The 142,305-nt window shown below is 48.8% G+C and overlaps 3 protein-coding genes and 1 pseudogene across 7 annotated transcripts; 2 read left to right on the top strand and 2 right to left on the bottom strand.

The window, feature by feature from the left end:
- Nucleotides 1-25,096: 25,096 nt before the first annotated feature.
- Nucleotides 25,097-67,232, top strand: Castor2 (cytosolic arginine sensor for mTORC1 subunit 2). Its single transcript, XM_052753907.1, has 9 exons — nt 25,097-25,515; nt 50,852-50,922; nt 58,137-58,330; nt 58,535-58,667; nt 59,079-59,202; nt 59,950-60,060; nt 60,456-60,538; nt 61,005-61,099; nt 61,203-67,232. Exons 1-9 carry the CDS (start codon nt 25,403-25,405, stop codon nt 61,377-61,379), a joined length of 1,101 nt encoding a protein of 366 aa, XP_052609867.1. The 5' UTR covers nt 25,097-25,402; the 3' UTR covers nt 61,380-67,232.
- Nucleotides 67,233-71,225: 3,993 nt separating this feature from the next.
- Nucleotides 71,226-97,799, bottom strand: Rcc1l (RCC1 like). Of its 3 annotated transcripts, none has more exons than XM_052753904.1 (11): nt 96,728-97,780; nt 90,502-90,631; nt 87,282-87,410; nt 86,400-86,466; nt 85,944-85,995; nt 84,355-84,439; nt 82,764-82,945; nt 82,261-82,348; nt 80,506-80,679; nt 78,634-78,719; nt 71,226-72,137 (listed from the first exon to the last, which is right to left on the bottom strand). In XM_052753904.1, the coding sequence occupies exons 1-11, from the start codon at nt 97,040-97,042 to the stop codon at nt 72,060-72,062; spliced, it is 1,386 nt and encodes a 461-aa protein (XP_052609864.1). In that variant the 5' UTR covers nt 97,043-97,780; the 3' UTR covers nt 71,226-72,059. The 3 variants fall into 3 exon arrangements, with proteins under 3 accessions (XP_052609864.1, XP_052609866.1, XP_052609865.1); XM_052753906.1 differs by lacking the exon at nt 96,728-97,780 and adding an exon at nt 94,398-94,626; XM_052753905.1 differs by lacking the exon at nt 86,400-86,466 and having other exon boundaries at nt 87,331-87,410; nt 90,494-90,631; nt 96,728-97,799.
- A 2,862-nt stretch (nt 97,800-100,661) lies between these two features.
- Nucleotides 100,662-141,833, top strand: Gtf2ird2b (GTF2I repeat domain containing 2B). 3 transcript variants are annotated; one of them, XM_052753908.1, is made up of 16 exons: nt 100,662-100,787; nt 106,779-106,876; nt 108,633-108,771; nt 111,027-111,146; nt 113,037-113,220; nt 113,573-113,601; nt 116,305-116,359; nt 117,248-117,291; nt 119,205-119,282; nt 122,217-122,273; nt 124,764-124,826; nt 126,886-126,963; nt 136,084-136,167; nt 137,821-138,004; nt 138,464-138,492; nt 139,854-141,833. In XM_052753908.1, the coding sequence occupies exons 2-16, from the start codon at nt 106,784-106,786 to the stop codon at nt 141,428-141,430; spliced, it is 2,814 nt and encodes a 937-aa protein (XP_052609868.1). In that variant the 5' UTR covers nt 100,662-100,787; nt 106,779-106,783; the 3' UTR covers nt 141,431-141,833. The 3 variants fall into 3 exon arrangements, with proteins under 3 accessions (XP_052609868.1, XP_052609870.1, XP_052609871.1); XM_052753910.1 differs by having other exon boundaries at nt 116,326-116,359; XM_052753911.1 differs by lacking the exon at nt 122,217-122,273.
- LOC128120216 (40S ribosomal protein S8-like) lies at nt 129,249-131,087 on the bottom strand (annotated as a pseudogene).
- Nucleotides 141,834-142,305: the final 472 nt, after the last annotated feature.

The raw sequence follows: 142,305 nt of genomic DNA on the forward strand, positions 1-142,305 counted from the left end.
TGAGCAAGCCTCACCTTCTCCATGATGAGAGATGTGCAGGGGTCCTGCTAATTAATGGCACAAACATTTGGAGTTGCCTCTATTTACTTTGATATGACCCATGTTCCAGGCTAGGAACTCAAACTCCTAACTTCTCTCCATCAAGAATAGGTCTGATCTGAAACTTTGAAACTACGGAAGGAAGCCAGGGCATGATGGTGCATGCCTGTAATTCCAGTGCTTGGGAGACGAAGATAAGAGATTCTGTGAATTCCAGGCCAGCCTGGGCTACACAGTGAGACCCGGTCTCAAAAAAACGAAATGAAAGAAGGAAAGAAGAAAATACTTGGAGGCATTGGCACAAGGGGTTGGGGAGATGGCTCCGTGGCCAAGAATGCTTGCTTGGTAAGCTTGACGACCTGAGTTTGAATCTACAGCACCTGTGTAAAAAGCTGGACGTGGCTGTATGCAGCTATAACCCAGCATGAGAGTCAAAGAGTCCATGGATACAGAGAGCTAGCTGTCCAGGCACATAGGCTACTTGGTTAATTTCAGAACAGTGAGAGACCCTGTCTGGGGGAAGGAGGAGAGGGGAGAGGACTGTACATGCTGATAGATATAGATATAGTATATACATATGAGGATAAAGAAAACCTTAATACTATTGATGAGCATATAAATTAGTGTGGTCATCAGTATGAAGGGTCCTCAAAAAACTAAACATGGAATATAAACCAGCTATATGAACCAGCAATACCATTCCCAGATACATAACCAAAGGTATCTAAATCAGCATGCCGCAGACACACTCGTGTTTATCACAGCATTATTCACAATAGCCAAGTCATGGAGTCAGCCTAGGTGTATGTCCATCAACAGATGAGTGGATAAAGAACCTGTGAAATGGGGCTGGAGAGATGGTTCAGCAGAAGGAACACGGTCTGCTCTTCCAGAGGATTCGCATTCCATTCCCAGCACCCACATGGTGGCACACAAACACCTATAATTCTAGTTCCAAGGGAGTTGATACCTTCTTCCAGCCTCTGAGGGCACCAGGCACACTCATGGTGCACAGACATACATGAAGGCAGAACACACACACACACACGCACACACACACACACACACACACACACACACACACACACACACACACACACGAAAAAAGACAATGCGGTATGTATCTCCAATAGAGTAATATACAGATATAAAGAAGAATAAAATAAGCTCTTGCAGGAAAATGTATGGAACTCGGAAGTCATCACGCTAAGTAAAATAAACCAGAGTCCAGAAGACAAGTGCCACTGTGTAAACTGAAAACAGGTGACCAAACATCAAGGAAATATTAAAGTAGGAGAAGGGGGCTGGGGGGACAGACAACAAAGGAGAAAAAAAGGGAATAGAGAAATAAGTATATGTCAGGTGTGATAGCACATGCCTTTAATTCCAGCACTCCAGAGGCAGAGGCAGGCAGATGTCTGTGAGTTTGAGGCCAGCCTGGTCTACAAAGAGAGTTCCAGGGCAGCTAGGTCTGTTACACACCTCTGTTCCCTATCTCAAAAAAAGAAAGAAAGAAAGAAAGAAAGAAAGAAAGAAAGAAAGAAAGAAAGAAAGAAAGAAAGAAAGAAAGGGATAATCAGAAAAAGATACATGCATGGAAATTTAACAGTGAAACCCATTAATTAGCATAATTAATAAATTGATAACTATCACAATCAAAATAAAGGATGAGGCATGTTTGACGATTAATGATTGATTGTTCACTTGATAGAATTTAGAGTCACCGTGGTAACAAACCCCTAGGTAAATCAGTCAGGGAGTTTCTAGACCAGGTAAACTGAAGTGGGACGACCCACCCTGAATGGGGGCAGCCCCATCCCGTGGGCTGGGGTTTCAGACTGAGTAAAGAGGAGAAAGTGAGCTGGGCACCAGCATTTGCCTCTACTTCCTGACTGTGGATGCCAGCCGCTCCAGGGTCCTGCCGCTGTGCCTTTTCCCAACCTTTGTCCTCTGGAACCACCAACCAAAGTCAACTCGTTCTTCCTCCAGCGGCTTTGGTCAGGGACTTTGGCACAACCACAAAGCAGTGAACTCTTCTAGCATGAGAAAGTGGCAGAAATCCCTCCCCCTCCCCTGTCCCAGCAAAGAGTCTTTGCTGATAGACTGCCCCGAGTTTATCAGCATTCACCCCTTCAGTTGCCATAGGGATGCAGATGAGTGGAGAAAGCATCTATATCCTAATAAAAGAAACTAACAGCCAGAGAAATGAAAGTAACCTTCCCCACAGCTGTTGAATGAGGAAGCTAAGGTGAGACCTCAAATCTATATACTCGTATTGCTCCCCCGACCCCATAAAACGTGACTGGTTTAAGGAGAGCTGTAGAATTGGGTTAGTTTTTTTTCATCGGCGTGATGGTTAACGATGATTGTCAGTTTAACAGTATCTAGGATTGCCTAGGAGACAAATCTCTGGGCGTATCTGTGAGGGATTTAAGTTAACTGAGTTAATTGAGGTGGAACATGGATGGCACCATTCCATGAACTAATAATGAGGGTCCCAGGCTCAATAAGAAGGAAGCAAGCTGGACAGTGTCATTCCTCTCTCTCTCTCTCTCTCTCTCTCTCTCTCTCTCTCTCTCTCTCTCTCTCTCTCTCTCTCTCTCTCTCCTTCCTGACTGCATATACAATACGGCCAGCTGCCTCAAAAAGAAAATGTGGTGTTGAGCTAGAGAGATGGCCCAGCAGCCAAGAGCCCTTGCTACTCTTTCAGAGGAATGGAGTTCAGTTCCCAAGCAGTGCCCATATCGGGTGGCTCACAACTTCCTGCAACTCCAGTTCCAGGGGATCTGACGCCCTCTGCTGGCCTCTTTGGGCACCTGCACTCAGACACAGACACACAGACACAGAGACACACACATAATAAATCTCTTTAAAATAAAATAAAATAAATAAAATAAATCTCTTTAAAACTTCTTAAAGTGCTCCTACGGTTTTCATGTATAAGGGCACTGGGTAGTAGACTTCAAGTAAACAACTCATCCATGAGAGAAGAAAACTCAACTAATAAGTAAACTGGGCAGGTTGTGGGATCTGGGGTATGTTTTGGAGTCTATAAAGCTCCAAACTGTGCCCTGGTGCCTGGTCATAGACCACACACACCTTTAGCAGCAGAGTTTAAATTACCTGGGCTCAGGGGATGGCTTCAATGAGCATGGTCTTTGCCTCACAAGCATGAGGATCTGAGTTCAATCCCCAAACCACGTCAACAAAATAAATAATAAAATAACAGATGCCGTGGTGTGAGCTTGCAATCTCAGCACTGAGATATGGAAGCAGACAGATCCCCGGACTCTCTGGCCACTCAGCCCAGCCTACTTGGAGAGTTCGAGGCCAGTGAGAAACTGTCTTTCAAAATAGGTGGTCAACATTTGAGAAAGTACACCCGAGTTTGCCCTCTGGCCTCTGTGCATATACATGTTCTCCCCCTCCCTCCTTCTTTCTTATTCTCTCTTTCCCTCTCCTTTCTCTCCTCTCCTCTCTCTATCTCATCCCTCCTCTTTGTCTCCTCTCCTCCTCCACCCTCTCTGCTCTGCTCTCTCCTCTCTCATCCCCTCCTTTCGTCCTCACCTCCCTTCCTCCCTGCCTCCCCCTCTTTGAATTGGGACCCTGTCTCCTTCTCTTAGGCTGGGATTTACCCGCCCTCACCCCCCCCACACACACACACACACCAGCAGGGTCTCAGTCCTCTGGACTCACAATGGAGTGTCTACTATTGGTCTTCTTGGGTCTCTATCGTACATGTAGTAGGTAAAGGAACTCTCCAGCCTCCAAAGTCACAGAAGCCACTTCTTTGTGATACACCTCATTGTTTCTTTATGAAGGAGCTATGAGCCAAGAGACCTGTCAAAATTTTGAAGTACTGTAAGTCAAAGATGGCTTTCCTATATCTAACCTACCAAAAATTGTTGCTTAGCAACACAATAGGATGTAAAGCATCAATTGTTTTCCCTTGCGATTGTGTGACTGCCTGGGAACGGGGGCTCCTTGACATCACAGGAACATCATCCTGCAAATTGCCAGCACAGACAAACCATCAAAATTCAGAATCTGAAATGTGATTCTGTTATGGTTTTTCTCCCTGTCTGGCTTATGTCTGAACACTCGGTCCCTAGCCAGTGGTACTCTTTGGGATGGTTGTGGAACCTTTGGATCAGGAGGTAGGGCTGGATGAAGTAGGTCACTAGGGGTGAGCATTTGAAGGCTATCACCTGGCTTAACTTCTGGCCTGATTGCTCTGCCACCTGATCTACTGAGATGTGAACAAGCCACATTGCAAATGCCAGCCAACCTGGACCAAGCCCATGCGGCCATCATGCTCCGGAGCTTTGAATGAGAAATGCACCCCACAGGCATATGTATTTGAACACGTGGTCCCCAGTAGGTGGCGCTGTTTGAGGTTATGGAACCTTTAGGAGGTGGACCCTCACTGGAGGGTTATAACCTCGCCCCATTTCTTTTTCTCCCTCTCTTTTCTTGTGTATAGATGAAAATGTCATCAGCCAATCTTCCTGTCCCCGCCCCCGCCCCCACCCCTCCCCTCTTGCCCCCCCCGTCGCACCCCCCCCACCTTCCCCAACATGATGGACTCTATCCCTCAGAAACTGTAAGCCAAAATAAGCCCTCTCTTCCTTAAGTTGCTTTTGGTCATGGTATTTTATCACAGCAATTAAAAAAGTAACTAATACACTTTTCCTGGTGAACCAAATACGCTGAAGACATGAGCTAGCATAAGCCTCTCCTCTTTTATGTTGCTTCTGTCCAGAATGGGGCCACAGCAATATAAAAGTAACTATGCAAGTGTCTACTGAGTGCACATAAGTGTTTTACCATTGTAAGGTTAAAAAAAAAAATCTAAGTCAAACCATCATTAGAAAGGGTCTATCTGTGTGTCTAAATATTTTATTGACATAGCCCAAAATATCACAGAGTGGGCACTTTATCAACAAATTTTTACAATACTAGAGATTTTACCCAGAGCATTGCACATGCTAGGCAACCACCCTCCAGTGAGCCATACCTACAGGTCTCTAGCTCCTCCTTGGGGGATTCTAGGCAGAACCTCTCCCACTGAGCCACACCCCAGCCCCTCACTGGGGGATTCTAGGCAGGGGGCTCTCCCACTGAGCCACACCCCAGCCCCTCACTAGGGGATTCTAGGCAGGTGCTCTACCACTGAGCCACACCCCAGCCCCTCACTGGGGGATTTTAGGCAGGTGCTCTACCATTGAGCCACACCCCAGCCCCTTACTGGGGGATTCTAGGCAGGGCTCTACCACAAAGTACTCTCCACTGAGCCATGCCTACAAGTCTCCAGTCCCTCACTGAAGGATTCTAAACAAAGCTGTATGCATGTGCATGTGTTTCTCTCTCTCTCTCTCTCTCTCTCTCTCTCTCTCTCTCTCTCTCTCTCTCTCTCTCTGTGTGTGTGTGTGTGTGTGTGTATGTGTGTGTGTGTGTGCGTGCCAGAGGACATCCTTAAGTGTCATCCTCACTTCTTATTAAGTACCCTCTCAGTCCTTCCAAATACTTGTTGTTTATCTGGGGCCACTTTCAGTTCTGGAATCCAGGAAGACCTGGATTCCCGGAAGACCTGGAATCCCATCCAACATAACACAAACCATCAGCGTTCAGCTGCAGGATATCAGGCATCGCACTGTGACATGTGGCCCGGACCTCACTGTGGAGTCCAGTCCTCAAAGTCTCCATATAGCCTAGGCTAGTCTCAAACTTGCTATGTAGTCCAAGCTAGCCTAGAACTCATGCTCCTCCTTCTACAGCCCCTCAAATGCTAGGTTTACAGACCTGTCCACTTTACCCAGCATCACCTGGACCGTTTTCAATCCTCATTTTTTTAAATTTTTTTTTATTGAAAAAAAATTATACAATATATTTTGATGCGATTTTATCCCTTCCCCACCAGACCAACTACTTTTTGATTGAATGTAAGTCCCACTCCATGAGATAGAACCCATATCTGACACTGCTCAAGACCCTGAGACTCGCCAGGTTATGGGTCTAGGGGGAACCTAATACTATAATTCTGCTAAAGGAATATAGCGATAATTGATATGACTCCTAATGATATTCTGCTATACCCATAGATCAATGCCTTGCTCAACCCACATCAGAGAAGCCGCTTCTTGCAGTAGATGGGAATTAACCCAGAGACCCACAGCTACATAGTGTGCAGGGTATGAGACTTTGAAGCACCCAGTCCTAAATGGGATGTCTCTTTTTTTTTTTTAAGACAGGGTTTCTCTGTGTTTGTTTTGGTACCTGTCCTGGATCTCGTTGACCTGGCTGGCCTCGAACTCACAGAGATCCGCCTGGCTCTGTCTCCCGAGTGCTGGGATTAAAGGCGTGCACCACCACTGCCCAGCTAAATGGGATGTCTTTATCAAATCCCTTCCCTCCAGGCTCAGGGGTCTATGTGGAAGAGGAAGCAGAAAGATTGTAAGAGCCAGAGGTGAGAGATGACTCCAAGACAGGATGGATGCCTATATGAACTCAGGGACAGGTTTAGTACACACAGACCTGCACAGGTTCAAACCAGATGGGGTCCCAGCACTGAGAGGGAGAAGTGGGCACAGGGTGCCACCCCTAACCAAGAAGTTATCTGCAATTGATACCCATTGGCAAAGGGAAAATATGTTTTCTCTCTCATCCTAATTCACATTGCCTGAAGCCACACAGCCTACGGTCCTCCCTCACATCAGCAATAAGAAACGAATGCACCTACTAACCTAGCCAGCAAGCTAGCCTGCCCAGGAACAGAGTCCAAGATGTGACCATGGAGCTGGAGTCCATGTAGCCCTGACCATTAAGGGCTGACCAAGCCAGCTCAAGCTTAGAAAGGACACTATTCCAGCTGGCCAGCTCCCAGCTCTTACCAGGAAGCCTGAGTCTGAGACCAAAGGAAACAAGAGAAGGAGAGGAAGCTTTATCCAGCAGGCAGGAGATGGTGGTAGACTGCAGCCTGCCAGTGTCCTCTGTGCCTCTGAGTCCCTGCCCGCTCTCCCTTCCTCTCTATGGAGCCGGCTTCTTAGATACCTACTCCACTCTCTTCTTCCTTCTCTTCCCTTCTCCTCCCTCCCCTCTCTTCCCCTCCTTTTTCCTCTCCTCCTTTTCTCCCTCCCCTCCCTTCTCTTCCCCTATCCTCCGCAGGGCTAGCTTCTTGAAGGCCTCATGAACTCCCTCGTCCCTAGGGTACCCTGCTCTGTGGACCAAGTGATAAATATGCCTTCTCCCAAGGCACAGCCATCAGGCCTATCCCATCCACCTTCCAATTAGGCCTGCCAGAGCCTGCCATTGACCTGGCCCCTTTCCCAGCTGAAGGTTCAGATTATTCACACAGAGGTCAAAGACCTTGACCCTGCCAGTGCTCTCTCCCAAAGATGATGGAGTAAGACCACTGACCCAGCACCTGAGGCTCAGAAGCACGGTCTCCCCTCATCAAGACTGCGACCTTCAGAAAGTGATGCACACAGACCACTGTGCATTCATCAGCCTTGTGTACTTTGTTTCAGAGCCACAGCTGACAGCCATGGTGAGCAGTGTGACCCTGCTCTGGTGTTTTTCTCTTCCTGAATCCAATCAAACAGTTTTTTCTTCCTCCAGTACATAATATCATGGTCCATAAAGCTAAAATGAACTACCTGTCTGTCCATCTATATCTACCATCCACCTATTCATAGACTGTCATCTGTCAACTATCTATATACCCATCACCTATCAATCACCTATTATCTACCATCAAGTAATCACCTATTGTAATAAGTCTTTCTCTGTCTTGACAGCCAGCTCCCAAATAACGACACAGACACTTATCATTAATGATGAAAGCCCAGCCTTAGTTTAGCCTTGTCCCACTAGCTCTTATAACTTAAGTTAACCCATTTATACTAATCTACATTCTATCACATGGCTCATTACCTCATCTCTCCATACCGCTCATGCTGCTTCCTCCACATCTGGCTGGTGATCCCTCCTTCCTCTTCCCAGAGTTCTCTCTGCCCACAAGTCCCACTATACCTCCTGCCTAGCTACTGGCCATTTAGCTTTTTGTTACACCAATCATAACAATACACTTTCACACAGTGTACAAATATCCCACAACAACCTATCATCATCTATCTACCACGCATCATTCATTAATCATCAATCTATTATCAATTATTTACCTACATAACATCTATCATCTATCTATCACCTATCCATTTTCAATTTACCCATCATCTACCACTTATCTATCATCTACCTACAATCTAATAATAATCTATCTACCACCTATCAATCATCTATAAGTCAAGCAATCATCTATCTATAATCCACCTATCATCTATCATCTATTAATCCATATCAATCATCTATAATCCATCTATCATCTATTTATAATCCTTCATCTCTATCAATTAGCTATCTATCATCTACATATCAATTATTTATAATAAAGCAATCTTCTACCTATCTATATCATCTAAACATCTATATTTCTGAGAGAGGGAGAGAGAGAGAGAGAGAGAGAGAGAGAGAGAGAGAGAGACTCACTTTGCTACCCCATCCTATGCTGGATCTCACCATGTAGCCCAAGCTGGCCTCAATCTCACAGCAATCCTCCTGCCTCAGCTTCCCAGTGGTTGGAATTACAGGCAGGCACTGCCATGCCAGGATTCTGATGCCTTCTTTCCCAGCAGCAATGAGCCACAGAATGTTAATGGCTTGTCCTATATGTTTGTTTCCTACAGCACCTCTTCCCAGACCCTGTTAGCTACAGAGCAAGAGACCAATACAGTAGATACAGGTGTGAACCCTATGGTCTGGATATCTGTACATCAAGATCTATATGTTGATACTTAGTCACCAGTGCAATATATTAAGAAATAGGGCTTTGGGGAGATGATGAAGTCTCCTCATGCACGGAATTAGTGCTCTTAGAAAAGAAGACTGGACCATTAAGACGGTCCAGCAAATAAAGGACTTCATGACAGAGGAAGGTAACCCTCCCCCACAAGCTGTCCCCTGACTTCCACATAGGCAGCCACACACCTACAAAATAAATAAATGAACGTAATGTCCCGGTTAGGGTTTCTATTGCTGTGAAAAGACTCCATGGCCATGGCAACTCTCATAAAGGAAGGCATTTAGTTGGGGCTTGCCCACAGGTTCAGAGGTTTAGTCCATTATCATCATGGGGGGAAGCGTGGCAGCATGCTGGCAGAGATGGTGTTGGAGGTCTACATCTGGATTGGCAGGCAGCAGGAAGAGAGAATGACACTGGGCTTGGCTTGAGCACTTGAAATCTTGAATCCCACCCCCAGTGACACACTTCCTCCAGCAAGGCCACACCTACTCCAAAAAGGCCACACCTCCTAACTGAGCCACTTCCTGTGTATCCATTGGGACCATTTCATTCAAACCACCACATGTAATAAATAAATAAATGAGACCATGGGAAGCTTGGCCACCTCTTCCACTACTGGTGTTATCTATAAAGAATGAGCAGGCCCCGTCCAAACACTCACTCTGCTGAAGACTCAACCTTGGACCTTCAATCCAGAACTGTGAGCCGTCAAGTTACTTTAGCTGGGTACAGTGGCACACTCCTGTCCCTTCTCTCCTTCCCCTATGTGGGCCTCAGGGATCAAATTCAGGTCATCAGGCTTGATGACAAGCACCTTTTATTGTTTTATTTTAAACTACATTTATTTATTTATTCATTCATTCATTCATTCATTCATTCATTCATTTACCGTGTGTGTGCACCGGCATGCCATGGTATGTGTGTTGAGATCAGAGGACAACTTGTGGGAGTCATTCTTCTCCCTATACTATGTGGGTCCCAGGAATTAAACTCAGGCTTGGCAGCAAACACCTTTACCCACTAAGTCATTCCATTGGCTTATTTTATTTTATCTTATTTTGAGACAGAAACTCACTCCATAGTCTAGTCTGGCCTGGAACTCATGATTCTTCTGCCTCACCTAACCTGTGTTCCGGGATTCCAGGTGTCTGCCACAATGCCTGAATTATTGTTCCTGGTTTAGAGGTGGGCGCATGGAAGCTGGAGAAGTAGGGCCTGGTCAACCTCCACACATGCATTATGGCAAGCGTGTGGCCACACATACACTAGATAGGTAGGTAGACAGGTAGATGGATGGATAGGTAGACAGGCAGACAGACTGACTGACTGACTGATTGATTGATTGATTGATTGGTTGGTTGAAATTAAACAAAGAAGAGGAGGTCTGGCCAACATTACATCCACCCTGTCCTGCCCCTGTGAGATCATAGAACTACACCTACAAAGGACATCTGACTCCTGGGGACAGCCATCCAGAAAGACAACACCTCTGCCTCCATCTGCTGCATCTCTTATTCTCTACCCAGATGCCTGCATCCCTCTACCAACACCTTCGAGCCAGTTACTCAGACGCTAGGCACAGGCCAGACCACTGGGGAACTCCCGAGGTTCAGGGACCCCGATATGCCTACGAGCTGAGAATTAGACACCATCTGCCTGGAAAGAAAACACTGTCCCCTGTCTCTACCTCCCCAAGCCAACTGGGAACAGACTGCAGTGACAGCTGATGGGATCTGAGCACAAGGACATTAAGAAGAATCAACAAACATCACTTCACCCAGGCTTCATGGTATTTTGCTTCTTAAAAGTCAATACTTGGGCTGGCGAGATGGCTCAGTGGGTAGAGACACTTGCCACCAAATCTGACTGCCTGAATTTGCTCTCTAAAACCCACATAGTGGACAGAGAGATCTGACTCTTGCAAGTTGTCCTCTGACCTCCAATGTGTGCACCATGACATGTGTACATGCACGTACGTACGTACGCGCACACACACACACACACACACACACACACACACACACACACACGTAATAGAAAATAAATATAGTAAAATAAATTTTAAAATAAAATTGACGGGAAGAAGAAGAATTACACACTGATTTGCAAATGTGTATGATGCGGTAGTTGGAACGAGGAATGTCCCGTAGTTCAGCTGTAGGAACACTTGGTCCCCAGGTGGTGGCGCTATTTGATGAGGTACCGCAAAAGCCTCGCTTGGGGATGTACACTGCCACCTGGCGGTGACCTTGAGGCTTTACAGCCTCACCCCACTTCCCAGTTTGCTCTCTCCGCGTCTGTCCCGTTTGCCGTTGAAGATGTGATCTCTCCGCTCCTGCTGCGGCGCCTGCCTCCGGCTGCCATGCCTTCCCACTGGGATGGGCTCTTGTCCCTCTGGAACTGTAAGCCAAAAAAATAAATCTCTGCTTTAGATTGCCTTTGGCACATTCGATCGGCCTACAAGACAAGAGCTGAGCATTCCAACGATGGCCATCTGCATGCTGGAGAGACTGAGGACCCGGTAGCTGCTTGCTCTCTTGATCGCAGAGCATCCAACTACATAGGCGAAAGCTGATGGAAGTCCAAGGAGAAACAGCTTCAGTCGCATTAAAATTCCTCAGCCTATCTCTGTCGGTAATTGATAGGTGAGGCGAGCGGAAGTCAAGTGAGTTATAGTTAAAGATGTATTGTTTTTAACTGTGATGCACGCCTGTGTCTGTGCGAGAGTGGGAACCTGTTAGTTCAGGTGCCTGCAGTAGCCAGAAGAGGGCGCCAGATCCCCTGGAACTGGAGTGGTTGGGAACCTCTTGATGTGGGTGCCGGGAACTGAAGTCAATACACGCATGCTCTTAACTCCTGAACTCTCTCTCCAGCCCCAGGCGCAACATAGTTAAGTTGAGCCGATGTGGTGTCTTTGGCATGTAATCCCAACACTCAGGAGGCTGAGACAGCCATCTTGATGTAAGTTTGAGGCCAGTCTGAGTTCCATAGGGAGTTCAAGGCCAGCCTGGACCACAGTTTGAGAACTTGTCTTTTTTTTTTAAATAAAGGCTGGATATGTAGTTCATTGATCATTTGCCTAGGATACCCCAGTAAAAGAATGGGGGGGTGACTCCATTAGAAGAGCAAATGCTTGCCATACGTAAGGTTGAGTTCAATCCCCAACACCACTAAGAAAATGAAATAAATATAAAAGGGCACTATACCCCATTCTACACCCATAAATGTGATAGTTAAATGGAGTGAATCAGTTCCCTGAAACCCAGTCTACCCAAAACTCACAGAAGAAACAGAGACTCCTCATGCGTATCTGTCTATGAAAGGCATTGAATCAACAACTAATAATGTTCCAAAACAGAAAGCACCAGGCCCAGATGGGTTCACAAACGTTTAAGAAGGAAACGATGCCAACTCACGACAATCTCTTCCAAAAACAGGAGCAGGGAGAATACTGTCTGAGTGGTTTTATGAGACCAGCACTATCCCAACAGCAAAGCCCAAGAAAACGCAAGAAAAGGAAACTACAGCCCAGACTTCTTCATGAACATGAACACAGAGGTAAAAGAACCCTCAACAAAGTGTCCGCGAATCATGGGGCCAGTGAGAGGCTCAGCAGATAGAGGTGCTTGCCAGGCAAGCCGGGGAAGCCTGAAGTCCCAACAAGCAAAGTTGGGGGGAGAATTGAGTCCACACAGCTGTCCTTTGACCTCCTCACACATGCATGTGTGCAAACACACAACAACAAATATATATGTGTGGGTGTGTATATATATGTGCGTGTGTGTGTATGCAAATCAAATCCAGCAATCTATACAAATAATTAGACAGAGGCTGGAGAGATGGTTCAGCAGCTAAGATACAGGGACGGGAATTCAGATTCCAGTGTCCATAGAACAAGCCTAACAAGTCTCTCACACACACGCCTGTGACCCCAGCTCTGAGCGGGGCTGGAGACAGGAGAATTGATGGGGTTTGCAGGCCTCCAGTCCAGCTGAGAAAGATGTGAGCTTAGGGATTAGAAAGAGACCCTGCCTCAAGGGAATAGATGGAGAGTGACAGAGGGGAATATCTGACGCCCCCTACTGGACTCCATGCAAGTTCACATATATATGTGTTCACACACTCACACACACACAAATAAATAAATAAATACTCTTTAAAAGAATAAAAGTTAAAAATAATTATACAGCATGACTTCTATAGTTTAACTGTGGTTTTGGATGGTAGTGGCTATGGAAGAATCTGGGTCCTTTACAAAGTGTAACACTGGTCTCGTGGAAGGATTTAGTTCTCACGGGATAGGATTAGTTCTTACAAGGACAGGCTGTTCTAATAGAACTAACCTGGACCCTCTGTGGTTTCTGCCTGTCTCAAGGGCTAGCTACCATGTAGTAACAGGGTTCCTTGCCAGAGGCCATGTTGCTTGAAATTTCTTTTTTCTTTTTTTAAGCTTTATTTATCTATTATGTATACAATGTTCTGTCTGCATGTACACCTGCACACCAGAAGAGGGCACCAGATCTCATTACAAGTGGTTGTGAGCCTTCATGTGATTGCTGGGAATTGAACTTAGGACCTCTAGAAGAGCAGTCAATGTTCTTAACCTCTGAGCCATCTTTCCAGCCCCATGTTGCTTGAACTTTCGAGCCACTAGAATCTTAAACCAAATAAACCCCTTGTCTTCATACATTTTCCAGCAATGGATATTTTGTTAGAATAATAGGAAATGGATCAGCACTGGGGAATCACAGAGTAGTCAAGGTAACAGGACAATCTTGAGATCCTAAAATGGCAAGTTCTGAGCCCAGCTTGGGCTTCCTCAAAGCCTATCCATTTTTGGCTAATTTCCAAGCTTCTTGGTCTGTCTGTCTGACTGTCTATTTGTTTTGAGACGGAGTCTCGTGTAGCCTCAAAAATCACACGTAGACCAGAATAATCTTGAACTCCTTGCCTCTACCTCCTGAGTGCTGGGATTACAGGTATGCACCACCACGCCCAGGTTTATGGGCTGCTGGGGATGGAACCCAGGGCTTTATGTATGCAGGAAAGCACTCTACCAACCACTAGACTATCTCTGGAGTCTTTTCTTGGATGGTTTTTGAGAGCCTGGAGCCCTTGATGGCACAGCTGGAGAACAAACCGCTTATCTGGCTGCCGTGGGCTCCCATATCCCTGCTGGTGGGGACACTCTGCTCTGCCTAGAATAGCGACTCCAGCGGTGTGCGCCCTGTATTGCCCCCCCACACACACACAACAGAGGAAAGGCTGGTGAAGCCACGTGCAGAGCGGTTTGCTCAAGGAAATGTTCATCAACCCTTGGAGATGTGAACCATGGGTTTGGTTATCAGACATCCAGGACACATCGCTGTAACTTCAGGGTAGCCCCTCCTTAAAGGGCTGGAACGTAGGGTCAGGGTCACGCTACCATCTGAACCAGCCCTTTAGTATGCCCTGCCCCGCCCCCAGTGGCTCCCCCAGGAGCCTGAGAAGCAATAGAGAAGGGAAGCGGCCACTTAAGTGCCGCACATAGCCACCCTCAAGGGCCTGCAAGTCTGCTCAAGGCGCTACGGTGTGCAGTTAGAACAAGAATGTCACATCAGCAAGACCTAGCGGCCAGAGCTGCGGGAGGAGGCTGTAGCCAAGCAGAGAGAGATCCAGGTGTGAACCGGACCTCCAGGTCCCATCCCGTGGATCTAGGGCCCCTTCACACATCTCCAAGAGCTCCCCCCACCCCAGATGAATAGAGCCTTGCTCCCAGCCAGGAGCACCCTCAGTTGTACGAGTAGCAGGAACCTGGGGGAAATGAAGTCACTGGATTCTGGGCAGGTTGTTCAGGTTAAGTCAGACCCCTAGCCCCTCATTGGTCAAGTGCTAGGAGGCGGAGCCTGGCTGGAGGAAGCCGGTCATTGGTGGTGAGTCTTTGAACAGCGTGTCTTTTCCAAGACCCTGGGTCTCTCTGTCTGTCTCTGTTTCCCACCCACCGTGAGGTAAGCAGCCTTATGCCACCCTACCTCCCCACCACGACGATCTGCTCTATACAAGCCCAAAGCTGCCTCTCAACTAAATGGGGGGGGGGGGGGGGGCTGAAAGGTCTAAGACTGTGAGTAAAATCAGTCTTTGTTCCTTGAAGTCCTTTTCCTTGGCTATTTTATCACAATGACAGGAAGTTGAGTAACCCAGCGCCCCGGGGCCCTAAGATGAATTTGGTGGGAACAGTGTATTAACAGAAACGCGGTAGCCTTTCTTCATAGGATATCCATTTAAGGTCTGCAGGATGATTCATGGTGGACCTCCTGATGGTTACAGACCTGTCATCCCAGCTACTCTGGAGACGAAGGGAAGAGAATTAAAAGCAGAAAGGCCGTTCTAGGCAATTTAGTGAAACTCTATGTCGAGAATAAAAGGAGAGGTAGATAGAGCGTTTGGAAATAGAGCGCCTGAATAGAGTCCCCCAGTGAGGGGCTGGGGTGTGGCTCAGTGGTAGAGCGCCTGCCTAGAGTCCCACAGTGAGGGGCTGGGGGTGTGGCTCAGTGGTAGAGCCCCTGCCTAGAATCCCCCAGTGAGGGGCTGGGGTGTGGCTCAGTGGTAGAGCCCCTGCCTAGAATCCCCCAGTGAGGGGCTGGGGTGTGGCTCAGTGGTAGAGCACCTGCCTAGAATCCCCCAGTGAGGGGCTGGGGGTGTGGCTCAGTGGTAGAGCATCTGCCTAGAACCCCCCAGTGAGGGGCTGGGGGTGTGGCTCAGTGGTTGAGCACCTGCCTAGAATCTCCCAGTGAGGGGATTGGGGCATAGCTATCACATCCTAATGATGTCATTAAATTACGAATCTGTCACTGTGTTGATTTATTGGTGAGGTCACAGTTCTCCAGAGTCAATCTCTCCTCAATGGCTGAATCCATCAAGTGGGAAACCAATGTGGGGACGGGAGGGACACTTCAGAAATACATCACAAGACGCCTGTCTCTGAGATGGAGGTCACAGCCATGATGCAAGAAGTAAACATGGCTGTCTTTGTTAGGTTTCTATGGCTGTGATAAAAAAAATCAAAGACCAAAAGCAACTTGGGGAAGAAAGGGTTTATTTCAGCTTACATCATGGAGGGAAGTAAGGACAGGAACTCAAGCAGGGCAGGAATGTGGAGACAGGAACTGAAGCAGAGGCCACGGAGGAACATTGTTTGCTACTGGCTTGCTCCTGTTTTCTTATAGAACCCAGGGCCACCAGCCTAGAGATGGCACCGCCCACAGCGGTCTGGGCCCTCTCCCATCAATCATTAATTAAGAAAATGCCCCCACGGAATTGTCTTCAGGTCAATCTGATGGAGGCAGTTGCTCAGTTGAGATCCCCTCTTCCCAGATATAATCTAGGTTCGTCTCAAACTGACAGAGACCTAGGAGTACAGATGTTGATATTGATCCAATCCACAGTACTTGGGGAACTAGTGATTGTTGCCTGTGTGGTATCTCCAGATGGAAGAGGTCAGAGGACGGGCGTGCCTCCAGCCAACCAGAGCCATATCAGCTTCCTGACACTTTGTCAAAAAGTATGAGAAAGGATGCTGACTGCAGTCAGGGTCCCCCCAGATTCCACGCTCCTCCCCTCCTCAGGAGCCCTGGGGGGGTGTGGGGGCTCCCCCATGGCCTTCAGCATTGTATGTCACACTAGCAAGGAGACTCAGAGCCAGAACTAAAGAAGGATCCAGAAAGAACCTGAGAACCATAAAAAGACTCACTGGCCGAACAGAGTTCTTCTGACCTTTCCCTTCCTTCTTTAAAGGGCTGGAGAGATGGCTTGGTGGCTAAGAGCACATACTGCTCTTGCAGAGGACCTGGGTTCAGTTCCCAACAATGACATTAGATGGCTCACTGCCACCTGTAACTCCAGCTTCAGGGGATCTGACACTTTCTTCTGGCCTCCTTGGGTACATGCACTGCACTGTATACACACACACACACACACACACACACACACACACACACACACACACACACAGAAAACAGGCTTAAGGATATACCCAGCCAGCTTGGCTCTCAGAACCAGCTTCTCAACTCTAAACTCGCTTTGCAGATCCACTCCACATCCCGGCTATCATCCGCCTCGGTGACATCCTCTTGGCTATGTGGCTCTCATTGCCTCAGAAGCTAAGCCGGTGCCTACTTCCATGTCAGATGCTCTCCCCTCTGACTACTTACAAGTTAAATAACGTGTGTGGGTCTGGGTCTGGGTCTGTGAGTCTTTAAACTCTCAAAGCCCATCCCCAGTGACATACTTCCTGGAGCATGGTCACATTCCTAAACCTCCCCCAAACAGCGCCACCAGCAGGGGACCAAGTGTTCCAATGCATGCGCCTCTGGGGGATATTCTCACTCAAACCACCGCGGATAGTTTTGTGTTACTTTGGACTGTGAAAGTTGCCACCGCACAAGACAAGTCTTGTAACCTAGGAAACCATCTACATACATGTCAGGCGGCTGCCATGGACAGATGGCCACTAGATGAAGACAAGTATGGACCGAGAATGGCCTGTAAAGGAAAGGACCTCACTTTTCCCCATCCGGCTTCATCATAACCACATCTCCAGAAGTGGCCCTGTTAGATCATGTGCCAACATTGTTCTTGTCTCAGGTCATGTTCTCCAGTGGGAGCCCGCGTCCTATTCACCTACCTACCTGGCAGGAAGCATCCCGGGGCTTCCTATTCAGTAGGTTGACAGTCGGACTTTCATAGAGTTCGTATTTCCAGCAAGGCTTTCATGATGTTGGTGAGGAAGGGATGGCGAAGGGTGACGCTCTTTCAACCCTGCCTGCAATTTGCAATTATGTGGGGAACCAAAAAAAAAAATTTTTTTTAAGGTGGCATATTTATTCAATGTGGCCACATTGGGAAGAGGTACATGGAGGTCCAGTAACCCATTCAGGTCCTGGCATGGGGTTTAGGTTTAAATAGAGGGCAAGGAGTTTGCTGGGGGGCCAGTGAGAAGGCTCAAAGGTAACGGTGCCCGCTGTCAAGCCCAACGGCCTGCCTTCCGTCCCCGGAACGCACTTGGTAAAAGGAGAGAAGAGAGTCCTGAAACTTGACACACACGCCATGGCACCTGTGCACATGTGCGTACACACACACAGAGTTAGTTCATTGACTAACTCATTAATGATTGTAATAAAGAGGTGTTCATAACTAAACAACCCAGTGGAGGTAAGGTTTGCCCGTCATTGACCCATCGTTGTCTGTGTGTGCCCCAGTCTCCCTGCAAAAGGGCCTTGTAAGTTATTAGAACTTAGGGCTGGAAAGGTGGCTCCATGGTTAAGAGCGTGGACTGCTCCTGCGGAGGACCCAAGTTCAGTTCCCAGCACCAACATCAGGTAGCTCTTAACTGTTTGTAACTCCAGATTCGGGGGCGGGGGTGGGATGGGGGTCGGGGAATCCAACAGCCTCTTCCAACTTCATAGCACACTGCACTCACAGACACAAACTCATGTACAGACACACACACACACACACACACACACACACACACACACACACACATAGACAACTTTTTTTAATCTTTCTTTTTTTTTCCTTTAAAGAAAGTCAGAGCAAGGGACTAAGGGAGTCACTGAGGGCGAGAAAAAAAAAAACAAACCCTACATTGACAATCCCTTCTGAGAAAACACCTCTGGCCAAGTGGTGGTGGCTCATACCTTTAATCCCAGCACTCGGGAGGCAGAGGCAGATGGAACTCTTTGAGTTCGAGGCCAGCCTGGTCTACAGAGTGAGTTTCAGGACAGCCAAGGCTACACAGAGAAAGCTTGTCTCGGGGAAGAAAAAAAAAAAGAAAGAAAGAAAGAAAAGAAAACACCTCTGATACCCAAGGATTCCCACTAAACCCACCTTTGTAAAGATCTAGCCACCAATCAACATACCACAATGATCACATCCAACACAGGATGAGCGCTGGGGTACAAATCATAACCAAGTCATTAGTGATGTTTTTACAGAGAGTCCTCAAGTGATGCCGGCATGAACCACAATTTGAAAACCCCTACGAGAAAGAGCTATCCAGCTTAAAATTCTATTGCCAGCCATATATAATTCTGACTACAAAGACATAAAAAGAATCTGGGTATTGTAATGTTCTCCTATGCTTCTAGCTTTTGGGAAGTAGATGCAGGAGAATTGGGAGTCTGACATCATTCTCAGCTAGTGAATTTGAGGACAGCCTGGGCTACATAGGACCATGTCTAGGGAAAACAGTTCAGTGGTTAAGACACATTTCACACAAGCAGCAAGTATGAGGACCAGAGTTCAGATCTCCAGAATACATATAAATTCCTTGTGGGGAGTTTGAAGATATAATTTAGAGGCAGAGCATTTGCCTAGCATGAGCAAGACCCTGGGCTCAATCCTCATATCACCATAAAAAAAAAAAAAAACCACTGGGCAGTGGTGGCACACGCCTTTAATCCCAGTACTCCAGAGGCAGGGGCAGGTGGAATCTCTGTGAGTTCCAGGACATCCTGGTCTATACAGTGAGTTCCAGGACAGCCAGAGCTATATAACAAAGAGACTTTGTCTCCAAAAATCAAAACAAAACAAAATCCTTGTGGTCATGGCAGCCCACTTATAATTCCAGTGCTCACTCAAAAAGTAGAGATAGGGTGTTCCCAAGAGCATGCCGGCTAGCATGACCAGTCATATCATAGTGGTGAGTTCTGGGTTCAACTGAGAGATGTTGTTTCAACTAGTAAGAAGAAAAGTAAGTGATCAAGGGAGGCTCCTAATGGCAACCCCTGGCTTCCACATACTCACACAGAAGCACCTGTACACACGTACACACACTTACTTACATACCATATACACACAAACACATGAAAAAAATCATAAAACATAGAAATGCTGATGGGGCAGGAGAAATGGCTCAGTGCTTACGAGCCTTGTCAGGTGGCTCACAGCTACCTGTAAATCCAGCTCCAGCTGATCTGATACCTTCCTCCGGTCTCCACAGGCTCCTGCACGGACATGCACATACAAACACACAGACTTACATACAGACTCGTAAATAAAAAAATTAAATCTTTAAGAAAATTAAAATGGAAAGTAGGTGATCTTATTACTTTCTTTTCTTTTTTTTTTTTTTTGTTGGTTTTTCGAGACAGGGTTTCTCTGTAGTTTTGCACCTTTCCTGGAACTCACTTTGTAGACCAGGCTGGCCTCGAACTCACAGAGATCCTCCTGCCTCTGCCTCCCGAGTGCTGGGATTAAAGGCGTGCGCCACCATCGCCCGGCGATCTTATTACTTTCAACAATGTAGTTTATTTAACCCAATATCTCAAATACCATCATTTCAATGGGAAATCAAGATTTAAAAAAAAAAAATACTTGTGAAATACTTACATTATTTTCCCACATGGAGTCTCTGAACTCCCGGGTGCATTTTGCGCTCACAGAGCTGCTCAGCTCCCATCCACTCTACCGGGGCTAAATGTAGGTTTTTATGACTTTGCATAACTAAATTGCTTCCAAGTGATGTGGCCACCTTCATCTTGGTTGAACGGAGAATGGCCTGTGCTTTTTAAACTGAAAGTCCCCCATCCTGAAAAAACCATCTTGCTCTCAGGGAAAACAGGACAATTGGCCAATTTCTTCCACTCGTGTTGGCATATTTTCCAGTGTCTCAATGGTGTGTCAGCTTTTAAGTGTAAAGGAAATAAAATAATGTGGAGTTATAATGTCAGTTGGTCACAATAAGCTGTGAGAGAGATCCTGTCTCAAAAAGTCAAGGGTTGGGGGTGTAGCTCAGTGGCAGTGTGGATGCTGTAAATCTTCCCGTGTGAAGGGCTGAGGAGTATAGTTCAGTGTGTTCGAGAACTTACGTAGAATCTGCTCCTCCCCATGAGGGGCTGAGGTGTGGCTCAATAGTAGAGCACCTGCCTAGAATCCCCCAGTGAGGGGCTGGGGGTGTGGCTTAGTGGTAGAGCACCTGCCTAGAATCCCCCAGTGAGGGGCTGGGGTGTGGTTCAGCAGTAGAGCACCTGCCTAGAATCCCCCAGTGAAAGCCGAGCAGTGGTGGCACATGCCTTTAATCCCAGCACTCAGGAGGCAGAGGCAGGCAGATCTCCATGAGTTCAAGGCCAGCCTGGGCTACAGAGTGAGTTCCAGGAAGGGCTCCAAAGCTGTTACACAGAGAAACCCTGTCTCAAGAAACCAAAAAAAAAAAAAAAAAAAAAAAAAAAAAGAATCCCCCAGTGAGGGAAGCTGAATCGTGTCTTAACTCTAGAGAGCTTGCCTAGAACCATGGTTCAGCAGTAGAACACCTGCCTAGAATCTTCCAGTGAGGGGCTGGGATAAGAGGCATCACTCAGGAGGATGTCCTGCATTTAATCCCCAGCCTGCCCACGCCCCCATACACACACAAACAGAAACCTTTATGTCAAGATCCAATCTACGGCTATACACACATCACACCCAGGTGACTAAATCATAAACTCTGGTGACAGAGTAACCTCTCCTTACCATGGGCATTTTTCTGTGCCCTTCTGGATTCTCAGTTTTTAAGCTAGTCGTGTCCTGAAACATTGATTTCCCCATCCCCTTGCAGGTCACAGCCTGCAGATTGGAAAATAGTGATTTGGCCCACTGGGAACAGGAGTCAGAAAACTGGCCTGATCCTGATTGGAGCCTTGTTTGTCTTGCCTCGTCACCTGTTAGCTGTTTTGTGAGGCTGTGCCTACCGGCACAATTCCTTTTTTCATGTGCCCTTCTGATTGGGTGACACCCAACTACCTTCACTCTAACCATAGCTTGCAGTTGCCATTTAGGGCCCTGAATGCATTTGGGGCGGGGGAGGGAAAGAGGTGGTTCATCATGTAGCCCAGGCTAGCCTTGAACTCTTTACGTTGCTGAGGATGACCTTGAACTCCTGATCCTCTGCCTCCCAAGTGTTAGGATGATGACTATGTACCACCAAGCTGGCCTCCTGAATACATTTCTATCTGGGCCTTCTGGATCTGTTGAGTCCGTTGGAAAGGCATAAGCTTCTGCATGTATGTATTCCCTAGACACTGAATGAGTGGCCTTCCCTCATATACCAGTTGCTGTTGCTAAAAGTGAGAGCCAAACAGAGAGCAGCCAAAAGTCATTGCCTTTATTTATTACATTTATTTAAAGAGAGTGTGCGTGCGTGTGTGTGTGTGTGTGTGTGTGTGTGTGTGTGTGTGTGTGTATACATATAAAAGTCAAAGGACAACTTAGGGAGATGGTTATCTCTTTCCTCCAAGTGGGTCATGGGGATTGAACTCAGATCTTTTTTCTTTTTTTTTTTTTTTTTTTTTTTTTTTTTTTTTTTTTTGGTTTTTCGAGACAGGGTTTCTCTGTGTAGCTTTGTGCCTTTCCTGGAACTCACTTGGTAGCCCAGGCTGGCCTCGAACTCACAGAGATCCGCCGGCCTCTGCCTCCTGAGTGCTGGGATTAAAGGCGTGCGCCACCACCGCCCGGCTTTGAACTCAGATCTTAAAGCTTGGCAGCAAGCACCTTTACCTGCTGAGCCATCTCACCAGCCCCCAAAATCATTGCCTTTATGGAACAGAGTTTTAGAGGAGGGAGACAGATTCTTATAGTTAAGTTAGTTATGGTTTTTCAAGACAGACTCTCACTATGTAGCCAAAGTCTGCTGTGAATTCACTACGTAGCCCAGGCTAGCCTCCAACTGGTAACAATCCTCCTGCCTCGCCCTCCAAGCACTGAAATACAGTGCCATCATGCCCAATATTTCATTTTATTTATTTACAGTGTTGGGGATCAAACTCAGGGTCTTGTAAATGCTGGGCAAGCGCTCTACCACTGAGCTGCATGCCCAGCTTGAAACATAGTCTCTGGATGGTCTGTTAAGTGTGGTAGAGGCATACCCTCAACCCAAGAACTTGAGAGGTAGGAGCCAGAAAATCAAGAGTTCCAGGCTAACCTGGGCTACAGGAAACCCAGTCTCCAAAAAATTCAGAAAACCAAAAGAAGGGCTGGGGAGCTGCCTTGGTGATTAAGAGAGAACCTGAGTTTGAATCTCATCAGCCATGTCAAGAGACTCATGAGCACCTCTAATTTCAGCTCCATGAGATTCAAGACCCACTTCTGGTCTTCCAGGGAACACATACCCCCAAAAGAGACACAACATATACACACAGAGACGCTGAGACGTAAGTAAAAATAAAAACCAATCTCTTCTAAAGTAAATAAGGGACTGGAGAGATGGCTCGGTAGTTAAGAACACTGGCTGCTCTTCCAGAGAACCCAGGGTTCAATTCCCAGCACCCACAGAGCAGCTCACAACCATCTGTAACTCCAGTTCCTGAGGGTCTGACACACTTTTGGATTCTCTGGGCACCAAGCATGCTTGTGATGCACACACATACATACAGGCAAAATCACTTATAGACACAAAATATATACATTTTTAAGCTTTTAGTTAAAAGTAAAGAAAAAGAAGACTGGCATTCCTCAGTTAAAAGTGTTTCCTAGTCAGGTGGTGGTGGCACACGCCTTTAATCCCAGATCCACAGAGCCAGGTGGATCTCTGTGAGTTCAAGGACAGCCTGGTCTACAGAGCGAGATCAAGGACAAGAAACCCTGTCTTGAAAAACCAAAGAGTGTTTCCTAGTATGTATGAAGTCCGGGGTTCCGTCCCTACCATGGCATAAACCAGATGTGGCACTGCACACCTGTAATCCCAGTACTCAGGAGATGGAGGTAAGATCTGAAATTCAGGGTCATCCTCAACTATATGAAGCATTGAAGGACAACATGAGATAAATGAGACCCAGTCTCAAAAACAAAATAAAAATCGAACGATCAATTATTATTATTTTCGATTATATTATTATTATTATTATTATTATTATTATTATTATTATTATTCCAGAGGTTCTCTTGGAAGAGTTCTCTCCTTCCAAGGTCTGGGTCAGGAGATCTACCTTAGGTCATCAGGCTTGGCGGCAAGTGTCTTTACCCCCTGAGCCATCTCCAAGGCCCAATCTTTAGTGAAATCAAAGCAGCAGAGGGATGGACAGGCCATGAGACATACTCCAGATTCTAGGGTTCACTCCCTGGTCGGTATGAGGAAGCAGAGCAAGTCCCTAATAGAAGGAGACTGCGAATGTGAGATTGACAGGCAGGATTTTCTCCCCTCCAAAAAAAAAAAAGAGTTTCCTGTCTGCCTCAGCAGGTAGATTCGACCCACCACATCCCCTAAAGTACTCTGCCAGAGGGCAAAAACACTAGTCAGTAACTTTAACCTAAAGGATTTCAAAACCTAGTCAACCATGAAAGGCTCGCCCGGTGGGGTGGGGGTGGGGGGATATTTGCTGAACAGGTCCCCCGACAGCATGCAAACCTGGGGTGAGAAACACGAAGGATCACTCTCATTCAGATTCAGGTCCGCTCCCCACCCCACCCCCGCACCCTCCCCCCTCCCCGAGATCCACAGTTACTTCAGCCACTGTGCACCCATGATCCCGGAGACCCGGGTCCTGGTTCCCGTGCCTGCCTTATCTCTCTCCTCCCTCACATTTTCCGCAGCAACAAAGCCAAACACAGTACCGTGGGGGCTTTCACGCTTCCTTGCGTTTGGACACGGTGTTCCTTCTGCCTGGAAGGCCGCGCAGCTCTCCCTCTGAGCACCCCCCTCCCCCTGCCTGCGTGCTCTCATTCAGCCCTCAGCACCTCTCCACAAGGACCCGGCACCCTTCCCTGTCTAACCCAAGCCTTGTCTTTTGCTTTGGCTTCGCTGCACGACAATCACCGATTCCTCTAAATCTCTCCCCTGGCAGGCTCAGGCCTTCTCCAACGCTGGAGTTGTTTGTGGAGGAAAGGGGTAGCTCGCTTGACACCCCAAAGAAAGCGCCTAATCCTGAGTTTGAGCGACGACAGAGCATGCACCTAAGCTTAGGTCGGCTCCGAATTCCCTATGTGTACCATAGGGTTCTTCTAGGTCCCTGGGGATCCCCGAAATCTTGCATTCCGGGTGCACCGTGGCTCAGCAGCCCAGCCCCCCTGGCTTGACATCAGCAAGCTGGAGTAGTCCAGGGGGAAGGGCCGCGTAAAAGCGCGAGCACGGACTACAAATCCCGATAGGCATCGCGTGGCCCCGCGGCCAGCGCCTGCGCAGTACGGGCCCGGCGTTTGAGTGGCAAGTTGTTTGTTACAGCGAACACCAGCTGCTGCTGCGCCGGGCGCCGCGCTCCGCCGGGCGCTGTTTGCTTGTCCACCCCGTAGCTCGCTGCACCCCGCAGGTCCTCCCCAGGCCTCCTTTTTTTGCAACTTGCCAAGCTTCCTTTTTCTGGATCGAGTACAAATCAGCCCAGCACCGAGCTCCGGGCCCCCTTCCCTGGGCCGGTTGCCCCACGGCTTGGGGCGCGCAGGGGGCGGGGGCCGCTGCTCGTCCCCGTCCCCCCCGTCCCCCGTTCCCCCCACCCCCCCCACCCCCCCGCAACTTGGGCCACCGCGGATGATCCGCTGTGGAGGAGCCCTGGGCGGACGATGGAACTGCACATTCTGGAACACCGGCTGCAAGTTGCCAGCGTCGCCAAGGAGAGTATCCCGCTCTTCACCTACGGCCTCATCAAACTTGCCTTCCTGTCTTCCAAGACCAGGTGAGAGAAAGAGAGTATGGGGCGAGGGAATGGGGGGGCGCATGGTACCCGCCCCGGGACAGACAAAGAGGCGCACCCCGGGGGGACGCAGTGCAAAACAACTTCATTCCCCCCCCACGCCCCGGGATCTCTGCCATCCTCCCGCATCGGACAAAGCCACCCCTGTGCTCTCTAGTTGGGGGTCCCCTCCACCCAAACCCCCCCACCCCACTGCGCCTCCAACTGCTGCCACCAACACCCAGCCCTCCCCCCATCTCAGTCCCCTTCCCTGAGATCTCTAGTAACCTCCCCAAATGGCCTCTGTGATGCATCTGTGAGTGAATGAATGAATGAATGAACGAATGAATGAATGAATGAAAAACAGGTGTGGGGATCCGGAGGTGGAAATTAACAAACTAAACACGCCCCATCCCCCCATCCATCCACCACCACCACTCCCCTCCTCTTGGTTGGGCCGGCCCCCCTGTAGCCACCGGCAAGCGGGGAGGGATGGCGCTGAGCTCGTCTACCCCAGAACAGAAAAATCATAAAATCATTAGTAGATGTTTATCTCCAGGTGCCTGGAGAGAGAGGAGAGAGGAGGTGCAGGCAGCGGGGGAGGGGCTGCGGGGCCAGGGTCGCTGATTTCTTTTCTCTTTGGGGGTCCAGCAAAGTGGGAGGGAGGGGGAATTTTGAACCATGGAAGGGGAGGAGCAGGCGTGTTTATGGATCTGCCTGGAGGCTGGGCTTGGATGTTGCAGGGGGAGAAAAAAAATAGTGGAAGGCCTTGGGAGGTAAGAAGAAAAAGAAGAAAAAAAAATTTTTTTTTTAAATCTTGGATTTTTCCCATTGCTAGGTGTGCGTTTGACTTCATAAACTCCTGTTGGATTAGAGTCGGGTTGTCTTTTTTTTTTTTTTTTTAATTGCCCTTTTCCCCCTGTGGAGTGGGAACTGGAGCAAGCTATGGTTAACTTAAACCTTGTTGGCTTACCATTATGATGGGTCTAGTTTGGGGGGGGCGGGGGGGGGGCGGTAAAGGCGAAGATGCTCCAACCTCCCTGCCAAAGAAATGAATACATTATGGGTCAAGATGAAGTCAAATGCAAACACACCCCCTCCCTCCCTCCCTCCTCGCCAGGCTGTCTTGTCTCCTATGGGCTTGGGCTCAGGAGAAAGAGCCTGTTCAAAGTTCTTGCTCAGGGACCTGACTTCAACCTTTCAGAGCTCGGTCAGGACTATTGTTTGGAAGATGAAGCCCAGCTAGGTAGCTCTGCGTCTTGTTTACTCTCTCCTCCGAGGGCTGCTCTATCTGTGGGGATGCAAGGTTTGAAATCTTTACCTCCCTTGCCTGAGTAGAGAGCCCCTTGCTCCTTGGATGGCCCCAGGTAAATCATTAAACAGGTCATTTGAAAACAAAGCTAACTGCTCAGATTCTGAACACGCTCCCCCACCCCCCCCCTCCACCCCCAAGTGCAAAAAGCCCCTCTCTGTCAACGCCTGCTAATCCTACTCCACCTGCCCTCTGCCCACCCCTAGACAATCCCTAGGACCCCGAGACTGGAGGTAACAGACTCCCAACCTGTGACCTCAGCAGCCCCGACAGCTCTCTGGTTCTTCTTTTCTTTCTCAGGCTGGAAAAAAGAGGGCTTTTAGGGGGGCATTTGGTAGATAGACAGGAGAAAGGCTGCCTCTGACTGTGAGCCCTGTGCCTTGGTGAAGGGACTGGCCTTTTTATGGGCATCCCGCATCTGCCGCTCCCAGGGTCCAAGTCGAAGTTCCCAAATTAAGACTCAGAGAGACAAGCTCACAATGGCCCACCTGACCCCAGGGAAACCCTGTCCCCTTGTAAGGTTCCTTCCAGGATAGGCCCAAGTGACCAGTTGCAAGATGACTGAGAGGTCAAAGGTCACCTCCTTGTCTCCAGGCTCTGACTCTAGAAACCGCTGAGTCTAGCCGGTCTGAGGGCTGACAACCACTGCCCTTATGCACTCTGAGCCCAGGCGTGGCTTCGTGTTGGAATCAGCCCCAGTGGCCCCGGGGCCAGGTCACTGTCCTTTTCTGTCTCTCTTTTGTCCCTCTGTGAAATGGACATAGCACAGCCAGGCCCACTTCCTTTCCAAGGAGCTGCTTGCTGGGGGTGGGTCATTCAATTCATGTGAAAACAACTGTGCCTGGAAATGGGCGGTGGTGTGTGGTTGTTATTTACAGCCGTGAGCCATGCAGGTAGTAATTCTTGGTTCTTCTCCCCCACCACGGTGGTCCAGATTCCCATTAGCACCCATCTCCCCGCAAACCAAGCATCTCCAGAATATCACACTGCCTGCTTAAAAGAGACAGTCCCTGTGTCTCTAGGGCCAGGTCTTTGCTGTGGCATTCAAGGCCTTTTGAGGAACCTGCATCCAGAATCCTTGTCTTTAGCCATCCCCCCCACCCCCCACCCCCGGCAGATATGCTAGTAACACCCACGGATTGCCTGCCATCTCTTCCCTCTTCCCACCTGTATGTACATCGTCATCGTCGTCGTTTATCTCTTCCTGGAGTGTCCCCTCCACCCCTGTCAATTCCACTTTGGTCCTCAGGACCAGTGACATCACCACCCTGAACCTCCTCCCCAAGCACTCCCCTGCCTCCACCTCCTGGCAGACTTAGTCACTTCCTTCCCCCCTCGCCAACCCCTCCCCCAATGTCTCCTTGGAGTGGAGCAGGTAGAACTCTGGGAAGAGACTGGAATGACATTGGAGGACACTCACTCGGTGCCTGGGTGCCTCTGAGCCCAAGGGATGTAGAGATAGATTGCCCTTCCCTCTGCTGAGTTAAGTGCCCAGTCTAGGGAAGGGAAGGGACATAGTTAGAAAGCTGAAGTTAATAAACATGGTCCAGCAGGGTAGAAGAAAGGAGACCCAGGCCTGGAGAGATGGCTCAGCAGTTAAGCCCGATGGCTGCTCTTGCAGAGGATCTAAGTTCCCTCTTCCCAGCACCCATGGCAGGTGGCTCACAACCTCCAGGAAGTCCTACTCCAAGGGATCTGGTGCCCTCTTCTGGCCTCTGCAGGTACCTGCACTCATGTGCACAGACCCACACATTGATATAAACGTATACATATGATTTTAAATAAAGAAAGAGGGGAGACTGTAGACTGGCTGGGGCAGCCTGGGAGCCTACCTGGATGAAGAGGCTTTAGATTATATGTGATATCTTAGTAGGAGTTAGGCAGGAAGGGGGATCTAGTCTCTCTTTCTATAGAAATACAGACATGTACATGACATATATCCTAGTGTATACAGGGACGGAGACGACTTGATGGCATAGCTTTTACAAAGAAGGAACTTAGCGCTCAGGGATTAACTTGCTCAAGGTCATGAGATCAGTGATAGAGCCCAAGTCTACATCTCTGTGGATGAAGCTCTGTTTTTGCCAGCACAGGTTACAGAGGAGGCTCATATTCAACAGTGCCCCCAGCTCTTCTGTTCGCAGTATGCTGATCAGAAAGATTCAAAAGCACAGGATCAAACCACTGACCTTCATATGTTCCCTTGTGGCCTCTTTCTTTTTTTTTTTCCAGCACTGAGGATTGGACTCAGGGCTGCCTGCATACAAGGCAAGCACGTTCTACCGCTGAGCCACACCCCAGCCCCTCACTGGGGGATTCTAGGAAGGTGTTCTACCACTGAGCCATACCCCAGCCCCTCACTGGGGGATTCTAGGCAGGTGCTCTACCACTGAGCTATATCCCAGCCCCTCACTGGGGGATTCTAGGCAGGTGCTCTACCACTGATCCACACCCCAGCCCCTCACTGGGGGATCCTAGGCAGGTGCTCTCCCACTGAGCCACGCCTCAAGCCTTTTTCAGTTTTTTATTTTGATACAGGGCCTTACCAAGTTGCCCAGGCTGACCTCAAGTCACTCTGTAGCCATGACAAGCCTGAACTCAGGAATTTTTCTCCCTCGGCCTCCTAAGTGGCTGGGAAGACAGGCCTGGGATACCACATCCAACTTCAGTGTTTTTCTGACTCCTTAACCTAGTAGTACTCAGGTGTATCTTTCCTGGGAGAAAGCTGGAGCAGGGTAGCTGGGCTCCACTTCTGCAAGGTGTGCCTCATGTTGCCTAGCCCCAGGTTGCTCTTCAGAGATGCTGTCAAATCTCTAGCTCTGTGATTGGCTCTGAAATCTATGACACGATCCCTAAGTATTTGCAAAACGGCCTGTTGAAGGCAGTGGTGGGAAGCAGCCTGGTGAAAGTCCCCCTACTTTCTATCCAGCGCTGTTCATTCATTCATTCTCATTCATATTGGGTCTCTCTCCTCCCCGTCCCTCCTCCCTCCCACCCTCCTGATATCCTGGAACTCATTAGGATAACTGCCCATCTCTGGCCTTTAAGTCCTGGGAGTGAGCTTCCACCCCGGGCTTAAGCTGTATGATATACCCACGTTTATTTCATCTTACCCTTGGCAGCTCCGTTTCTTCACATCTTAGCAATATGTGGCTAAGTCAAGGATAGCCTTCGGAGCTGGGGAGATGGCTGAGCCGGTAAAACACCCGTATGCAAGCATGAGTTGCATGAGTTGGGATTCCCCAGCACTTACATTAAAAAAAAAAAAAAAAAAAAAAAAAAAAAAAAAAAATGGCCGGGCAGTGGTGGCGCACACCTTTAATCCCAGCATTCAGAAGACAGAGACAGCTGGGTCTCTGTGAGTTCAAGGCCAGCCTGGTCTACAAAGAGAAGTCCTGTCTTGAAGAAGAGGAAAAAAAAAACCCACAGACTGGAGGCTAGAGAGATAGCTCAGTGGTCAAGTACACACATGCTCCTCTTGACAGAGGACCCGGGTTCGGTTCCCAGCACCCATATCAAGCAGTTCACAACCACCTGTAACTCCTGCTCCAGCGGATCTAGTTCCCTCTTCTGACCCACAATCATGTATACACATGCACACACACACACACACATAATTAAAAATAAAGCCTTAAAATAAGGGGGCAATGAACTTCAAGTTGGAAGAGACCGTCTCAGAAAAGGGGGGGCAGAGAAGAAAAGGGGGACAGAGAACCACGGAGGAAAGATAACCTGATGTCAACCTTAGGTCTCCGTGTGAACATACACGCGTGTGCTTGCGCACACCCATGCCCCCTCGTGTACACATTAAAGAGTAACTTTGATTGTATACAGTATGGTGTGGGAAGAGGACCTATGTCAGCTAACTTTTCTCAGAGCTGTGACGGACAGAGCTTGAAGGAGGAACTGTTTGCTCTGGCTCACACTCTGACAGGACAGTCTCTCATGGCGGGGAAGGCACGGTGGAATTCATAACCGAGGGACCATCGCTAATACTTCTCGCGTCATGGCAGACCAGGAAGTGGATGCCAAACAGGAAGTAGGAGCCCAGCCATAAAAGCTTCAAGGCCTGCCCACAGTGACTCACTTCTCCCAGGGAGACGCCGTACCCTAAAGATTCTTTGACCTCCCAAACCAGTAGCCTGAGCTCTGTTCAAGGGTCAAGTGTTAAAGCCTACGGAGGTCATCTTACAACCAACCCTTAACAGATAGGGATGATATGAGAGTGTTCTGGGGTGGAGGGCTCGAGAGAGGGTTCAGTCATTAAAAGCACATTCTGCTCTTCTAGTTGAACCCAGGTTCAACTCCCAGCACCCACATTGAGTGGCTCACAACCACCTGTAATTCCAGATCTGACGCCCTCTTGTGGCCTCTATAGGCACCCACACTCATGTGCATATCCACACCTGTACCTATAATTTAAAAATACGATAAACCTTTTAAAAAGTGATCTTAGCCAAGCGATGGTGTTGGTGCATGCTTTTAATCCCAGCACTTGGAAGGCAGAGGCAAGTGGGTATCTGTGAATTCGAGGCCACCCTGGTCTACAGAGCGAGTTCTAGGACAGCCAAGGCTACATAAAGAAACCCTGTCTTGAAGAACCAAAAAAAAAGTGTTCTTGGCATGGTGGTTTATAACCTAGAAGACAGAGTATGGCAGGTTGTTATTGAGCAGAATTGAGAAGCAGTGAACCAGTGATTCTCAACCTTCCTAATGCTGTGACTCCTTAGTATAGTTCCTTGTGTTGTGGTGACCCCCAACCATAAGATTATTCCATTGCTACCTCGTAACTGTAATTTGCCTCTGCTATGAATTGTAATGTAAATGTCTGATATGCAATCTCCCAAGGGTTTGCAACCCATGGGTTGAGAACTACCGCAGTGAAGGAGGGAGCATTTGATACGGGCCCTGAGGAAGTAGGGAAGCGAGGGGAGTTGATGCGGGACAGGGTGTCTGTGAAAAGAAAAAGGCTCAGTGTGAGGGAGAGGGTAAGAGAGAGTAATGCGGGTTGGAAATGACAGCAGTGCATTAAATGCATGCATGAAATTGTCAGAAGAATAGACTGAAAAGAAGAGGTTCGTGCTGGGACTGATGGTATAGGCCCCGTCATTCAAATACACAGGAGCCTGAGGCATGAGGATCACAAGTTCAAGGCCTGCTTGAGCTACAGAATGACTCCAGAGGCAGCCTGGTCAACTTAGTATGATCCTGGCTGGGAAAATAAAATAAAATAATAAAAAGGTTTTGGGGTGTAGCTCAGCAGTAGAGCACATGCCTAAAATCTAACAGCAACAGGTATGGGCATGGCTCAGTGGTAGAGCTCTTGCCTAGAATCCCCCAGTGAGGGGCTGGGGGCGTGGCTTAGCAGGTAGAGCACCTGCCTAGAATCCCCCAGTGAGGGGCTGGGTGTGGCTCAGTGGTAGAGCTCTTGCCTAGACTCCCCCAGTGAGGGGCTGGGGTGTGGCTCAGTGGTAGAGCACCTGCTTAGAATCCCCCAGTGAGGGGCTGGGGTGTGGCTCAGTGGTAGAGCACCTGCCTAGAATCCCCCAGTGAGGGGCTGGGGTGTGGCTCAGTGGTAGAGCCTCTGCCTAGAATCCCCCAGTGAGGGGCTGGGGGCGTGGCTTAGCAGGTAGAACACTCACTCTGGAAGAGTTACACCCCTCAGAACCACCAAAAGTACTAGGAGCTGGGCTGTTCGATATCAGTTAACCTGAAGATGTGATAGATGTGATGATGTCATCAAGATTTTTTTTTTCATCTGACTGGCCATCCTTATAATATAAGGATGTGTATAATATAAGGATATATTATATATAATATAATAGCTGTGCCCTCCTGTGGAGCAGCTGGGAGAGCGTCGTTGTCGACAGCGAGAAACCCAGCTAGAGCAAGTGCTGTGGCTTCCAACAGCGTCCTCCAGCCAAGTACTCAGACCCTATTCTCTCCCCGCCCCCCCAAGCCTTGCACAGACCTTCTCACCTTATTGGTTGGAGCTGTGTCACATGACCATGCACAAGACCACCATGGACCAATCAGGATTCACCCCTTTAAGGTGGGACTGACTACATGAAAGTTTCTAGCCTAGAGACGGGGCAGATTCTTTGGGCTCTTCATCCAGGTGACAGAGGGTAACCACAGTGTGGGGAGGTTTGGGGACACGTGACGTGAGCTCCCTGATCAAGGTGGGTCTCACTACAGCCCCTTCACTACAGCACTTGCTTCTGTTCTCTAGAGAGCTTGTGGCTGGCCTCTGTCACAGCCTCAGAACCCAGGACCTGGTTAGAGGGACCGGAGATTGTCACCCTGGAAAAGCAGACCCCTCCCTCTCTTCCTTAGAGCCAGGCCCTCCCGGAAATGGAGTCTGTGACTAACGTAGTACGTTCTAGGCTCTTCTGCGACCCTCCCGTCAGTTAGGTCATGCCAACTATACAGCAGACCCGTGGAGTGGAAGCCTGATTTTACCGATAAAGAACAAAAATAGAAAGGACCCAGAATACCCAGAAAGGGGTGGGAGTGACTATGGTTTGCACTCAAGAATTCAGATCGGGAGAACCTGTTACTCCGAGCACCCAGCCAGATGCCCAAGCTAGCCTGGATTCCTGTCGCTAGGAGCCTCTTGATAGCCAAGGCCACCACTGGAAGGCAAGGGACATGCTGCTATCTTTGTGTCTGTCTGTCTGTCTGTGTCTGGTGTATGCTTATGTATGCGTGCATGTGTGAGGGTGCTATACCAGAGCCATACTCCAGCCCTTAATGGGGGGGATTCTGGACAAGCCTGCTAGCACTGAGTAATACCCTCAGCCCCTTACTGGGGTATCATGTCTGCCTATAATTCCCCTAAGGTACTTCCTCAGCCCTCAGGAGAGAATCCTGGGCAAGTGATTTACCGTGGTGACATGTGCCTGCTGTCTGTCCCAGCAGTTAGAAGCCAGAGGTTGACAGCTGGTGCATTCCTCTATTTCTCCCCACCTTGTTTTTGAGGCATGGTCTCTCACTGAACCTGGAGCTCCCCAGTTCTACTAGTCTGGCTGGCCAGTGAGCCCAAGGATCCTAACTCCACCTCCCCAGATCTGAGATCACAGGACGCACTGACACATTTGCTTTTTTACCTCCGTGCTGGGAATCTGAACACAGTTCCTCGTGGTTGCCTGGCAAGCACGTTACCAACTGAGCCAAACCCCCAGCCCCTGTTATGATCTTTGAAAAGTGCCACCATAGGGCACATGGTGGCGTGGGCCTAGGATTCCAGGGGTTGACAGACTGAAGCAGGAGAAGCATAAACTTGAGTCTAACCTGTGCACAAAACAAACAAACAAAAAAAAAGCCCATTTCGTGGATTGGCCCATACCTATAGGAAACCCCATAACTGCCACCTGGGTTGGGCTTCCATTTAAGGTCTCTGGTTCATACTGCTCTGTGCTGGGTCCCTGCATTACTGCTTTATTAAGGTCTTGCCAACAAACTGCTGGATACCGGCATTGATGCAAGAAAAGCTTAAATCTACACAAAGTGTGTCTAAATCTTTATCACTTGCCCGGGTACACTGAGCTGAGGCCACTGTCTGAGGACATTTAGGGAAAGACAGACTAGCCCTAGGGGGCCTCCAGGGGAAACTCAAGACAGCCACACCCTGGCAAGTATGGCCATGGAACATTTGGCCTGTCCTGTTGGTGCCGTTACCTTCTTAACTGGAAATTGGGGACCTGCCGTAGCTGAAGTCGCAGTCAGAATTTAATGACTTGAAACAAGGGGCTGGGGAGATGGCTTTGTGGGTGAAGTGCTTGCCCAGCCAGCGTAAGGACCTGAGTCCAATCCCCAGGTCCCACACAAAAGAGCCAGGAGTGGTGGCGTGCGTGTGTCATCCCAGCACGAGGGAGGCAGAGACAGGTGGATCCCTGGAGTTCTTTGACCAGTTGCTCTAGCCTAATAGAAGAGCCCCAGATCCCCAGTGAGAGACTTGTATCTTTAAAACATGACGATAAGGGGCTGGAGAGATGACGTAGAAGGTACCAGCTCTTGCTGTGTAAGCTTGGGGACCTGAGTTCAAATCCCCAGCACCCATGTCAAAAGTCAAGCGTGACTCCGTACAACCTATTGCACACATAGAAAGAAAGAGGGGCTAAGGAGTCGACTCGGCAGCTTAAGAGCAATTACTGCTCTCCTAGAGGACCTGGGTTTGGTTCCCGGCACCCACCTGGCGACTCACAACAGCCTGTAACTTCAGTTCTAGGACCAAAGTTCAGGTTCCCCAGAACCCATATAAATACATGCTGGGTGAGTGTGATAGCCCACCTGCAATTCCAGCTTTGGAGGCGGAAACAGGATCCCCAGAATAAGCCCGCAGCCAAGGTAGCCATATTAACAAGCTTTGGGTTTGATTGACAGACCCTGCCTCAGTGAATTAGTTGGAAGAGCGAGACAGCACATAAGGCAGCAAGCTCAGGCCCCCACGTGCACCTTTACACACATGCACACATGCATACACCATATGCACATGACCACGTGCGTAATACCTTGTCCACACCATGTCCACACCATGCACCGTACACATGGGCACACATTCACACACTGTCTGTGAGAACAAACAAACGAACAGATGGTCTCTGCCAGTGGTAGAAGGTGGTACCCCTCAGGCTTGACAGGGGCCCCCTGAGAAGGGAAGTCCTGGTGGGGGCCCAAACTCCCACCTAGAGGTGGCTATTAGAGACCGATTTCAGATGTTTATTGCAAATCCCTGGCCATATCTCTACTATGCTAGAATCCTTAAATGGGTATATAGAGGTAGCTCGGTTGGTAAAGGACATGAGGACCTAAGTTTGATCCCTAGAATCCGAATTTTACAAAAAACAGGCATGGTGGGGCACGTGAAATCCCAGTGCTAGGGAGGCAGAGGCAGATGGGCCCCTGGGACTGGCTGGCCAGCCACCCTAGCCTGTTCAGTGAGAGGCCAGGCAAATGAGGGACCCGGGATCAAAACAACAAGGTAGGCAACTCCTAAAGAATGACAGCCTCAGGGGCTGGAGAGATGGCTCAGTGGTTAAGAGCACTGGCTGCTCTTCCAGAGGTCCTGAGGAGGTCCTGAGTTCAATTCTCAGCAACCACATGGTGGCTCACAAACCATCCTTAGAGAGATCTGGTGCCTTCTTCTAGTGCACAGCATACATGCAGGCAGAACACTGTATACATATAAATAAATCTTTAAAAAAAAATGACAGCCTCTGTGCTGCACAGGAACATACATATGTGCATACTCATGCATTTCTTGCTCAGTGTTCTGTTACTGTGAAGAGACAGCCATGACCATGCAGCTCTTATAAAGGAAAGCATTTCATTGGGGCTGGCTTACATTTTCAGAGGTTTAGTCCATTGTCAACATGGCTTGAAGCATGGCGGCACACAGGCAGACACGGTGCTGGAGAGGTAGCTGAGAGTTCTACATCCGGATCGGCAGGCAGCAGGAAGAGAGAGACACTGGGCCTGGCTTTAGCATTTGAAACCTCAAAGCCCACCCCCAGTGACACACTTCCTCCAACAAGGCTACACCTCCTAGTCCCAGTTAAGTAGTGCCACTCCCTAATGACCAAGCATTCAAATCTATGAGCCTATTCTTATGCAAACCACCACACACATGCACCTGCACCACACACAAACACACATGTATTTAGAAGACTCATCCTCCTCCTCAGGCTCTCAGCCTGGCCTTCTGCTTCAGGCTCACATTCCTTACCTGGCATGGTAGTTTACTCAGTTTGTGTCAAAAGCCCTGACATAAACAGCCTACGAAAGGAAGCCTTTGTTTTGCTTATGGTTTCAGAGGTTTGGGTCCATCCTGGGAGGGCATGGCAAAACAGCTCATTTCATGGCTTCAGGAGTGTGTGGAGAGGCTGTTCACATCACAGTGGACCAGGAAGAATGGAGCTATAACAGGAAGAGTGTATTCGGAAGTTTTCCTGAGTCCCACCCAGTCCCACAGCCACTCAGACCCAAGTAAACACACAGAGGCTTATATTACTTACAAATTGTATAGCCTGATGGCTCAGGCTTCTCGCTAGCTAGCTCTTATAACTTAACTCAGCCCATTTCTGTGTATTGCTACATGGCTTCGTGGCTTACCAGTACTTTTACATCTTCTCCTGGCGGTGCTTCTCAGCGCCTCCTCCACCTCTCCTTTCTTCTCCTCTCTCTCCAGTTGGAATATACCACCTAACCTTATTCTGCCTCACCATTGGCCAAACAGCTCTATTTAATCAACCAATCAGAGCAACACATATTCACAGCGTAGAGAAAGACATCCCACAGCAGAAGGAACTAAAACAAGATACAGCTCCCAAGGACACAGCCCCCCATCTACTTCCTCCATCCAGGTCCCACCTTCTATAGCGCCATCACTTCCCTATCATCTATTCAAATTCCTTTATTATATATATATATATGCATGTATTAGTATGTATGTATGATGCCCACACCACAGCATGCATATGGAGATCAGAGGGCAGCTTATGGGAGTCAGTTCTTTCCTTCCACCATGTGAGTCCCAGGGTCAAATTCAGATCATCGGACTTGGTAGCAAATGCCTTTATCTGCTGAACTTCATTGGTCCCTCTGTTCAGATTTTCAATCCAGCAACAGATGAAGTCATCGATCCAGTTAGAGCCCTTGTGATCTACTTGTCTCCAATCTGGCCACACAGACGCACCTTGAGTGCCCTTTACCAGTCTCCTGAGTGCCTCTTGGTCCAGTCATTTTCGTGTTAAGATTAACCATCACACCTGGCATTTTAACTCTCCCTCTGCCCCGCCTGCCTCCCACATACCCTATTTTAAAACATCTCAGATAGGTTTGTTTTGCGCTGAGACAGGGTCTCTTGTAACCCAGGCTGGCCTCAAACTAGCTATGTAGCTGAGGATAGACTTGAATTTATAATCCTCCTGCCTCCACCTTCCAGGTGCTGAAATTACACACACTCAGCACCATACCCAGGTTCTGAAATGGTTTTAAAATGACTGATGACTCCAACATGCTTCATGCAGAAGCTCCTGTGCCCCTTTCTCTCTCCACTTTCAATGTGTGCCTTCGGGACTCTGTGTTTGGTAGCACCCGAGGCTAGGTCATAAAGAATACGCTCTGCCTAGTGCTCACCACCTCTTGGAGCCTTTGCTCGGTAGAAAGCCAGCCGCCATATTGTGAGGACGCTGAGTCCTTAGGAGGTTGAGGCGGGAGGCTCACAAGTTCAAGACCAGCCTGGGTCACACAGCAAGACCATGCCTCCAAAAAGAAGAGAGAAAGAGATCAAATAATTTGGTTTTAAACTCAGGGTCTCTGATGAACACCGTTTGTTCTGACATGTCCCAGCTCATTGAAGACGGTTGCCTCCTTTGTCACTTTGCTGAAAGGCCCTGGTTGACAATGGTATGACATACACACACACACACACCCACACACAAATATAAAGAAATAAACTTCCTCCCTGACAGAGAATAGCATTTTCTTTTGCTGCTTGGTGGAGCATCCTGTGATTTGCTGCTATCGACAGATAGGAGACCCACATGGGGGCTGGAGATGTAGCTCAGTTGCTAGCATGCGTGAAGCCCTGAGTTCCATCCCCAACACCGCACATCTCAGCCTTGAGGAAATAGAGGCAGGACGATCAGGAGTTCAAGGTCATTGGTAACAGAGTAGGAAGCCAGCCTGGACTCCATAATACCGTTTCTTTTTCTTTTTTTTTTTAAGATTAATTTATTTATTATGTATACAGTGTTCTGCCTACACACCAGAAGAGGGCACCAGATCAAATCACAGATGGTTGTGAGCCACCATGTGGATGCTGGGAATTGAACCTAGGTCCTCAGGAAGAGCAGCCAGTGCTCTTAACCTCTGAGCCATCTCTCCAGCCCCATAATACCGTTTCTTAAACAAAACCAAAGACACGGGACCAGAGAAGAAAGCTGCCTAAGTAGAGTTGGGGCCTCACTCACCCCCATCAAATGGCAACTGTTGAGAATATGAAACAAGCTGGAGAGAGAGTCCCGGCGTTAAAGCGTTGGCTGCTCTTTCAGAGAATCCAAGTTCAGCTCCCAGCACCCACGCTGGACAGCTCACTGCCTGGGACAGCTCCAGCTCCAGGGAATCCACCACCCTCTTCTGGCTTCCTCAGGTAGTCACAGACACACAGGTACGCATCATTTAAATTTAAAAAAAAAAAACAAAAAACCCTCAAAACAGTAAACTTTAAATGGATAAAGTACTGGCAAAGAGGTAAAAAGATTGGAACCCTTGTAAGTTGTTGGTGGGTGTGTGAAATACTTACTAGTAGTGGGACACTTTCTCCAAAACTGTAAAAGTCAAGGTGGCAGGATGGCCTAGCAATTGCTGTCAAGCCTGGTGATTTGGGTTCAATCCCTGGTGTCCACGTGGTAAAAGTGGAAAAGTAGCTCCCACAGGGTGTCTCTGGCCTCCACACATGCACCATAGCACTCATGTCTACACACACACACACACACACACACACACACACACACACACACACACACAAATATAAAGAAATAAACTTTTAAAATTTTTAATAGATAAGTGTAGTAGAACATAACTGTCATCCCAACACTCAAACTAAAGCAGGGATTGAAGGCCAGCCTGGTCTACAGAGTGAGTTGGAGCCAGCTTGAGCTACATAATGGGACCTTGTCTCAAAAAAAATCTAGGCGAGAAGGCTGGAGAGATGGCTCAGGAGTTAAGAACACTTGCTGCTCTTGAAGAGGACCTGAATTCTGTTGCCAGCTCCCACATGGTGGCTCACAGCCGCAGTTTCAGGGGATCTGAAGCCGTCTTCCAGCCTCCACACATATGTACATATGTGCATGTACACATACATACACATAAATAAACCTGTGTGTGTGTGTGTGTGTGTGTGTGTGTGTGTGTGTGTGTGTGTGTGTGTATTTAATCTGAGAGGGGAAAATAATTAAAAGAATTACTTTTCCACTTCTGGATATACATCCTGAAGAGTTGGAAGGAGAACCATGTGGGGCCTGGACATTCATGGTCCTGGCAACATGATTCACAAAAGCCAAAAGAGGGATAATGCCCAAGTATCCATCAACAGGCGAAGGCGTAAACTTGTGACACACGGGTATGATGAAACACAGTCCACCTTCAGGAAGGACGTGCTGACAGTTGCTCCAGCCTGGATACACTTTTAGAACATTATGCTGAGATGGAAGCCAGTGAGGGAGAAAAAAGAAGGCAGGCTGTGTTACTTTTTGAAGTCCTCAGTAGTTCACTTTGTAGAGACAAATTAGGCAGGTGTGTCAGAAGGATCAGGAGTTATATGAAGGTCATCCTTAGCTACACAGTAACTTTGAGGCCAGCCTGGGCTACATCAGACCCTGTCTCAAAAATAATCATAGAAGGGCTGGAGAGATGGCTCAGCGGTTAAGAATACTTAGTGTAGCTGGGCGGTGGTGGTTCACACTTTTGATTCCAGCACTAGGGAGGCAGAGACAGGCAGATCTCTGTGAGTTCGAGGCTAGCCTTGTCTACTGAGTGAGTTCCAGGATAGCCAGGGCTGTTATAAAGAGAAACCCTGTCTCGGGAAAAAAAAATAATAATAATGCTCCTAAGAGAGGACCTGAATTCACTCACAACTACCTGTAACTCCAGCTTGGGGAATCTGATGCCCTCTTCTGGTCCCCATGGGCACATACACTCACAGGCATATGTATATACACATAAAAGTAAAAATAAATCTTTACAAAAGAAATGCTAAAAATAGTAATAAAGACAGTGTGTCTGTGTGATTGCCAGGGGCTGGGGGAGGGCCTCAGAGTTATTGCTTAAGGGTACTAGGTTTCAATTCTGCAAGATGGAGGAGTTCTGGAGCGAGGTGACCTTCATGGTGACACAACAGTGATGGTCCCTTCTGCCACGGGACTGTGCAGAGAGTTAAGATGGTAAGGTATATATTCTAGATGCTTTACCACAGTTTGTTTTGTTTTGTTTTATGTTTTTTAAGTCCTGTCATCCCAACTACACATGCAGCTGAGACAGGAGGATGGTAGATTCAAGGCTGGATACTAAGCCTGTAGATACTAAGTAGATACTAAGCCTCGGTAACTTAGTAAGACCCCATATCAAAATAGAAGAGCTGAGGGCATGAGTCAGTATAGAGCCCCTGCCCAGAATCCCCCAGTGAGGGGCTGGGGTGTGGGTCAGTGGTAGAACCCCTGCCTAGAATCCCCCAGTGAAGGGCTGGGGTATGGCTCAGTGGTAGAGCACCTGCCTAGAATCCCTCAGTGAGGGGCTGAGATGTGACTCAGTGATAGAACCCCTGCCTAGAATCCCCCAGTGAAGGGCTGGGGTGTGGCTCAGTGGTAGAGCACCTGCCTAGAATCCCCCAGTGAGGAGCTGGGGTGTGGCTCAGTGGTAGAGCATCTGCCTAGAATCCCCCAGTGAGGGGCTGGGGCATGGCTCAGTGGTAGAGCACCTGCCTAGAATCCCCCAGTGAGGGGCTAGGGGTGGGTTTGGCTCAGTGGTAGGGCACCTGCCTGGAATCCCCCAATGAGGGGCTGGGTTGTAGCTGGGTGTTGAAAATTTGCCTATAACCTACCCCCTTTGGGGGGCATGCGTCTTGGTAGGGGAGTGCTTACCTAGAAAAAAGCAAGGGAGCGAGAATTTGCAGTCTGGAGCTGGGATGTTTTTCTCCTGTCCCCTCGACATCAGGACTCTAGGGTGTCTGGACTCCAGGTCCCAACACCCTAAACAATGGCCCCTCGGGTTTTCAAGCCTTCAGCTCAGACTGACAGTTAAACCATCAACCCCCCAGGGTCTGAGGTCTTCACACTAGACTGAAGGTAGGACTTCTCAGTACCATGGTGACTAATAACATAGTGTTAGTACAGTAATATGTCATAGTTTTCTAACAAATCTCATCTGGATGGATGGATGATTAAACGGCAGTTTATCAATCCATGGATGAATGATAGGTAAATAGGTAAGTGGATAAATAATTGATAAATAAGGTGGATGGGCAGATGACACATAGAGCCATAGGCACATAGATTCATGGATGGGCCACAAATTAAGTCTGTACCTGTTGAGTACAGCTATGGTTTTTTTAAAATGTAGGCCAAGCTGGTCTCAACTCAGAATGTAGCTGTGGTTGACCTTGAACTTCTGATCTTCCTGTCTCGACCTTCCAAGTGCTGGGATTACTGGGGTACACCACCACGCTTAGTTTATGGGTAGCCAGAGGTAGAACTCAAGGCTTTGTCATGCTAATCAATCACTCTGCTGCCTGAGCCACGCCCCCAGCCAGAGGACATTTTTTTTCTAGTGAATATAGAACTGTGCTTATCTGAATCTGAAATGTTCCCTGGAAGCTCACGTGTTAAAAAGTTGATTATCAGCAGCCAGGGCTTTGGGGTAGTGGTTGGATCATGAGGGTTCTGACGTTACCAGTGCATTGGTCCATGGATAGATTCAGAATTTTTTTTTTTTGTTGTTATGAAGCAGAGTTGGGGGTTAATAAAGACTTTTGAGGATTTCATACATGTATCATAATCAGAACCACCTCCATCACATCTGTCCCCACTTACCCTCCCGTATCCCCCTTCTCCAGACCAGCTCCCCCTCCCAACTTCATGCCCTCTTTTATTATTTTTTTTTTTATTTTATCCTACTTAAAATAACAAAACAAGAATAATTACAAAAGCTAGGTGTGGTGACTCATACCGGGAAAGGAGAAAGGGAGAGAAAGAAAAGAAAAGAGAAAATAACTTCTTGCCCGGGCAAAGAGCACCACCGTCTTGGACTGGTACTAAGTGCTGGAGGGTGGCATCTCAAATGCCCCTTTTATCCACCTTTCCCCTCCCCTTCCGGGGGCGGGGCTTATGAATGTCAGTGCCAGAGGCTGAACTATGGCTCGTCCCTGAGGACCACAAGCCACCCAGAGAAGGTCCCTGAGAAAGAACTGAGAACCACAGGAGAGAGGGCTCAACAGTTAAGAGCACTGGCTACTCTTCCAGGGGACCCCAGCGTGGTTCCCAACACCCATGTCAGATGACTCACAACCTCCTGTAACTCCAGCTCGGAGGGATCCCACGCCCTCTTCTGGCCTCTGGGTACACTTGCACACATGTGCGCATGCATAGAGACAGGCACACACATATACACATTTAAAAATAATACAAAAAAAAAATTATGCCGGGCGGTGGTGGCGCACGCCTTTAATCCCAGCACTCGGGAGGCAGAGCCAGGCGGATCTCTGTGAGTTCGAGGCCAGCCTGGACTACCAAGTGAGTTCCAGGAAAGGCGCAAAGCTACGCAGAGAAACCCTGTCTCAAAAAAAAAAAAAACCGAAAAAAAAAAAATTACAGAAAAGAACTTAGAACCCCAGCTTCCTCCTGGGGAGCATCCCACGTTCCCTAGTGAAGTGTAACTGTCACATGGGGTGACTCAGTGAACCATCAAGACACTGGGATTATAGCCATGCACCTCTCACACCCAGCCTCGGGCTCCTTAAATTAACGCAGTTCTCTGAAACTAGGCACACGCTCTCTCAGGAATGTGGGGAACACTGGACATGACCATAGATTCCCTAAAGTTTCTCACTGGACAACTTACTAGGAACCTGCAGTGACCGGGAGGGCCCAGACTTCAGGAAGGGGCACCACCCCACACTCCAGCCTGCCTCCACCCATGTGTTTTATTGTTTGGTATAGGGCTTAGTCAGCAGCCTAGGCTTTGCTTTGAACTCACAGCGATCCCCCTGCCTCAGCTCCCAGCTGCTGGTCCTCGGGCACTGTCCATCTTGTTTTTTGAGATGGGGATCTCTCAGCAATTTGAAATTCACCTAATAGCCTAGGCTGGCTTCCCCATCTCTGCTAGCCCCCTGCTGGGATTACGAGTCAGAAGGACCACAACCGGCCTTTTCACACAAGTTCTGGGATCATGCTAGGCCCTTGCCCTTATCCCCAGCCTTCCACCAGGTGGGTTTAGATCTCACCAGGTGCAGTCAAGTGTGAGCTGGTGCTTTACAAGCTTGAAGCAGCATTTAAATGTTAAAAAAAAAAAAAAAGGACTGACCACATAGGATTTCTAAAAGCCAGGAGAGGATGTGTTGCCTTGAAAAGTAGTGAGCCTCCCATCCCTAGGTGCATGCAAATGGAGACTGCCCAGAATATCCTTGCAGTCCTGCCCCTTTCCTCTGTCTCCTACTGCCTTCTGTCAGGATGACGGTGGGAAGTCCCTCTTTTCTGTGACAGGGTCTTGCCGTGTAGCTCAGATTGGTGTTCAACTCGAGACCCTCCTGCCTCAGCCTCCTGAGTGCTGGGGTTCTGTGCTTATATCGCCACATCCAGCCTTCTGCGGTGTGTGTATGTGTGTAAGTGTGGTGTGTGGTGCACTCACATGAATGTGCAGGTGCTGTGCCTTGCACTTACGCAGAAGGCATCTCAGGACGTTGAGTGCCTTCCTCTATCCGGTCTCCATCTTGTTGCCTTGAGATGGGGTCTCCTGCTGAACAGCCAGCTCCTGGGATCTGTCGGCTGGCTTTTTACGTGGGTGCAGGGCATCAGGTCCTTGAGCATGCAGAACAAGTTCTCTTAACCCACGACGCCATCTCCTTAGTCTTCTGTGGTTTCAACAGGGACCCTGTGATAAATTATGCCACTAATTAAATGAGTACTTGTACATCTTTTCCTTCTGCTGTGTTTATCTGGTCTATACATCTCAAGAGAAGGCTCTCCGGCAGATATTGCCTCCCATTCACCCTCCCTGTCTGCCTTCTGGCTGCTGGTGTGTTTCTCAACCAAGGCTTGGCCTAGCCCAGGCTTGGGGACTTGTGGCCCAGGATGCCCTGGGGAGAGGCCCTGGTGAGGGCCTCTCTCTGCTGGGTGAAAGAAGCTGAGAGTAAACAGATCGAATTTCCAGAGGCAGCCAGGCCTTCCACCCAGGCATCCGCAGTGATTGAAGACAGGAATGTGCTCAGAGGTGACTCAGCTCCTGGGCCCCTGATCTCTAAGCAGCCCGGGGCTTTGGCTTGGCCTGGGTGGTTGACTCCAACCAGGTCCAAAGGGAACAGCAGTAGAATTTTGAAGACCAACTGACTGGTGCGACTATGTGTCAATCCCCTAAGGGCGAGGGAATGCATAGCCATCTTTGGTGAGGCCTGCTGCAAGCTCGTGATCTTCCAGGTTCATTGAGAAACAGGCAACCGTGGTACTTACTCGCAAGAGAGGGTGGCTATGAAACATTTGGGTAAGAGCCTGGCCTAGACGCTGAGGCAGGAGGATCTTGAGTTACAGGCCAGCCTGGGCTACATAGGAAGAAAGGGAAAAGAAGGAAAAAGGGGAAAGAAAGGGGTATGGAGGGAGGTGGAAGTCAAAGGAAGATGGAGGAAAGAAGGAGAGAGGGAGGGAGAGGAGGTAAATGCGTTTCAGAAAGTTCACAGCAGCCATCAGGCATGGAGAGGCAAGTATCAAGAGAGCAGCTAGGCCTGGAGGGACCTGGGATGGAAGAGGGAGCGTGGATGGTCCAAGGCTAGCAAGGCCCCAGGAGGATGCTCCAGAGCTGTCACCCACTGGAGAGAAGTCCCTTCAGACGACAGTGACCATCCCTGAGAAGGTGGAGACTGCGTGGGGAACTCAGGGTTTCTGGAAAGGCTCTGGTCGGCTAGATAAGGGACCCAGTCAGAGGTCAAGGGCAGGATGGTAGGATGTCACAGTCATCGGATGTAGATTGTGGAGGTCATTGGTGAGATTAACGGGGTGGAGAAGAGCTAACTGCCATCCAGCTGTCAGCGGCTGTCAGCTTGCGACCTGAGGAAGAGATGTGGAGGAAGGACACCCTTTTTTAGCATGGAGGAAACCTGAGCCTGGAAAAGTGCCTAAGGGTGCTTGCTGCTGATGCAGAGGACCCCAATTCAGTTCCTAGCACCCATGTTGGGCAGTGCACAACTGCCTGTAACTCTAGTTTTAGGGGATCCAACACCCCCTTCTGATCTCTGTGGTCATTCACATACCCTGCATTCACATGCACAGACCCACACACATACACATACATTAAAAATAAAATAAATTTTTGTTGTTGTTGTTGTTTTGGTTTTTTCGAGGCAGGGTTTCTCTGTGTAGTTTTGGTGCCTGTCCTGGATCTCACTCTGTAGACCAGGCTGGCCTCGAACTCACAGAGATCCTCCTGCCTCTGCCTCCCAAGTGCTGGGATTAAAGGTGTGCGCCACCACAGCCCGGCGTTGTTGTTGTTTTTAAGGAAGAGGCTGGAGAGATAGCTCAGAGGTTAAGAGTACTTGCTGTTCTTTGAGAGGACTCAGGTTCTGTTCCCAGCAGGGGCACTGTGATTAGCAGCCATCCATAGCTCCAGCTCCAGGAGATCCAATCCCCTCTTCTGACTTCCTTGGGCACAGGGCACACATGCCCATGCAAACAAAACACTCAAACACGCCGGGCGGTGGTGGCACACACCTTTAATCCCAGCACTCGGGCGACAGAGGCAAGTAGATCTCTGTGAGTTCGAGGTCAGCCTGGTCTACAGAGAGAGTTCCAGGACAGCCAGGGCTATACAGAGAAACCCTGCCTCAAAAAGCCAAGCTGTGCACAGTTACAGGTTTTGAGAGGGACCCTCGGTAGATACCTGTATCATAGAAATTAAGAGTGCTCAGTGAGCCAGCTAAGGAGAATTAGGAGAGGCCTGGAGGGAAGGAAGTGGAGCCATGTGTGAGGGAAGGGATGTCTAGGCTGGAGGAACAGTTGAAGGTTATCTAAAGATGGCATTGGACAGAGAGAGGCCACAAATGACAGACTGATAAAAGAACACAGCCATCGACAGGGAGTTTGAGTGGCATTGACCGAGCGAATAGGGCACTTGAGTTACTAGGCAACTGGTCAACAGCCTCAGGCAACACCCGAGCTGGGCCCTCCAGGGAATGTCATTTGCAGTTAATAATGTCTGGGATGTGGGGAGATGGCCACAGGACCACAGATTGCTTAACGGGCAAGGGTTGACTTGCTGTGTGCTTATCTTCCTGTGTTGACAGAAAGTTGGGCATCCTTGGGAGGATGAATGGGCTGCTGTGCAGAGCAGGGAACATGGGAAATTCATTGGGTCTGCCATCCCATCAGGAGTGGGAAGAAGAATGTGAGAACTTTTGTCCAGACTAAGAGTACAAGGCAAAGAAAGGAACAGATGCCAGCCAGGGGTGTGGCTCACGCAGCATTAGAGCTCTTACCTAGAATCCCCCAGTGAGGGGCTGGGCGTGGCTCAGTGGTAGAGGACCTGCCTAGAATCCCCCCGTGAGGGACTGAGGGTGTGGCTCAGTGGTAGAGCACCTGCCTAGAATCCCCCAGTGAGGGGCTGGGGTGTGGCTCAGTGGTAGAGCACCTGCCTATAATCCCCCAGTGAGGGGCTGGGGTGTGGCTCAGTGGTAGAGTACCTGCCTAGAATCCCCCAGTGAGGGGCTGGGGTGTGGCTCAGTGGTAGAGCACCTGCCTAGAATCCCCCAGTGAGGGGCTGGGGTGTGGCTCAGTAGTAGAGCACCTGCCTAGAATCCCCCAGTGAGGGGCTGGGGTGTGGCTCAGTGGTAGAGCACCCACCTAGACTCCTAGTGAAGAGCTAAGTGCATGTCTCAGCCATAGAGTGCTGGCTTCACCTGCAAGGCCCTGGGTTTCATCCTTGGCACTTGAAAAAAGAAAAAGCAGGTGTCCTCGAGCATACCTGTTATCCCGTCACCGAGGAGGCTGATGTAGAAGGGTCAGAAGTTGAAGACTGGAAAGGGCCTGGTGCTTGCTGATTTCAGGCTGCCTAGAACTCACAGTGTCACCCAAGTCTAGTCTCAAACGTCCAGCAGTCCTCCATGGTGCCAGGATGTCAGGTGTGCTCTACCAGATACCAGGCTGGCACTGCCTAACCATTAAGGGAGATCTTCACATACACAGTACGAGCAGACTCCCCCATCACATTGTGATGCATGGTCGTCCCAAACCCCGCCCCCAATGTCCTCCAGTCCCATTACAGACAGCTTCACACTGTGGAATACCATCAGTGAGGACCTTCTCTGAGCTGAGGAAAAGGAGATAGCTGCTGACTGGTACCCTGCCCCGCCACCGCTCCCTCCACCTCCAAACCCCCCCCCCCCCAAACCCCGGTGCTTGACTGAGGTAATAAAGATGAGCAGGAAGTCTCTGAAGAGGGGAGGAGGGTTCACTCAGCAGTGGGAAGAACAGCATCGGAAGACCTGAGGCCGAGAAGTTAGGCAGGTGGGCAGTAAAGGAGTGTGACCAAGGAAGAGGCTGGTGACATTCTCCAGCTCACATCGTGGGGAGGCATGAAGAAAGAGGAAGACGGGGCCGGGAGGTTGGCTCAGTCAGTAACGCGCGCGCACACGCACGTGCGCGCACACACACACACACACACACACACACACACGCACCCACACACACACCAAAAAAAAAAAAAAAAAGTAGGAAGATACAGTGATTCACACATGTAATCCTAGCATTCAAGAAGAAGCTGAAACAGGGGAATTGCTGCAAGCTACAGGCTATCCTGGATCTGTGTGCAACCATTAGGACCTAGCACCCAGGTATAGTGAGTGTGGCCTTTGCCTGACAAAGCCCTGTAGTGGGGGATGGGGATAGAAAGCCAGGGTATCAGTGGGCCTTGCTGGCAGCCAGATACCCAAAACAATGCGCAAGAGCTCCAAGTTCCAGAGAGACCCTGCCAGAAAGGAACAAGAGGGAGAGGAACAGAGAAGGACACCCAGCACCCTCCCCTGGCCTCTGAGGTATATATATACACATACATGCATTAGCGCGCGCGGATGTGTATATATCACACATACAATAAAGGGAAGGAAAATACAAATGTCCTTGAGCCGTGGTTCTCAACCTTCCTAATGCTGTGACCCTTTAATACAGTTCCTCATGTTGTGGTGACTCCCACCACCATAGATTGTTTTATTGGCTACTTCATAACTGTAAATTTGCTACCGTTATGAATCATAATGTAAATGTCTAGTATGCAGGATATCCAATATCTCACGACTCACAGGTTGAGAACTGCTATCCTAGAGGGTCAGGTGGGGTGAAGCTCACAGACACAGGCCACTTGGTGACCAGTGAGAGCAACAGGTCCCTCTGTCTCCTCTGTCCTAAAGGTCCTCTCTGAGGCAATATGCTCATTGAATTGAGATGGACATCCAACAGCTGGCTGGCCCCCTGGGACATGTCACTTCAACAACTTATTTATTTATACCTCATGTCCGCAGAGGCCCAGGTTGCTGTCTGCTGGTGTTTATGCCCTCCAGACCAATGTGTCCGGTCTATTTCTGGAGTGTCCCTACAGCCTTGGGGGGTGGCTGGAATAAGTGTCTTGCCCATTCCTGTGTACCAGACTCTCTCAGGCAGCTGGGAGGCCCCATCCCTCCCAACATGCACCTGTTTCAGCCATCTGGAAACTGAGAGCTGCAAGGCTCTCTCTGAGAATGTGGAGCCCCTATGAAGGAACCCCACAAGAATACCGATTGCCCCTTACAAGGTGATGGTTTAGTGTTATCCTTTGAGGCAGTTATATATTGTGTTTATCCAGATAATAGCTACAAATTGGTCAGGCGGTGGTGGCACACATCTTTAATCCCAGCACTCAGGAGGCAGAGGCAGGTGGATCTCTGAGTTCAAGGCCAGCCTGCTCTACAAAGTGAGTTCCAGGACAGCCAGGGCTACCCAGAGAAGCCCTGTCTCATAAAGAGTTACAAGTTGGGGTTGGGGATTTAGCTCAGTGGTAGAGCGCTTTGCGTAGCAAGCACAAGGCCCTGGGTTCTATCCTCAGCTTAAAAAAAAAAAATGTTCAACATCAAGAGTTACAAGTTGGCTATGGGACAGACATGGATAGAGATGTCCCCAGGAAACCAAAGAGGGCTGACGAGATGGCGCAACGGGTGAAAGGAACTGTGGCCAAGTCTGCCGAGCCGAGTTCAATCCGCAGAGCCGACGTGGTGGGAGGAGAGAACCTGCCCCCTGCAAGCTGCCCTCTGACCTCCACATGTGCACCACAGCCTGCTCCCGTTTGCACAGACACAAATCAGTGACAAGGGAGGGAGCTGGAGGGGAGCTGAGTGTGTGCTGGAGTGACCAAGTCAGAATATCAGTGAGACAAGGAATGCATGTCACCTGGCCCCAAGCAGGCATCTTCCGCTTCAGAATCTCTTTATGCATTAAGTGTGTGCATGAATGCGCCTGAGTGAGTCTGTGTGCACCACACGGAGGTCGGAGGGGGTTGGCTCTGCTGGAGCTGGAGTTACGGGCAATTGTAAGCTACTTGATAGGGATGCTTGGCACCGAACCCAAGCCCTCTCTACAAGAGCGCTAAGTGCTGTTTCGTCACAGAGCCGTCTCTTCAGCCCCTTGAAAATCAGGTTTGCGGCGTGTGAGTTACACATAGCAAATGTTGCTCTTTTAGCCAGCTGTGGTGGTGCACCTCTGTAATCCCAGCCCTTAGTGGGTTGGAGGACTGGGAGCTGCAGGTCAGCATTGCTCACATGAGTGATGAATGAGTTGAAGGCCAGCCTGGACTGTCTCCAAAAAAGGAAAAAGGAAAAAAAAAAAAAGTCACTCTGTTTAGTGGATAGTTCTTTGGGTTTGATAGAGATGTAAGATTTTGCAGCCACCACCACCACATACCAGAGAGTACACAAGGGACCTGATGATGTAGCTTAGTGGTAGAGCACCTGCCTAGAATCTCCCAGTGAGGGGCTGGGGTGTGGCTCAGTGGTAGAGCACCTGCCTAGAATCCCCCAGTGAAGGGCTGGGGTGTGGCTCAGTGGTAGAGCCTCTGCCTAGAATCCCCCAGTGAGGGGCTGGGGTGTGACTCAGTGGTAGAGCCCCTGCCTAGAATCCCCCAGTGAGGGGGTGGGGTGTGGCTCAGTGGTAGAGCCCCTGCCTAGAATCCCCCAGTGAGGGGCTCATCTGTGACTCAGCAGGGGACCTTCCTAGACTAACCAGATATCCTTGTCTTTCTGCTCAGGTGCAAGTTTTTCAGTCTGACAGAGACCCCCGAAGACTACACCATCATCGTAGATGAGGAGGGCTTCCTTGGTAAGTGTCTGCCCTCACAAATCAGGCCACCTGCCCACCTCCTTATTTCCTTTTCTATTTTCTTTGTTGTTGTTGTTGTTGTTGTTGAATGCAGGAAGGAAGCTGTTTGGGGTGTTTCATTTTGTTTGGTTGGAGATTTGGAGTTTGGTGGTGATGGCTTTTTTTACATTTTACAATTATGGGTTTATTTTGTGTATATGTGCCAGAGCATGGGTGCGGAGGTCAGAGGGCAACCTGTGGAAATCAGTTCTACCCCTCTACTCTGTGGGTTCTAGGGGTTACACTGAGGTCATCGGGCTTGGTGCCAGCACGTTTACCTGCCCAGCTGTCTCTCTGGCCCTTATCTGTCTTTTGTTTGTTTGTTCTTTGTTTTTGAGATAGGGTCTCCCTATATAGCCCAGGCTACCTCAAACTTAGGATCCTCCTCTTCTGCAGCCTCCCAAATGCTGGGATTATAGGAATGTGACATCATGCCTAACTAATTTTTTTTTCTTGTTTTTCTTTTTTAATGTGTTTCATACAAAATGGCTTTGTTATGTATTTAGGTAATGTGCGTGTGTGTGTGTGTGTGTGTGTGTGTGTGTGTGTGTGTGTGTGTGTGTGTGTATGTGTGTGCCTGAATATATGTATGTGTACCATGTGCGTGCAGAAGCCTATGGAGGTCAGAGGAAGGCATCAGATCCTCTGACTAGCCTTACAGGCCGTCGTGAGCTATGATGTGGTGCTGGGAACCAAAACCGGATCCTTTGCAAGAGCAGTGAGTGCCCTTAACCACGGAGCCATCTCTATCCTTATTTTTCCATTTTTTTTTTAATTTAAATATTATTTGGTTATCGTAAAATTTATCCTTTTGGGGGCTAAAAAGATGGCTTGGTGGTTAAGAGCACAAGCTGAAATTCCACAGGACCTGGGTTTGATTCCTTACACCACGTGATGGCTCCCAACCATCTGTAACTCCAGTCCCAGAAGATCTGATGCCCTCTTCTGCTGTCCGTGGGCACTAGGCACACACGTGGTGCTCAGATAAATGTGCAGGAAAACATCTATACATACAAAATAATAAAATAAATCCCAGCACTCGGGAGGCAGAGCCAGGTGGATCTCTGTGAGTTCGAGGCCAGCCTGGGCTACCAAGTGAGTCCCAGGAAAGGCGCAAAGCTACACAGAGAAACCCTGTCTCGAAAAACAAAAAAAAAAATAAAATAAAATAATAAAATAATAATTTTTCAAAAATTAACCACCGTTTTTGAAGTAAAAGTGTAGCAAGTTATTCATTTGGTTTTTGAGACAGTCTCAAGTACCCGAGCCTGGCCTTGGACTCTCTAAGTAGCTGAAGATGACCTTGAATCTGCAATCCTCCTTGTCTCTACTCAAGTGCTGACATTACAAGTGTGCACCAGCACACCTGGTTTATGCCACACTTGGGGCAAAACCCTGGTTTTTGTGTGGGCTAGGCCAGTACTCTACAGTATCCCTTGCCCCTTAGTGATTCCGGGGAGTGGGATGTTTAATCAACCTCAAAATAAAGCTTTCTACCTAGTAGCAGTTACCACCTGTGCTCCGCAAAAGCCTGATGTCCACGTCTTTGTTTATTAGAGCAGTTTATTGACAAGCCAGGTGTGGTGGCTGTAATCTCAGTACTTGGGGAGAAGAGGCAGGAACGTCTTTGTGAGTTCTGTCTCAGGACCAGCCTGGTCTACATAGTGAGTTCTAGGACAGACAGCCCAGGCTGCACAGTGAGACCCTGTCTCAAAAACAACAACAGCAAAAGTTAATGGCATGCGTTAGGCTTTGCTTAATTCTTTAGCCGTTTATTTTTGCAATTCTGGAGATGATTCTCAGTGCTTTGTCCGAGGTAGGCATGCGCTGTACTGCTAAGCCACACCCCCAAGGACCCAGTGTCCAGCTTTACATTGATTTTTTTCCCAGAGGCTCTCTGCAAATAGAAATACATTCATTTTGTTCTTCCATGCACCGTATTGATGACAGGGCAGAGGGGAGGGGAGCCATTGAGCTTTCTCACAGGTGTTGGAGTTTGGGGAAAACTAGGTCTTCAAAAGTCTATGGAGAGAGACAGGAGGGGAGGCCCAGGTCTGTAACCCCAGGATCTAAGTGACTGAAATAGGAGGATCAGTACTTCAGAGCTAGCCTGAGTTACATTGGAAAGCCTTGTGCTCAAGCATTGTCTTCGTTAGGGTTTCTATGGCTGTGAAGAGATACCATGACCATGGTAACTCTTACAAAGGAAAACACTTCATTGGGCTGGCTTGCAGTTCAGAGGTTGAGTCCATTATCATGGCAGGAAGCATGGCAGCATGCAGGCAGACATGGTGCTGGAGAAGGAGCTGAGATGAGTGTTCTACATGTTGATCCTCAGGCAGTGAGTCACACTGAGCATAGCTTGAGCATAGGAGACCTCAAAGTCCATCCCTAACTATGACGCATGTCCTCCAACAAAGCCACAACCTCCTAAGTGCCACTCCCTATGGGCCCATTTTCTTTCAAACCACTATAAGCACAAAGGGCTGGGGATCTGATTCAGTGGTGGAGTTCCTGCCTAGAATCCCCCAGTCAGGGGCTGGGGGTGTGGCTCAGTGGTAGAACTCCTGCCTAGAATCCTCCAGTGAGGGACTGGGGGTGTGGTTCAGTGGTAGAAGCACCTGCCTAGAATCCCCCAGTGAGGGGCTGGGGGTGTGGCTCAGTGGTAGAGCACCTGCTAGAATCCCCCAGTGAGGGGCTGGGGTGTGGCTCAGTGGTAGAGCACCTGCCTAGAATCCCCCAGTGAGGGGCTGGGGGTGTGGCTCAGTGGTAGAACAACTACCTAGAATCCCCCAGTAAGGGGCTGGGGTGTGGCTCAGTGGTAGAGCGGTTGCCTTCCATATTGAAAGCTCCAAATTCCATCCCCAACAAGAGTATAAAATCATGACTTGGGACTTGGAATTACCTCACCTGCTAGTCCCTTAGCCTCCCCCATGCAAAAGCATACTCCAGGGATATCTGTCCTTGGGGGGAAAAAAAATCAAACCAACTTGTATGTCTTGATTTAGATGGTCTCTGCCACTAAGGCAGGAGGGTCTCATCACCAGCCAAAGAGCCTTGCATTCAGCAGGAACCTTGGGATCCTTCCAGCGGCCCCCAGGGCAAAGTTAAATGCCCATTTTACAGATGAAGAGCCAGCTGTCCATCAACAGAGAAAAATCAAGGCTAGCCTGGGCTACGTGAGACCTTGTCTTTAGACTGGAGAAACAGCTCAGAAGCTAAGAGCACTTTCTCTTTCAGAGGACCTGAGTTCAGTTCCCAGCACCCACGTCAGGCAGCTCACAGTCACCTGTAACTCCAGCTCCTGGGGATCTGACGCCCTCTGCTGGACTCCGTGGACACCTGCACACACACGAACATACACACCCACACACATACATGAAATTTTCAAAATAAAAGTATGTAGATAGGTCTGTCTCATGTCACTGTCACTCTCATACCGAGAACATTCATCACTGAACATGGCATGCCCTACCTACAACCATTCCAGACTCTTCCCCCCAAAAATGGCTTATGGTTGTGCTCCAGAGACGTGAGGCATTGTCTGTTTGGTTCTGAAATACATGGCGGTGTGACGGCCGAGTCACTTGCTGTAGTCTGGGCCCTCCTGACTTGCCACCGGCAGGAGATGTGGTTGGCATCAGGGGTGAAGGATGACCACCTCACAAAGCTGCGTCTCGGGTTACCCAGGCTCGCAGAAATTCCCAGGAGACAGTAGGGGCTTCAAATGCCACCCCCCAAGAAGCCCTTTGTTACTAAGTTTGGGCTCCTTAGAAGTCTAAAAACAAGAGGCTGGGGAGATGGACCAGTTGGTAACGTACTGGCCAAGCAAGTATGCGGACCTGAGTTCAGATCCCCTGAACCCTTATAAGAAAAGAAAGAATGGACAGAAGGCAGGTAGGCATGGTTTGTGCCTGTAACCCCAAAGCGAGAGTTACAGAGGCAGGAGGATTCCTGGTGCTCACTGTCCAACCAATCTGGTTCAGTGGAAGACCCTGTCTAAAAAAAAAAAAAAAAAAGAAAGAAAAGAAAAAGAAAAAGAAAGAAAAAGGACTGGCAAGATGGCTCAGTGGTTAAGGGTGCCCACAACCAAGCCCGACAGCCTGAGTGCCATCCCTGCAACCTACCTGGTGGAAGGAGAGGGCTGACTCCCACGGTTGCTGACCTCCACATGTGTGCCATGGCACACGGGCCTGCGTATAGACGTACATATACGCACAATAATAATCACTTTTTTTAAAGATGTGAGCGATTAAGAAAGATGCCAGCTAGACCTCTCGCCTCCACGTGGATGTACACAGGTACCCGTAGACAAGAATTCCAGAACTGAGCCAAGGCAAGGTCTGGGCAGGGCCAGAGCTTGGGAAGCTTGTTCCTGGAGAGACAGGTAGAAAAAACCAGAGCCCACCTCCTGGGCAACAGGTAGTCAGAAAAACCCAAGACCCAGGGGTCACCCCTCCCCGGCTCCCCTTCTGTCTCTCTCTTCTGTGGAGCTGCCTGCCTCTTCATTACTAGCTGGCTGACCACGGGCCCTTCTGAGTCAGCAGGACCAATGGGCTTCCCCGAGGCTGTGGTCACCATGGCGACTGAGCTGGGCAGCTAGGATTCTGATAGACCTCACTCAGCATCCCCCTCCTCCCAAGCCATCTTTTCTGAAAGCTGGCCCGGCCCCTCCCCCTCTTATTCACTGCTCCCAGCCCCATCTCTTTGGGGACACATTGCTGCTTCTTCCTGTTGGTCCTTAAGACAGGGCCTGGATTTATTTTTTTTTTTATTATTTTTATTTTTTATTTGTTTGTTTGTTTTGGCTTTTTGAGACAGGGTTTCCCCGTGTGTAGCCCTGGCTGTCCTGGATCTTACTCTATAGACCAGGCTGGCCTTGAACTCACAGAGATCCACCTGCCTCTTCCTCCCGAGTGCTGGGATTAAAAGCATGTACCACCACAGCCCAGCTGACCTGATTTTTTTTAAGTCCATTAAGTTTGAATCTTCTTTTTTGTTTATTTGATTGCTTGGTTTGTTTTATTTTATTTATCTTTTTTTTTTTTTTTTTTTTTTTGAGGCACCATCCGATATATCTCAGACTGGTAGGTAGCATCAAGGATGACCTTGAACTCCTGATCCTCCTGCCTCCACTTTCCAAGTGCTAGACCACAGGCAGGCACCAGCACTTCTGATTTTATGCAGTGCTGGGGCTGGAACCCGGGGCTTTCTGGATGCTAGAGAGGCACTCTGCCAGGCACTCTTATGTCTCCAGCCCTTCTTTTGTCTGTTTGGTTTTTTTTAATTCAAGCTCATTATGTAGCCCAGGCTAGCCTGGAATTCAAGCTGCTGCTGCTTCAGCCTCCCAAGAAGCTGGGGTTACAGGTGTTCAGTTTACAGGTGTCCACTCCACTCGACTTTGTCTGTGAATCTTGGCCTGGTTGCTCCCGGTCTAGAGATAATTGGGCAAATTGCTGGTTCCTTTTAAGCATTCGTGTGGAGGGACAGGCATGCTTCCTCTGCAGGGTCCTTGTAGTGTGCATAGCATCCCAGTTCCACTTGGCGTATCTCTGTTCCATTCTGTGCCAGGAATGGAGTTCGGGTGGCCTCAGCAGGAGCCTGGCATTTTATGAAGAATCCTATAGTTGAGTCTCTGGGCTCCTATCCACGGAAATACTGTGTACGTGGTGTTGTATGATGTTTCCTGGGGTGATAGGAACAGAAATCTCTTCACCCTAGATAGGCCACCCACAGCAGACCCAAGAAAGGATTTCACCTAAGTCTAGCTTATTGAGCCAGTAAGTCCGTTGGGGTTACCTACAGGAACATGGATGAGTCAAAGGCAGCCACATCACCAAAAGCCCTCACCAGCATGGGTGGTGACTCATGAAAACTGATTCCCTGGAGCTCCCTGTACAACTTGAAGGCAGCTCCACCAGAGTCTCTGTTCCCCAGCAACTATTTCAGGGGCTTTCTGAGTCTTGTACATTTCAGGGTCTTCCTGAGCCCTATGAGATTTAGGATTTGGGTAGTTTTTAATTTGTTTTGTTTTGGTGAGAGATAGTCTCATTGTGTTGTCTTGGCTGTCCTGGAACTCACTCTGTAGACCAGGCTGGCCTTGAACTCACAGAGATCTGCCTGCCTCTGCCTCCTCCTGAAGGCTGGGATTAAAAGTCGGTAACACTATGCCCAGAGCCTCAAGAGTTTTGTTGTTGACTTTCTGGATTTTCCAGAGCCTTCCTCCAGAAGGGAATGTTTCTGTTTAAAAAACAGCTACACTGGAGAGATGGCTCACAGGTTAAGAGCCCTGGCTGCTCTTCCAGAAGACCTGGGTTCCATTCCCAGCACCAACATGGCGGCTCACACCCATCTGTAACTAACTCCCACCCTATGAGATCCCCTCTTCCGGGGATTTCTACTTTAATTGAAATAGAAATTCGGGGCTGGAGCGTTGGCTCAGTAGTTAAGAGGACCAGGTATTGATTCCCAACACAGTTTATATCTCTAACCTCCAGCTCCAGTGAATCTGACGCCCTCTTCTGGCCTCCACGGGCATCAGGCACACATGTGATATACAGACAAACATGGAGACAACATGCACATAAAATAAAGTGTGTGTATATATATAATATAATATTACATATATATTATATATATACACAATTAGGAGTTTATGAAGGCATTGCCAACTCTTCTTTAAAGTGGAGGAAACTGAGGGTGGACACAGATAAAACAACTTGGCAAAGTGCTTCAGGCCCCATTGAGTTATCCAGCATCATAAGCCATCAAGAATGTCATCTGCCTAGCCTTCCCTAGAAGAGACCTTTGAGCCCTTCTGTTGATTAAATGAGGACACTGTGGGCTGGAGATATGACTCAGTAGTTAAAAGCATTTGCTACTCTTGCAGAGAGGACTTGAGTTTGGTCTCCAGCTCCAGAGGCATCAAGCGCCCTCTTCTGGCCTCCTCAGCAATTGCACTTATGTGCACATACCCACCCAGGACATGCACATGCGCATAAATAAATAAAAAAATATTTTTTAAATGAGGAAACTGAGACCCTAGAGACAGGCAAGACAAGTCTCTAGGGCCTCAGCCAATCCACACACCTCTGCCTACGTCTCCAGCCAGGCCTGGCAACACCCAGGCCCCAGGCATTCGCCAACATCATCATCTGTGCCCCACCCCCCTGCAGAGCTGCCCTCCTCTGAGCACCTGAGCGTGGCTGATGCCACCTGGCTGGCCCTGAACGTGGTGTCTGGTGGTGGCAGTTTCTCCAGCTCCCAGCCCATCGGTGTGACAAAGATCGCCAAGTCTGTCATCGCCCCCCTGGCTGACCAGAACATCTCCGTGTTTATGTTGTCCACCTATCAGACTGACTTCATCCTGGTGAGTCAACGCTATGGTGCGCACACTCCCATCTGGTCAAAGACTGACTGTGCACACCCCCTGCCTTCTCCGTGTAACACACACACATACTGCTTCTAGCATGCTCGTTATTCTGTCCCAACACTGCTCCTCACCTCAGCCCTGTGCACTACCGCAGGAATTAGGATGAGCTGGGACTCAGGGACTCTTGCTTCCCATCTTCAGGTGCGTGAGCGTGACCTGCCCTTTGTCACTCACACCTTGTCCTCGGAGTTCACCATCCTTCGGGTTGTCAATGGAGAAACGGTAGCGGCCGAGAATCTCAGTATCACCAATGGCTTTGTGAAGCCCAAGATGGGTGAGTTGGGATGGAGGGGAGTGCCCCCAGCCGAAAACCTGGCTCTCAGAGTCCGCCTGGTGTTCCCTGGATTCCGTGTGGAGCAGCCTGCAAGGACCAGCCAGAGATGGCTCCCGTCTCAGCCCAGCTCATGGTATCAGGGTGGCTCCCTGTAGTAGGGACCATGGAGTAGAAGCTGGGAGGATTGGGAGCTAAGCCAGATGGTGGCTGCTGGGAAGGACTCTCTCAGCAGCCAGAGCAGCTTAGATAAAGGCTCAGGGTCCCGAAGGGACACTTAAGAATGAGTGCAGTGTGTGTGCTGGGAGTGAGAAAGCCACATGGGCCGCGTTGAACAAAGTCTGAGGCTTGGCCCAACTCCTGTGCACAGAAGCACCACTCTGGCCTTAATACTTGTGTCCTATGCTCTTTCAGTCCAGAGGCCGGTCATTCACCCCTTATCCAGCCCAAGCAACAGGTTTTGTGTCACCAGCCTGGACCCTGACACACTGCCCGCCGTCGCCACACTTCTCATGGATGTGATGTTCTATTCCAATGGGTAGGTGCTGGGAGCATGGAGGCATTTCCTCAACTTCCTTCAAGTTGACCCCAAACCAGCCAGGACAGAGCCCAGTCTGAGGAGAGAGGCACTGGTCTACCCAAGAACCCGAGACTGACGGGGGAGACATGCGTGTGCCTATCATCTAGTCCTTAAGGTCTTCCCACCCTCCCTTTCATGATGGTGGTAGGGTTGAGGTCCCATTTAGAGCTGAGCACTCCACAGTCACTCAGCACTTTGACCAGGTAAGTCTGTCCATTAACTACCACCTCCTGGAGAAAGAATGTTTCTCTGGCTCTGGTCAAGAGCAGCACTAATCCACAAGTCTGAATATAACCATCTAGAAGGCAAAATAACAATAGGTTTTTTTTTCCCCCCTGAGGCCTGTGTGTGACCTCCAAAGCCATAGGCTTTTGACCAGGCTTACGGTACATGTAAACATGGTCGTGTAATCATGAATTTTACGTGTCAACTTGTACACATGAATTTCCTCCTGGGCAGCAGGTCCTAGATTCAAGCAGAGAGTGGTTGGTTATCCTGATAACCACCATGCCACTATGGCACCGGAGGTCACGTCTTACCTGGCAGGTCAGTAATGTAACATTCAGGGTCTGTGACTTCCTGAGTCATGAGCTTTTTGGTGAAGGCAAGACAACCCTTTCCTGCCAGACCGGTGGGTGACAGATAGCATGGAGGCTGTGGCAGAAGCCCCCCCCCCACCCTCACAGCTCCCTCTTGATCCCCCAGAGTGAAGGACCCCATGGCTGCCAGTGACGATTGTGGCCACATCCGCTTCTTCTCCTTCTCGCTCATTGAGGGCTACATCTCACTGGTGATGGATGTCCAGACCCAGCAGAGGTGGGCAGGGCCCTGTGTGGATACTAAGGGGGCCTGGGTGGGAGCATGTGTTTTCTTCCTAGTCTGAGGCTCCCTTCAGCAGAGATGTTCGTTCCTATAGGTGCAGGGGTCATCCAGGGTCCACAGCATGATGGTGCCAATGTAGAGATTCGAACCGTGGTCCCAGTGCCGGCTGTCCCCAGGGTCTGACCCCCGCGTTGCCTTCCCTCGCTGGCCCCAGTGGGACTGACATGTCCTTGGATCCGATCCTGTGCTCTGTCCCATCTGAGGGACAGCCACTCTGTCACTCTGGCCCTACAGTGCCCCCCCCCCCCCGCATAAAGCAGAGAAGGTCCCCCAGAGCTGGGGGAGCAGCCGTTAGCGCCAGCCTCTGACTCCTTTGATTTCCTCTGAAGGTTCCCGAGCCATTTGCTCTTCACGAGTGCATCCGGAGAGCTCTGGAAGATGGTGCGGATAGGAGGCCAACCCCTGGGATTCGGTGAGCCGGGACGGGGGGTGGGGGGCGGGGGACACCTGTGTGCCCGCATTCCCGGGGTACCCGGGCAGCTCCACGCGCGACGTGATGATCTCAACAGGGAGACTGAGGCTAACAGAGGCGGAAGCCCCCATTCTGACAGATCCCTTGTCCGTGGTGTGAGAAGTATATGAAGGCCTCAGGAAACCAATGAGAGGACTTTACCAGAGGGCTCTTATTTACCCCTCGGTTGAAAAATTAAGACACTGGGGCTGGGGGTGAGACTTTAGCAGTAGAGTGCTTGCCTCGAATCCCCCAGTGAGGGGCTGGGGTGTGGCTCAGTGGTAGAGCACCTGCCTAGAATCCCCCAGTGAGGGTCTGGGGTGTGGCTCAGTGGTAGAGCACCTGCCTAGAATCCCCCAGTGAGGGGCTGGGGTGTGGCTCAGTGGTAGAGCACTTGCCTGGGCTCTAAGCACCTGTGTCTCCCTAGATGAGTGTGGAATTGTAGCCCAGATCTCTGAGCCCTTGGCAGCTGCAGACATCCCGGCATATTACATCAGTACTTTCAAGTTCGACCATGCATTGGTGAGTAGCCCCTGGGAACAGGCATGGACTACGCAGGTAGGGAACAGGTTCCTGGGCTAACACACATTTTTTTTTTTCCTTTCTTTTGCTTCCTGCCCTGTAGGTTCCAGAGGAGAATATCAGTGGTGTTATCCACGCCCTGAGAGGTCAGTCAAGGAGGGAAGCATTAGAAGAGGCATTAGAAGAGGCGAGGCTCATCTCCGGGGCTCCTCTCCGCCACAGCCTACCTGGGCCTTTTCCCCAACGAAGGTTATTCTTGCAGTATTTCCCTATGGACTGAAAGATCGGCCCCAGGACCCTAAGGACGGGGCCTCTGGGACACTCCCCTGATTCCTGACTCCCTCCAGGCCTGAGTCCAAGCCAAGGCCATCCCCACATCCACCTCCAGCCTTCCAGCGTCCCCAACCTTTTCAATAATGACTCAGTTTCCCCCCAGTGGGGACGTGCCCATCTTCCTCCCCCAAATTCCACCCCAGAAAGTGGTCTCTGAGGCCCAGGGGGCTTGGGAACAGCCCTGGGCCTCACCTACAGCCCACAGCAAACACCAAAGGAAGTTGGCGCCCTCCCACAAGACATTGGGGTCCTGATGCACCTAGGGACATCTTAGGAGGTTGGTGGAGCAAGATTGGGGTGTGCAGAGCTGGGAGAAGCCTCCGTGAGGAGCCCGCCGCCCCAGGGTGAATGGTACTAATTATCAGAGGAACAGGGCCTGGTTCCCTCAGGATGGAGGCCAGCAGGCCACCCTCAGGTCATAATGGCCAGTGAGCCTCAGACAGTAGCCGTGGGCCCCCTACCGACCAAGCTGGGGGAAACCAACCCAAGACCCTGGAACCCCCACCTGCTGACCACACAGGGCCTGTGTCGATTCCCATGACGACTGCCAAGAGGGGTCCTGGGCCGAACCTCCCAACCAAGAGCCCTGGTCCCTGGAGGAGCAAGGGATCCCAGGACACCTCCTTTCCCACCAGCCTAGAGCACCAGCTTCTATCCGTCCTCTGTTCGCTCTCCCTGGACCCAACATGGGCAAGCAAAGACTCAGTTTCCTCTCCAGCAATGGACATCCCCACCAGCCCAGGCCTAGAGTGCCTTGGGCCATGTCCACCTCCCCAGCTGTCACTAAGACCAGCCTAGAGTTTCCCCCTTCATCCTCTCTACCCCACTTTTAGGGGACAAAGAGGCCTCAAGCCCCCAGTTCACATACCTGCCCAAAATACGCCCAGCAGTCTGTGGCCGTTGGTGACACCTGGAAGGCAGCTATCTTGAGCATTTGTAGAGAGAGGGGGGGAAAAAATCACATTTGCAGTTTTTTTTATTCAGTTTTTTTTGCCTACAGGTGGCTGGGGAAGGAATAGTCTTGTTTGGAGGAGATGGGGCCTGTTTGAGTCTTATTAGGGCGCCCAGAGTTCAGTGGCACTTAGCAGCACCGTGTGTCTCTGGGGACAGACACAAATGCAAAGATGTATCCTAAGAATCTTGGCCTTGTCTTCTGAGGAAGGTTATTGGGAGCGGAGCTCTGGCACAAGACACCAGGGCCCCCATAGCACCCCCTGTGGGGCATCCCAGCATATCAGGTGGTAAGAGTGCCTGAGGGGTGGTATCATGAGCTGGATCCACCAGACTTAGGCTTTGGGGGTGTTTCCTCGGGCCTGTATTACGCTGTCTCCAGCAAGGTCAGAGGAGGGAATGTTTATTTACTCCTGCAAAGGTCTCTGTACGAACTGTGTTCCTCCCTTTCCCTGGGCCACAGGAGCATACCCAGATGGAGGATGTATTCTAGAACCCTGTAGAAGCTCAGTCCAGCATGCTAATCAAAATTACCTCTGGTGGGGTTTGGTTTTTGTTGTTGTTGTTGTTTTGTTTTGTTTTTGAATTCCTTTTGCACAAAACAACCAAATCTTATCCATTGTTTTCTGGTCCCAAAAGGGAAATGGCCAAGTAGGCAGGGCCATAGTGAGGGCCCTGAGTCCCCTTCTTCTCACCCTGGAAGGCCTTGATTGTCCAGGATGCACCTCTCTGTAACCCCTTCTGTCCTGCCTTCCAGCTATCCCTTCCCATTGTGTAAGTGTGATGGCCCCCCTGCCCCCTGCCCCAGAGTTGTGTGGCCCCCTAGACTTGACTAGGATGAAACTGTGTATTGTACACACCTATAAATACGTGTTTTATGTTAATAGAGATATATTCTGTAAATAGCATATATACTTGAGCAATATATATGTTAATATATTCTGTGTGCGCAGGACACAGGCAAGGGCCCCACCTCATGTGCGCACACACGGGGGACATTTTGAGCCACCGTGATATTTTTTAATTTGAATATGTAGGCAATACAATGATTAGAAAAGCCCTGGGGTCCTTGAGGCCAGCCTGGAGGGGAGACAAAACCACCAGCCTACTGCATCTGGGACAGGTTTAGAGGGCCAGCGTGGTCTGCTTTATAGCTACTGCACCCCCATTCCCACAACCTAGTGCTCTGGATGCTGTTACTTTATTTGGAGGGGACATTGATCCAGAAGGGGGATTGGGATTTGTTTTACATTTTAACAGTGGCTCCCTCCCTCAGGGTTACTCCAAAAAACATTGTCTGGTAAACCCACTGTGTCCTAACCTCCTTCCCAGAGTCCCTTCTCTGTGGAAAGCTGGAGGCCTGGCATCTTACCTGATTTTTTTGTTGTGTTAGTTGTGTTCTTGAGACTGGGTCTCTTTATACAGCTCAGGCTGTCCTGGAACTCCTTATGTAGACCAGGCTGGCCTTGAATTTATAGAAATCTGCCTGCCTCTGCCTCTTGAGTACTGGGATTAAAGGCGTGAGCCACCACGCCTGGCTGATTTTTTTTTTCCCCCTTAATTCCTGCTAGTTTAGGAATCTCAGGTTCTCTTCCCTGCTTTCTCCATAGGGCAGACTCCACAGGACCCAAAACATCACACATATTCCTCCCTCCAACTGTGCATCTAGAGAGGAGCTGAGGCCTGGGTCTGCCTGCCCAGCCTTCCAGAGACCGTACTATTTAGCTACAGGGGGTCCTTGTGAGAAAGCTGGGTCTCTCTCTGTGGTCCGTGGGTAACATGGGCATGATATAGTCTCTACAGCTCTGGGAGATGGGACAGTCCTCATTGAGGCCCTCTGCTCTTGTGTTTTTAGTGCTGTCTCCCCACTTCTCGGCATCTCCTGGTTTTATGAATGTGGGGGTCACTCCAGCCCCTGCTGACCCAGCCTTAGAGGTGACCCACGTGGCATGCCAGTCAGCGGTCAAGGTTCTCTGGGGGATTTTGTTTGTATTTTCCCTGCAGGGCTGAGGATTGTAGGCAGGGCCTCATGCATTTGAGGCAAGTACTCCCCCAGCCACTCCCAGCGCCTAGCAGCACAGTCTCCTGGCCCACACGGAGGCTAGGAGAATGGGCTGTTAAGGTAGAGTATTGGGAAACACAGTCAGATCCCCTGGGCAGGGCTAACAAGTCATGGACTCCAGGGGTTGGTATCTGCCTGAAAGACACTCTAATTAGGAAAGTTCACATTGGGGTGTGGCTCCGTGGATAGTAGGATAATGCTCGCCTAGCATGCATGAAGCTCTGGATTCAGTGCCCGACACTCAGGAGATGGAAGCAGACAGATCACAAGTTAAGGCCAGCCTGGGCTACATGAGACCCTGTCTCTAAAGAAAAAAAAAAAAAGTCAAATATCACCTGTACCTTTGACTACCTGTTCACTACAGACTAATAAGACCATCCAGTGTCCCCATTTACAAAGCCCCCTCCCCAACTTTGGCTCAGCCCCACGCCCTGGAGCACACCTGCTTCCCAAGAAATCTATTTCTTCCCCCAGATCTCAGCAGCATTGCCAACTATATACTCCTTTCCTCCACAGGGTCTCTAAAGACCACACACACACACACACCCCTATAGAGGTATGCAGCCCCGACCCCATAAAACCCACTTCCCCAAGCCTCTGGAGCATCAGCATTTACCCTGTCCCACCAGCTGCAGGCAACAGGTTCCTAGTGTGATGGGCGGGGGTCTGGGAACCTGGTTCAGTCAGCTGCCCATCAGGCAGTGTTGCCGAAGCATCCTGCTTAGGCTGGGGAGGTGTTTCCCCCTGTAGTATGATGGAAGGAACTGTGGAAGTCCAAAAGATACTCAGGCAGGTGGGAAGGAGCTAGCTCCTATGCACAGCCAGCCCACCCACTTTGTCTGGTCCATGATCGTCAAAGATCTGGATCACCTGCTACCAGCCTCTCCCTACCACATCTCCCAGGCTGGTCTTTAAAAGTCCCCAGCCACCTCTGGACCACATGCCAGAGCCTCTGGGTTGGATGGGGCCAACACAGGCTCTTCTTGGCTAAGGCAACTGAGAGAGGGAGCGGAAGGGAGGGAGAGTCTACTTTGACTCTTAAGTGATAGAAGGCATGGCGGCAGGAGCATGAGGCGGCTGGTCACGTGCCATCCACAGTCAGGAAGCAGAGAGAGATGGATGCTGGTGCTCAGCTCACTTTCTCCTTCCTAGTCAGTCCGAGAGCCCTTGGAAGGGTGCCACCCACCTTCAGGGTAGGTTTTCCATCTCAATTAATCCACTCTCCCAGACAGACTTAGGCAGAAGTTGGTCTTCTAGTTGGTTCTGGATCCTGTCAAGATAACTATTAGGCATCACAGGACACCCCTCGCCCACCCGTGTTTATTCTGTGAGCAGAATTGGGGAACTGTAGGTGCGGTCAGCACTTGGTGCACAGGGGAGTCTGGATGAGGAATAGGGGGGCTCCCCAACAGGGATGGGATATAGCTTTGAGTTTCCACGTGATGAGTATTGTGCTGAGGGTCCAAGTATAGACTGGAAGGGTGGCAGACCTCCATTTTGACATCCAGGAGGGGAGTGAGGCCAAGATGGCCGACTGCCAGTCAGCCTTGCTCTGTGGTGTGGGGCTGTTGTGGAGGAGTAGAGCTAACTTAATAGACCTAACCTTTTCATACATCTCTGCTTTCTTATTCATGTCCATTTCCTAATTTGAAGCAGCAAAAGGAGACGTTTAATTGATCCCGGGTGGGGGGGCCGAAGATACCAGTAGAGGCCCAAGGCCATGGCACTTGTGAGCATCAGTTTGGTGGTGATGGTTTGTGGCACATGATAGAAGAGGAGGGAAGCTGGGAGAGTCAAAAGTGCAAGGTGGCCCCATCCTGTGTGTCAGGATGCTGTTCTGTGTGGTTATATTTGTGTGTGTGTGTGTGTGTGTGTGTGTGTGTGTGTGTGTGTGTGTGTGTGTATGTATGTGTGTATACATGTATTAGGCATGACTGTGTGCACACATGTGCAGAGCCTATCAGAGCTGTGAGCTATTTCATGCAGTGTTTGGCCCTTCAGCCTACCCCACTGCCACTCGGAGTTAACCAGATGAGGGGGGATCCAGGCCCTGGCTCTGGGGTGGAACGTAGAGTTCTTCTGATGGGATAGGCTCCTTTCCTATTCTCTGAATCCCCAGGAAAGACTACCCTCAGAGGCCCCGGGAGTCCATGTAGACAGCCTGAGCTGGCCCAGGCCCACCCATGGGACTCTTCAAATGATTCATTTCTGAAGACAGTATTCGCAGGGAGAGGGGCTGGAGACAAGAGGAGCCCTTTGCTTTCCAGGAACTCATCCTGGAAAAGGGTCCACAAAGCTAAAGACCCCAGCAACGGGCAAAATCCAGGTCTCCACGGGCATAGCCTAGCACGGTTCTTTCTGCTGCCTCAGTTTACCTGAGTTGGAGCAGGGTCAACCCCCAAACGACAGGGAGATGAAAAAAACGTTAACAATAGTTCTCCCAGCCCTCCTCTTGTATGCCAAAATCATTTCCGTTATCCTGAGGCAGGGGAGCAGGTGTGGGTGCCCTGCCCACAGCCCCAGCTGACCCTCACCTGGCACGTCATGCCCAGGTCACCAGCAACCGTGGTACTTCATCGGTCCTGCAGCTTGGGTGAGGGAAGGACTGGAGTTCTCCCCTCTCCACCTCCAGGGCCTTCATGCTTTCGTTTTGTCAAAGAAACAAAACCCTTGAGAGTTGTGTACTGTACGATGGAGAGAAAAAAAGTACCTAATGTTCCCCCCTGAAAAAGACAGTATATTTTGTACTTTGTAAAGTGTTCATTAAATGAAGGGGAAAAAAAAAGATGATGTTGGCTGATTGCTGTCTGATTTCCTGTTGATTTATCCAGGATCGTCTCTTGATTTCTTCCCTCCTTTCCGTATTGTTTGGAGAACTTAGGTCACAGGCTAAAGGCAACAGGATAACCCTCAGCTATAACACCTTGAGTCTCAAAAGCTGCCGGGAGTGAGGGGGTTTGTATCAGCTGCCTGATGCTGTGTAGTAAGTTGCCCCCAAACAGTGGCTTAAAATGATTCTTATCTGTATCCTAGCACTCAGCAGGCTCAGGCAGAAGGATGTAGGGTTCCAGGCTAGCCTGAGCTACATAGTGAAACCTTGTCCCAGTAAAATAAGGGGCTGGAAAGGTGCCTCAGCATTGAAGAGCACTGGCTGCTGAGTGCTCTCTTCCAGAGAACCTGGGTTCAATTCCCAGCACCCACATGGTGGCTCACAACCATCTGTAACTCCAGTCCCAGGGGATCTGACAACCTCTTCTGGCCTCTGTAGGTATCCATGTGGTACACAGACATACATGTAGCAAAACATCCATATGCATAAAATAAATACAAGCTAAAAGGAAGAATGATGTGTCCTAGCTCAAAGTTTCAGGGGGTTCAGTCCGTGACCATGGGCCTGAGGGAGGTTGGAGCACCATGACAAAGAGAACTTGTAGAGAAGGGATTGTGCGTGGCATCCAAGAAGCAGAGATGGGAACATGGGAAAAGGCCAGGGCAAGCTATCACATCTTCAGTGAGTGACCTTCTTCTGTCAATGAAGTACCGCCTCTTACCTTTCACCTTCTCCCAATAATGCCAACAGATGATGATTCCATCGAGTCATTGATCCATTCATGAGGTCAGAGCCTTCCTGATCTAAATGTTTCTGGACATGTCGTCATAGAAGCAGACAGGGATGTGTTTGCAAATCTAGACAACTCTCAATCCAGTCAGCCCCCAGCACCCACACTGTGGCCCACAACCATCTGTAACTCCAGTTCTGATGCCCTCTTCTGGCCTCTGTGAGTGCTGCACACACATGATGCATATGCGTACATGCAGACCAAATACTCACACATGTAAAAATCTTTTAAAAGAATTTTTAAAAAAAAATTTAAGAGGGGGCTGGGAAGATGGCATCGTGGTTAAAGAGCCCTTGCTGTTCTTGCAGATGAGATGGGTTCGATTCCTAGCACTTAGCTCACAATTTTCTCTTGACTCTGGTTCCAAAAGATTCTATGCCACCTTCTGGCTTCCATGGCCATTACACACAGATGGTGCACAGACATACACACATGTAAAACACATATACACGTAAATAAATCTTTAAGAGCGAGAACAAGAGGACACCTGGGAAGAGGCGGGTGACTCGCTTTGTCCAGGGAGTCACTCACATGCTCACTAAAGGGAGATGACAAGTCATATGCAAACCTCTCACAGGAACAGAATGAGCAACCGAGATAATGGCTGAGCAGGGTTTCTGGGTGTCAGGTGCTGGGGAGGGAGGGTAAGGACCAAAGAGACAAAGACCGACACCCGAGTACGGATGGCAGCTGAGCAGAAGAAGCAAAGGGTACAGCTGCTGCACGGCCAGGCTGCCCAACAGGTTCAACCAGCTTTAAGGAAAATTCAAAGATAAGGATGCCCCCTTTTGTACACAGGTGACTATGGTCAGGGTGCTTTGTTTTGCTTTTTAGTTCATTGTGACAGGGCCTCAAGCTCAATGTGTAGCCAAGGATGACCTTGAGCTTCTGATCCTCTTGCCTTGAGGTCTGCTACCGCGGGAGTTACTGGAATGTGCTGCCACATCCCATTTACGAGGCGCTGGGAATCAGACCCTGGGCTTTGTGAATGCTGTCTACAATCAAGGACCCTACCGGAGCTACAGTCCTGGCCCCTTTGTTTTTCTAACGGCTTTTTAAGTTAAAAACATTTTTAATCACGGGTATGTGGTGATGGGAGCATGTACACCTGCATACAGATGCTTTGGGAAGCCAAAAGAGGGTGTCAGATCCCCTGGAGCTAGAATTACAGGCATTTGTGAACTGCCTGATGTGGGAATTGAACTCAGGTCCTCTGGAAGAGCAGTAACTGTTCTTAACTGAGCATTCTCTCCAGCTCCTCAACTTCTATTTCAAGTTCACAGTAAACTTTCCTATTGTAAGCCTGAGTGGCCCTTAAAGAGAATCAGGGGCAGCATCCGCCTGGGTAAGGGGGCCCTGTAGTAACTGCCCAAACAGCCATTTCCTCCAACACCAGCCAACTGGTCCCCATGACATCCTGCTTGTTGACCCTTCACCTTTAACCTGCAACCTTTCAACACATCCCATTTCCTTGTTAGGTTTTCTCCATGTTAGGGTTTTCATCTGAAATGTCCCCCGGGGGCTCATGGGTTGAATGTGTGCTCCACAGCAACTGGCACTGTTCTGGAAGACTGTGGAACCTTTTAAAAGATGTGGGGCCCGGACAACACAAGTAGGTCGCTGGGAATGGTCCTTAAGGTCCAGCTCCGACCTCCTGTTGGATGCTGCTTCCTGATCTGCCATGATGTAAGAGGCCTCTACCACAAGCTCCAGCCCCCAGACACTGCCATGCCTTTCCTGTCATGCTGAACTGGAACTCTCTAAGACTGGGAGCCCAATTAAGTCCTTTAAATTGTTGCAGTCAGGTACCTGGGGTAAACCTTTGCTCTCCTCCACAGCTACCATACTCTGTATATTTTTTACGATGTCCATTTCCCTCCCCAAGGACAAGCTGCACAGAGCAGGGATTCTTCTACCCACATGACTCAGTGCGCCCCACGCCTGCACTTAAGGGGCCCACAAGTACCTGCAGAGTGAACAAGTAGCAAGCGGGTGGGGTGCAGCAGGCAGCGCAGAAGATCCTAATTAGTGACTCAGGCCCCAGCTATTTTCCCAGCCGAAGAATCTATCTGTTCAGAAAATACTTTCCAGGAGCTCGGGAGATGATTCAGTGGGTTAAGTGCTTGCCTGCCTGACAAGCTGATGATCTTGAGTTCAATCCCCAGAACCCATGTAAAGAAGGCGAACATGGTGTCACGGGCCTGTAATTCCGTCCCTGGGGAAACAGAAACAGGACTCTCCAGCCAGCCTCCTTGGGAAGTTTCAGGTTGGAAGAGATCCTGTGTCCAAACATAAGGTGGAGCTGGGTGTGGTGGAGCACTCTGGAGGCAAAGGCAAGCAGAATGCTGAGTTCAAGGCCAGCCTGGAATACAAAGTGATACCCGGTCTCAGTACTAAGATGGATAGCAGCTGAGGAATGATGAGACTTGACACTGTCCTCTGACCTCTACATGAGTGCATACAGCAACTGCACACACACACACACACACACACACGACACTGTCCTCTGACCTCTCCATGATGCACACATTCAATTGCACACGCGCGCACACACACATCCCTGTAGGATCGCCTTCTGTTTGCCTCTTCTATGGTCTCAAAATGATGGAGTAAAACAGTCACCAGAGCCGGGCGGTGGTGGCGCACGCCTTTAATCCCAGCACTCGGGAGGCAGAGCCAGGCGGATCTCTGTGAGTTCGAGGCCAGCCTGGTCTCCAAAGCGAGTTCCAGGAAAGGCGCAAAGCTACACAGAGAAACCCTGTCTCGAAAAACCAAAAAAAAAAAAAAAAAAAAAAAAAAAAAAAAACAGTCACCAGACCTCCATTCTTTTTTTTTTTTTAAATCCACCAAACGGCCAAGCAGTGGTGGTGCACACTTTTAATCTCAGCACTCGGGAGGGAGGCAGAGGCAGGCCATTCTCTTGAGTTTCTACAGAGTGAGTTCTGAGACAGCCAGGGCTACCCAGAGAAACCAAAACCACCACCACCACCCCACAAACAAACAGGGTTTATTCATTGATAGTTTTTGTAGGCAATCTTTTCACAAATGTGCCCACAGAGGGAAGAGTAATAGGAATTCTAAGCCAGACGAAATTAGCTGTGATTGTGAGGGTTCTCTTTTTCTAGGAGTGTAAATTCTTGCAGAGAAAATAAGACGTCCATTCTTAGAAAAGTCAGAAAACAGACTTTATTCCAAAAGAACTTTGCAAACACTGTTCTGAAAGCAAAAGACAAGCTTTCTTCAAAACAAGCATTTTCCCAGTTCCTGAGGCCTCCTACTCCAAGGCTGGGCCTCCAGCCAAGATTCCACAGCCCTCAGCCCACAAGCATTTGGCCTGCAGCTTTTCTTCAGGGGCTTCTGGACTGTTCAAAGCCAGGCAGGGAGGAGGTTCCAAGGCTGGGATACTGTAGAGCCTGGCTGTAGAGGGAGGCTGGCTCACACTGGCCACTCTAATGAAGAGTCTGGGGTGGCAGCTGATCAGAGAGGCCCTAGCTGAAGGCAGCTGGCTCTCTTGCTGAGCTGGGCCAGCCAGCAGCCCAAGTGTGTCCTGTTGTGATAGGGAACAAGTTCTCCTGAGTGCTTTGTCATATCTCCAATCTCTTCATATCAAATGTGCCATGAATAATGAACTTCCCCTAAGAATAGTATCTCAGGCAAGACGCATCCCCAGATGCCACCATGTTACCTGAAAAGGACATCAGCCTGGCCACCCTAGGGCCTCGTGCCCTGGTACTCCTCAGGAGTACACCAAGCCAAGAGCGACCATCCAGAACTGAGCGCAGCAGCCAGGAGCCTCAGCAGGGGAGGGTCTTGTCCACAGACTCCTATTATAACGTCCCCACTGAGGACACAGAGTAAGAAGCATCCTGCTCCACACAGGCCCTGGCCCTCTCCCAGTATCCCAGTGCTGGTGGCCACACCCTGCCTCTGCCAAGCTGCTGCTGTCGGTATAGTTCGGAAGCTGGAGCAACCCGGGATGGGCCCAGAAGGAGATTCAGATGAAGGACTTGGCCAGAGTCACCATGTGATCCACACCACATGCCATGTCCACAGGCTCGCCGGGCATCATCACCTGGAAAACAAGCCCAGGACACAGTGAGAGGAAGGGCAGGCAGGCTCTGGAGCCCTTCCGGGGAGACAGGGACTCACGTAGCTCCAACTTTCTGTGTAGCTGAGGCTGACCATGAACTGATCCTCCTGCCTCTACCTCCCAAGTGCTGGGTTTACACTCATGTAGTACCACACCTGCTTTATGTGGTGCTGGGGACAGACCCTAGCTAGGGCTATGTGCATGCTAAGCAAGCACTCTACCTACTGAACCTCACCCTCGGCCCCACCTCTTGGTAGGTTCTTTGCCTTCTGTGAGTGTGGCCCTATCCCCTGCAAACAGGATGCCCACACTTTATCCAGTAATCCACAGCTCACGAGTATCAGGAAAAGGCCACCCTACCATCTCTACCCATCAATGGCATCATCTCTAGTAACCACCCTGGGGAGGCGGCCCTGGGGAAGGACACAGGGATTCCCTGCCTGAAGGCTGAGTGTTCAGTGACTTTCCTGGAGGTCACTAAGTACAAGGGCACAGGAAAGGCTTCTGCCTGGTGGGTCTAGTGTGGGGACAGGGCCACGCTGGCCCAGTGACTTCCATCACTTTACCCGTTGACCCCACTTGCAGCCATGGGCTGGAGCCCACGTATCCCCTACCATGGTCACCTGAGAGGCGGAGTTCCTGCTATGTCTCAAAAGGCATCACCTAGGCCTAGCCACACTGCTGTCTAGGCTGGTCTTTCTCCCAGGAAGACTTAGCCCTCAATGCAGCAGGAGGCCAGGTTCCTCCTCAACCTTAGCACTGGAGTCTGTCCGTTTCCAGAGGACGCTCACTGTTTTAGAGCCTTCCCTGCCAGGGACACTCTAGACTGTCTCAACTACACTCAAGCCTCAGAGCTACACTGGGCTTCCCAGAGGGCTGGTCCCTCAAGCCTCATTATTTTGTTGTTTATTACACTACTTATTTGTGTGTGTGTGTGTGCATGCGCACATGTGTACATGCATGCATGCATGCAGGCCACAGTACACCTGAGGTCAGAGGACAACCTGTGGGGGTTGGTCCCCCCCACCTTGTGGACACTGGATATTAAACTCAGGGGGTCAGGCTTGGTGTCAAGGGCCTCTACCCAGTGGCCTTCGCAGGCTATCTATTTTTTAATTTCTCTGTTCTTCCTTTTTTTGTTGTGTATGTGGTACATGTGTGTGAATGTACTGTGTTTGGTGGGTGTGTGGTGGGTATGTGGAAAGTAGTCTGTATGGTATGTAAGGAATGGAGTGTGTGATGTATGTGTGTGGAACGTAGTGTATATACTATATATACCGGCTGGTTTTATGTCAACCTGACACAAACTAAGTCATCAGAGAGGAGGAGCCTCAGCTGAGGAAATGCCTCCAATATCAGACTGTAGGCAAGCCTGGAGGGCCTTTCCCTAATTAGTGATTGATGTGGGAGGGCCCAGCTCATTGTGGGTCCTAACATCCCTGGGATAAGATCACACACACACACACACACACACACACACACACACCAGAACGAAGTCTGAGCAAGCAATGAGGAACAAGCCAGTGAGCAGCACCCCTCCATGGCCTCTGCATCAGCTCCTGCCTCCAGGTCCCAGCCCTGCTTGAGTTCCTGTCCTGACTTCCTTTGATGATGAACAGTGATATAAAAGTACAAGCCAAATAAACCGTTTCCTCCCCAAGTTGCTTTGTTCGTGGTGTTTTATCACAGCAATGTAAATCTGACTAAGACAGTGTGTGTGTGTGTGGAATGCAGTGTGTGTAGTGTATGTATAGTGTTGTGTGTGTGTGGTATGTATTAGTATATGGGGGGGGGATAATGTGTAGTGTGTATAGAATGTAGTCTGTGTATGTCTATGTGGTATGTGTGTGGAATGTGGTGTGTGGTATGGGTGTGTGCAGTGCAGTGTGTGTGGAATGTGGTGTGTGGTATGGGTGTGTGCTGTGCAGTGTGTGTGGAATGTGGTGTGTGGTATGGATGTGTCTGTGTGCAGTGCAGTGTGTGTGGAATGTGGTGTGTGGTATGGATGTGTGCAGTACAGTGCAGTGTGTGTGGAATGTGGTGTGTGGTATGGATGTGTGCTGTGCAGTGTGTGTGGAATGTGGTGTGTGGTATGGGTGTGTGCTGTGTGTGGTGCAGTGTATGTAGGTGTGGAAACCAGTGGCTGGCCCCAGGTGTCTTCTTCTAGCACTAACCACCTTATTATTTGAGACATGGTCCCTCAGTGGACCCAGAGATTGAGTTCAGCTAGACTGGAGAGCCAGCAAGCATCCGAGATCTGGCTGCTTCCACTCCTATGGGGCACTGAGTTATAGACTACACTGTGAAGCAGAGCTTTTCGTGGGTGCTGGGGATCCAGACTCCAGTCTTCAGACTTACACAGTCAGCACTTGACCCACTGAGCCATCTCCCCATCCCCTTTTGTTTGTTTTGGAGACATGATGTCACTATGTATCCTTGGCTGGCCTATAACTCACTATGCAAGCCTGGCTGGCCTCAAACTTATAAAGTCTGCCTGCCTCTGCTTACTGAGTGCTGGGCTTAAAGGCGTGTGCCGCCATACACTGAATTACTTCAGTTTTTCAGACAAGGTCTCACTACATAGTCTGGGCTGACCTACAACTTGCAGCATCCTCCTGTCTCAGCTTCCTGAAAGCTGAGGTGCACACCACCACGCCCACTTTCCTTTTTAAGCACTATTACTATCATCATAGTAATGTCTGTATACTATAATACATACATTGTAATAGGCAATATTATACTGGAAAAGGACATTCTGTGGAAAACAATGACCATGGCTGGGGATGTAGCTCAATGGGTAGAGCACTTGCCTAGCAAGCATGAGGCCCAGAGATTCTATCTCTAGCACCCTGTAAATCAGGTATGGGAGGAAGAACCAAAAGGACCAGAACTTCCTTGCTACACAATGAGTTTGAGGCTAGCCTGGGCTACATGAGTCTCTGTCAAAATAAATAAAAACCCAGGTGTTAAGTACCTCCTAATAACCCCATCTCCCAACTGAGAACTACTTAAATCTCGTGTTCCTCACAGGCTCTCAATGCAGAAGGGCACATACCAGCCTTGCGGCCCCCTAGGCACACCCTGTATGACTGTGCCTTCAGATGTTCACCCAGATGTGGATGCGGGATCAGTGGCCAGATCCCTATTCAACTGTCCTTCCCTGCAGACAGCTGCAGAGAAGCTATGCCTGCCTGGGCAATTTCCTGAGTTTAGGGCAGAAATGAATGCCTGCAACAGGTGGCCTGGCCTAAAAGCACCGAAGTGGCAGGTGCTGACCGTGGAGCTTCAGCTCCATTAGGGGCTGCTGGCGACGGCAGATGAAGGCAGGAACCATGCCACGCTGCCTCGCTGCCTCCCCAAACAAAAGGCCTCGGAAAAAGCTGCCACGCAGACCACTGAGCAAACAGAAATGGGCCCTAGGTGACAGAGGCAGCCTGGAGCTGCAGGTGCGGCCCCGGGCCAGCCCCAGAACAGCAGTGACCGGCTGCCCCATGATGACCTAGCCAGGTGGGTTCTTAGCAACCTCCGAGGCCCCTTGAGATCATCTATTTACCCTCCTGGGAAAGTGCCTTGCCACGATCATCCACACCCAGCCCACTGCACTTAAGCACCTATCTGCTGTTCCCCAGACACTCTGGCCATTAGCACCCAAAACACAGGAAGCTGTTAGGACTCTGCTTGCCGGCCAGGACCTGTGGCCAATGAGGACCTCTGGGAACAGCAGGCTCCTAAGACTCCAGTGCCCCCTGGCGTGTGTCTCTCAGGTCTCTGAAGAGACTCCACAATAAGCCTGTCCCTAGTCATGTGGGGATTTCTGGCCTCTGGGTCTCATGTAGCTCAAGCTGGATTCAAACGCCCTGTGTATCTGAGGATGACCTTGAACTTCTGGTCCTCTTGCCTCCACCTCTTGCTCCCAAGTCCTGGGATTACAAGTGTGCTCCGCCACATCCAGTTTATGAGGTGCTAGGGACTAAACCCAGGGCTCCTTTCGTGCTAAGCAAGTCTTTTTTTTTTCTTTTTCCCCCGAGAAAGAGAATATCTCACTATATAGCCCAGGCTGACCTGATTCCTGCCTCAGCCTTCCAAGTGGCTAGGATTACAGGTGTGCACCACCATGCCCATCAAATGAAAAGATCTGAGTCTGGCTTCACCTGTGACTTGTATGCGTGACCTCATGGGATCCGCCTCAGGTCTCACAGCTCAACTCTGTAAGAAGGGCTGCGGTACGGGAGACCCACACCACCCTGTGGCTGTGGTTTGGATCTCAAGTGTGCCCTGAAGACCCATGTGTTGAAAGCTTGATCCTCAGCTCGGTGCTCCCAGGAAACGGTGGAAATCTATAGAGGTGGGGCCTACTGAAGGGACGTTAGGGATTGGGGATGCCTTAGACTTTCCATTGCTGTGATGACACACCACGACCATAAGCAACTTGGGGAGGAAAGGGTTCATTTGGCTATGCTTCCATGTCACAGCCCATCACTGAGGGAAATCAGGGCAGGAACCTGGAGGCAGGAGCTGACGCAGAAGCTGTGGAGGATGCTGCTTACTGACTTGCTCCCTATGGCTTGCTCAGCCTTCTTTCTTTTGCACCCAGGACCACCAGCCCAGATGTGGCATTACCTACAGCGGGCTGGGCCCTCACACATCAGTCACTAATTTTAAAAATGCCCTACGGGCTTGCCTATAACATCTTATGGAGGCATTTTCTCAACTGAGGTTCCTTCCTCTCAGATGACTCTAGCTTGTGTCAAATTGACAGACAAAAAACAAAAACAAAAACACAGAAAGCCAGCATAGGGAGCATGCCTTTGAAGGTAATGAAAGGACCCCAACCCCTTCCTACCCCTCTGATTCCAGCCTCCAATGAGGTGAGCAGCTTTAAGGTCACATGTCCTGCTATGCTGAACGGCCTGCCAAGGCTAAAGCAGTGGGGTCAGCTGACCCCAGCTACAGCGTCTAAAACCAGAACCAAATCCAACACCGCCTCTGTTAAGATGATGACCCCAGGTATTTGTTACAAGAACGGAAGACTAATGGACCTGTCCAGCCTCCCCTTCATCTAGTCAAAAGGTGACAAGAGACAGTGCAGTTGCCTGGCGTGAGTCCTGGGGGCTCACCAATGTGCAAGAGAGCGGGCAGCGGGGTGCTGCCAACACAGTCGGCACCAGAGCAGACAGGCTCATCCCCTCAACAGGAGGCCGGCAGGATGCTAGTGCTCTGGCTGTAGGAGTCGGAGCAAGAGGGTGTGTGCAGGTGAGAATGGAGGTGTCGGGTTCAGGGGCCTGGACATGGACTCCTCCCCAGCGGCTCTGCTTCGCCAAGTCACCTCAGCAGGTAACCAGCTAGGAGACACACCTCTGGCCATGTCTGTAAGGGAGTCCCTAGGTTGGTTTAACTGAGGTGGGAACACCCATCTTGAATGTGGGTAGCACCATTCCATGGGCCGGGGTCCTGGACTGAATACAAAGGAGAAAGCGAGCTGAGCACCAGCATGCATCTCGCTGCTTCCTGACTGTGGGTGTGAGGTGAGCAGCCACCTCCTGCTCCTGCCGCCATGCCTTCCCCGCCATGACGGACTGTGCACCCTCAGACTGTGAGCCACAGGAAACCCTTCCTCCCTTAAGCTGCTTTTGTCAAAACAACAAGAAACTAATCCATCCACACTCACGGGTAAGTGACTGGCCTGGGAAGCGTTCGCTATTCCAAGACCCAACTGTTTCCACTGTTCTCCAAGGCCACACTCGAAAAGAGGACAAGCTGAAGGGGGGGCGATGTGTGAAGAAGTTGCTGGCTCTCAGACCAGACCAGCAATAGTCTGCAGAGGAATCTGCATGCACATGTGTGCTTGTATACATATTTTCTTGGAAGACTGGATTTTTATAATGTTCCTAAACTGTGAAAGACATTTCTTTTCTTTTCTTTTTTAGATTGGGTCTCACGAAACTCAGGCTGGCCTCAAACTGGCCATGTAGCTAAGAATAACCTTGAACTTCTGATTCTTCTGCTTCCACAAGTGTAGTGCTGGGTTAAAGGTATAGGCCACCCCACTAAGTTTACATACATGGTGCTGAGGATGAATCCCAAGGATTCACATGTGCTATGCAGCTACTGTACCAACTGAGCCGCGTCTCTGGCCCACCTGGAAGCTTCTCTCAGGGACTCTAGCATTGAGTAGGTGCAGCAGGCACCTGGGATTCACTGACTACACGGAACAGAAAGGCTGAAGGCCTGCACGCTTAGAGGCTGGTGCTACATCCAGTCGCTGACCATCACCTCCACACAAGCCTAGACGGTGGCACAGAGCAAACAGTAGGTCCTGAACTCTGTCCTGTATGTGGTTCTGCTTCCCTTGGCACACCCTCCCCAATCCACCCCTGCATGGTCTTACCCTCCACAGCCCACCCCTGCATGGTCTTACCCTCCACAGCCCACCCCTGCATGGTCTTACCCTCCACAACCCACTCCTGCACAGTCTTACCCTCCATGGGAAGTACTGGTCTTCGAGGCGTCCAATCCCCAAGCACCCTCGGATGTTCTTGCCCCACACAAACAGCTCACCCTTGTCTGCAAAGGAAGGAAGACGAGGGGCTTGGTGGGGGACTACACAAGGAGCAGGCCATCAAGAGGACGGCCTTCCAAGAGTCAGGGACAAGCAGAACCTACTGCTCGCTCAACTCAGCCTCTGACCTGAATCTCAGAGAAAAGCACCCCAGAGAATGTTCCATCTCCAAACCAGGTCCCAGGCCAGGCCTTGGGACAGCCAGCCTGGGGAAGGCAGGTCTTGGTGTAGACAGAGTCCAGGGCTCCCGTGTACAGCCCTCTGTGCTCATCTAGATGGCCTGCTACCACCCACAGCTCCAGCTGACCCAGCTCGGCCCTTCCTGAAGGACGGTGAGGCCAGACGACCAGTTCTGCTTGGGTTTCAGTGTGTGGGTGTGCTCTGTGAGGACGCATAGAGCAAGTGGTTCCTAACTGTGTCGGGTCTGTGTCTGTGTGCTGGGCACTGGGGACAGGGCAGCAACTGACAACCATGCTTCCTGTGCTCATGCACTTCACCTTCTAGAAGAGCCAAAAATGGACAAAAGAACAAACTAATAAACACAGTGATGGCACCTTGGAGAAAGTGCTGTACTGCTGAGCTATGCCCCTCACTGGTAAAGTCTAGGCAGGTGCTCTATCACTGAGCCACACCCCAGCCCCTCACTGGGGGATTCTAGGCAGGTGCTCTACCACTGAGCCACATCCCCAGCCCCTCACTGGGGGATTCTAGGCAGGTGCTCTACCACTGAGCCACACCCCAGCCCCTCACTGGGGGATTCTAGGCAGGTGCTCTACCACTGAGCCACACCCCAGCCCCTCACTGGGGGATTTTAGAGAGGAGATCTACTGCTGAGTCACATCTCAAGTCAAAAGACTTTATTTTCAGAGAGAAGCGCATTACAGATTCACAAATGGGAACTGAAGAGAGTGAAAAAGAGCCATGTCATTTGAGTTAGGCATGGAGTTCAGTTACATGGCAGACCAGAAGTACCAGAAAATGCAAATGTAGGCTCTGGTGAGGAGAAAAAAAGGCAAAGTTAAGCTTTTCTCTCAAGAAGACTTGAGCGGCAAGGAAGCAACAAATCCCCTGGGAGTCATTACGGTGCCGCACACACAGTAACTGCTATCCAGGGGACTGCAGAGCAGCCGTCTGAACTGAGGAGTGGCAGTAGAGCATGAGGAAGGCCATGGTCCAGACGCTTGTGGAGCAACTTGGTATTTCAGGGCTCTACAACCTGTCGGTCAGCCTCCAGCCAGCCGCCTCTGTGGTTGGTCATCCCTCCCCAGCACCCTGGAGGGTCTGAGCTCTGCTGCCAGGAAGGCAGGCCACTTGACAGCCTGCACACTCACTTCTGCGTCGCTCACCCATACATGGCCCAGACTCTCCTGGTTTTCACTAGCATTCCAGCTAACCCTTCTCCCACCTACCCCCCAACAGGTACCTGCATGACCACACAACAAAGAACCCAAACCAAAGTGCCAGCATGAAAGGAAGGTATGTGTCCTTTGACACAGACTAGACTACCTGAACATGGCCTCCCTCTTTACTTATCCCAAGAAGACATCAATCAGGCAGACAGACGGATGGACGGATGGGTGGATGGAAGAAGGGAGGGAAGGATAGAGGACGGATGAATAAAAGGATGGACAGAGATGGGATAGATATAGACCGCAGAATGGAGGGAAGGACAGAAAGATGGGTGGATAAATGGATGGCTATAAAGGGATGTAGGTTGATGACAGAAGCTGAGTGCTATCCCAGTTTGAGAAGGAACAGATTTTGGCCTGGCTGCCCAGCAGGGTAACTTACTGGTGAGTGCAGCAAAATGGCTAAGCCCACATCGGATCTGGGAAACCTGGACGTCGGGGTTGAACTCCGTCAAGCCAAAGAGCGTGGGTGGAATCATTTCTGGAAGCGCCGTTTCCAAGAGGTTTGGTCCTTTCCCAAGAATCCCATAGCCCCAGACGAAGACATGTCCTTCTTCTGTGTCACAACAAAAACAGTGGGTGTGAGTCGAGACAAGCAGAGCCCTCCCTTGCTGTGAAAACAACAGGGGCTGGGGTGGGGCTCAGCTGGCAGAGTGCATGCCTAGCATGCATGGAGCCCTGGGTTCCATCCCCAGACCACATAAACCAGGCACGGCAGAGCATGCCTGTAGTCCCCGAACTCAGGAGGTGGAGGCAGGAGGATCACCTTGAGATATGTGAGACACACTGAGCTAGCAGCTTGAAAATTATTCTCTCCCCGATTAAGTACTTGCCTCTGGTTAGGGAGGAAGCCACTCAGAGCAGAAACCACCCACTTCTTGAGAGTAATGGAGGAAGGGTATCCCCAAACCCACTGGGCACACAAAAGCTGGGGACGCTTTCCCCACCAACAGCACCAAATTTCACACTGGTCAGAACGCCATCCCAGACACAAGCCATTCTAGCCAGATTCTTAAAACTCTTAGAAATGAGCCGGGTGGTGGTGCACACCTTTAATCTCAGCACTCGGGAGACAGAGGCAGGCGGATCTCTGAGATCGAGGCCAACCTGGTCTACAGAGAGTTCCAGGACAGCAGCCAGGGCCACACAGAGAAACCCTGTCTCAAAAAAAAAAAAAAAAAAAAAAAAAAAAAACACCACAAAATACAAAACTCTTAGCTTTTTAATTTGCTTTTGGGGGAGTAGAAGTTTTTGGTTTTGCTGTGGGGTGGGTCTGATTTTGTTTTTTAGATTTATTTTATGTGTATGAGTCCTTTGCTCAAATGTGTATCTGTGTACAATATGGGTCCCTGATACCTGAGAAGGTCAAAACAGGGTACCAAATTCCCTGGACTAGAGTTATGGATGATTGTGAACCATCATGTGGATGCTGGATCTTCTGCAAAAACACATGCTCTTAACCACTGAGCCATCTCTCCAGCTCCAGGTGTTTTGTTGAAGACACAGTCTTGCTCTATAGTCCAGGCTGGCCTGGATTTATAATCCTCCACTTCAGCCTCTTGAGTGCTGGCAATCAAAGACCTGCACCACAATGTCCAGCCCTCCTTTCTTCCCTCTCCCTTTCCTTCCTTCCTTCTCAGCACCCCTCCCCGACCCCTCCTGGCCTTCCCTCTTTCTTTTTGGTACAGTGCTAAGGACAGTATCTGGTTCTTCATGCATAAGTGCTTTATCACTGAACTACTCTGTAGCCCTGGCTATAACAAGTGCAATACTCCTCCTGCTAGGGGCAGAGCGCAGTGACAGAGCAGGGTTTTCATGCATGAGACCCTGGGCAAGTGGCTCAGTGGTCGACCCCTGCTGGAATCCCCCTAGTAAACATAGGGGCCTGGGTCTGATCGCCAGCTCCTGATCCAGATGGTTGCTACAAAATGGCAAAGCTCTCTGGCTGTCTATGCATCTGTATCCTGAGCTCCTAACCTGTTGGGAATCTCACCCCTACCCTGTAATCACTGAATGACAGTAACTAGGTGTTCCCATAGGCGCACTCCCCTCTTCAGGAATCTGAAGCACACACACCGTCCCCTTCCCTAGCTCATCTCCCATTGTTTCTCCAGGAGCTGCCAGAAGTGGCTCTCACCATTTAATACCGCACAGCCCGTGCCACCACAAGCCGCCTGCTTCACCTTGCCCACTTCAGAGAAAGGCAGGCACCGAGGGACATTCACCTGCACCAAAGAAAAGGGCGGGCATGGTTAGGGAAAAAAAAGGAGCCGGAAGTGGGAAGAATCCATGGCTAACGTCCCAGCTCACTCATTCACTCCACAAAGGTTTCCCCAGTACCTCTCATCACTAAGCTTCCTAACCGAGGGCTTAGGACACAGAAGGGAGCCAGAGGGCCCAGTTCCCCTCTTCTGGGAGGCAGGTGTCAATCAAACACGCACACCACACCCACACACAAATGAAAAGCACACAAAAACAAAACAACACTGTCTTAAACCAGGGCCAGCTAGTCACAGTGGCTTCACACCTACTCTTCTTTGGGGGCTGGCTCTGAGGAGACAGCAGAGCAGAGGCAGTGTGACCAGGCTACGCCTGAAGCACAGCTCTACGGCGAAGCCTCCGCTCCCACTGGCTACACACCTGAGTGGAGTCTGTGACCGAGGCCAGCTGCAGGTACTCAGAATTTCCCCAGCCAAAGATACCGCCATCGGAGGACACGGCCAAGCAGCAATCACCGTAGGTGGCAACCTGGACAACCGTCACCCCAGCGAGGTCTCCGCCCAGCTTGGTGGGTGTGCTGGTGATGTTGTAGTGACCCAGGCCTGGCACAGTGGGAAGCATGCATTAGCTCACAGACATAGGAGACTTAGGGAAGGACAGGCACGTGGGTAGCACTTTACACCCAAGAGGACAAACAACAGAGCTATCTATACCTGGTATATTTTAAACACCCTAGGAACTTTCAAGTCTAAATCAAGTTGAAACACTGAGGGCAGGAAGATCGTACGTTCCAGGACAGCCTGGTCTATACTGTAGTTCTAGAAATAGACCCTCAAGCCAGGTGGTGGTAGCGCACGCCTTTAATCCCAGCACCTGGGAGGCAGAGCCAGGCAGATCTCTGTGAGTTCGAGGACAGCCTGGGATACAGAGCGAGATCCAGGACAGGCACCAAAACAACACAGAGAAACCCTGTCTCCAAAAAAACAAAAAAAAGAAAAGAAAAGAAACAGACCCTCAACAGATGTGGCAGTGCATACCTTTATTCCCAGCACTTGGGAGGCAGAGGCAGGAGGCGTCTGTGAATTCAAAGTCAGCCTGACCTACATAGCAAGTTTTAGTATAGCCAGGACTAAATAGACAGACCCTGTGTCAAAAAAGAAAGAAAGGAAGAAAAGAGAGCAAACCCTCGAAACCCCCAAAAGTTAAGTCAGAAAATCTTGGAAGATGAACTAGCACTATATGATAAAGCTTTGAGTTTGCATAAATTATAAGCAATTACTGTGTTCCTTCTATTGGCTGTTTTGGGGGTTGTAGTGCTGGGGATAGAGGTACCAGTGCGCTCCATCCCAGCCCTGTAAGAAGCAGTTTCTAACACTCTCTGGCCTTGCTGGGGATACAGAAGCCAGGCACAGTGGCATGCACCTGTGGGCTCGTGTACACGTAGGCTCAGCAGACGGAGGGAAGAGGCCACTGAGACCAGGAGGTACAGACCACCCAGACAGCATGAGACCCTGTTGGGCCGCCAGCCAAAGCTCAGCACTGATCCACAGACTCCTGAGTAAACCAGGATCTCAGAGGAGCAGAAGCCCTGGCACCAGGTCAGGGCCAATGAAATGCCTTCCAGAGGAATGATCTCTAATGCATGGCCTGGAGGTTCCCACAAATTACACTCAATAAAACACGAGTTCACAATCAAGTAACTGAGCCCCTGAGGGGACCGAGTACTACTAGCAGGAGTCAGCAGAGACAACAGACAAGCCTGCTCCTCCAGACTCCAGTCGCTGGGATGAATGAGGCCCAGGGCTCCGCTACTGACCACAGTGCTGAGGAACCTCTGACACCTTCTTGGTTTGTTTCTATGGAAACCAGCAGCAAAAGGAACAGGAAAGGATGCAAAAGACAGCAGTCCCCAGAAGACCCAAATCTAGACCAGGAGCCCTACAGCCCACAATTGCTGCAGAGGCCACAGGCCAAGATCTTTCACCTCCCCGAGGGGGCAGCAAGCACCTACCTGTCTGTCCATCGGCACCCCATCCACAAGAATAGACTTCCCCTCTGTCTGTGAGGAACAGGCTGTGGTCCTGACCACAGACAACCTGGCAGACACAGAGACACAGTGCTGTTAGAGCCTATGCACAGGGGACAGGGACTGGATCAAGTGGACTTGCCCCAGATCACCTTCACAGCTTACTCTCTCCATCAGCTCTTCCCTCCTCCACCCCCACACTGAGCTCCCATCTGCCCCTCCCTACCTTCCCTCTGTAACCTCAGCCCCTCCATCACCTTCCCTGTTGGAATCGGCTGTCTCTTGCCCCTTCACACTTCTCTGGAAGGCACTATCCACCCCCCACCCCAGGCTTCCTTGCGGCCCCACACCACATTATGTCTACAGGATAGTAAGATACCACGCTTCTTTTTTTTTTTTTTTTTTTAAGATTTATTTATTATGTATACAGTGTTCTGTCTGCACATATCCCTGCAAGCCAGAAGAGGGCACCAGATCTCATTACAGATGGTTGTGAGCCACCATGTGGTTGCTGGGAATTGAACTCAGGACCTTTGGAAGAACAAGCAGTGCTCTTAACCTCTGAGCCATCTCTCCAGCCCAATACCACGCTTCTTTTCCTAACTCACAGGACAGCTGTTCTACCAGGAGCTGTGCTATGGCAACAGTCGAGACGCCCTGGCACAAATGGAACCACCGAAATCTGGTGACTTACCCAAGTCACTCAGCAAGGAAATGGAGAAGCAGGGACTTGAACTCACATTCACTATGGCACTATGAAGCCAGTTCAAGAACTCCACTCTACTGCAACCTGAGTACTAAACCTGCTACATCCCCTTCACGTCTACCCTGCTCCTACATCCTAGCATCAGTTCTGGCCTGTGGTAAGTTAATTAATTTCTACTAATCTCTTCATCCAGTGTGCTGGCTAGTTTTAGGTCAACTTGACACAAGCCAGTGTTCAGAGAAGAGGGAACTTCAATTGAAAAAATGCCTCCAACATAAGAATGGGCTAAGCTTGGCATGGTCGGGCACATCTTTAATCCCAGAACTCGGGAGGCAAAGGCAGGCAGATCTCTGAGCTCAAAGCCAGCTGGTCTACAGAGCGAGTTCCAGGATAGGCAGTGTTACATAGACAAACCCTGTCTCAAAACCAAAATAAATAGGAAGGAAGGAAGGAAGGAAGGAAGGAAGGAAGGAAGGAAGGAAGGAAGGAAGGATGGATTATGTCATAAGCAAACCTATGGGCATCCCTGGGCTGGTGGTCCTGGGTTCTATAAGAAAACTAGCTGAGCAAGCCACGTGGAGCAAGCCAGTAAGTAAGCAGTATCCCTCCATGGCCTCTGCATCAGCTCCTGCCTCCAGGTTCCTGCCCTGTTTGAGTTCCTGTCCTGACTTCCCTCAATGATGAACAGTGATGTGGACGCCTATGCCAAATAAACCTTTTCCTTCCCAAGTTGCTTATGGTCATGGCGTTTCATCACAGCGACAGTACCCCTAAGACATCCAGAGAAGCCCAATGACAAATGTGACATTCCCCTGTGCACCTTGCAACCTTTCAACAGGCCTGGAGGTCCTCGACCCAAGCCTCTTACCTGAACCACCTGTCCATCAAAGTCCTGCATCCTGTGCACTCTGTGACTCTCACTGCAGCCAGGAACAAAGCGGAGAGAAGGCACAAAGGCAGTCATGAGCACCGCGCAGGCTGGGCCCCACCCAGGACCCTACCTCCTGCCCTCCCCACCTGCACAGCCATGTCCCCACCTGCTCAAGGTCAAATGGGGGGCAGTTAGCTGAGGTTGCCTCATTTGTAGCTTTTAATTATGGGTGTGGGTGTGTGCACAAGTGTGCGGGTGCCCTTGGAGGCCACAGACCTGGTGTCTCCTGGAACTAGAGTTACAGGTGGTTGTGAGCCCCACACACACACACACACACACACACACACCTCCCTCCTCAGCATTAAGGACCCCGTCCTGCACTCAGGTGCACGTCCAGGGTGTTGAGAAGCCTTCAGGCTCCCACAGTGTGGGAAAGCAGCGCTGCTGACTCACCCGTAGACTTCATCCTCCACCACCTTCCGTCCGCACTGCCCGTGGGAATTGTTCCCCATGCTGAAGACTGAAGCACAGCCCTGCCGTCAGTCAGCTCTAAGGGTTCCAGGCCCCACCACAGCAGGAGCCAAGCGGCTAACACAGGCAGTCCTGGCCCGCTCCCTGTCCCACACTGCAGCCTCTGCAGCAGCCCATGATTGTGACAGGGCCAGGGCGTGCTTCTCCTCTAGACCCGCTTCCACCTCCAGGGACTGCAGACAATCAATCACTCTGAGCCCAAGAGAACTGCAATCGGGGAAGAAACCAGTCATAGACGCCCCTTCTGTTCAGCTGGGCATTTGAGACTAATAATGTCTCCACAGTGACCACTGTTAACATGCTCATAACCTACAAAGACACTCAGACATAAACATACACACACAATTAAAAATAAAATCTTAAAAAAAAAAAAAAAAGCCGGGGATGCCAAGATGGTTCAGCAGTTAGGAGATCCTGCTGCTCATCTGGAGGACCTGAGTTCAGTTCCCAGCACCCACACTGGGCAATCACAACCACCCAGCTCCAGAGGATCTGATACAGTTTCCTGGCCTCTGCAAGGACCACACATATATAGTATACACTCAAATATACACAAATAAAAATTAAAAATAAATCTTGGGGGAAAAAATCAAGGGCTGAGGTAGAGTTCAGTGGTAGAGTAGGTAACAACTTTCGAGACAGCGGGGAGCACAAGGGTTAACAAGTCTGCCCAACACTACCCTCCAGAGCCCCCCAGGAGTCTGCTGGGGAACACCATGTCACACCAAGCAGGAGATGCCCAATAGCAAAGCTGGTTTCCAACATGCCCTCACCTCCTCCTCAGCCCTCAGCAGGACCACTCACCACCTTCTCTGTCTGTCAGGATAAGGGAGTGCGCTCGCCCGCAGGATACCTGCAACACCTTCGTCTCCTGAGGTCTGTCGAGGGGCAGCGGGACAGGCGAGGGTTCCAAAACATACTCATAGCCCCTGGCTGCACAGAAAGCACCAGTCACAATGCGGCCACTGATTCAGTCACATCAGCTCTTACAGAGCCCTGACTGTCCAACCTCACTGCTACACACAGGAAGGAACCCAGACAGCCACCACTCAGAAGCACGCACACTACAGACAAGGCTAGCCAAGGAAGCCCAGCTCCTAGCCTGCCCTCCCATACTACTGCCTCCACACCACAGGCAGGTCCCAAACACTCTACCTGTCTCCTGAAAGAAATCTCCAGGACTGGGACGGAAGCTCAGTGTTTTCCTAGCATACACAAAGCCCTAGGCTCCATCCCCAGCACCACATAAATCCCAGAGGCAAGGAGATCCAAAGTCAAGGTCACCCTTAGCTAAGCAGTGAGTTCAAAACCAGCCTGGGCTACATGAAACCCCATCTTAAAGAAAAGACATCTTGCCGGGCGGTGGTGGCGCACGCCTTTAATCCCAGCACTCGGGAGGCAGAGCCAGGCGGATCTCTGTGAGTTCGAGGCCAGCCTGGGCTACCAAGTGAGTTCCAGGAAAGGCACAAAGCTACACAGAGAAACCCTGTCTCGAAAAACCAAAAAAAAAAAAAAAAAAAAAAAAAAAGAGACGTAGGAAAAAAAAAAAAAAAAGAAAAGAAAAGACATCTTGAAAGCTGGCCCTAATAGTCCCAGAACTCAGGAGGCTGAGGCAGGAGAGCTACAGATTGAGACCTAGTTTCAATAAAACCTGAATAAATAAATCAATCTCATGGGCTGAAAAATAATCTAGCGGCACAAGGCCCCGAGTTTGATCATCAGCAACACACACACACACACATACATACATACATACACACACACACACACACACACACACACACACACACACACAGAATCAAATTCAACTAAAACTGTGAGAGGGGAAGAAGTAGTCTAAAAGGACTAAGGAATGACTAGAAAACAGTTTTTTCAGATAGAGTGCCACAGCTGCACAGTGACACACAGCTGTAATCCCAGCGCTCAGGATACAAAGGCCAACCAGAAAAAATGGCACAGCTGGTAAAGGCGCTTGCCACCGAGCCTGGCAACCCGAGTTTAGTCCTCAGGACTCACATGGTAGAGAGAGAATCACCTCCCTCGAGTGGTCCTCTGACCTCAGCACACACAGCATGACACATGCGCCCCCTTCACACACACCCAAACTAAATGTATAAAAATGAGAGATGGAGAAAGGAGGCAGAGGCAGGAGGATCACGAGTGCGACGCCAGCCTCATCTACACAGCAAATCCTCTTGCCTCTACTTCCCAAGCCCTGGGACTGTAGATGCACACCCACAGTTAAGCTGCATGGCGATGGAACCCAGGGCTTTGTGCATGCTGGGTAAGGACCGTAACACCAGAGCCATGGCCACAGCCCTCTACTCCTGTTCTTACAACACGGCCAGATCATTATACTGAGTGGGTGCACACACCTTTAATCCCAGCTCTCTAGAAACAGAGGCCAAGTGGCTCTCTGTAAGTTCAAAGCCAGCCTGGTCTACACAGCAAGTTCCAGACCAATAGGCTACATAGTGAGATCCTGTCTCAAAATTAATAATTTAAAAAAAAAAAAAAAAAAAACACTTTAAATTATTTCTAACTTTTTGCAGTTGTTTTGAGACAGGGTCTCACTCTGTAGCCCTTGCTAGCCTAGAACAATGTAGACCAGGCTGACTTCAAACTCAGAGACCTGCCTGCCTCTGCCTCCCAAGTGCTGGGATTTAAGATGTGCACCACTACCACCCCGCCTGTTCTAATACATTTTTAAAGATTTATTTTTAATTATGTGTATGGGCATGTCTCTCTGTGTGTGTGCACACGAGTGTGGTGTCTGAGGAGACCAGAGGAGGGTGCTGGACCCTCTGGAGCTGGAGTTACAAGCAGTTCTGAGCCGCCTGACAGGGGCTGGAAACCAGACTTAGGTTCTCTAGAAGAACAGCACACACTTGGTAACTGCCAAGCCATCTCTGCAGGCCCTCCCTCTAACATTATAATCAAAGTTTCAAGTGCTGGCAGTAAAGCCTCCCTCTTAAGGTTTTCAGTCAACTTTTTAACTTTTTTAAACTTTCACTTAGTGAGTACCGCTACTCATGTGCCACAGTATGCACGTGGCAGTCAGAGGACAACTTGAGGAATCAGTTTTCTCCTCCTGCCACCTGGGTCCCAAGGGACCAAACTCAGGTTTTCCGGCTTGGCAGCAAGCACCGTGACCCACTGAGCCATCTCGACAGCCCACACTGTAGCCATTTCAAATGCTAAGGGACAGCAGGTCAGCGAACAGCAAGTGCTCGTCTCTTTCTGCCTAAACATTCCGTGTCGTTAGCAAAGAGACTGAAAAATAATTTAATCCAGGGGTTGCAGACATCCCTAAGACCCTATCTCGTTTGGGTTTGGGTTGCTGTCTTGTTTTGTTTTGTTTTGATGAGTGCTGTCTGCATGTATGCCTGCGGCCAGAAGAGGGCATCAGATCCCATTACAGATGGTCGTGAGCCACCATGTGGTTGCTGGGAATTGAACTCAGGACCTCTGGAAGAGCAACCAGTGCTCTTAACAGCTGACCCATTTCTCCAACCCCGCTGTCTTGTTTTGTTTTGAGACAGGTCTCAAGTAATCCAGACTGACCTCAAACTCACTATAAAGCTAAGGATGACTTTGAACTCCTGACCCTCCTGCCTCCACCTCCAGAAGGCCGGATTTCAGGTGTACACCACCACCTTGGCTTCAGCCCTTAAGTTTTTTTTGTTTTGTTTTGTTTTTGTTTTTGTTTTTTTAATTTTTGGAGACAGGGTTTCTCTGTGTAGCTTTATGCCTTTCCTGGAACTCACTCGGTAGCCCAGGCTGGCCTCGAACTCACAGAGATCCACCTGCCTCTGCCTCCCAAGTACTGGGATTAAAGGCGTGGGCCACCACCGCCCGGCCCTGCCCTTAAGTTTTTGATACAGAATATCACTATGTAGCCTAGGCGGGCCTCAAACTCCAGCTCCTCCTCCTCTATCGGCTTCTCCCTTGCTGGGATTAGAGGCGTACATCAACATACCCTCTTTATCTGCTGCTGTAGTTTATGGCAAGGATACCTGCTTACTTTTATCCTTCCGGCTCCTGTGGAATCCAAGCTGAGAGTCTTTGTTGAGTCCCATACCCCAAACTTTCGTAATATCCTTGGTTTTAGAGGACAGCAGTGTGAATCCATAGCCACAGGCAGCAGAGGAGATCTGAAAAAGAGTTCCCACAATGCACCACAGATTGAGTTGTGATGTCAGTTCTTCCAGCAAAAAGTGACAAGCTATTTACACACACTGATGTACTTCCCACAGCTACTGGGATTCGCCGCTCGTCTGCTAAGCTAGGCCACCATCTCTCTTTTTTTTTTTTCTGTACACACACAGCATGCACTGGGCACTCTCATCTCACCCATGACACAGTCCAGCATGGCAGCTAACAGAAGGTCTTAGTGTGAATCTTGGCCCCACCCCTTCCCAGCTGTGTACCTTGAGATGGATTATTTATCCTCTCTAGATAGTTCTAAAACAGGAAAACAAGACCTAGTCAGATGACTCAGAAGATAAAGGTAACTTGCCATTTAAACTTAGTAATCCGAGTTCAATCCCCAGAACCATATGGTGGAAGGAGAACTGACCTCTGTCCTCTGACCTCTACACGTGTGCTATGGCACACAAGCATGTGCAAATACATGTATACACACACACCAAAAAAAATGAATGTTCAAAATTTTAAAGGAAATGAGGGGCTGGAGAGATGGCTCAGTAGGCAAGAGTAGGTAAGAGTGCTCGTTCTGCAAGCACGTAGACCTGAGTTCAGATCCCCAGCACTCGTGTCGAAGTCTGGCATGGCTGCATATGCTATCTGTAACCTCGGTTGTGGGGCAGAGACAGGAGAATCCCAGGAGTTCACTGGCCAGTGCAGTCAGCCCAGCAAGATCAAGGGCTTCAGGTTCAGTGAGGGACCCTGTCTCAAGAGAATAACGCCGAGAGCTATAGAGGAAGACAGTCTGGCCTCTGCATGGGCATGCATGGGCACATGCATCTACAAGCAAACACACACAAAATGATACAACAAAAACACTCCTCTCATTGGGTTGTTGCCAAGAAGAAATGAGTTGACACCTCCAAAGCCTTTACAGTAAACAGCACCTGACTTAGTGTGCAGAGTGTCTCACTCCAGAGGGCTGCCTGTGCTACACTGCCACCTCAACCTGTGGCCACGCAGAGGCGTTGCCGTGGCTACCGTGAACTTGACACGTTAACAACGCCCACACCTTCGCCTTCGTTCAGTCTTTTACCTACACTATCACCGGTCCTCACTTTCACTGGGGGGGGGGGAACGACACGGACGAAAAACGACTCAACTTGAGATGGAAACTTCACCTCTGGTGGGAGCGCTAATCCTAGTTGGGGCCAGAAGTAACCCAAGCCCAGGGTTCATTCTAGAATCAGTCGTCTCCACACTACCCAGCGCGACTACACTCCCAGCTAGCAGAGGTTGATGTCCCCACATCCTAGCATACATTATGAACTCCTCAGCCTAATGTCACCCCACGATCTCTCAGCTGTTGAGTTATCAGAGACCCCCTCAGAGAACCCCTTTGAACCTCACTGAATCCTACACAAAAATGCCAGAGTACCACTCTTCATAATCCTCCTGCCTCAGCCTCCTATCTGCTATCTTTACAGGCGTGTGCCACAACTGGCCAGGAACATTTTTTTTAATTCTAGCTAATTATTTCTTTTTAATTATTATTTTTATTTGTGTGTCTGTGTCTATATGTGCATTCAGGTACCCTCAGAGCCCAGAAAAGGTGCTGGATTTCCTAGAGCTGAAGTTACAGGTGACTGTGAGCCACCCCACTGGGGTTCTGGGAAGTGAACTCAGGTGCTCTACAGCAGAACACACTGTTAAATGCTGAACCACCTCCACAGCTTCGTAGTTAAATATGTTATTAAAATTTGTTGCCAGGTGGTGGTGGCACATGCCTTTGATCCCAGCATTCGAAAGGCAGAGGCAGGAAGATCTCTAATGAATTCAAGGCCAGTCTGGACTACAGAGCGAGTTCCAAGGACAGCCAAGGACAGAGAGAAACCCTATCTTGGGGGAAAAAAAAAAAATTTTAAAAATTTAAAAAAAAAAACTTTTTAATCATGTCATTCAAAAGTGGCATGTCAGCAGGGTAGAGGCAGGCGGCTCTCTGAGTTTGAGGCCAGCCTGGTCTACAAAGTAAGTTCCAGGACAGTTGGAATTGCACAAAGTGGCATGCCCCTCTTTTCACCTTGTGACAGTTTCCCTTCCAAGATTCATACAAGACATGTACACCACCACCCTTCTGCTCAAAACACTTCTGCTTTTTGTTTTTGTTTTTTTTTTTTTTTTTTTTTTTTTTTTTTTGGTTTTTCGAGACAGGGTTTCTCTGTGTAGCTTTGCGCCTTTCCTGGAACTCACTTGGTAGCCCAGGCTGGCCTCGAACTCACAGAGATCCGCCTGGCTCTGCCTCCTGAGTGCTGGGATTAAAGGCGTGCGCCACCACCGCCCGGCACACTTCTGTTTTTGGTCTCCTAGAGCCACCATACTTCTGACACAGCTTGAGATCCACAGAAATGATCTACATGGGAGGCTGAAGCTAAGTGGACTACAGGAGAGGAAAAAGATTTGGGTTCAATCCCCAGCACCACATGGCTGCTCACAACTGTCTGTAGCTCCAGTTCCACAGGATCCGATGCCCTCTTCTGACCTCTGTGGCACCAGGCATGCAAGCGATACACAAACAAACACACAAGCGATACACAAACAAACACACACAGAAGAAAAAAAAAAACAACTATGCCCAGAGCCAGGCAGTCTGTGGTGCACGCCTTTAAACCTAGCACTAGGGAGGAACTCTGAGAGTTTGAGGCAGGACAGCCACGGCTGTTACACAGAGAAACCCTGTCACCACAATTATGCCTAGCACATGATGATTATTCTCACGCTTAGTGAGTCCTGTTTATTTAACACTCAACAAATATTTGATGGGCACATGATATCATTTAATCTATTCATGTGTGAAAGGCTTTGAACGGTATCTAACAGCGTCAGCTAAAGTGAGAACCTGACAGGATGGCATACCAGGGGGACTTCAGCCACAGTCTATGAAGAGGTTCATAGATGTCTTCCCAAGAAGCAAGAATTGGACTAGACAAGACTGGGTCTGGTGGCACATACCAGCAATCCCAGTGTGAAGGATATAAAGCAGGGGGATCACAACTTTAAAGTCAGTCTGGACTACACTCTTGAGATTGAGGCCAACTCAATCTCTGTCTCAAAATAAAAATAAAAAATGTTAGCTTTTACTAATTCAATTTAACACTGTTCTAAAAGTTCCCCCCATTAAATCAAGCAAGGAAAAGAAATAAGCATCCAGGGCTGGAGAGCTGATGGCTCACTGGTTAAGAGCACTGGCTGCTCATCCAGAGGATCTGAGTTCAATTCCCAGCACCCACATGGGAACTCACAGCCATCTGTAATTGCAGTCACAGAGGATCTGACATGCATTTCTGATCTCCAAGGGCACTGCATGAATGTGGTACACAGACACACAGGCAGGCAGAACACCCTTCCACATAAAAATAAAAGGTTAAAAAATATTGAGGAAAAGAAAAAAACAAAATAAGCATCCAATTAGAAACAAGGACATTAAACTGCCTCTATTCACAGGCTACCTGCACATAAAAAACACTAGGAGCCGGGCAGTGGTGACGCATTCCTTTAATCCCAGCACTCAGAAGGCAGAGTTGGGTGGATCTCTGTGAGCTTTGAGGTCAACCTGGTCTACAAAGTGAGTTCCAGGACACCTAGAGCTACATAATAGAGAGACCCTGTCTTGAAAAACCAAAACCAAACAAAAACAGGCTGGGGGGGGGGGGGGCTCAGTGGTTAAGAGCATTTCTAGTCCTTTCAGAGGACCCAGGTTGGATTCCCAGCACCTACCATGGAGGCTCACAACTCCAGCAGGCTTCCTTTTGGGCCACCAACCAGCTCCCAAATCAGGACACAGAGATTTATGAGTTATGAACGCTCAGCCTTATCTTATGCTTGTCCCACTAACTCTTATAACTGAAATTAACCTGTTTCTCTTCATCTATGTTTTGCCTCAAGGCTTTTTACATTTCTTTCCTTCTGTATGTCCTACTCTGTGTCGGGCTGGCTGACTGTTGCCTGACCCCAGGCATCTCTCTTTTTTTTTTTTTGTTTTTGAGACAGGGTTTCTCTGTGTAGCTTTGCGCCTTTCCTGGAACTCGCTTTGGAGACCAGGCTGGCCTCGAACTCACAGAGATCCGCCTGGCTCTGCCTCCCGAGTGCTGGGATTAAAGGCGTGCGCCACCACCGCCCGGCCAGGCATCTCTCTTTATTTCTCTCTCATTCTCTCTTTCTCTCTTCTCTCCTCCTCCCTATTCTCTCTGTGCGGCAGCCCCACCTATCCCCTACTGCCTAGCTATTGGCTATCCAGCTTTTTATTAAACCAATCAGGTGCCTTAGGCAGGCAAAGCAATGCATCTTTATATCTTGTTAAACAAATGCAGCATAAACAAATGTAACACGTCTTTACATAGTTAAAGTAGTATTCCACAACACACAACCATCTGTAATCCAGTTCTACAGGCTCTAACGCCCTCTTCTGGCCTCCATGGGTACCAGGCACACAAGTAATACAGACATGCATGTAGGTAACACCATACACATTAAAAGAAAAAAAAAACAAAACTAAAATATATAGAACCATTTAACAAGTTTGGCAAAGTCACAAAGTCACATACTGATATTTAAAAAAAAACAAAAACAAAAAAACCTGTAGGGCTGGAGGTATAGCTCAGTGGTAGAAGGCTTGCCTAACATGACACAATCCTGGGTTTGATTTCCACCATTCAAACAATAACAAGCCGGGCGGTGGTGGCGCACGCCTTTAATCCCAGCACTCGGGAGGCAGAGCCAGGCGGATCTCTGTGAGTTCGAGGCCAGCCTGGGCTACCAAGTGAGTTCCAGGAAAGGCGCAAAGCTACACAGAGAAACCCTGTCTCGAAAAACAAAAAAACAAAAAAAAAAAAAAAAAAAAAAAAAAAAAACAATAAAAAAACTATACTTCTTTTTTTTTTTAATAAGTTATTGAGACAGGGTTTCTTTGTGTAGTTTTTTTGGTGCCTGTCCTGGATCCTTGCTCTGTAGACCAGGCTGGCCTCAAACTCACAGAGATCCACCTAGCTCTGCCTCCTGAGTGCTGGGATTAAAGGTGTGAGCCACCACTGCCCAGCAAAACTACACTTCTATAAAGTATCAATAAATACTCTCAAAAGAAAGGGTTTTGTTTTGTTTTGTTTTTTCAACTAAAGATACTAGCACAACCAGGTAGCTACAAGCAAAAACATACAGACCCTCATCTCACACTGTATACAAATAAAAAACAAAAACAACCCAAGGGTGGGGATGTAGCTCAGTTGACTGAGTGCTTGCATGGCATGCATAAAGCCCTGGGTTCCATCCCCAGCACCACTTCAGCCAGAAACGGTAGCACACAGCTGTAACCTCAGCATCTTGAAGGTAAAGACAGGGTCTCACTATGGAGCCTAAGCCCATCTGCAACTTGCGACAATCCTCTTGTCTCAACCAAGTCCAAGTCCTGGGATTACAGGTGCTGGCCATCACAGCAGACCTACTGAGCCCTTTTTACATGTAAGCCCCTTCAGAGGCACCACGTGCAGCCTCCCATCTTCTCTAATTCCTCAGACTGACATTTCCCATGTTCATTGATCACTTACTCCAGCCAACACATCCCTGACTCTGAATCTTCCTTCCTCCCCTAACTTAACTCATGGAGTCTCTCTAGCTCGAGTACAAATACCATCATTTATACGCTACCAGCTGGGAGGGGTCTTGGACCTTACTGAACCTCTCTGGAACTCCCTTTCATCCCCTGTAACTGGGAGGTGAGACTCCTGGGGTGCTGAGCAAATGATCCAAGATGGGCAGACTATCTGGTGTGGTTGTCAACCTACACAATCAGGCAAGAAAAATAAATAAATGAAGACACCAAGCTTTCTGTAGCCACAAGCAAACCGCACACAGAAAATGCGAAGACACAAAAATCTACAGAAGCAAGCTCAGCAGTCAAAGGCAGGGGACTGAGATAAACCATCTTCTTGGCAGCCACCCCTCACGCCTTCCTCGACAAAGCCCAGGAACTAGGAGGTCATGCTCCCGGAAGTCCGGCCGCGGAGGGAAGAAAGTCCCCTAAAGGGAGCCCGCGAGGATGCCGGCGCCCTCACCTTATGGTCCAGCTCCAGGCGGTAGGGTACCGGCTGGATTCTGCGTCGGGGCCGCAGGCCGGCGCGGGGTTCGGGCCCCGAGGCCGGCACCACGAAGCTGGGCACGCCGAGAGCCCCCGAGAAGCTGAAGCCCCATACGAAGACGCGGTCGGCGCGGGCTGCGCGCTCGCCCACGTACTGGAACACGGGAGCGTCGACTTCGGCCTCGGCCGCCTCTCGCCGGCTCCGTGAGCGCCCGGCCGGTCTCCAGTGCTCGCGGGCCGGTGCGGGCCACCTCAGCCGCCGCCCCAGAAGAGTCCCCGCCGCCGCCAGCATTCTCCGCTTCACGCCTTAGCCGCTTATGGGCGCTGCCATCTTGCGTCACCTTTGACCCCTGGCCTGGCGGAAGTAGATGCGGCCATGCTTACTACTGGCTGAAGGCGAAGTGCTTAGGGAAATGCAGCCATATTTACTATTGGCAGGTGGTAAAGACTCTGAGGAGGTCCAACCAGGACTACTCCTAGATGAAAACAAAGAGTGTGAGAGAAGTCTATGGCCTTACCATCGTTTTCCATGAGCAGGGGACTTAAATGAGTGTCCCAGTGTGAAGTGTTGCCCTATGCTTCTTCCTGACACTTTTCAGATTCTTTTTTGGTGTGATTTCTGTGGTGCTAGGAATTGAACCCAGGACCTCACACATACTTAGGGTATAGGCTAACACCGAACCACTCTCCCAGCCCCAGGAATTGTTTTTATAAATACTGAAAGGAGATAGAGGAAGTGTTCTAGATGCTATCTCATGGGAGCAAAAATGGGGAACAGTAGCTGGGTATAGAGGCTCATCATACCTGTCACCCCAATTCTAAGACTGAGGCAGAAATGTTGCTGCAAATTGGAAGCCAGCCTGGAACAGAAGGAAGCTATTAGTATGGTTTTTGTTGGCTTGCTTGAGACAGGGTCTCATTATTTAGCCATCATTAGCCTGGAACTTGCAGTGTAGACCAGGTTAGCCTCAAATTCAGAGGTCCAACTGCCTCTGCCTCCGAGGGGTGAAATTAAAAGTGTGTGTCACCACACCCAGCACTGGTTAATTGATGTATTTTATTTTGGCGACTTAATTTCATGTACATGGTTGTTTTGCCTGCATGTATGTCTGTGCACCGTGTTTATGGTATCTGTGGAGGCCCTGGAAGAGAATATTAGATCCTCTGGAACTGGAGTTGCAGCTGATAGCCCCCATGTGGATGTTAGAAATAGAACCCTGGTCTTCTGGAAGAGCAAACAGTGTTCTTAACTGATGAGACCTCTCTCCAACTCCCTAATTGATTTTTTTTTTTTTTTTTTTTGGACAGGGTTTCTCTGTGTAGCTTTGCGCCTTTCCTGGAACTCACTCGGTAGCCCAGGCTGGCCATGAAGTCACAGAGATCCACCTGCCTCTGCCTCCCAAGTACTGGGATTAAAGGCATGCGCCGGCGCCGCCACCGCCGCCGCCGCCGCCGCCACCACCACCACCACCACCACCGCCTGGCATCAACATACCCAGTTTATGCAGCCCTGGAATAGAACCCAGAGCATCCTGCATGCTAGACAAGCACTCTGTCAACTGAGCTATATCTGAAACCCCATAATTCATCTTAAGAAAACTTAAGAATCAACTCGATGGGCGGTGGTGGCACATGTCTTTAATCTCAGCACTTAGGAGGCAGAGGCAGGTGGATCTCTGTGAGTTCAAGGCCAGCCTGGTCTACAGAGCGAGATCCAGGACAGGCACCAAAAAACTACACAGAGAAACTCTGTCTCGAACCAAAAGAATCAACAGCTCTTACCCATGTGTTGTGGTGAACACCCTCCATGCCTCTCAGGAGGATCAGGATTTCTGCCTCAGCCTAGGCTATCTAGAACTCTATCTCACAAAAGAAAAATTCAATAGCCCTAGATGGATCCTCAACTTTCTAAACCATTTTACATTTAGGAGACAGTCAAAGACAACAGGGCATGGTGATACACATCTTTAATCTCACCACTCCAGAGGCAGAGGCAGGTGGATCTCTGTGAGTTTGGGGCCAGCCTGGTTTACAGAGCAAGTTCCAGGGCAGCCAGGTTGACATAGTGAGACCCTGCCTCAAAGAAAAAAGTCGCTAAAAGAAGTCTTCCTTGGTGTAAAACTGGGAACAAGAAGCTGGACATGGTGGCGCACACCTTCGATCCCAGCACTCAGGAGGCAGAGTCAAGCGAATCTCTGTGAGTTCGAGGCCAGCCTGGTCTACAGAGAGACTTCCAGGACAGCCAGAGCTACACAGAGAAACCCTGCCTCGAAAAAAAAAAGACCAAAGCAAGAAAAAAAAATTGAAAACGAGAGGACGGTTACAATGTGAATTATGGCCACCAGGTGGCAGTGCTTGCCCATCAATTTTGTTCCCATTTGTGAAGCCGACCACGACAGGCAGCTTCAGAGATTTTAGTTACAGGAAAAGTAGCACAGTGGTAGGGTGCTTGCCTAGCATTTGTGTCATTTTTTGAAACAGAGTCTCATGTACCCCAGGCTGACCTTGAATTTGCTATGTTGCTTCAATTCCTGATCCTCCTGCCTCCACCTCCAGGGTGCCAGGAGTACAGGCAAGCACTCCCAAGCCCAGCCTCAATTTACAAAGTAATAAAATACATTTCATGTATGCATTTGTGTAGAGGGGGATGCATGCACGCCACAGCATAGGTGTGGAAATTAGAAAACATCTTTTAGGAGTTGCCTCTCTCCCTCCCTGTAGGTTCTAAGGATGGGTTCCAGAATCTCATACTCCAAAGACAAGTGCCTTTCCCTCTGAGTCATCACATCACCCTGCGATTAAAAACTGTTCATGTGCAGCCGGGCAGTTGTGGCGCACGCCTTTAATCCCAGCACTCGGGAGGCAGAGCCAGGCGGATCTCTGTGAGTTCGAGGCCAGCCTGGGCTACCAAGTGAGTCCCAGGAAAGGCGCAAAGCTACACAGAGAAACCCTGTCTCGAAAAACCAAAAACAAAAAAACAAAAAAAACAAACAAAAACAAAAACAAAACAAAAAACAACAACAAAAAAAAAACAAAAACAAAAACAAAACTGGGAGTGCTGGGATTAAAGGCGTGGGCCACCACCGTCCGGCAAGATTTTACTGTTTAAGTGCGTGTGGGTGCCTGCAGAGGCCAGAGGCTTCTGCCCCTTTGGAGCTGGAATTATAGCCACTTGTGACCTGCTTAACACGGATGTTGGGAATCCAACTCTGGTCTTCTGAAATCACCCTACCAGTTCCTAACAGCTGAGCCATCTCTCCAGCCCCTTTTAAAGCAAAGAAACCGAAACCTTCATAAAATGGGGCCAGAGAGATGGCTCAGTGGTTAAGAACACTTGCTGCTTTTGCAGGGGACCCAAGATCAGTTTCCAGCATTGACGGGGCGTAACAAGATCAGTTTCCAGCACTGACGGGGCGTAACACAACCATCTTGTAACTCCGGGTCCAGGGGGACCCCAGTAACATCTCCTGGCCTTCCCGTGATGCACACCCACATACTGTCAAAATACTCGAATGCAGACGGGGCCTCAGGAAGAGCTCCCTAGGCATGAACATACGACACTAGGCACACAATTTTTTTTTTTTTTAAAGGAAATGCAACGTCCGAGGCTCCACAAGCACGAGAGCGCACTCAAAAGCCCAAACTGAAAAATGCATGTGTATCAAGAAAGGCCATGCACATTAGGGGGCGGCGCGGGGACACGTGCGCGCCACGCACTCCAGCGGGCGGGCGGCCTCGCGGAAGCCGCGCTGCAGCGCACCGGAAGTGGCCGTCGGCCCTAGGGGTGCTTCGGCCACTCGCGGGAAGCCGACCTTCCGGAAAGCACACATAAGGGCAGAAAAAAAAAAAGGTGTGGGCGGAGTACAAAAAAAAAACTAATTAAAAAAAAAAAGGGGAGGCTGGTGGAGAGGAGGCACCCTCCGCCCACCCTCCCTCCCTCCCTCGCTCCGCGCGCTCCCGCCGCCTGTCCAGGGCCGCTGCGCACGCGCAGCCCAGGCTTCAGACCCCCGGCGCGGCCCGCACGGCAGGGCCCTCAGGTGCGTATGCCGCCGCCGCCGCTCCCCTCGCAACTTCCGCTTCCGGAAGTTCCCCCCCCCTCCCCGGGGGGAAGAGACATCTCTCGGGGCGCGTGGCGGAACACTCAGGCGCCCGGCGACCGGCTCCGAACCCCATTTTCCGCACCGCCGCGAGCGGGCCCGGCCGAGTGGGGGTGGGGGGGGCGGGGAAGACGCGCCGCCCTGCGACCGGCGCACGCAAGGCGCCGCCCCGAGCATCTCTGTGTTGATTGGCTGTGACGGGAGCGCGGAGGCGGGAAAAGAACGATGCCCCGGTGCGCACGGAGGTCACGCGGTACCTGACGTGCCGGCGCTGTGTGTGGAAGCACTTGATTGGCTGAGGGAAGAGGCGGGGCCGTCGCGGTTGCCTAGGAACGGTGCTCTGGCTCCGCCCTTGATGTCACGCTTTGGCCTGCTGGCGCCTGCGTTTGGGGGGCGTGTCTGGGCTCTTGGCAGCCCGGGACCTGTGCGCACTAGGAAAGTGGAGGAAAGGACCCGGGCTCCAGAGTGTGGCTTGTGTCCGGTCTGGTTGAGAGTACAAGATGGCCTGTGACCATAACACCTAGTACAACGACCCCAAAAGAAAATTTTAAGTGAAATTTCCTTTAATAATGTATTTAACCTGTTGTACCCAAAACATTATTCTAGCATGTACTCAGCATAAAGAATCAGAAATGAGCCAGCAGTGGTGGTACATGGCTTCAGGTGGACTGAGTTCAAGGACAGCCTGGTCTATATAGCAAGTTCCAGGTCTGCTGGGGCCACACGGTGAGACCTTGTCTCTAAATTATAACCGCTTTATTGAGATACAGGAAAATCCACCCTTTAAAATATAAATAACGCAAGTCAGAAAAAGAACAGCCCTCCAAAGTAAAATAAAAAATAAATAAAATGAAAAACAATTCCAGTATAGTGTGGTATAAGTGTCTGTCAGCCCAGCACTGGAGATGCTAAGGCAGGAGGATTTCAGAGAGTTACAGGATAAAAGTACTTAGCCGACTACTCCCCGTGTTTGGTTTGGTTTGGTTTTGGTGCTTGTCCTGGATCTTGCTCTGTAGACCAGGCTGGCCTCGAGCTCACAGAGATCCTCCTGGCTCTGCCTCCCGGGTGCTGGGATTAAAGGTGTGCACCACCTGAGCCGGGCGGTGGTGGCGCACGCCTTTAATCCCAGCACTCGGGAGGCAGAGCCAGGCGGATCTCTGTGAGTTCGAGGCCAGCCTGGGCTACCAAGTGAGTTCCAGGAAAGGCGCAAAGCTACACATAGAAACCCTGTCTCGAAAAACCAAAAAAAAAAAAAAAAAAAAAAAGGTGTGCACCACCACTGCCCCAATACTTCTTTAAAAAAAAATAATAAGTGGAACAGAGGAGGCTAAAGAGATGACTCAGGAGTTAAGAATTAGTAGTGCTGTTGCAGAGGACCAAGGTTCAATTCCTAGCACCCATTTGGCAACTCACAACCCCTACCGCATGTAAGCCCATGAGGGGCTGGAGAGATGGCTCAGAGTTCAATTCCCAGCAACCACATGGTGGCTCACAACCATCTCCAGTGAGATCTGATACCCTCTTCTGGCTTGCAGGCATACATGCAGGCAGAACACTGTATACATAATAAATTAACTAATTAATTAATTTAAAAAAAAAGAATTTGACCCCACAAGTTCTAGTGGGCTGACTATACAAGCATCTTTAGTATGTTCTGGAACTCTGCTTATCAGAGTCCTGTGTTCTCCTTTGATCCTTGTAGCTGTTTTCAAACGTGGTCATTTCTCACTCTAAGCTTTATACAGTTAACGTTTTCTACGAACCTAATAAATAAGACCTATTCGTTTATAAAAATAAATGGAGGTGCCGGAGAGATGGCTCAGCAGTTAAGAGTGCTTGTTGCCCTGCAGAGGACCAAAGTATACTTCCGAGAGAACCCATAGCAGGGAGCACACAACCCTCCGAAACTCCAGATCCAAGGATCTAAAGCTCTCTGGCCCACACTGGCACCTGATCTCCCCTCCCGCCCCCCGCCACCACGAATATGCACATATAACTAAACAATCTTTTAAAGGTAGGAGAATAAATTAAGCATGTTTTGTCTGCTGTGGATGGTACCACTGGGTTTATTTTTGTACATGGGAATGGGTATTTATTTTTGGATTCTTGTGGGTGTTTACTAAAGAATAGAATTTCTGGGTCAAGCTTTGTGGGTGTTTTGTTTTATTTGTGTTTGTTTATACTTGGGACTGAGCCCAGAACCACTGAGCTACAGCCCCAGACTTACGTTTTGTTCCTTAGGTTTATTTATTTTGATTTTATTTTTTTTTTTTTGAGACAGGGTTTCTCTGTGTAACAGCCCTGGCTGTCCTAGAACTCTCCTTGTAGATCAAGGTGACCTCAGACTCAACAGAAATCCCCCTGCCTCTGCCTCCCAAGTGCTGGGATTAAAGGCGTGTGTCATCATGACAAGCTATGATTTTTTTTTAAAGAATTATTTATTTATTATGTATACAGAAGAGGGTAACAGAGCTCATTACAGATGGTTGTGAGCCACCATGTGAGTGCTGGAAATTGAACTCATGACCTCTGGATGAGTAGTCAGTACTCTTAACCTCTGAGCCATCTTTCCAGCCCGATTTTTTTTTTTTTTGTTTTTTTTTTTACTTCATGAGTTCTGCCTGTGTGTGTCTTCCTGCACATGCATGCAGTACCGGAAGGGGCCAGGAGAGGGCAGCAAATCTCCTGGCACTGGATCCAGATGGTTGTGAGCTGCCTTGTGGGTGCTGGGAACTCAAAACTGGGTGAACTGAAACTTGTAAGAGGAGCAAGTGCTCATAACCACTGAACCATGGCTCCAGCCCCCAACTTATTGAATTGTATGTTGAGACAAGATGTCCCTAAGATGCTCAGCCTATCCTTGAAGCTATAACCCCGCTATCTCAGCCTATACCGTTGCTGGGAGTCCAGGGCTAGACCACCATGCTTAAATTATTTATTCTCAAGATAGTCTTGATATGTAGCCCAGGCTGGCCTCCATAGCCTTCTCCCTTAACCCCCCAAGTGTTAGGATTATAGATGGTTGGCCATCATGTCCAGCTTTCCAAAAAAACAAAAAACAAAAAACCAGGCAAGGTTCTGCAGAGGTGGTACAGTGGGGTCAAGGTGATTGCTGCTGAGCCTAATGACCCAGCATCGGTGCCCAGGTGTGAAGAGATCTGACTCCCTCCATCTTGCCGAATCTCTCCTGCCTCAGCCTGCAGTGCTCAGATGACACACATTTGCCATCACACCCAGCCTTAGCTGTGGGGTTGGTAGAGGTGAAGGGCTGAAGGGCTTTGTTCAAGCTCTAAGACTTTTATCTAGTGGTCATAAAGATACAAGGCCAGCTACGGAGGTGACAGCGAGTGTCTATTAAAAGGCATGAAGATAGCCCCAAAGAATTTGGCTTCTAGATCTACCACCTCATCTCGACATAATCAGAGACCATGAAAGAACCAGCCAGCTTCTGTCTGTACACGGAGCGTCTCAGGCCAGCTGCAATTCACAAGGATTTTTTTTTCCTTCTTGTTCTTCACAAACAACCCTGCCATTGCAAGAAGGCATCCAGAGGCAGGCATGCACTAAGCTGAAGGGTGGAAATGTGTTCCAATAAAACTTTATTTTAGGCCGGGCGGTGGTGGTGCACGCCTTTAATCCCAGCACTCGGGAGGCAGAGGCAGGCGGATCTCTGTGAGTTCAAGGCCAGCCTGGTCTACAAAGTGAGTTCCAGGAAAGGCACAAAACTACAGAGAAACCCTGTCTCGAAAAACCAAAAAAAAAAAAAAAAAACAAAAAAAACAAAAAAAAAAAACTTTATTTTAACTTCTTTTTTTTAAACAGAGTTCAGGCTAGCCTTGAACTCTGTGTAGTCCACTCTAACCTTGGCTCCTGATCTGTCTGACTGCACCTCCTGAGTGCTGGGATTCTGAAAGTGACCCACGCGTTCTTTTCCATTCTGAGGTTAGAAACCCAGACATCATGTATCCTAGCCAAAAGCACTCTGCCAGTGGAGCCACAGCCCAGCCCTATAATCATCAGTTAAGGAAAAGTTAATTACTGTATAAATTCTGTGATCTAAATGAATGTTGCTGGCACTTCACGTGTAGGTAGAAAAGGTCCTAGGAGATTATATTCTGTGGGACTCCTTGATGGCCTGAAGTGTTTAGTTTCACTGGATTTGGTGATAGATGTCTGTAACTCTAGCCCTCAGCAAGCTGAAGCAGGAGGATCATGAGTTTGAGACTAGTTTGGGCTACTGCATAATACACCTGTTGTGTGCCATTTTGATTGTGTTCTGACAAATAAAGCTTGCTTGGAGTCAGGGTGGAGCTAGCCACTAGCTGACCATAGAGGTCTGGAGGTCTGTACAGAGAGGAACAGGAAGTGATAAGGCAGGGCGGAGACAGGCTCTCAGCCCCTTTTAACTGGAGGACCAGAAGAAGGACTGTGGCTGCTCTCCTGCTTCTCTGACCTTTCAGGTTTTACCCTGATATCTGACTCCTGGTTTTTACTGATAAGATTAATTAGATGTACGCTTCAGAGACCTTTTCTCAAAAGCAATAATACAGGTAGGCATGGGGCTGGAGAGATGGCTCCGGGATTAGAGAGTGCTAGCTGCTCCTGCAGGGGACCTGAGTTTTGTTCCCAGCACCCATGTCAGGTGGCTCACAACCACTTATAACTCCAGCTCCAGGGGGATCTGAGACGTTCCTCTGGCCTCTGGGGGGCATCCCACTCACACATTTGCATGTACATACACAGAAACTTGTTGTTGTTGTTGTTTGTTTTGTTTTTCGAGACAGGGTTTCTCTGTGTAGCTTTGCGCCTTTCCTGGATCTTGCTCTGTAGACCAGGCTAGCCTCGAACTCACAAAGATCCACCTGCCTCTGCCTCCCAAGTGCTGGGATTAAAGGCGTGCGCCACCTGGGAGCCAGATGTGGTTGACACCTGCCTGTCATTCCTGGCAGGCTCAGGAATTCAAGGACAGCTCAGCTATATAATAAGTTCAAGGCCAGTCTGAGCTACGTGAGACCTTGTCTGGAGGGAGGGAGAGAGAGAGAGAGAGTCCAAAAAGTCCTCTGACTTTCATATGTGTTCTTTAGTGTACATGCCTACACATAAAATAAGTAAATATAATAAAAGCCATTTTAAGAAAGAAAAGTTTCCCTGCCTCCTGCATTGTTATGTACAGGATAGAAATAAAGCATAATTACTAGGACACTGATGATTGTTCATTATTGCTTGATGCAGAATTCATGACAACTGATAAGGATCAGCCCCTCTCACTCACCTGTCATATTTCTTTCTTTGTTAAAGGCTGACATTTTAAGTCAAGCATGGTGGTATGTGTCTGTATTCCCAGCACTTGGAAAATAGAGGCAGGAGGGTCAGGAATTCATAGTCAGCCTTGGCTACATAGTTCGATGTCAGCAGGGTGGGCTGCGTAAGACCCTTTTGCAAAATAAAATAAAAATAAAAACAAAAACAGCCAGGTGTGGTGGCACATTCCTTTGATCCCAACACTCAGAAGGCAGACGCAGGGAGATCCTGATGATTTTGCGGTCTGCTTGCTTGGTCTATAGATTGAGTTCCAGGCCAACCAGGGGCTATTTTATGAGACTCTGTCTTTAAAAAAAAAAAAATGTAACGCTCTTATCTCAAGAACTTCCTGGTCTGCCATGATGGGACCCAACTTACCACACATCCTTGCTTCTTTGCTGTGGGAGCTGCAGGTTAGGTAGGGTCTGGGTATTCTCTAAGGACTGCCTCCTGCCCTCAATGTCCTAGGGATGCCTCAAAGCTTCCCAAAGCTTCTGGCATCTCCATCCTACACCAGCTTGGGGATCAAACCTTTAAACCATAATGGACCCTCAGTTCATACCCACAGGACTGTAGTCATCTGATCACGGGGACACAGACATCACTCACATCCTCGTTTCTCTTTTACAGGAACAATGGCCCAGGTAGCAATGTCCACCCTGCCCGTTGGAGATGAGTCCTCAGACAGGACGGTGGTGACGTTCCTCATGTCTGCTCTGGAGTCCATGGTGAGACACTCCAGTTTTGCCAGTACCTCAGATGGTTGTTGAGCTGAAGGATGGTGACACCCTTCACTGTCACTTTATTTATTTATTTATTTATTTGTTTGTTTGTTTATTATGTGCACTGGTGTTTTGCCTACCTGTATGTTTGTATGAGGGTGTCAGATCTTGGAGTTACAGACAGTTGTGAGCTGCCATGTGGGTGCTGGGAATTGAACCCGGGTCTTCTGGAAGAACAGTCAGTGCTCTTAACCACTGAGCCATCTCTCCAGCCCTCACTGTCACTTATTATATAACCCCCTCTTGTCTGTATGGGGGTATCCTTCAGTCTAGGCGTGGTGGCACACATCTGTGAACCCCAGCACTTTGAGAGGTAGAGAAAGGAGGATCCGGAGTTCAAGGTCATCAAAGGTGTAAGGGTTGGTGTGATCTTTTTATTGTATTTAGTGTATGTGATGTGTAGTTGTAAGTTTTCCTGGTCCCGCCCTGCTCCTGTGGCTCTGCAGTCCTGTAGCCACTCAGACCCCAATGAACACGCAGAGGCTTATATTAATTACAAACTGTATGGCCTAATGGCTCAGGCTTCTCGCTGGCTAGCTCTTATATCTTAATTAACCCATTTCTGTAAATCTATAATTTGCCACGTGGCTCATGGCTTGCCGGTACCTTCACATCTTGCTTCTTCTGGCAGTAGCTAGCAGCATCTCATTCCCTTTCTCTTCCTTCCTTTCTCTCTGTTTAGAATGTCCCACCTAACCTTATTTTGCCTCACCATTGGCCAAACGGCTTTATTTATCAACCAATCAGAGCAACACATATTCACAGCACATAGAACGACATCACCTATCAGTGATATGTGTGCCAGTGTGTATGCCATAGAGTGCACCCTGAGGTCAGAGGACCACTTTGGGGAAGCTAGTATTCTCCTTCCATCATGTGGGTCAAGTCAGGTTGTAAGGCACACACCCACACACTGGGCCATCTTGCTAGCCTAACAGTGAGTTCAAGGCCAGTCTGGTACACATGAGACCATCCTCTTTACCCCCTAAAAAAACAAACAAACAAAAAAACTAGAAATATCTGCCCCCAACACCATGGGAGGAAACAGATCCATTCCTACATTTGACAAGCAAGCGCCCATGATGGACCTTCTACATCCAGGCCTCTTCTAGACAATGGGGTACAAGATGTAAGGGCAGACCAGGGCCCCCTCACAGGTCTTCTATCCCGTGTGTATGTGTTTCTGTAGGTAAATATAATATCATAAAGGAGGGTCAGCAAGACAGTTCAGCCAACAAAGGAGTTTCAATTCTCGGGACTCACGGAGGAGGAGAAAACTGGCCCTGCAAGCTGTTCTCTGACCTGCACATGAGTACTGTGATGTGGGTGTGCTAGTGTGCACACACACACACACACACACACACACACACACACACACACACACACTATTATTTCTACTACTCATAATAAAATGAAAAGTAGCATATGGAAAGAGGTGTTTAAGGGAGAATGAAGGAGTAGCTTGGAGTCTGGGAGAAAGTTTCTTCATACTTGCCCCCCCCTTTTGCTTTGTTTTTTGAGCCCAGGCTGAGCTTGAACTTGCTGTGTTGCAGAGGCTTTGATCCCCCTGCCTCCACCTCCTCAGTGCTGGGATCCTGGGTGTGTGCCATCTCTCTTGTACTTGATTTTTCCTTCTGTCCCCTCAGCTCCTCAGCTGACCTGACCAATCCTAGACCATTGTCCTTTTGTTTTTCTGTCTCAGTGTAAAGAGCTGGCCAAGTCCAAGGCTGAGGTGGCCTGCATCGCCGTGTACGAGACGAATGTGTACGTGGTGGGGACAGACCGAGGCTGTGCCTTTGTCAACGCCAGACAGGATTTCCAGAAAGACTTCGCACAGCACTGTAGGTGGCCGCCGTTGTATCCTGTTGTCTCTGGTGCTGTTTGGTTGAGGGGTTGGTTTTTATATTGGGGATTGAATTTAAGGCCTTACCCATGCTAGGCAAGTATTCCACCTGCCATTGAACTGTATACCGCATCCCCAGTTTTAACCCCACATTTTACTTTATTAAATTTTTTTTTTGAGATGATCTCATGTAGCTCTAACTGACCTGCAACTTGCTGTGTAGACTAGGTTGGCCTTGAACTCACAGAGATCCTCCTGCCTCTGACTCCTGCTTGCTGGAATGAATTAACAACATATACACTGTGCCTAGCCTGGTAATATGATTTTGCTCATCATTCTGTTAACATGATATATTGCATTTATTGATTTTAGGGTTTGTTGTTATTGATGTTTTGTTTGGTTTTGGTTTTTTCAAGACAGGGTTTCTCTGTGGAGCCCTGGCTGTCCTGGAACTAGCTCTGTAGACCAGCCTGGCATTGAACTCAGAGTTTCATTTGCCTTTGCCTTCCAAGTGGTGGGATAAAGTTTACACCACAACACCTGGCTGCATTTATTGATTTTTTTTAAAACATTTACTTCTATTTTGTGTGTGTGTGTGTGTGTGTGTGTGTGTGTGTGTGTGTGTGTGTGCATGCATGTGAGTATAAATGCCCAGAGTCCAGAAGAAGGCATCAGATCCCCTGGAGCTGGGTTTACAGGCAGCTTGCGAATGTGAGCTATTCTTCTAAAGGACCCGAGTTCGATTCCCAACATCCACATCAGGAGGCTCACAGCCACCTGTAGCTCCATCTCCAGGGCGATCCAACACCTCTGGCCTTCATGGATGGTCACATCATAGACTCATGTGCACATACCACACATACACACATACATGATACACATAATTAAACATACTAAATTTTAAAAAAAGGTTTGCTTCATAGTTTCAATGTTTTTTTTTTTTTTTTTTTTACTTAAAGATTTATTTTTGTTTTTAAGTTTGTGTCAGGCATTATGTGTATGTGAATGCAGTTCCCCCAGGGGCCAGAAGAGGGCACCAGACCCCTGGAGATGGAGTTCCAGGCAGTGGTGAGCCCTGACATTGGTGCTGGGAACCAAGCCTGAGTCCTCTGCAAGACCAGCTCACACTCATAACCATAGCCAGTGAGCTTTCTCTCTAGTTTCTGTAACACCTTTATTTGTAAAATAAATTTAAAAAAAAAATCAATCCCACATGGCAATGGAATACAATCCTTCTAATATTGTTGAGTGAGCCTATTAGTATTCTGTTGGGGATTTTCCCATCAGCATTGATCAGACATGCAGCCCTGGGATTTTCTTTGCTGGCATGTAATTTTTACTTTTGCTGAGACAGGGTCTTGTGTAGCCCAGGCTGGCCCAAACTCACTAGGTAGCTGAGGATTACCGACCACTCATGATCCTCCTGCCTGCACCTCCCGAGTGCTGGGATTACAAGTGTGTGCCACCATGCCCAGCTCTAGTTTCTTGAGATGGTGTGGGATTTAGTTGCTGATTGGAGGATTTTTCTTGTTATTTTTTGTCCTTTTGAGACAGGGTCAACTGAGAGAATCTAGTCAATGCTGCCCTGTGCTGGTCCCCCTTCCTCAGACTCCCAAGGGCTGGGGTCACTGATGTCGGTGCTCACCCAGGCATACAGGTTGAGCAGTAGCTTTATTTCAGGGGTGACCACCATGCTTGACCCTAGTCATCATATGAACCTGCTACCCTGTCGGGGCTGGAGAGATGGTCAGTGGTTGCTGCACATACAGAGGACCCAGATTGGCTCCCAGCATTCAAATCAGATTGCTAAGAACCTCTGGCAACTCCAGCGCCAAGGAATCCGATGTCCTCTTCTGGCCTCCAAGGACATGCGTCCACACATATACATGCACATAAGAATAAATCTTGGGGCTGGGGTAATAAATCTTAGCTCAGTGGTAGAGCGCTTGCCTAGCAAGCGCAAGGCCCTGGGTTCGGTCCTCAGCTCTGGGGGAAAAAAAAAAAAGAATAAATCTTAAACCTACTCTATTCTTGGGACTAGGAGGTACAGCTCCGTTAGTAGAGTGGTTGTCTTGAATGTGTGAAGCCCTGACTTCCATCCTTAGAAAAACAAAAACTCCTCTTTAGTGCCTTATGTGAAAGGGCCATTTTATGAATCCCATCCCCCACCCCCACCCACCAAGTACCAGAAATACAGATGGGAGGGGACAGAAAGAACGCTTGCTCTGACCCATCCTCATCCTGTGCTTGCAGGCCAGGGAGAAGGACTGACTGAAGAGAAGCCACTGTGTTCTGAAAATGGGACTCAGGTCTGCTCCGGAGAAGCCCGATTGCTCAGGAAAGCAGTGGAAGATCATTTCTGCCTTTGTTACCGTAAGTCCCCATGGAGCATGGGCACCCCATACGCGCGCGTACGCACGCCATACAGTACACATGTGGGTTACAGAACAGCTTGTAGGAAGCTGGTGTTCTCCCTCCATGGTGGGTTTAGAAGATGGATTGAACTCAGGTCACCATGCTTGCCCAGTAAGCACTTTTCTCCCTGAACCCTCTCTCCGGCCCACAAGCACTCTAAATAGCCACGTAGGAACTGTGTAATTGTATCAGCTAGATGACTTAGGATTCTATGAACGCGTTTACTCATCTATTTATATATTTATTTTGCAGTGCTCTCGGGGAAACCCAGAGTCTCATGCATGCCAGGCAGGTGCTCTACCACTGAGCCACACCCCCAGCCTCTCACTGGGAGATTCTAGGCAGGTACTCTACCACTGAGCCACACCCCAGCCCCTCACTGGGGGATTCTAGGCAGGGGCTCTACCACTGAGCCACACCCCAGCCCCTCACTGGGGGATTCTAGGCAGGGGCTCTACCACTGAGCCACACCCCCAGCCCCTCACTGGGGGATTCTAGGCAGGTGCTCTACCACTGAGTCACACCCCAGTCCCTCCCTGGGGGATTGATTCTAGTTCCATTCTCAGCATCACAAAGAAAAAGAAAAACACACACAAAAAATACACCTCTAAATCATCAGATAGCTATGCAGAAGAAAGGGGAGTGTAATAAGTACCAATATGAGCAAATACAATGATACACACATACATATAGGCAAATGTCACCAGAAAGCTAGATATGATGGAGCACACTTGTGATTCTAGCACTCAGGACTCTGAGGCAGGAGGATCACTGCAAGTTGGATACCAACCTGGAGTTCAGGCCACCATGGGCAACCTTTCTTTTTATTTTATTTTATTTTTGGTTTTTTGAGACAGGATTTCTCCATGTAGTTTTGGTGCTTGTCCTGGATCTCACTCTATAGACCAGGCTGGCCTTGAACTCACAGAGATCCGTCTGGCTCTGCGTCCCAAATGCTAGGATCAAAGGCATGTGCCACCACCACCCGGCTGGGCAACCTTTCTCAAAAGCAAAAGTAAGAGAACTAGCCAAGCACATGCCTTTAATCCCAGCACTTGGGAGGCAGAGGCAGGTGGATCTCTGTGAGTTTGAGGCCATCCTGGTCTACACAATGAGTTCCAGGACAGCCAGGACTGTTGTTACACAGAGAAACTCTGTCTCAAAAAAAATCAATAAATAAGCCTGGTGGTGGCAGCACAGGCCTTTAATCCCAGCACTCAGGAGGCAGAGGCAGGTGGATTTCTGTGAGTTTGAGGCTGGGGAGATAACTAAATAAACAAATATAAGGGGGGGCGGTAAATATATAAGGGTATAAATAAAATAGGAAAGGAAAGGAAAACCAGGAAAAGAAAACAGTGTAAGGGCCTGGGATGGAGGTACACACCTTTAATCCTGGCACTCAGCAGACTGAAGTAGAAGGATCAAGAGTTCAAGGCCAGCCTGGGCAATAGGAGACTGTCTGAAAAACACCCCACAAAAGCATCATAATTATAATAACAATATACTGCCCTCAGTTTCTAAGGGCCTGGCTTCCCAACCCCACACAGCTTCATGCATTTCTGTATTGTGTAAGTGCCTGAGAGTGGGAGCCTTCAGTACAGGGTGCCTGGGGTCCCAGGTGACAACCAAGATTAGCCATCATGAGAGGGATAGTTTATCATGACAGGGAAGCCTTGGCGGCAGTCAGGGAAGAAGCTAGCTGATCACACTGCAGCCACACTCAGGAGAGAAAGAGAGCGTACTTTGTGCTTTTGGTGTATGTTCAAGCCACAGGTCCCTGTGTCTATTACCCTAGAAGAAGCTGGCGGGCAGAAACTTCTAAGTACCATCTCTCACTTCCTTTTCTAGGTAAAGCACTGGGGACGACAGCCATGGTCCCTGTTCCCTATGAGCAGATGCTTCAGGACAAGGCAGCTGTGCTGGTTCAGGGCCTTCCGGAAGGCCTGGCCTTTCAGCACCCTGACAGTTACAGTCTTGCAACCCTGAGGTGGATTCTGGAGAACAAAGCAGGGATCTCATTCATCATAAACAGGTAATCCGCTCCGTATCCCCTGACAGTTGTCTTAAAGGTAAGCTGGATTAAATCAAGTATGGCGGCACAGGCCGCGAGACTGAGGCAGGAGAATCGCTGAGGCAAGCCTGGTTTACAGTGAGTTCAAGGACAGCCTGGGATATATACTGAAACCCTGTCTCAAAAAAATGAATAAATACATAGATAAGATTGCCATGGTCTGAGGCCAGGGCTGAGCCATAGAGCACTCACCTGGCATGCGCCAGGTCCTGGGTTCTCTGCCCAGAATTGCAACAAAATAAAAGTGGATTGTTTGCTGTGTTGACTGCTCTGCCTGTGTTCATGTTGGGTAATGGTGTTGGTTTTCTTGCAGACCTTTCCTAGGTGCAGAGAGCCAGCTGGGTAAGTAGCGGGTTCTGATTCTTGGTGACTGCCCAGAACCACTGAACCCATTCTGATATTACGATGATGATGCATGTTTTCATATTCTCCTTCATTTTATCACATCAAGGAGGCAACCTGGGCTGGGAGCTGGTGGTAGCTTGATAGTAGCTCTCTTACCTATAGGATTGCCCAGTGAGGGGCTGGGGGGGTGTGGTTCAATAGTAGAGCACCTGCCTAGAATCCCCCAATGCGGCTGGGAGCATAGCTAAGTGGTAGAGTGCCTGTCTAGATCCATTGGTGGGTTTCTAGAGGTATAGCTTAATGGGAAATAATTTGTCCAGTATCCCCTAGTTAGGGGCTCAGGGCATGGACTCAGTGGTAGAGCACCTTCCTAGAATCCCCCAGTGAGGGTCTGGGGGTGTGGCTCAGTGGTAGAGCACCTGCCTAGAATCCCCCAGTGAGGGGCTGGGGTATGGCTCAGTGGGAGAGCACCTGCCTAGAATCCCCCAGTGAGGGGCTGGGGTGTGGCTCAGTGGGAGAGTGCCTGTGTAACATGCATGAGATGGGTTCTCTCATCAGCACTACAAAGAAGAGAGAGAGAACCTGTGATACTTGAGTACTAGGCTGGCACAGGAAGAGACAGCAGAAGAGACCCATCACAGCTCAGACTGGGGTGATTCTGTAGTGACACCTGGTCCTCCAGAGGAGTGTGGGGATGTAGGGAATCAACTGCTGGTCTGTGAGTACCAGCTCTGCCAGGGCCTGTGTTATTGGGTTTGAGGGATCAGGGGCTCATTCTTTTGTCTCTGAAACCCCAGTCTAGGAGAAGAAATGATTCTGTTTAGCAAAGAGCCAGGCAAACAATGGTGCTCTTAAGATGTCAGCATCATCCCTGGGGTAGGGATGGGGCTAGAATAGTGTGATTGAAAACCTCCACAGGAATGGGGTGTTGGTGGCGCATGCCTTTAATCCTAGCACTCTGGAGGCAGAGTCAGGTGGATTTCTGTGAGTTCGAGGCCAGCCTGGGCTACAGAGTGAGTTCCAGGAAAGGCTCCAAAGCTACACAGAGAAACCCTGTCTCAAAAAAAAAAAAAAAAAAAAAAAGTCCAAAGAAAGGACCAGAGAGATGCTCCAGTGCTTAATAACTCTTGCAGAAGACCAGAACCCAGTTCCCAGCACCCACACAGTGGTGGCTCACAACTGCCTGTGGGATCCATGCCTGCTTCTGGCTTCCAAGGGCATCACACATGCATGAGATATACGTGCATGCAGGCACTGGCACATGCACATAAAGAGTAAGAATAAGCCTTTTTAAAAAAGTCCGAGGCCAGCCTGGTCTACAGCGCGAGATCCAGGAAAGGCGCAAAGCTGCACAGAGAAACCCTGTCTCGAAAAACCAAAAAAAAAAAAAAAAAAGAAGTCCAAAACATGTAGTTTGGTGGTTGAATGACAGGTGACTATGTGACTGTCATCCCAGAATAATTCATATTTATTTCTTACCAAATAACAGTCACACACAGCAGCTGACATTTAGTGTTCCCATAGTGACAGTGTTCTGTTGTTTCTCAGCCCGTGGGATGTCAACACTGGAACTCCACATGAGAACTCCAAAGTCCCTGGATGCCACGTCCATTCTATACAGTGGCAGGGGGTTTTCCAGTGAGGCCTGTGCTCAAGTTCTGTATGCCTTAATCCAGTCCAGTTCACTTAGAATACCCCATAGCGCCGGGCGGTGGTGGCACACGCCTTTAATCCCAGCACTCAGGAGGCAGAGGCAGGTGGATCTCTGTGAGTTCGAGGATAGCCTGGTCTACAGAGTGAGTTCCAGGACAGGCTCCAAAGCTACAGAGAAACCCTGTCTCGAAAAAAACTAAAAAAAAAAAAGGATACTCAATATCACAATAGCAGGAAAGGGGGGTAAATATTAGACTGGCCAGCATGATGGCCAAGGGCCCTCATCCCAGTGCTAGGGAGACTGAGGCAGGAGAATAATAGGTTTGAGGCCTGCCTGGGCCATAGAATGAGCTCCAGGCCAGCCTAAGCTCCATGATGAGCCCTCATTGCAAACCAACAAAACAGAGCTAAGGTGCCAGAACTCAGTGGGGGAGCACTTGCCTGGCATGTACGTGGCCCTGCTCTGGGAACACTTTGGAGGTTGAGGCAGGAGGATCAGGAGTTCCGGGTCATCCTTAGCTACACAGGGTATTCAGGCCAACCTGAGCTACCTGTCTTAAAAACAAAATCAGCAACAAAACCCAAAATGTAATAGTGTATTGTGTAGGGAATAAGGATGACACTCTAAGCCTCTCTGCATGTCCAGGGCATTGTTTTTCTTCCACAGTCTCCTCAGCCTGTGCTGGGGACCTGGGGGTTGGGAACCCCTGGATGTGGAGGATCAACTACACGCTAATCCTTGCAGTTTCCATGAAGAGTCAGACAGGCCAGTGTAGTGACTTGCTCAGGTGACCCAGCTGGGGAGTGGCCAGGCTGGGTTCCTCACCCACACTCCTGATACTGTCTGCCCACTTCCAGTGAACACTACCAGCTGCTATAATAAGCAGGGCTGTTTTAATCCAGCCTCCTCCCCCGCCAGCATTCTGTGATGGCTTTGAGTTGAGAATTCTCTGTTCTGTCTTTGCTTTCAAGTGATGTGTCGTTAAATGTGAGTCCTGTCCCACAGTGCTGAGAGAGACTAATGTGTACCTTTTTGTTCTTGCACAGGTGGCCTTGGGATGGCGACAGGTGCCCAGAGGCTGACACTACCACCAAATGACAGGTAAAAACAAATAAAATAAAATAAAACAGTAATTAATAATGGCATAGTATGAACCAGGCAGTAGTGGTGCATTCCTTTAATCACAGCACTTGGGTGGCAGAGGCAGGCGGATCTCTAAGTGGATCTACAGGCCAGCCTGGTCTACAGAGGGAGTTCCACGAAAGCCAAGACGACACAGAGAAACCCTGTCTTGAAAAAACAAAAAATAAAAATTTTTTAAAAAAGTAAAAAAAAATCAGTAAAGGCATAGAATGAATAATAAACCAGGAATAGTGGCAAAGCCTTGTGACCCCAGGATCGAGAGGGGAGACAAGAGGATCAGGAGTTCAAGGCCATCCTTGACTACGTAGTGAGATTGAGGACGGCCTGCATGAGACCTTGTCTCAAAACCAAAAAAGAAAAAAGAAAAAAGGCCAGGAATGGGTTTTTTATTTTTTATTTTATGTGTTCGAGTGTTTTACCTGCATGTAGGTCTGTATACCCTGTGTGTGCCTGGAGCCTATGGATGTTTGAGAGGATATCAGATCCCCTGTAACTGGAGTCACGGGGAGTTATAAACTGCCTGGTGTGGGTGCTGGGAACCAAACCTGAGTCTTGGAAGAGCGTTTAAGTTATCCATCTTACATGCTGAGCCGTTTTTCTAACCATCATCAGTGTGTGTGTGTGTGTGTGTGTGTGTGTGTGTGTGTGTGTGTGTGTGTGTGTGTGTGTGTGTGTGTATGTGTGTGTGTGTGTGTGTGTATGTCCTGGAACTCACTCTGTAGACGAGGCTGGCCTGGAACTCACAGAGATCCTCCTGCATCTGCCTCCTGAGTGCTGAGATTAAGGTATGCACCACCATGCCCAGCTCCACTGATTTTCTTGACTTGAGTTCCCTTCTCCTCACAGCTATGGCCCCATCAGTGTGAAAACTGAACCCATGGAAGATTCTGGTAGGTACACTGATGTTCTGACACTCAGATGTTTAGCAGGTTACCGTTTGACTGGCTGCTTTTTACTTCCTTTTATAAAAATGACTTAAGTCTTTTTCTAAGAATAACTAAGGAATTAACCGTAGCTTGGACCGTATTTATAGAGTACCAGGGAAGTACTGCTTATCTGAAATGTTTGGTTCCCAGCCATTGAGATGGCTCAGGAGGTAAAGACACTTGCCTGTTGACCTGAGTTCAAGCCCCAGGATACACATCTTGTAAGAAGAGCGCCAATGCCCCCAAGCCATCCTCTGCCCTCACACACTGCACTCCATGGCACGTTACACATGCATGCAACACACACATAGAAAAATAAATGAGTGAAAGGCAGGAGCAATGGTTCAGCTGTGAGGAGCACTTCCTGTTCTTCCAGGGGACCTGGGTTTGGTTCCCAACACCCGCATGGTGGCTCACACCCTTATGTAACTCCACTTCCAGAGGATCAGATTCCCTCTCTGACCTTCACAGTCACCAGGTATGCATATACACATGAAATAAAATAAATCTAAAAAAAATTAGATAAATACAGTTTGGCCTCAGAAAGCATCTTCAGTTTCGGATTTTGTCAGATTTGGGATTTTTTTTTTTTTTTTTTTTTTTTTTGAGGCAGAGTCTTGCTGTATAGCTCAAGCTTAAAATGTGGGATTGTGGGACTAGAAGGGATAGCTCAGTGGTTAAGAGCACTGCCTGCCCTTCCAGAGGCCCTGAGTTCAATTCCCAGCATCCACATGATGGCTCACAGTGTTCTATAATGGTAGTGTCATGGGATCTGATGCCCCCTTCTGGTGTGCAGACATGCAGGGAAAAAAGTCTACATAAGGTACATAAACAAACAAACAAATAAATAATGTGGGATTACATGTGTAGTTACATATGCAGGTATGCACACCTCTGTCTACTGAGGCTATAAGGAGGCATTGGATGACATCCTCTGTCTCTCCAGCTGTTCCTTGATGCAGTCTTTCCCTAAACCTGAGACTCAATTTTTTTGTTTGAGGCTGGAAGCCCAAAAGACCCAGCAATCCTTCTGTCTCTAGTCCATGTGGAGCTGGGATTACAAGTGTATGTTGGACGCCTGGCCTGCTTTGTGGGTGCTGGGACCCGAATTCAGTCCTCGTGACTACATAACCTGTGCTGTTAGCCAGCCACCTGCCCATATCCCCAGCCCCCGCATAGCTTTGGGGTGTTTGTTTTTTAAATTCCCTGACCATCCAAGACACAAGCCAATGACAGTTGAGACTGGAGAAGTGCCCATCACCAGTGGTAAGCAGGAAGGAGCTGAGAGCCGAAAGCCGACAGACAGGTTGGGACCGAGGTGCATGCCCACAGCTCAGTTCTGCTCAGCTCTAACACTTGGCTCACTTTTTTCCTCTTGTTTTTCGTTTTTCCGGAGCTATTGCTAGAGTTTGGTCTTACATGTTCCCCACAGGGCCAATGTTGAACACTTTTCCCCAGGGATGCATTGGGAGATGGTGGGGCCTTTGAAAGGTGGAGTCTCCTAGGAAGTCTTCAGGTCATCGAGGCATGCCCCTGCAGACTGGCCTTCAGTTTACTGTTAGCCAAAGAGGGTTTTACTTTTAAGACTCAGTCCTTAAGACTAGGCCCTTTGCTGGCCTGGGACTTGCCATTTGGATGAGGCTGGCCTTGAACTCACAGAGATTGGCCTGCCCCAGCCTCTGGAATGCTGGGATTAAAGGCGTGTGCCGTTGTCTCCTGCTTCCAAAGAGGATCTTGAACTTCTGATTTCTCCTGCTTCTGCCTCTACCTCCCGAGTCCTGGGGTGACAGATCTGTGCCACCATTCCCACCAAACCAGATGTTTCATTGGTTGGTTGTGGTTACCTGAGCCCTCACTGTGGTCTCTTGCTCTCACAGGGACTTCACCGAAGGCAGCAGCCGTGTTAGTCAAGACAGAGTCAGAAGATCCTAATTACCAACAGTGTAACATGCAAGGTAATGCTGTCCCAGTCCCGTGACAACCGGAATGGTAGTGGCCACTCACTTGAGAGATGATAGAGAGGAACAAGGGGACAGGAAATGGCTTGGAGGGTAAGACCACTTGCTGTGCAAGCATGAGGACCTGAGTTCAGATCCCCAGTGAAGGCGTTAATGCAGCGCTCGTGGCGGAAGAATCACGAGCCATGGTTACCTTTTTAGAGCTTTATTAGGAGGAAGGAAAGAGAGACAGACAGACAGACAGACAGACAGAGAGACCGTGTGGAGGGGAAGTACAGAGAAAATAGGAGAGAGAGTGGGAGGGCACGTCCGCTTTTCAGCCTGGGACGCCGTCGCAGGCTGATGACATAACAAGGACAGAACCCTTACACCCAGCACCCATGCAAAAAGCATGATGTGGCCGTAGGTGCCTGTAACAGCAGCGCTCTGGGGAGCAGAGACGGGAAGATCACGGGGCTTGCTGACCTAGCCCATGTCTCAAGGGGGTAAGGTGGAGAGTGACAGATCAGCACACCGGCTGTCCTCTCACCTCTGTGCATGCACAAGGACACCTGTGCTCACACACGTGTGTGAATATACCACACACAAGTACAGATGTATGTGTGTTGACCTCGACTAGCAAGTTGCCTTTTGAATTATAGGATGAATTGAATTTATCTTAAATCCAGTGGGGCATTTGCAGAGCACACCTGTAATCCCAGCTCTCAGAAGGTGAAGGCAGGAGAATCACAAATTCAAGGTTATTCTTGACTAGATAGCAAGTTCAAGCCCAGATTACATGAGACCCTATCTCAAAAATTAAGAAGAGCAGGCCTGAGAGATGGCTCAGTGGTTAAGAGAGCTCACCTACTGCTCTTCCAGAGGATCTGAGTTCAATTCCCAGCACCCACATGGCAGCTTACAACTGTCTGTAACTCTACTTCCAGGGGTTCTGAAACCCTCACATAGATGTACATGCAGGCAAAACACCAATGCACATAAAATAATTTTTTTTATTAAGAAAATAGACAGTGGTGGCATATGCCTGTAATCCTAGTGCTCCTGAGGCAGAGGCAGGCAGATCTCTGAGTACAAGGCCAGCCTGGTCTGCAGAACTAGTTCCAGGACAGCCAAGGCTACACAGAGAAACCCTGTCTCAAAAAAAAAAAAAAAAAAAAAAAAGGCTGGGTGTCTTTGTCTTTAATATTGGCACAGTGTGGCGGGAGGGGGAGGTGGGGGGCGGTAAAGACCTGAGGACCAGCTAGGTGGTAGGGGTGGCGAATGCATTTAATCCCAGCACTCAGGAGGCAGAGACAGGCAGATCTCTGAATTTGAGACCAGCCTGGTCTACATAAAGAATTTCAGGACAACCAGGGCTACAGGGAGAAACTCTGTCTTGAAAAACAAAAACAAAAAAAGAAATAAAGCCGGGCGGTGGTGGCGCACGCCTTTAATCCCAGCACTCGGGAGGCAGAGCCAGGCGGATCTCTGTGAGTTTGAGGCCAGACTGGGCTACCAAGTGAGTTCCAAGAGAGGTGTAAAGCTACACAGAGAAACCCTGTCTCGAAAAAACCAAAAAAAAAAAAAAAAAAAAAGAAATAAAATGAAGAAAAGCTTCTCAAGGTGCCATGGTATAGTCATGGATTGATCAGGTAATGCAATTTATTGAGCCAAGTAAGCGGTTTGTAAAGGACCCAGTTTAGCTGGTTAAAAGATGCACCAGGCCGAATTCTAGGGCATTGAGAGAAGGCTCAGCAGTTAAGAGCACTGTCTACTCTTCCAGAGTACCTGGGTTCAATTCCCCGAACCCACACAGTGGTTCACAATCATCTATAACTATGTTCCTATGGGATCTGATGCCCTCTTCCAGTGTGCAGATGTACATGCATCAAAACCCCATAGACATTAAATAGGGTTTAATATGGGGTATAATAAATAATTCCAGAAGCACTGTGGCTTACACTCCAACACATTTGCATACACACAATAGATAAATTAATGTAAAATCATTTTTTTTTTTGTTTTCTGAAATAGGATTTCTCTGTGTAGCCCTGGCTGTCCTGGAACTCACTCTGTAGACCAGGTTGGACTCAAACTCAGAGATCCACCTCCCTCTGCCTCCCGAGTGCTAGGATTAAAGGTGTGCACCACCCAGACATTGTAAAATATTTTTTTTAAGATTTATTTTTTATGTATACAGTGTTCTGTCTGCATGTATGCCTGCATACCAGAAGAGGACACCAGAAAGAGGTGGTTGTGAGCCACCATATGGTTACTGGGAATTGAACTCAGGACCTCTGGAAGAGCAGCCAGTGCTTTTAACCTCTGAGTCATCATCTCTCTAACCCCTGTAAAAACAATTTTTTAAGATAGGAGAAAAAGGACTTTGTAGTGATACAATTGTTTTAGGATTACCATGCTTCTGTAAACTCCCCTTTTTAATGAATTTTTTGGGGTTTTTTTTTTATTTGTTTGAGACAGGGTCTTATGTAGCCCAGGCTGGCCCCAAACTTACTGTGTCCTAGAGGATAATCTTGAACTCCTGATCCTCCTGCCTCTACCTCCTGAGTGCTAGAGTTATGTGTGGGCACCCCTCCTAGTTTTATGTGGTGCTGGGGATAGATCTGCACACTAGGTAAGCACTCTGCCTGCTGAGCACATCCCAGTCTTTGAAATGGTTCCCTTGCATTTAGTAACTTCTAAATGTTATATTACATTTTTATTTATTTATTGGTGGGGAAAGGCGGGGAGTGCCATTGTGCTTGAGTGGAGATCAGAGGATGATTTTCAGGAGTCAGTTCCCCCTTTCATAATATGGGTCCCGGGAATCAAACTGAGGTCATCAGGCGTGGCTGCAAGCACCTTTACCTGGTGAGCCGTCTTCATGGTCCTAGTGACTTCTGTATGAGTTGCATTTTTCACTGAGCTATAGATGGCTTATTCTCCTTCCAGGAAGCCAGCATTCTTCCACGAGCAGTGAAGTCACAGAAATGGAATTACCATCTGAAGGTTAGAAAACAAAGCATCTCCTCCCCTTAAACACGTGGGAAATAAAGAAAGCAGCTTCCTGGTGTGCCTGTCCTAGGAAGCAGTACCGAGGGCTGTGTGCTTCCTGTTCACGATCTGTCGGTAGGAACCTCACACTGGTCCAGCCTGTGGCCTTACACAGCATTAGGTCTTTTTGTTTGTTGACAGAGGATCTAGGTAGCCTAGGTTGGGGCTCACCATGTAGCCACTGGCCTCAAACTTGCATCAGTCCTGTCCACCTCCGAGTATGGGAGGTGGAGGGTGTAGAAGCCCACGTCTGGCCTTTTTTTCTTCCTTTCTTTCTTCCTTCCTTCCTTCCTTCCTTCCTTCCTTCCTTCCTTCCTTCCTTTCTTTCTTTCTTTCTTTCTTTTCTTTTTTTTTTTTTAAGATATTTTCGTTGTTTAGATTTATGTATACAGTGTTCTGTCTGCAGGCCAGAAGAGGGCACCAGATCCCATTACAGATAGTTGTGAACCACCATGTGGTTGCTGGGAATTGAACTCACAACCTCAGGAAGAGCAGCCAGTACTCTTAACTGCTGAGTCATCTCTCCAGCCCCCCGCCCCCTTTGTGTGTGTGTGTGTGTGTGTGTGTGTGTGTTCTCTGAGACAGGGTTTTTCTGTGTAGCTCTTGCTGTGCTAGAACTTGCTCTGTAGACCAGGATGGCTTCGAACTCAGAGATCCGACTGTCTCTGCCTCCTGTGTCCTGGGATTAAAGGCGTGTGCCACCACACCAGGCGCTCCTTTTTTGTTTTTGTTTTTGTTTTTGTTTTGTTTTGTTTGAGACAAGGTTTTACTCTGTAGCCCTGGCTGGACTCAAAGTCACAGAGATCCACCTGTTTCTGCCTCCCAAGTGCTGGGATTAAAAGAATGCACAGTCACACCCAGACCTCTTTTTTCAGAACACAGGCTTTGAACTTACACTTCAGGCTGGCCTCAAACTTGAAATCCTTCTGCCTCAGCTTCCTTAGAGCTAGGATTGGATGTGTGGACCATTATATCCTACATCTTTTTTTCCCCTAAATCCTAGTAATTCAGAATATTTGTTTTATTGGTTCAATTTTTTGAGATAGGGTTTCAGCCTTGGCTGTCCTTGAACTCACTCTGTAGACCAGGCCTTGAACGCAGAGTGATCCCCCTGCCTCTGCCTCCCATAGTGCTGGGATCAAAGGTATATGCCACCACCACCTGGCTCATTTTATTTTTAGTGGTGTGTGTACATGTCTATGCACCTGAGGTCAGGTGTACACAGGGTCTCAAAGAGGGTGTCAGATCCCCTGGTGTGGGAGTTCCTGGTAGTTGTGGGTGCTGGGAACCAAACTGGGATTCTCTGTATGAACAACAAAAATTGCTCTTAACCACTCAGTCATCTCATTAAGGGGTGGGAGGGTGGTACACAACTTTAATCCCAGAACTCAGGAGGCAGAGGCAGGTGAATCTACATGAGTTCCAGGCCAGCCTGGTCTACAAAGTGAGTTCCAGGACAGCCAGAGATACACGGAAAACTCTCCCCTCAAAAAAATAAAAAATAAACACAAAAACAAAAAAACTGAGTCATCTCTCCAGCAACCCCTCACCACCTCAAAGTAATCCCTTACAAAATTAAGAGCACTGTGACCACATGAAATCCCACTGCACTAGGTAGAGGACTCAGTATCCATGAATGTGAGCAGAACTCCACATGAGGTCATGATGTTTACCTTTGTGGAGACCAGATCTGATGTATCCTAGACTAGCCACAGACTTCCTTTTGTAACTAAGGATGACCTTCAACATCTGATCCTTATGCACTGCTAGGGATGGAACATGCTCTTTACTAACTGAGCCAAGTTCTCTGTCCTGAAATTATCTACCAGATGACTATTTCTGACAAAATTAAAATTCATTGTGTGTTTACTATGTACAAAACATACATGAAATTTCAAGGCTTGGGGCTGGAGAGCTGGCTCAGCAGTATGAACACTTACTGACCTACCAGAGGACCTGAGTTCAGTTCCTAGCAGACACATAGCTGCTTACAACTGTAACTCCAGTTCCAGGAGATCTGACATCTTCTGTCCTCTGCATGAATTGCACACACATAGGCACAAATAAGCATTCGAGCAAACACTCATATACATAAAATAAAATAAATCTTTTTTAAAAATTCTAAAATGGGGGCTGGAGAGATGGCTCAGAGGTTAAGAGCACCAACTGCTCTTCCAGAGGTCCTGAGTTCAATTCCCAGCACCCACATGGTGGCTCACAACCATCTGTAATGAGATCTGGCACCTGCTTCTGTATACATAATAAATAAAAAAAAAAAATTCTAAAATGACGCCAGCCTGAGCTATAAAGTGAGTCCTTGCCCCAAAACAAAACAGAACCCCAGGGCAAGGATAGATTTGAGTGAGGGGTGGGACGGGGACAGTAAAGTGTTGGAACCTGAGGTTACTTAATAATGAATGTCATTTTAGACCTTTTCTTTTCAAGAGTCCACTCCACTGCTCTCTTCAGGGACAAATGAGGACCCTGAGGCTGATGTGAAAATGGAAGGTGAGTCACCAAGAACTCTTGTGGTTGTCACATGGTCAAAGTGGCTTTCACATTTTCTGTAATGATTATCGTAGGATGGAGATTGAAGCCAGAGTGTTATGTGTTCACATCCATGCGTGTGTTGGGTGCTGTGTTGATTTTAATTAGAACGCCCCACAGGCTCACATGTTTGAATACTTGGTCCCCAGTTGGTGGAACTGTTTAGGAAGGATTAGGAGGTATGGCCTGGGTGGTGGAGGTGTGTCACTGGGGGTGGACTTTGAGGTTTCAAAAGCCCACACCATTTCCAGTTCTCTCTGCCTTGTGCTTGTGGATCAAGATGTAAAGCTCTTAGCTACTGCTGTAGCACCATGCCTGCCTGCCTGCTGCTGTGCTCCCTGCCATGATGGTCATGGACTCTAACCCTCTGAAACCCTATGCCCAATAAATTCTTTCTTCTATAAGTTGCCTTGGCAACAGTGTCTTATCACATCAATAGAAAATTAACGGAGACAGATGCCCATGTCTCTGTGCATGTGGAGGTCATAGGACAACTCTGTGGAGTTGCTTCTCTCCTTCCACCTTTATGTGGGTTCTGGGGACCAAACTCAGGTCACCACCTTTACAGGAAAAGTACCTTTACCCACTGAGCCATCTCTCTGTCCCCCTCAAATATGAATGATTAATAGTTCTTTCTTTAACTATAGTTAGAATTAATGTTCGTGGGTTTGGTTTGTGGGGGTCACTGAGTGGTGTCCTCATCCTCCATTTGTGAAAAACTAGCAAGAATACTTGAAGCCCTTGGTCCTGATAATTGTACCTTTACGACAAGAATAAAAGACTTAGCCGGACGGTGGTGGCGCACGCCTTTAATCCCAGCACTCGGGAGGCAGAGCCAGGCGGATCTCTGTGAGTTCGAGGCCAGCCTGGGCTACCAAGTGAGTTCCAGGAAAGGGCGCAAAGCTACACAGAGAAACCCTGTCTCAAAAAACCAAAAAAAAAAAAAAAGAAAGTAAATGTTGGGGGGGGGGGGCGGAGAATAAGGGAATCCGTGGCTGATGTGTAGAGCTAAATTATATTGTAAATAAAATAAAATATAATAAAAATAAAAATAATAAATAAAAAAAAGAAAGTAAATGTTCCTCCAAGTCAGCTGTGTGCAGACAGGAAAAGAGGTTAATTCCAGACCCGTGTCAGTCTGCCAAGGAAGGCGATTCAAGAGCCAAGTGAAATGATGTCGAGTGTCTTTCTGTAGCCACGTATATTTCCACAAATGTAATGCTTTTCAACCTTTTAAAGTTGTTCATTTTGATGTGCAAAATAAGTAAGTAAATGCAGGGGGGAGCATCGGGTGAGAGTCAGGTAAAGTCCCTCTCTCCTTGGTCATCCTGTTAGGCTGCAAAGTGCAGTACCAGTCTCTGCCATCCACCTGGCATGCTAGTGACTGTCACAGTGCCTCGACAAAATGCCTGACTAGAGGGACTGCAGAGATGGCTCAGCGGTTAAGACTGTGTGTTGCTCTTCCGGAGGACCTGAGTGTGGTTCCCAGCACCCATGTCCAGTGGCTCACATCTGCCTGTAACTCCAGCTTCAGGGCATCTCATGCCCTCTTTGGCCTCCAGTGTGCTCACCTAGGCACACATTCATACACATAAATAAAGATATTTTTCTAAAAACAAAATGAGCAACTTAAAGGAGGAGGCGTATCTTGTGACTCACAGTTTGAAGGGATACAGTCTTTCACAGTGTAGAAGGCATGGCAGCCAGAGCCAGAGGCGGCTGGTTCACATCACATCCACAGTCAGGAAGCAGAGGGATGAATACTGGTGCTCAGCTCACTTTCTCCTTTTTATTTAGTCTGGGCCCCCAGTCCCTGGGGTAGAGCCCCAACATCAGGGTGGAGCCTCCCTCAGTTAAACCTCTGGAAGCACTCTCGAAGACCTTCAAGGTCAGCCATCCCCCCCAACACCCCACACCGTTCTTGGGTGTGAAACATCCGATCTGCACTTCTCATCAACTATCAGGGGTATTTTGTAGAGACTTACTGATTTTCTGTTCATCCTAACTCTTTTCTCTTAAGGAAATGCAAATCCATCCAACACTGCAAGCTCTGCAGCAGGCGTTGAAGATCTTAGGATCGTACAGGTGACAGTTCCAGGTGGGACACTCATTTACTATCATCATTTGTATCAGATTGTTCTGTTCTTTTTTTGTTTTGTTTTGTTTTTGAGACAAGTTTCTCTGTGTAACAGCTTTGGCTGTCCTAGAACTCGGATTTGTAGACCAGGCTGGACTCAAAATCACAGAGATCGGCCTGCCTCTGCCTCTCGAGTGCTGGGATTAGATATTTTTCTTTTTGTCAAGATTGTTTTCCTTTAAATATGTGTATGTGTGTGTGTCTCGTGTGAGTGCAGTGCCTGTGGAGGCCAGTAGAGGGCACTGGATCCCTTGCAGCTGGAATTGCAGGCAGTTGTGAGCTGCCTTGTGTGGGCGCTGGGAACTGAACTTAGCAAATGAGCCCTCTCAACCACTGAGCCGTCTCTCCTGCCCAGTGTTACAGTCTTCATTCTGTCTTAGCGATTTTCTGATGTGTGTTAGTCTCATGGTGCGGTGTTCCTCCTGGTTCACTGTAACTAGAGTGAGAATTTGTGAGCATCTAACACCCTGCAGGAATCACACATCAAATCTGTATAGCTTCTCCTAGCCAAGCCCAGGTTCTACTGGAAAATCCATTCTTACAGTCAGCTTCACACTCCCAGGAAGTCAGAATTGGCTCAAGAGGTGCTGTGTATTTACTTCTGGTCACGTGAATCATCTTTTCTCCATGTGTGTCTAAGCTCCTCCTGGAAACTGGGGGAGCAGTCTAGCTACATGGTTACTCCAAAGTAGGAAACTGGGCTTGTGGGGGCAGGGGGCATCTAGTTATATTTAATTTACTTTGTGTGTGTGTGTGTGTGTGTGTGTGTGTGTGTGTGTGTGTGTGTGTGTGTTTGATAGAGTATGTTAGTGAAGGTGTGGAGGTCAGAGGGCAACTTGTAGGAGTTGATTTCCCCTTCCGCCATGTAGGCCCTGGGGATTGAACTCAAGTTATCAGGATGAGGGGCAAGTATCTTTACACACTGAGCCATCCTTCTGGCTCTAAAGTAAGTGTGTGGGTGTGGGTGTGTGTATGTATACATACTTTTTATTTTATGTGTAGTGTGTGGGCCTGAGTGTGTGTGTGTGTGTGTGTGTGTGTGTGTGTGTGTGTGTGTGTGTGTAGTACATGGATGTAAGAGTCCATGGAAGTTAGATCAGGATATCAGCTCTCCTGGAACTGGAGTCACAGGAGGTTCAGAGCCACCATGTGGATGCTGGAAACTAAACCTGGGTCTTCTGCAAGAGCAGTAAGCACTCTGAACCCCTGAGCCCTCTCTCTAGCCCTATTGCCAGAATTGTTTTAATGAACAGTTTTATACTTCTTGAATCTTGAGCACGCAATTGTTTTAGTTACTCAAAGGTAAAATTAGGGCTGATGAGCTCTCTCAGCAGGTAAAAGCACTTACCACCAAGCCTCTGACTATTTAAGTTCTTCCCCAGGACCCACAAGATAGGAGAAATCCTCTGCTCTCCACATGACCCCCTGCCCAAAAATTAGTGAAAATCAGAAGTTTTGAGTATTTTGTTTATTTACTTATTGGCTTTTGTTTGTTTGTTTTGTTGTTGTTTTTTAGACAAGATTTCATTGTATTGTGTAGCCCTGGCTGTCCTGGAGCTCACTATGTAGACTAGGCTGGCCTCAAACTCACAGAGATCTGTCTGCCTTCCAAGTGCTGGGATTAAAGGCATGTGCCACCACACCTGGCTTATTTATTAGCTTTTTTTTTTAAAAAAAAGTATTTTATTGATCCAGGACAGGCACCAAAACTACACAGAGAAACCCTGTCTCGAAAAACCAACCCCCCCCCAAAAAAAGTATTTTATTTATTTATTTATTTTTCTTTTTGCAACAGGGTCACTCATGTAAGCCAAGCTAATCTTGAACTCAGAGTGGTCCACCTGCCTCTGCCTCCTGAGTTTTGAGATTAAAGGCATGATAGCTACCACACCTGGCATTAAATTGTATTTATTTTTAATTTGTCTGTATTTGTTTTCTGTGTATGAGTTTCGCCTGTGTATATGTATGTGCACCATGTGCGTGCCTACCGTCCTTGGAGTTCAGATGAGGATAAGAATGGATGTGACCTGCCCTGTGGGTGCTGGGAAAGGAACCCAGTCCTCTGCAAGAGCAACAAGTGCTCTTAGCAGCTGAGTCTTCTCTCTGGCCATTCCCTGACCCACTTCTACCCACCACCTTTCTAAAATTTATTCATTTTTTTTCTTTTTTTTATGTTTTGGTTTTTCTTTTTTTTTTTTTTTAATAGAACAATAAACACCTTTATTACATGAGCTATGAATGATGGTTTATTTGCCTTTCCGGGCTTTGATCTTTCTCAGATAGAACTCCCAGCTCCTTGCCTTCTAGCACATAGCCATCTGCTCGGCCACACTGGCCTGGTCTTGAGGCAATACAGGCAAGAAGTTTGCCCTGCTGGAACTGCTCCTCCAGAAGACTGATGATTTTTGGCGTTCTTTTTCCTTTCATCATACTTTTGGATTTTCTTTGATTGTTTTTTGTTTAATATTTCGTCCTCCTCAGGAGTCAGCTTGGCCCCCTTCTTGCGGCCCAGGTGCAGTGAGTGCATAGTGAGACTCATACCACTGTCGGTACGGTGTGCTGTCAATAAGCACAATGCAGTTCTTCACCAGGGTTGTGGTGCAGACCAGCTTATTATTGGATGCATTGTAGACAACATCAATGATCCTTGTTTTGCGAGTATAACACTCAGACCCCCAGGAAAAGTTCCCCACATCCAATCTTAGGGCACGGTACTTCTTATTGCCTCCTCGGACTCGGAATGTGTGTATACGACGAGGGCCAATCTTCATGTTGACAGCAGGCCATCCCAGCGCATACTTGTGCTTCTTGTGCTTGGGCTTTCTCTTACCCTGGGTCTTGTGGCACTTGTGCCAGTTGTCTCGAGAGATACCCATCGCTCGGCGCTGGCTGGAAAGAGTATGTTTTGGTTTTTCAAGACAGGGTTTCTCTGTGTAGCCCTGGCTGTCCTGGAACTCACTCTGTAGACCAGGCTGGCCTTGAACTCACAGAGATCTGCCTGCCTCTGGCTCCCAAGTGCTGGGATTAAAGGTGTGCCCCGACACCAATCTTTTTTTTTTAATTTATTTTTTCTATTATCAGCTTGATACAGTATAAATTCTTATCCTACTAGTGATAATGAAATGTTTAATTGAGACTTGCTCAGTAATTGAGTAAAACCAAAACTTATTATAAGCCACAGTCATCCTAGGGTCCCCCTTGCTATGCAGCCTCCCTGGATCTGTGGGTTGCAGTCTGATTGTTCTTTGCTTTATATCTAGTATCCACTTATGAGTGAGTACATACCATGTTTGTCCTTCTGGGTTTGGGTTACCTCACTCAGGATGATAATTTCTTGTTCCATCCATTTGCCTGCAAATTTCATGCTGTCATTGTTTTTCTCTGCTGAGTAGTACTCCATGTGTAGATGTACCACATTTTCTTAATCCATTCTTCAGTTGATGGGCATCTAGGTTGTTTCCAGGTTCTGGCTATTACGAATAGTGCTGCTATGAACATAGTTGAGCATGTATCTTTGTAGTATGATTGAGCATTCCTTGAGTATATGCCCAAGAGTGGTATGGCTGGGTCTTGAGGTAAATCAATTTCCAATTTTCTGAGAAACCGCCATACTGATTTCCACAGTGGTTGTACAAGTTTGCATTCCCACCAACAGTGGAGGAGTGTTCCCTTTGCTCCACATCCTCTCCAACATAGACTGTCATTAGTGTTTTTGATCATAGCCATTCTGACAGGTGTAAGGTGGTATCTCAGAGTCGTTTTGATTTGCATTTCTCTGATGACTAAGGATGTTGAGCATTTCCTTAAATGTCTTTCAGCCATTTGAGATTCTTCTTTTGAGAATTCTCTGTTTAGCTCTTCAGCCCATTTTTTAATTGAATTGTTCAGTATTTTGATGTCTAGTTTCTTGAGTTCTTTATATACTTTGGAGATCAGTCCTCTGTTAGATGTGGGGTTGGTGAAAGTCTTTTCCCATTCTGTAGGCTGTCTTTTGGTCTTATTGACCGTGTCCTTTGCCCTACAAAAAGCTTCTCAGTTTCAAGAGGTCCCATTTATTAATTGTTGTGCTCAGTGTCTGTGCTGCTGGTGTTATATTTAGGAAGTGATCTCCTGTGCCAATGCATTCAAGAGTACTTCCTACTTTCTCTTCTATTAAGTTTAGTGTAACTGGATTCATGTTGAGGTCTTTGATCCACTTGGACTTGAGTTTTGTGCATGGTGACAGATATGGATCTATTTGTAATCTTTTACATATTGACATCCAGTTATGCCAACACCATTTGTTGAAGATACCTTCTTTTTTCCATTGTATAGTTTTGGCTTCTTTGTCAAAAATCAGGTGTTCATATGTGTGTGGATTAATGTCAGGGTCTTCAATTCGATTCCATTGGTCTGTATGTCTGTTTTTATGCCAGTACCAAGCTGTTTTTATTACTGTAGCTCTATAGTAGAGCTGGAGGTCAGGGATGGTGATGCCTCCAGAGGTTGTTTTATCATACAGGATTCTTTTAGCTATTCTGGGTCTTTTGTTTTTCCATATGAAGTTGAGAATTTTTCTTTCCAAGTCTGTGAAGAATTGTGTTGGGATTTTGATGGGGATTGCATTGAATCTGTATATTGCTTTTGGTAAGATTGCCATTTTTACTATGTTAATCCTATCTATCCATGAGCATGGGAGATCCTTCCATTTTCTGATATCTTGTAGCTGGAGAATTTTTCTCTAGCTCCCACTGCCAGGTCCCGCCAGTCCCGGAGCCCACTTATAAAATAAACACACAGACTCTTACATTATTTAAACTGCTTGGCCATTAGCTCAGGCCTATCATTGTCTAGCTCTCACTCTTATATTCAGCCCATTTTTATTAATCTTTACTTTGTCACATGGCTCGTGGCTTACCGGTACTTTACATCTTCCTTGTCTTGGCAGTGGCTCCTGCCGGTCTCTCTTTCCTTCCTCCTTCCTCAATTCTCCTCTCTCCTTGTCCCGCCTATACTTCCTGCCTGGTCACTGGCCAATCAGTGCTTTATTTATATAGAGCGATATCCATAGCACTTCCCCTTTTTTTCTTTTTCAAAAAGGAAGGTTTTAACTTTAACATAGTAATATTACATATAACAAAATAATTATCAAGTAAGAATTATAGTTACAATATAAAAGAAGATATCCTATCTATCTTATATTTGTGAGTTTAAGGTTTTATATCTAACTTATCTTTTATCATAACTAAGGAAAATTGTAAGTATCTAGTCTTTAACCACATCAAAGACCTCAGAAGGATATAATACTACTTGAGAAATGGGAGAAGGATGCAAGCAACTTTTGGGAGTCTTGTAGGGTAGACAGAGACAGCTGACAGCCTGGACAGTCATTCAAAGTTTTCTTGTAAAGTTGGGGCATCTGTCTTCAGCTCACAGGCCTAGAGTCTCTTATTCACTTTTTTTCTGTGTCCTGTAGAATGTCTGGCAGTTTCCTCTGCAAAGCAGGAACCTGAAGGACCATTTTGTCAAGCAAAGTTCAGTGGTCACCTTTCTATGGGTCCTGTATGTCTAGTTGATCAAGCAGTCCAGGCAAGAAAAGTTTCTTGCCCAAATGGCTATTTTTGTCAAGGTGAAGATAAACTCCATATCGAGTGTCTTCAATGCCCATCCTCCTCTCTGAAGTAAATCGGTGCTGCCAGGAGCAGACATGTCTCACTGTCCAGAAAGTCTAAATTTTTAAAACCTTTTAAATGCCATATTCTGTAGGTCTTTGAAGTGTTTGAAAACTACCTATCTATCTGAAATATATCTATGTATACCTAGAAGACTTAACTAACATGGCTACAAATATGATTATCATAGATGACTAACTATTAATCTATTTTTTAATTATCCATTATAATTTTAAATGAGTTACATAAACATAATACCTCAAACAAGAATAGAAATATATATACAGTATAACAAAATTAAGTTTAAATTTGTATCAATAAACTAAAATCTATAGCAATGTAAAACATTTTAAACAAGTTGTTACTCTTTAAAAGTAGGTTCATTAATCTACCCTTTCATCCTATCATATCTAAACTATCCCCTTTTTTTCTTTAGAAAGAGATTGTATTTATAATCAACCTGATTTAAATAAAAATACTGGTTTTTCTCTGTCCCACATCAGAGGGCTCTTCTGATTTGGGACACAAGAATCTCTTAACCATTTTTTTTTAAGCAATATGTCTGGGTTTAGAGGGGGAGTAAGCCAATTCCATCTCTAAAGCCAGCTTGGTATATTTGGGAATTTGGGCGTAGCTTCTCTTACTACTTCCTGCTGGAGGGGGGCACTGTATCTTATGGGGACACGAAGAAAATTTTAGGATTATGGAGTAGTCCATGAGGGTGTATCATCTGAGCCAGTTGCCTGAAACCATTTTGGATGTTGGATCATCTGGGCCATGGTGTCACTGGAGACCTTTCAGGGGGTCTTGGCTGGTCAAACCTGATGTATCTTAATCTGGAACAAATCCATAGCCTCTGGCTTTCTGTGGAAACAAAAGCAGAGCCTCCTTTCCAAAGCAACATATCCTTACATCCAAATTTTGAAGTCAAAGTACCTTTAAAATATACATTTTGGCATAACTCAACAGCTTTTGTAATCAAATGTTTTTCATCAGTTACGAATATCAAAGAGAACATAATCCAGATTCTCTTTGTGGTAGCCATCTTTACGTGGCTTATTTTTTATATTACCTTGAACCTATTGCTTTAAACTGCACCATTCTAAGACTGAAACGGTGCTGTGGCTGCTGAATCCGCCCACCTCAGCTTCCCAACATGGCCGTGATACGTTTACCACCAGCTCTGGGAGCTTTCGTGGATCTATGCGTCTATCAAAGCATCATGTAGCCCAGAAACCTCCTTTTTTGTTTTGTACTAGCAAAGGCTAAATCCACCACGCAGCTTAATGTGCCACTTGCAGAGGCCTCGTTCCCGCCATATTGCAGGTCGAGCATGCACACCAGGAACCCGCAATAGTAGCTCAAACACGCAGGCTGCCGCTAGCTTGAAAGAGACAACTAGGAGCTGTTTTTAGCTCCGTTTTAGAATCTTTTTACTCAGGTTTTAGGTGGAAACTCTTGCCAACACGTTGGACGCCATTTGTAGCTGGAGAATTTTTCTCCAGCTCCCACTGTCAAGTCCCGCCAGTCCCGGAGCCCACTTATAAAATAAACGCACAGGCCAGGCGGTGGTGGTGCGCGCCTTTAATCCCAGCACTCGGGAGGCAGAGCCAGGCGGATCTCTGTGAGTTTGAGGCCAGCCTGGGCTACCAAGTGAGTTCCAGGAAAGGCGCAAAGCTACACAGAGAAACCCTGTCTTGAAAAACAAAAACAAAAATAAAATAAAATAAATAAATAAACACACAGACTCTTACATTATTTAAACTGCTTGGCCATTAGCTCAGGCCTATCATTGTCTAGCTCTCACTCTTATATTCAGCCCATTTTTATTAATCTTTACTTTGCCACGTGGCTCGTGGCTTACCGGTACTTTACATCTTCCTTGTCTTGGCAGTGGCTCCAGCTGGTCTCTCTTTCCTTCCTCCTTCCTCAATTCTCCTCTCTCCTTGTCCCGCCTATACTTCCTGGTCACTGGCCAATCAGTGCTTTATTTATATAGAGCGATATCCACAGCAATATCTTTTTAAGAATTTAAAAATTTTTTTAAAAATAAGAGTCAGGGATGGTGGGGCATACCTTTAATCCCATTACTCAGAAGGCAGAGGCAGTCAAATCTCAATTCAAGGCCAGCCTAGTCTACAGAGTTCTAGGACAGCGATGGCTACTGAGAGAAACCCTGTCTGGGGGGGAAAAAAAACCAACAAAATAAATGTTGAAGTGTTGGAAATAGTCCCTTCTAGTTCTAGCATCATTTCTTCTTCTTTTCTTGTCGTGTTGCGTGGGCTGAGGTTTGTGCTACACACAGCGTTGAAGGCAGTGGTCTCCTGCAGCATTGAAGATGCTCCGAGAAGTAGCAGCAGCAGGGCCTGGAGACAGCTCAGGGCCGAGAGGGAGTACCGCTCTTGCAGAGGACCTGGGTTTGGTTCCCATCCCACATCTGCTGTCACCCACTTCTAGTTTTGGGGGATCCCACACCCTCCCCATTTATGAACACACATATGAACACCTGATTTTTGACAAAGAAGCCAAAACTATACAATGGAAAAAAGAAGGTATCTTCAACAAATGGTGCTGGCATAACTGGATGTCAATATGTAAAAGATTACAAATAGATCCATATCTGTCACCATGCACAAAACTCAAGTTCAAGTGGATCAAAGACCTCAACATAAATCCAGTTACACTAAACTTAATAGAAGAGAAAGTAGGAAGTACTCTTGAATGCATTGGCACAGGAGATCACTTCCTAAATATAACACCAGCAGCACAGACACTGAGCACAACAATTAATAAATGGGACCTCTCAAACGGCTCCCGCATGCATGCGGCACACACATAAACACAAATAAATTCTTTAAAGTAATATGGGCTATGTTTCTATAGGGTTGTCATTGGGAAAACTATCATCTGTAACAGCTTCCATTTTGTGCATTTCCCAAATGCTTAGTTATTGTGCTCAGATAACCAAATGACAAGAAGGGTGTCTTAGTTAGGGTTTCTGTAGCTATGAAGAGACACCGTGACCACAGCAACTCTTACAAAGGAAAACATTTAATTGGGGCCAGCTTACAGGTTTAGAGATTTAGTCCATTATCATCACAGCACAGTGCAGGCAGACATGGTGCTGGAGAAGTTGCTCAGAGTCCTACATCTTGATCCACAGGCAGCAGAAGGAGAGAGACTGTGTACCACACTAGGTATAGCTTGAGCATAGGAGACCTCAAAGCCCACACTTCCTTCAACAAGGCCACACCTCCTCATAGTGCTACTCCCTGCAGGCCAAGCATTCAAACACATGAGTGTCTGGGGCCCATACCTATTCAAACCACCACAGCAGGTAAAGTGCCAACAAGCATTTCTGCTAATATCTGTCTTGGAGGAAAAAAAAATGTATGAATGAACCTGGTTTGTTTCTCCAAATTCTTTGTAGATAATGAGAAGGAGAAACTGTCAGGCATTGAGAAAATTAAACAGCTTCGAGAGCAAGTGAACTACCTCTTCAGCAAAAAATTTGGTAAGCTTCTGTCTTGTTATATACCCCAAATGTATGTATTTGTTAAAGTGTGTGTGTGTGTGTGTGTGTGTGTGTGTGTGTGTGTGTGTGTGTGTGTGTGTTGGGGGGCGGTTTTGTGTGTGTGTGTGTGTGTGTGTGTGTGTGTGTGTGTGTGTGTGTGTGTACATGTGAGTGCAATGTCCTTGGAGGCCAGAAGAGGGCGTCAGATCCCTTGGAACTGGAGTTACAGGCAGTTGCAAACCACCGGACATAGGTGATGGGAATCAGACTCCATCTTTTGGAAGAGCAGCAAGTGCTCTTAACTGCTGAGTCATCTTTCCAGTTCTGTACTCTCCAAATTTATAAACTTTACCTCCTCCACCACGTTTTGAAGTACTGAACATTGAAAGTACTCTAGTCCTGTTCGAATCTCTAGCCAAAATACCTTTTCTTTTTACTTACTTATTTTTGAGACAGGATATGGCTATCTAGCCTAGGCTGGTCTTGAATTCAGTCAAGACATTCTTGCATCAGCCTTGAAAAGTACCAGAAGTACAGGCCTGTGCCATTACAGGTATTTCTAAAGTCTCCGCGGAGTAAGCAGTCCCTGAATTTATGTTCTTCCTGTTTTAGCCTCCTGAGTAGCTGGGATTCTAGGCCTGTGTCACTAGGCTCAGCTGAGTCACTGCTGGGTTTGGAGACAGCATGTCACTATGTTACCCCAGTTGACTTCCAACACTTAGACTCTGGGGATCTTACCCCCAACTACTCAAGTCGCAGCGATTATGTGTGTGTGCCTGTTGGAGCCCATTAGGTTTCCTAGTGGCTTTACCCTGCAGGTCTGCATAAAGAGGATAATTGGACCATGGGCCGGGGTACCAGGTGTCTGAGATGGTCTGCACTTGGCTGTGCTGAGGGGAGGGTCTTTTGCTCCACCCCTTGGCATTCCTTTAAAAACCCTAGGGCAAACCGAGCAGTGGTGGCGCACGTCTTTAATCCCAGCATTCGGGAGGCAGAGCCAGGCGGATCTCTGTGAGTTCGAGGCCAGCCTGGGCTACCAAGTGAGTTCCAGGAAAGGCGCAAAGCTACACAGAGAAACCCTGTCTCGAAAAAAAAAAAAAAAAAAAAAAAAAAAAAAAACCCTAGGGCAGAGCCAGATGGTGGTGGTGCATGCGTTTAATCCCAGCACTCAGGAGGCAGAGCCAGATGGATCTCTGTGAGTTTGAGGCCAGCCTGGTCTACAGTGTGAGATCCAGGACAGGCACCAAAACTACATGGAGAAACCCTGTCTCAAAAAATAAAAAATAAAAATCTAAAAATAAAAACCCTAGGGCAGAGATAATCATGGCCCGATGGATTAGGATCCAGGCCCTCCCGAGGCTATCCTGTTTTTTCTATCTGTTTCTCTCTCCTCTTTACTTCTATCTAATATTTCCTGCTGCTCCTGCTCAAGAGTATTCTGGAGAAATGTGGGGGTGGCATGGCCCCCCACATGTGCCTCCAGGTCCAGCTCAAATCTTGACATTAAAGACATGTAATCCAAGTACGTGGGAGGCTGAGGCAGGAGGATTGCTATGAATTCAAGTCCAGCCTGAGCTACCATAGACCCTGACTCAAAAAAGCAGTTTTGGAAGCCACAAATTCATCCAGTTTACACTCCATCTTTCATCACAGGGGAGGCCATAGGTGTGGACTTCCCTGTGAAGGTTCCCTACAGGAAAATCACCTTCAACCCGGGCTGCGTGGTGATCGACGGCATGCCCCCAGGGGTGGTGTTCAAAGCTCCCGGGTACCTGGAGATCAGCTCCATGAGGAGGATCCTGGATGCTGCGGATTTCATCAAGTTCACTGTCATTAGGTGAGCGTGTCCCAGCTCCACGGGAGACTGAAGCTGGAGATGGGCAGCTGCCGAGTGGACAGCTCAGGAACTCGCCGGGGAGGCAAGCTGGGCGGGAAGGAGCCGCACTTCATTTGAGAGTCAAGATGTCCCAAGGCATTTCCTTCTCTTCAGCTTTGGTGGCTGTGTCTCTAGTCCAGTCCCCTTTATTAATTTTTTATTACCATTATTTATGAGGGACTTTGTCATGGCATGTGTGTGAGGACAACTTGTGGAGGTCAGTTCTTCCCTTCCCCCATGTGGGCCCTTAGATTGAACTCAGTCAGGTCTCAGGTTTGACAGCCAGCATCTCCCTGAGCATTGTGGGTAACGAGCACCCTCAGCCTGGCTTCCGTCTTTGCCCAGCATTGTGTTGACACCGCCGGGTAGCTGGGCAGAATGAAAACAAGCTCTCCCTCTTTCTCCTGTGTCTCCCCGCAGACCACTCCCTGGACTTGAACTTAGTAATGGTGAGTACTCTATGAAGTCAGAACACTGCAGGACACGGTGCTCCGTGGAGTGCCTTGGTGGGCACTTAGGACAGAGTCTGCAGCCTGGAGCCTTCCAGTAAAGCACAGGCCTTTCAAGTGTGCTTGTTTTGAGGCGGGGCTTATGTCAAAGCCAGGGCTTCATGCAGAGTAGGAAAGCACTCTATGTTTTCCTTCTTTCTTTTTTTTTTAAGACAGGGCTTCTCTGTGTAGCCCTGGCTGTCCTGGAACTCACTCTGTAAACGGTAGACAGGCTGGCCTCAAACTCACTGAGATCCACCTGCCTCTGCCTCCCAAGTGCTAGAATTAAAGGCGTGCGCCGCCGCCGCCGCCGCCGCCACCACCACCACCCGGCTACCCAACTACATTTTCTTTCCTTTTTTTTCCTTTCTTTTTTTTTTTTTTTTTTGAGATTTATTTATTTATTATGTATATGGCATTCTGCCTCCATGTATGCCTGAACGCCAGAAGAGGGCACCAGATCTCATTATAGATGACTGAGCTATCTGTCCAGCACCCCCCACCCCCCGCTCCACCAACTACATTTTCTTAAGATAAATCTTCATATTTGTGTTACCTTTGTAGTGGCTTCAAACACCAACACATAGAGCCAGGTCTGCTGGCCTACATCTAATCTATAATGTCGGCACTAGGGAGGTTGATCCAGGAGGATTAACTGTATGAGTTCTAGGCTAGCCTGGTCTACAGAGTGAGACCATGTCTCAAAAAGCCGAAACAAACTCAAACCCCACCAACACATGCACACTTAACCACACTACTCAACAGGAGGTAGGTGGGGGTCTGAGTCTACCCTGGGTCTTTTGAGATCTACAGCAGGTTAAGTCATATATCTCCTCTGCTTTAATATTCCTAATCTCTCTTGGAAGTTAGGCAAGGTGGCACACACTTGCGATCCCAGCACTCAGGAAACTGAAGCAGGAGTCCTGCTAGGAGTTCAAGGCCAGCCTGAGCTACAGAGTAAGGCAGTCTCTCAAAAAAGCATGAGAGAGAGCCAGGTGTTGTGGCTCAGGCCTTTAGTCCCAGCACTCAGGAGGCAGAGACAGGCGGATCTCTGTGAGTTTGAAGCCAGCCTGGTCTACAGAGTGAGTTCCAGGACAGCCAGGGCTATGTAGAAAGACCCAGAGAGAGGCTGGCCATGGTGGCACATGCCTATAATCTCACATTTAGGAAGTGGAGGAGGCAGGAGGATCCAAATTCAAGGTCGGCTAGCTAGTGAGTTTGAGGCCAGCTGAGGAGGTATCAGGAGAGCCTCTCTGAAAAATAAAATAAGACAGGGTAAGGGCTAGGGAGTTGCAAAATCACCATTCCGTGTCTCTGTAAAGTGGGAAAGCGGAAGATAGACCAGGAGGGCCGAGTGTTTCAAGAAAAGTGGGAGCGAGCCTATTTCTTCGTGGAGGTGCAGAACATCCCCACGTGTCTGATCTGCAAGCAAAGCATGTCGGTGTCCAAGGAATACAACCTGCGCCGTCATTACCAGACCAACCACAGCCGGCACTATGACCAGTACTCGGGGCCGGCGCGGGACGAGAAGCTCCGAGAACTGAAAAGGGGACTGCGGAAGTACCTCGTGGGGTCCTCGGACATCGCGTGCCCCGAGCAAGCATTCTCCAACGCAAGTCCACCCGTGAACACCGTGACGCAGCCCGTGGAAGACCTGACTGTGAACTTACGGAAGAAGTTACGACAGAAAATCCAGTCGTTTGTGGCGTACTCCATTGCCATCGACGAGATTACGGATATCAACGACACCACCCAGCTGGCCATCTTCATCCGTGGCGTCGATGACAACTTTGACGTGTCCGAGGAGCTTTTGGACACTGTGCCCATGACAGGCGCCCAATCCGGGAACGAGATATTCCTGCACGTAGAAAAGAGTCTCAAGAAATTTAGCATTGAGTGGTCCAAGCTGGTGAGCGTGGCCTCCACTGGCACCCCGGCCATGGTGGACGCCCATAGTGGGCTGGTGACGAAGCTCAGAGCCAGGGTGGCCTCATGTTGCAAGGGAGCCGACCTCAAGTCCGTGCGCTGTATCATTCACCCCGAGTGGCTGTGCGCCCAGAAGTTAAGGATGGGCCACGTCATGGACGTGGTGGTGGACTCGGTGAATAGCATCTGCTCCCGTGGCTTGAACCACGGTGACTTCACGACGCTGCTCTACGAGCTGGACACCCAGTACGGTAGCCTGCTGTACCACACGGCGCTCAAGTGGCTGGGCCGGGGGCTGGTTCTCAGGAGGTTCTTCGAATCCCTGGAGGAAATCGACTTGTTCATGTCTTCCCGGGGCAAACCCATGCCCCAGCTCAGCTCCCGGGACTGGATCCTGGACTTGGCCTTCCTAGTGGACATGACGACGCACCTCAACACCCTGGACGCCTCCCTGCAAGGCCATTCGCAGATCGTGACACAGATGTACGACTTCATCCGGGCCTTCCTGGCAAAACTGTGCCTCTGGGAGACGCACCTGGCCAGAAACAACCTGGCCCACTTCCCCACCCTGAAATCGGTTTCCCGGAGCGAGAGCGACGGCCTCAACTACATCCCCAAGATCCTGGAACTGAAGGCTGAGTTCCAGAAGCGGCTGTCAGATTTCAAGGACTGGGAAAACGAGCTCACCCTCTTCAGCTCCCCCTTCTCCACCAAGATTGACAGCGTGCGCGAGGAGCTCCAGATGGAGGTGATCGACCTCCAGTGCAACACGGTGCTAAGGACCAAGTACGACAAGGTGGGCGTCCCGGACTTCTACAAGCACCTCTGGAGCAGCTACCCCAGATACAGGAGCCACTGTGCCAAGATGCTGTCCATGTTCAGCAGCACCCACATCTGCGAGCAGCTCTTCTCCATCATGAAGCTGAGCAAGAAGGAGGCGCAGTGGGGCTCGGTGCTCCAGGCAGCAACGTGAGGGAGAAGGCGGCTGGAGCCTGAAGCCCCAGTACTGGGAAGGCCGAGGCAGGAGGATCTGAGCTTGAGTTTGAGGTCAGCCTGGGCTCCGTATCGGTATCAAGACCCCAGAGAAAGTGCTGGAAGAGAAAGGGAAGAAATGGAAATTGTGTGGAGACCTAGAATGTTCCAGTCCTAAAAGGTTGTGAGATGAGAATGGCAGACTATTAAACCTCTTGGTTTAATAAAAGAAGAGTCCTACTTGGGATCCTAATTTGCATATCACACCTGTTTGGATGACGTTTGACACCTGGCTATAGGTCAGTAAAACCCATAGCGGGTATTTCCAGTGTTTGGTGCCCCTTGTTCCTGACTGACCTGTGTTGTTCATAATGCAGTCTTCAATAAAACCACTGTGAAAGATTTGTGTGTGTGCGCGCGCGTGCGTGTGTGTGCGTGCATGTGTGTGTGTGTGTTGAGGGGTGTACGTACATACAGATGTCTCCCCATTTTACCAACTTGTGGCCTGTGGTCTACAAACCTCCTGAATTTAAGGACAATCATCTGGAGATACTGTCCTGTATTCTACAATTCCTGAGCTGTGTGCCTGGAGCTAGACCTGTCAGGAGTGAGTTAGAAAATGAGAGTAACTAACACAGGGTTTAACAGGTAAGTTGAGACTTAAAGGCTGCCATCTCCTTCCTCTTCCCTCCTCTTCCTCACTCTTCCTCTTCCTCACTCTTCCTCCATCCTTTCTCTGCCCTTCTCCCTCCTCCTCCTCGATAGAATTTTATTATGCAGACCAGGCTGACCTAGCCTTAGCCTTAAAAGATCTGGGATTATAAACTGGGTGGTGGTGGCGCACGCCTTTAATCCCAGCACTCGGGAGGCAGAGCC

This window comes from Peromyscus californicus, unplaced genomic scaffold (genome assembly GCF_007827085.1).
Source record: "Peromyscus californicus insignis strain IS unplaced genomic scaffold, ASM782708v3 Scaffold_2__1_contigs__length_46816999, whole genome shotgun sequence".
In the NCBI taxonomy this organism is placed as follows: Eukaryota; Metazoa; Chordata; class Mammalia; order Rodentia; family Cricetidae; genus Peromyscus; species Peromyscus californicus.

Coding starts and splice junctions, on each gene's coding strand:
- Castor2 (XM_052753907.1), top strand. CDS start 25,403: ATGGAACTGCACATTCTGGAACACCGGCTGCAAGTTGCCAGCGTCGCC. Junction 58,668..59,078: donor CTTTGTGAAGCCCAAGATGG/GTGAGTTGGGAT, acceptor ATGCTCTTTCAG/TCCAGAGGCCGGTCATTCAC. Junction 60,061..60,455: donor GATGTCCAGACCCAGCAGAG/GTGGGCAGGGCC, acceptor TTTCCTCTGAAG/GTTCCCGAGCCATTTGCTCT.
- Rcc1l (XM_052753904.1), bottom strand. CDS start 97,042: ATGCTGGCGGCGGCGGGGACTCTTCTGGGGCGGCGGCTGAGGTGGCCC. Junction 86,467..87,281: donor CCTGACAGACAGAGAAGGTG/GTGAGTGGTCCT, acceptor GCTGTGCTTCAG/TCTTCAGCATGGGGAACAAT. Junction 80,680..82,260: donor GGGCTGTGCGGTATTAAATG/GTGAGAGCCACT, acceptor GTTGTGACACAG/AAGAAGGACATGTCTTCGTC.
- Gtf2ird2b (XM_052753908.1), top strand. CDS start 106,784: ATGGCCCAGGTAGCAATGTCCACCCTGCCCGTTGGAGATGAGTCCTCA. Junction 106,877..108,632: donor TGTCTGCTCTGGAGTCCATG/GTGAGACACTCC, acceptor TTTCTGTCTCAG/TGTAAAGAGCTGGCCAAGTC. Junction 113,221..113,572: donor ATCTCATTCATCATAAACAG/GTAATCCGCTCC, acceptor GTTTTCTTGCAG/ACCTTTCCTAGGTGCAGAGA.